This window comes from Rattus norvegicus, chromosome 12 (genome assembly GCF_036323735.1).
Source record: "Rattus norvegicus strain BN/NHsdMcwi chromosome 12, GRCr8, whole genome shotgun sequence".
In the NCBI taxonomy this organism is placed as follows: Eukaryota; Metazoa; Chordata; class Mammalia; order Rodentia; family Muridae; genus Rattus; species Rattus norvegicus.
Genome location: NC_086030.1, coordinates 21092806 through 21236984, shown reverse-complemented (window position 1 = coordinate 21236984; position 144179 = coordinate 21092806). Strand labels below are relative to the sequence as shown.

General features: G+C 42.0%; 2 protein-coding genes and 7 pseudogenes across 7 annotated transcripts; 7 read left to right on the top strand and 2 right to left on the bottom strand.

Moving 5' to 3' along the window:
* The first annotated feature begins 5856 nt into the window (after nt 1-5856).
* Spn-ps6 (sialophorin, pseudogene 6) lies at nt 5857-22856 on the top strand (annotated as a pseudogene). Its single transcript, XR_005491703.2, has 3 exons — nt 5857-7696; nt 11101-12776; nt 22125-22856. The product of XR_005491703.2 is annotated as a sialophorin, pseudogene 6 (transcript).
* Nucleotides 11215-22856, top strand: Spn-ps2 (sialophorin, pseudogene 2; annotated as a pseudogene).
* On the top strand, nt 16447-17591 carry Spn-ps7 (sialophorin, pseudogene 7; annotated as a pseudogene).
* Nucleotides 21712-22856, top strand: Spn-ps1 (sialophorin, pseudogene 1; annotated as a pseudogene).
* Nucleotides 22857-22933: 77 nt separating this feature from the next.
* On the top strand, nt 22934-28447 carry LOC134481270 (leukosialin-like; annotated as a pseudogene).
* On the bottom strand, nt 56630-58599 carry Vom2r-ps98 (vomeronasal 2 receptor, pseudogene 98; annotated as a pseudogene).
* On the top strand, nt 74693-75389 carry Rps8-ps9 (ribosomal protein S8, pseudogene 9; annotated as a pseudogene).
* A 6820-nt stretch (nt 75390-82209) lies between these two features.
* Zfp68 (zinc finger protein 68) lies at nt 82210-97147 on the bottom strand. 3 transcript variants are annotated; one of them, NM_001107128.2, is made up of 6 exons: nt 96990-97074; nt 94357-94469; nt 93772-93867; nt 88696-88822; nt 88486-88575; nt 82210-86352 (listed from the first exon to the last, which is right to left on the bottom strand). In NM_001107128.2, exons 3-6 carry the CDS (start codon nt 93790-93792, stop codon nt 84812-84814), a joined length of 1779 nt encoding a protein of 592 aa, NP_001100598.2. In that variant the 5' UTR covers nt 93793-93867; nt 94357-94469; nt 96990-97074; the 3' UTR covers nt 82210-84811. The 3 variants fall into 3 exon arrangements, with proteins under 3 accessions (NP_001100598.2, NP_001136417.1, XP_008767197.1); XM_008768975.4 differs by having other exon boundaries at nt 83189-86352; nt 93772-93861; nt 96990-97147; NM_001142945.1 differs by lacking the exon at nt 93772-93867.
* A 13132-nt stretch (nt 97148-110279) lies between these two features.
* Znf846 (zinc finger protein 846) lies at nt 110280-143889 on the top strand. Of its 3 annotated transcripts, XM_039089397.2 has the most exons (5): nt 110280-110411; nt 111331-111420; nt 129971-130097; nt 131689-131781; nt 141298-143889. In XM_039089397.2, exons 1-5 carry the CDS (start codon nt 110382-110384, stop codon nt 143079-143081), a joined length of 2124 nt encoding a protein of 707 aa, XP_038945325.1. In that variant the 5' UTR covers nt 110280-110381; the 3' UTR covers nt 143082-143889.
* The last annotated feature ends 290 nt before the right edge of the window (nt 143890-144179 follow it).

Sequence of the window (144179 nt, the reverse complement as noted above, 5' to 3'; positions counted from 1 at the left end):
CCACTGAGAAGACAATGAGCAAGACTACCACTTGTAGAATTATGACTTAAGGCCCCTAAGTTGATATTCCACCGATGCAGGGCTGTAAAATGGAGCCAAAGACCCTCAGTTAGCCCTGGATAGCCAGGTCTGGTCTATACCTGCTGGAGGTGCCATCGCATTCCCACAAGGTGGTGGGTCCCTGTTGTGTTGGGGCACAGGTGTCCAGTGTGGAAAGACACTCTTCCTCTGAAACATCGTGTTCTAAAATGAGAAAGACTTTTCATCCATCATGCTAATGCATGTTTGTGTAGAATCTGGAGCTAAACCATTCCAAGATGACCTGCTTCTGTGACGGGGATTCATATATAGCAGAACAGTTCACTTACTTTGTCTCTTGAAAGTCATCCCTCAACACAAGGTTTCTTTTCTTCAAACATCTCAATGCTCACAGTTGATAGGTGGCATTTGATGCTTTTCAAACCTGACCTGGGGGCACGCTGTCATTATCTTGCCTCACCAGGTATGACACTGGGGACAGAGTCTCTCTCTCTCTCTCTCTCTCTCTCTCTCTCTCTCTCTCTCTCTCTCTCCCTCCCTCCCTCCCTCCCTCCCTCCCTCCCTCCCTCTCTGTCTCTCTTTTGCCTCCTCCACATCTTAATGATGGCTTTTCCACCTCTTCCTCCTGGGGTTGATTGATGGCCCACTCTTTTCTGTCACTAGTCCCACCTCCTTCCCCTGTCATTCTTCTCCTAACTGAGGAAGTTGGAAGTGGCAGAGTCATTACATAATGTGGTCCTTGGTATATTTATCATGTGCATGAGTCTACCACATGACATTCCAATAAACCCATGCATGTACTCTCAGAGAGTGGTGGTGGAAGGACAGAGGGGGAGGGGATATAGGTTTCTTCTCCATGTCAGCACATGACCTGTGAACTGGGCTCACATTTTCTCTCCCTCCCAAACAGTAGAGTTTCTTATTCTGTCTGGCCTGGGAATAACTCAAGATATTGGGGACACAGGGCCATTCCAGTCCTGGAGGGCTTTGGTTCTCATGGTTCAGGTGTGCTCTATGACTGAATCATTCTTCAACCCCAGATAAACCATGTGTCTGATCTTGAGTTTATTTTTCTATTCAGTGAGATCATCTCATTGCCTGCTTTTTCTTTTCTTTCTTTTTTTTATCATTAGAATGCCAAATCTTTTGCTTTATTCACCAAATATATATCCCAAGTTCATTGGGTGGCAAACGCCAGGAAGCACAGTGAGAAAACTGATGTAAGCCCTCAGGAAAAAAGACCAAAGAACAGAAGACAGGAAGGGATTATCGCCCAGGTGTACCATCCAGGTGTGTTCATACAGGGTCAGGACATTACTTTGTTAGGAACAAAAGGCTTCAAAATGCAGTAGCAGGGCTTGAGCTGGGGTCAAACACTGCAGGGGATCCAAGAGGGTCCAACAGATAATAGCTACATTAAAGAAGTAAAAATTCACATTTGCCCTTGAATATATCATAATCTAGAAAAGGTATATGTTTTTAAAACCATGGGAAGAAAATGGTAACTTCTTAAAAGTCTATATAAATTCTCTTTATAAATATGGCAAACACTATTTCTTCTTCTTCTTTTTTTTTTATTAACTTGAGTATTTCTTATATACATTTCGAGTGTTATTCCCTTTCCCGGTTTCCGGGCAAACATCCCCCTCCCCCGTCCCCTTCTTTATGGGTGTTCCCCTCCCCATCCTCCCCCATTACCACCCTCCCCGAAACAATCTAGTCCACTGGGGGTTCAGTTAGCAGGACCCAGGGCTTCCCCTTCCACTGGTGCTCTTACTAGGATATTCATTGCCACCTATGAGGTCAGAGTCCAGGGTCAGTCCATGTATATATAGTCTTTAGGTAATGGCTTAGTCCCTGGAAGCTCTGGTTCCTTGGCATTGTTGTACATATGGGGTCTCCAGCCCCTTCAAGCTCTTCCAGTTCTTTCCATGATTCCTTCAAGGGGGTCCTATTCTCAATTCAGTGGTTTGCTGCTGGCATACGCCTCTGTGTTTGCTGTATTCTGGCTGTGTCTCTTGGGAGAGATCTACATCCGGCTCCTGTCAGCCTGCACTTCTTTGCTTCATCCATCTTGTCTAATTGGATGGCTGTATATGCATGGGCCACATGTGGGGCAGACTCTGAATGGGTGTTCCTTCAGTCTCTGTTTTAATCTTTGCCGCTCTATTCCCTGCCAAGGGTATTCTTGTTCCCCTTTAAAAGAAGGAGTAAAGCATTCACATTTTGATCATCCGTCTTGAGATTCATTTGTTCTAGGCATCTAGGGTAATTCAAGCATTTGGGCTAATAGCCACTTATTAATGAGTGCATACCATGTGTGTTTTTCTGTGATTGGGTTACCTCACTCAGGATGATATTTTCCAGTTCCGACCATTTGCCTACGAATTTCATAAAGTCGTTGTTTTTGATAGCTGAGTAATATTCCATTGTGTAGATGTACTACATTTTCTGTATCCATTCCTCTGTTGAAGGGCATCTGGGTTCTTTCAGGCTTTTGGCTATTATAAATAAGGCTGCTATGAACATAGTGGAGCACGTGTCTTTTTTATATGTTGGGGCATCTTTTGGGTATATGCCCAAGAGAGGTATAGCTGGATCCTCAGGCAGTTCAATGTCCACTTTTCTGAGGAACCTCCAGACTGATTTCCAGAATGGTTGTACCAGTTTGCAATCCCACCAACAATGGAGGAGTGTTCCTCTTTCTCCGCATCCTCGCCAGCATCTGCTGTCACCTGAGTTTTTGAACTTAGCCATTCTCACTGGTGTGAGGTGAAATCTCAGGGTTGTTTTGATTTGCATTTCCCTTATGACTGAAAATGTTGAACATTTCTTTAGGTGTTTTTCAGCCATTCGGCATTCCTCAGCTGTGAATTCTTTGTTTAGCTCTGAACCCCAATTTTTATAGGGTTATTTGTCTCCCTGCGGTCTAACTTCTTGAGTTCTTTGTATATTTTGGATATAAGGCCTCTATCTGTTGTAGGATTGGTAAAGATCTTTTCCCAATCTGTTGGTTGCCGTTTTGTCCTAACCACAGTGTCCTTTGCCTTACAGAAGCTTTGCAGTTTTATGAGATCCCATTTGTCTATTCTTGATCTTAGAGCATAAGCCATTGGTGTTTTGTTCAGGAAATTTTTTCCAGTGCCCATGTGTTCCAGATGCTTCCCTAGTTTTTCTTCTATTATTTTGAGTGTATCTGGTTTGATGTGGAGGTCCTTGATCCACTTGGACTTAAGCTTTGTACAGGGTGATAAGCATGGATCGAGCTGCATTCTTCTACATGTTGACCTCCAGTTGAACCAGCACCATTTGCTGAAAATGCTATCTTTTTTCCATTGGATGGTTTTGGCTCCTTTGTCAAAAATCAAGTGCCCATAGGTGTGTGGGTTCATTTCTGGGTCTTCAATTCTGTTCCATTGGTCTATCTGTCTGTCTCTGTACCAATACCATGCAGTTTTTATCACTATTGCTCTGTAATACTGCTTGAGTTCAGGGATAGTGATTCCCCCTGAAGTCCTTTTATTGTTGAGGATAGTTTTAGCTATCCTGGGTTTTTTGTTATTCCAGATGAATTTGCAAATTGTTCTGTCTAACTCTTTGAAGAATTGGATTGGTGTTTTGATGGGGATTGCATTGAATCTGTAGATCGCTTTTGGTAAAATGGCCATTTTTACTATATTAATCCTGCCAATCCATGAGCATGGGAGATCTTTCCATCTTCTGAGGACTTCTTCAATTTCTTTCTTCAGAGTCTTGAAGAAGTTGAAGTTCTTATTGTACAAATCTTTTACTTGCTTGGTTAAAGTCACACCGAGGTACTTTATATTATTTGGGTCTATTATGAAGGGTGTCGTTTCCCTAATTTCTTTCTCAGCTTGTTTCTCTTTTGTGTAGAGGAAGGCTACTGATTTATTTGAGTTAATTTTATACCCAGCCACTTTGCTGAAGTTGTCTATCAGCTTTAGTAGTTCTCTGGTGGAACTTTTGGGATCACTTAAATATACTATCATATCATCTGCAAATAGTGATATTTTGACTTCTTCTTTTCCGATCTGTATCCCCTTGACCTCCTCTTGTTGTCTGATTGCTCTGGCTAGAACTTCAAGAACTATATTGAATAAGTAGGGAGAGAGTGGGCAGCCTTGTCTAGTCCCTGATTTTAGTGGGATTGCTTCAAGTTTCTCTCCATTTAGTTTAATGTTAGCAACTGGTTTGCTGTATATGGCTTTCACTATGTTTAGGTATGGGCCTTGAATTCCTATTCTTTCCAGGACTTTTATCATGAAGGGGTGTTGAATTTTGTCAAATGCTTTCTCAGCATCTAATGAAATGATCATGTGGTTCTGTTCTTTCAGTTTGTTTATATAATGGATCACGTTGATGGTTTTCCATATATTAAACCATCCCTGCCTGCCTGGTATGAAGCCTACTTGATCATGGTGGATGATTGTTTTGATGTGCTCTTGGATTCGGTTTGCCAGAATTTTATTGAGTATTCTTGCATCGATATTCATAAGGGAAATTGGTCTGAAGTTCTCTTTCTTTGTTGGGTCTTTGTCTGGTTTAGGTATGAGTAATTGTGGCTTCATAGAAGGAATTCGGTAGTGATCCATCTGTTTCAATTTTGTGGAATAGTTTGGATAATATTGGTACGAGGTCTTCTATGAAGGTCTGATAGAATTCTGCAGTAAACCCGTCTGGACCTGGGCTCTTTTTGGTTGGGAGACGTTTAATGACTGCTTCTATTTCCTTAGGAGTTATGGGGTTGTTTAACTGGTTTATCTGTTCCTGATTTAACTTCGGTACCTGGTATCTGTCTAGGAAATTGTCCATTTCCTGAAGATTTTCAAGTTTTGTTGAATATAGGCTTTTATAGTAAGATCTGATGATTTTATGAATTTCCTCTGAATCTGTAGTTATGTCTCCCATTTCATTTCTGATATTGTTAATTTGGATACACTCTCTGTGTCCTCTCATTAGTCTGGCTAAGGGTTTATCTATCTTGTTGATTTTCTCAAAGAACCAACTTTTGGTTCCGTTGATTCTTTCTATGGTCCTTTTTGTTTCTACTTGGTTGATTTCAGCTCTGAGTTTGATTATTTCCTGCCTTCTACTCCTCCTGGGTGTATTTACTTCTTTTTGTTCTAGAGCTTTTAGGTGTGCTGTCAAGCTGGTGACATATGCTCTTTCCTGTTTCTTTTATTAGACACTCAGCGCTATGAGTTTTCCTCTTAGCACAGCTTTCATTGTGTCCCATAAGTTTGGGTATGTTGTACCTTCATTTTCATTAAATTCTAAGAAGTCTTTAATTTCTTTCTTTATTTCTTCCTTGACCAGGTTATCATTGAGTAGAGCATTGTTCAATTTCCACGTATATGTGGGCATTCTTCCCTTATTGTTATTGAAGACCAGTTATAGGCCGTGGTGGTCCGATAGCATGCATGGGATTATTTCTATCTTTCTGTACCTGTTGAGGCCCGTTTTTTGACCAATTATATGGTCAATTTTGGAGAAAGTACCATGAGGAGCTGAGAAGAAGGTATATCTTTTTGCTTTAGGGTAGAATGTTCTATAAATATCTGTTAAGTCCATTTGGTTCATGACTTCTCTTAGTCTGTCTATGTCTCTGTTTAATTTCTGTTTCCATGATCTGTCCATTGATGAGAGTGGGGTGTTGAAGTCTCCTACTATTATTGTGTGAGGTGCAATGTGTGTTTTGAGCTTTAGTAAGGTTTCTTTTACGTATGTAGGTGCCCTTGTATTTGGGGCATAGATATTTAGGATTGAGAGTTCATCTTGGTGGATTTTTTCCTTTGATGAGTATGAAGTGTCCTTCCTTATCTTTTTTGATGATTCTTTTCTTTTTCTAAGAGGGAGATCAACCACCCAAGTCCTGACAAAGCTTCAGGAAGAACTGGAGGTACTCGCCCTGGCCGTGTGCCTTAGCCATTAAGCTGTCCCAATTCCTGCTCCCAGCTGTCCCTATGGAGATGGCCGTGCTTCTCCTCCTCTTTGGGGGCTTCTGGGCCCAGGTGGTGAGCCAAGAAAATCTGCAGAATATGCGGATGTTGCCATTTACTCTGCATAGCAAGTCCCCAAGTACCACTGAAGCCTTGAGTACCAACTCATCAATCGCTATGTTGCCAGGGCAGTGGACCCAAAGGAGCGTTTCAGCCCCTGGAGGCAGACCCCAGTCCCAGCTTCCTCGACTCCCTTGGGAACTCCAGAATTGTTTTCTTTTGAGACACTAGCTGGTACCAGCAGGAGTACTCAGTACCTAAGCCTACAACCTCTCAGGACATTTATAACACGGAATTATCAATACTAGTTCAAAAATTATCAGATGTAGTTAGTAACTCTCCTCTCACCATAACTAATCCTGTGACAAACAGAACTGTGGCATCTACCTCTTTAGAAACCTTTAAAGGGACCAGTGCACCTCGGGTGACTGTGACAACGAGCTCTACCATGGCCAGTGGACCCTCTGTGGCTAGAACTGTAAGCTCCAAGACCAGTGGCCCTCCAGTCTCTATGGCTATTGGTGGCACCCAAGGCTCTGGTACAAAAATATCCAGGTCTACCCCAAATCCCATAACCACCATGTCACCACGCCAAGGAGTAAGTGGCATGTGGCTGCTCCCCATGCTCATTGCCTTGGTGGTGGTTGTGGCCCTCATGACGGTACTGTTGCTGTGGTACCAGAGGCAGAAGCGAAGGCTCCTGAGCAGAGGTGGAAAACGAAATTGGGTGATGGATGCCTGGGCTGGGCTAGCCCCGATTCCTGATAAAGAGGCCACAACCGGATCATGAACAGGGAGCAACAAGTGCTCTGGAGAACCGGAGACGGACAGCTGGGGCAGGGGCCCAACCTCTCCACTTTCTTCAGCAGATGGAAGTCTAGCCAGTGCTCCTTAGAAGAGCTGAAATCTGGGAAGGATCTAAACCTGAAGGGGGAGAAAGAGCCTCTGGTAGGCAGTGAGGACAAAGCTGTGGAAACCCCAACTTCTGACAAGCCACAAGACAAAGACGGGGCTGCACCTCAATCCCTATGAGTAGCTGTATTCACCTAGTGTGCTCCTTAACCTCAAATCTGTTGTCAGCTGCCTCACACTCTGCATTTGTGAATATTTGTGGACCAAATCTATTTGTTCATTCATTATTCAGCCATTCATTCCCCCCAACCCCCGCTGTTTTCCACCTCCCCTTCCTCCGTGCTCCCTTTGAATCTCCACAAGGATAAGCTTAGTTGACCCCCATTTTCCAAGGATCCCCCTTGGAATGCTGGGATCTGACCAGAAGAATGAAAACTCCAGAGGAGGGCATTATGACATATAAACACCCCCACCCCACCCTCAGCAGGGGCCCCCTGAGGACTGCTTCTCAACTATCATTTGCTTTGGGGAAAGCTTAGAGTCTGGATGTAGCCATCCAGTTTGCCCTTGGGTGAATTGTGACCTGTGACTTTTCCCAGAGCACTCTGATTTTGGGCTGGCTGGTAGCTGCTGGGGGGAGCCTGCCACAGATCAGTCACTTCTCCTGGAGGTAGGGATGAGGAGACTTCCTGGCTCCATGTGGTCCCTGCACCTGCTTTGTCCACTCGGAAGTATGGTTTATGTGCAAGACAGGACAATTTAGATGATGGCTGTGAACAGTAATGGTGAGTACAGACCATGGAGAGAGCAGGGGAGATTCTGGTGAGTTCAAAGGGAGGGGCACGGGAGCTGCTGTGCTCTCGGATCCCCTCATTGTGCTCAGACAGGGTACAGCTGAAAACCTAAGTTTGTCTGTAGTCCCCAAAAGAACGCAAATGTGATGGGGACTAGAGGTCTACATACTTGTGCCATCAAGAATGAGTTCTTCAGCTAAGCTACCACAGCCTTTCCTCAAAGGCTCCTTCAGACCAGCACTGGCCACACCCACACCTTGCATACACCAACAGGCACACATGCAAGAAGGTGGAGAAGAGTCAGCCCCATGCAGGGACTGGGTGGTGCAAAACCAGTGCTTTTGATTCCTTCCCTACAGGCTCAATTTGTCCAGTTCCTCTGAAGTCCTTTCCATCTCTGGACTAAGAGACGGAAAGACAGGCTCACGGGGTGGGACATGGATGCCCTAAGGGTCTCGAAAGGGGACAGACCACAATTTTCCTCTTTCTGACTCTGATACCAGCCTGGCTCGTAGTCCAAACGTGGTTACTGGAAGAGCTGTGTAAGGGGAGGTTGTTGAGTCAGAGGACACTGTCCTTGAGAACAGTCTGACCTACAAAAAGAGATGTGTGTGTGGGGCTCTGTGTGGCCTGGGTGGAAAAGGGGAAGGTGGGAGGGAGGGGAAAAGGAGTGGAAAGGGACGTGGATCCTCTGCCACCACATCATCATCTCCTTCCCAAGTCTGTGGGAAGGGGAAGGGCCAAGTTGAGCACACCTGCGCCACACCAAACCCATTTCTTACTGCTCAAGAGGCGCTAGATGCACACTGCAGCTGGACAGGGAGCCACTGCCTCTCCCATATACTGGGAGATCTCCCTTTCTGTCTGGGTCTACCCCTGCTCATCTACTTGGTTTCCCATCCTCTGGGTCACTGAGCACACTGGCAGTGGATCCACCCCTCATGGATCAGAGCCAGGGGAACAAATGGGAACTCCATGTGAGGGCCCCAGACATGGTGGGCAGGTGGTGCTGGATGCACTCTGGGCCCTTTCTATGGATTGGATCTCCCCAGCTACAGTGGACATCATGGACGCACTCAGGTAACCTGGTAGGCTCCAGTGTACTCTGAAGTAGCCATCAACCTGTATAGCTTGTTGGATCCAGGAGAACACAGGAAGGGGGTTCCCCCAACTCTCTCCCCTCCACAATCCTGCAGGCATACGATGTGTCAAGCTGCTTGTACTTGTTTTCCCTGGCTTAGTCCCTACTCTGGGCCTTGGTATTCTGTGCAGCCCCTCTCCTTGGCCAACAGCTAAGAGCAAACTTAGAACAGGAGCGAATCAGAGGAATCCAATGGTTTTATTAAAAGAGGACACAGTAAAGGCTCATGGTGAGTGTTGATGTGAAGTGATTTCTTCCCAGTGAGCAGAATGTCAAAGTGAAGAAATTCAATGAAGGACAGGAATATGGGAAGAACTATGACTCTCTTAAGATAGTCTCCTCATTTAATCTGTGACACACATGGTTGAATGAACAAGATTCCCACTGTCTCTACCTACTATCCCTCAAAACCCCATCCAAGGGAACAAGCTAGGCTGGATTAGCAGGGAATGAAGCCCCTGTTGAGCTTGACTCTAGTCTAGCATGGTGAAGAGACATGAGAACAGTGCAATAAGTAGAAGACCTCTGATGCTCTCTGGTTCCCTGGGAGGGGTCAGGGTGAGCTCCACCAGCCTCACAGACTACAGTGAAATGCTACTTCTCATCATTTTCCACTGACCCAGGGAGACAGGGGTGGCTTGAGCCATGAGTGGTTCTCACTTCTGGCACCAAGTGTCTGTCACACATATTGTATGCTATGGCCCATTCTGGGAACAGTGCCATGTTCATCGTTTGACTGGGGAGTTACACTTGTCAAACAGTAATGCAGGTGTCCTACAGCGAACTCACAGATGACGGAAACTATCCTTAAAGGTTGCTTTACCATGATTTTCATTACACATACAAACCATGAAAGCAGGGCATGAAGATCCTTCTGAATTTCTGGTTTTTAAGTAGGAATTGTCAGAAAAGTTACCACAGGAATAACTGCCTTCTGGAAGATAAGTGTTCATAGTAACAGTTTTATTGACCCTGCAATGTCTGCTGTCCTTGTGATTTTGAAGCAGAATTCACCTAGGGTTGGATTGTTGACCCAGTAATAGGGAATGTGAGCTGGATTAGAACATCATGAGACAGATTCGTTTTACCTACTGATTATGTGCTTTTTGCCTTTGAATCCTGCTCAGTATGAGAGGAACAATATGTTCAGACATTTGGAGTGTATACTCCACTGAGAAGACAATGAGCAAGACTACCACTCGTAGAATTATGACTTAAGGCCCCTAAGTTGAAATTCCACCGATGCAGGGCTGTAAAATGGAGCCAAAGACCCTCAGTTAGCCCTGGATAGCCAGGTCTGGTCTATACCTGCTGGAGGTGCCATCGCATTCCCACAAGGTGGTGGGTCCCTGTTGTGTTGGGGCACAGGTGTCCAGTGTGGAAAGACACTCATCCTCTGAAACATCGTGTGCTAATGCATGTGTGTGTAGAATCTGGAGCTAAATCATTCCAAGATGACCTGCTTCTGTGACAGGGATTCATATATAGCAGAACGGTTCACTTACTTTGTCTCTTGAAAGTCATCCCTCAACACAAGGTTTCTTTGCCTCCGACATCTCAATGTTCACAGTCGATCGGTGGCATTTGATGCTTTTCAAACCTGACCTGGGGGCACGCTGTCATTGACTTGCCTCTCCAGGTATGACACTGGGGACAGAGTCTCTCTCTCTCTCTCTCTCTCTCTCTCTCTCTCTCTCTCTCTCTCTCTTTCCTCCTCCATATCCTAATGATGGCTTCTCCAATTCTTCCTCATGGGGGTTGATTGATGGCCCACTCTTTTCTGTCACTAGTCCCACCTCCTTCCCCTGTCATTCTTCGCCTGAGGAAGGTGGGAAGTGGTAGGGGATTACATAATGTGGTCATTGGTACATTTATCATGTGCATGAGTCTACCACATGACATTCCTATGATACCCAGGCATGTCCTCTCAGAGAGTGGTGGTTGAAGGACAGAGGGGGAGGGGATCTAGGTCTCTCCTGCAATTCAGCACATGACCTGTGAACTGAGCTCACATTTTCTCTCTCTCCCAAACAGTAGAGTTTCTTATCCCTTCTGGCCTGGGAATAACTCAAGGTATTGGGGACACAGGGCCAATTCCCGGCCTGGAGGGCTTTGGTTCTCATGGTTGCGGTGTGCTCACATGACTGAATCATTCTTCCACCCCAAGATCAACCATATGTCTGACTTGACTTTATTTTTATATTCAGTGAGGTCATCTAATTGCCTGCTTTTTCTTTTCTTTTCTTTTTCTAAGAGGGAGATCAACTGCCCCAGTCCTGACAAAGCTTCAGGAAGAACTGGAGGTACTCGCCCTGGCCGTGTGCCTTAGCCATTAAGCTGGTCCCAACTCCTGCTCCCAGCTGTCGCTATGGAGATGGCCGTGCTTCTCCTCCTCTTTGGGGGCTTCTGTGCCCTGGTGGTGAGCCAAGAAAATCTGCAGAATATGCGGATGTTGCCATTTACTCTGCATAGCATGTCCTCAAGTACCTCTGAAGCCTTGAGTACCAACTCATCAATCGCTATGTTGCCAGGGAGAGTGGACCCAAAGGAGAGTATCAGCCCCTGGAAGCAGACCCCAGTCCCAGCTTCCTCGACCCCCTTGGGAGCTCCAGAATTGTTTTCTTTTGAGACACCAGCTGATACCAGCAGGAGCACCCCAGTAACTGAGCCTACAACCTCTCAAGACATTTACAACACGGAATTATCAATGCTGTTTAAAAAATTATCAGATGTACTTAATGACCCTCCTGTCACCATAACTAACCCTGTGACAAACAAAACTGCGGCATCTACCTCTTTAGAAACCTTTAAAGGGACTAGTGCACCTCCCGAGACTGAGACAAGAAGGTCTACCATACACATACGGTCCTCTGTGGCTATAACTGTAAGATCCAAGGCCAGTCATCCTCCAGTCACTATGGCTATTGGTGGCACCCCAGGCTCCAGTATAAAAAATTCCACAACTACCCCAAATGCCACAACTACCATGTCACCACGCCAAGGATTTAGTGGCATGTAGCTGCACCCCATGGTCATTTCCTTGGTGGTGGTTTTGGCCCTCATTATGGTACTGTGGCTGTGGCACCAGAGGCTGAAGCAAAGGACACTGAGCAGATTGGAATACTAAATAGGATGATGGATGCCTGGGCTGGGCCAGACCGGGTTCCTGATGAAGAGGCCACAACCGGATCATGAACAGGGAGCAACAAGTGCTCTGGAACACCGGAGTCAGACGGGTGTGGGTAGCGGCCCAACCTCTCCACTTTCTTCAGCAGATGGAAGTCTAGCCAGGGCTCCTTAGAAGAGCTGAAACCTGGGAAGGATCCAAACCTGAAGGAGGAGAAAGAGCCTCTGGTAGGCAGTGAGGACAAAGCTATGGAAACCCCAACTTCTGACAAGCCACAAGTAAAAGATGGGGCTGCACCTCAATCCCAATGAGTAGCTGTATTCACCTAGTCTGCTCCTTAACCCCAAATCTGTTGTCAGCTGCCTCACACTCTGCATTTGTGAATATTTGTGGACCAGATCCATTTGTTCATTCATTATTCAGCCGTTCATCCCCCCTCCAAACCCTGCTGTTTTCCACCTCCCCTTCCCCCGTGCTCCCTTTGAATCTTCACAAGGATAAGCTTAGTTGACCCCCATTTTCCCAGGATCCCCCTTGGAATGCTGGGATCTGACCAGAAGAATGAAAACTCCAGAGGACCACACTATCACATATACACACTCCCACCCCTACCCCCAGCAGGGGACCCTGAGGACTGCTTCTCAACTACCATTTGCTTTGGGGACAGCTTAGAGTCTGGATGTAGCCATCCAGGTTGCCCTTGGGTGAACTTTGACCTGTGACTTTTCCCAGAGCACTCTGATTTTGGGCTGGCTGGTAGCTGCTGCAGGGAGCCTGCTAGAGATCAGTCACTTCTCCTGGAGGTAGGGATGAGGAGACTTCCTGGCTCCATGTGGTCCCTGCACCTGCTTTGTCCACTCAGAAGTATGGCTTATGTGCAAGACAGGACAATTTAGATGATGGCTGTGAACAGTACTAGTGAGTATAGACCATGGGGAGAGCAGGGGAGATGCTGGTGAGTTCACAGGGAGGGGCACGGGAGCTGCTGTGCTCTCAGATCCCCTCATTGTGCTCACAAAGTGTACAGCTGAAAACCTAAGTTTGTCTGTAGTCCCCAAAAGAATGCAAACGTGACGGGGACTAGAGGTCTACATACTTGTGCCATCAAGAATGAGTTCTTCAGCTAAGCTACCATAGCCTTTCCTCAAAGGCTCCCTCAGACCAGCACATGCCACACCCACACCTTGCACACACCAACAGGCACACATGCAAGAATGTGGAGAAGAGTCAGCCCCATGCAGGGACTGGGTGGTGCAAAACCAGTGCTTTTGATGCGTTCCCCACAGGTTCACGTTGTCCAGTTTCTCTGAAGTCCTTCCCATCTCTGGACGAAGAGCCGAAAAGACAGGCTCAGGGGATGGGACATGGATGCCCTAAGGGTCTCGAGAGAGGACAGAGCACAATTGTGCTGTTTCTGACTCTGATTCTAGCCCAGCTCGTGGTCCAAACGTGGTTGCTGGAAGAGCTGTGTAAGAGGAAGTTGTTGAGTGAGAGGACACTGTCCTTGAGAACAGTCTGACCTACAAAAAGAGATGTGTGTGAGCGGCTGTGTGTGGCCTGAGTGGAAAAGGGAAAGGTGGGAGGTTGGGGACAAGGAGTGCAAAGGGCCATGGATCATCTGCCACCACATCATCGTCTCCTGCCCAAGTCTGTGGGAAGAGGAAGGGCCTAGTTTTGCACACCTGAGCCACACCGAACCCATTTCTTACTGCTCAAGAGGTGCTAGATGCACACTGCAGCTGGACTGGGAGCCACTGCCTCTCCCATATACTGGGAGATCTCCCCTTTCTGTCTGGGTCTACCCCCGCTCATCTACTTGGATTCCCATCCTCTGGGTCAGTGAGCACACTGGCAGTGGGTCCACCCCTCATGGATCAGAGCCAGGGGAACAAATGAGAACTCCATGTGAGGGCCCCAGACATGGTGGGCAGGTGGTGCTGGATGCACTCTGGGCCCTTTCTATGGACTGGAACTCCCCAGCTACAGTGGACATCATGGACACACTCAGGTAGCCTGGTAGGCTCCAGTGTACTCTGAAGTAGCCATCAACCTGTATAGCTTGTTGGGTTCCAGGAGAACACAGGAAGGGGCTTCCCCTAACTCTCTCCCCTCCACAATCCTGCAAGTGTACGATGTGTCAAGCCTCTTGCACTTGTTTTCCCTTGCTGGGTCCCTGCTCTGGGCCTTGGTATTCTGTGCAGCCCCTCTCCTTGGCCAACAGCTAAGAGCAAACTTACAACAGGAGCGAATCAGAGGAATCCAATGGTTTTATTAAAAGAGGACACAGTAAAGGCTCATGGTGAGTGTTGATGTGAAGTGATTTCTTCCCAGTGAGCAGAATGTCAAAGTGAAGAAATTCAATGAAGGACAGGAATATGGGAAGAACTATGACTCTCTTAAGATAGAATCCTCATTTAATCTGTACACACATGGATGGATGAACCAGATTCCCACTGTCTCTACCTACTATCCAAAAACCCCATCCAAGGGAACAAGCTAGGCTGGATTAGCAGGGAATGAAGCCCCTGTTGAGCTTGACTCTAGTCTAGCATGGTGAAGAGACATGAGAACAGTGCAATAAGTAGAAGACCTCTGATGCTCTCTGGTTCCCTGGGAGGGGTCAGGGTGAGGTCCACCAGCCTCACAGACTACAGTGAAATGCTACTTATCATCATTTTCCACTGACCCAGGGAGACAGGGGTGGCTTGAGCCATGAGTGGTTCTCACTTCTGGCACCAAGTGTCTGTCACACATATTGTATGCTATGGCCCATTCTGGGAACAGTGCCATGTTCATAGTTTGACTGGGGAGTTACACTTGTCAAACAGTAATGCAGATGTCCTACAGCGAACTCGCAGATGACAGAAACTATCCTTAAAGCTTGCTCTACCATGATTTTCATTACACATACAAACCATGAAAGCAGGGCATTAAAATCCTTCTGAATTTTTGGTTTTTAAGTAGGAATTTTCAGAAAAGTTACCACAGGAATAACTGCCTTCTGGAAGATAAGTGTTCATAGTAACAGTTTTATTGACCCTGCAATGTCTGCTGTCCTTGTGATTTTGAAGCAGGATTCACCTAGGGTTGGATTGTTGACCCAGTAATAGGGAATGTGAGCTGGATTAGAACATCATGAGACAGATTCGTTTTACCTACTGATTATGTGCTTTTTGCCTTTGAATTCTGCTCAGTATGAGAGGAAGAATATGTTCAGACATTTGGTGTGTATGCTCCACTGAGAAGACAATGAGCAAGACTACCACTTGTAGAATTATGACTTAAGGCCCCTTAGTTGAAATTCCACCGATGCAGGGCTGTAAAATGGAGCCAAAGACCCTCAGTTAGCCCTGGATAGCCAGGTCTGGTCTATACCTGCTGGAGGTGCCATCGCATTCCCACAAGGTGGTGGGTCCCTGTTGTGTTGGGGCACAGGTGTCCAGTGTGGAAAGACACTCATCCTCTGAAACATCATGTGCTAGAAACGAGAAAGACCTTTCATCCATCATGCTAATGCATGTTTGTGTAGAATCTGGAGCTAAACCATTCCAAGATGACCTGCTTCTGTGACAGGGATTCATATATAGCAGAACAGTTCACTTACATTGTCTCTTGAAAGTCATCTGTCAACACAAGGTTTCTTTTCTTCAGACATCTCAATGCTCACAGTTGATAGGTGGCATTTGATGCTTTTCAAACCTGTCCTGGGGGCCTGCTGTCATTGACTTGCCTCACCAGGTATGACACTGGGGACAGAGCCTCTCTCTCTCTCTCTCTCTCTCTCTCTCTCTCTCTCTCTCTCTCTCTCTCTCTCGCCTCCTCCATATCCTAATGATGGCTTCTCCACCTCATCCTCCTGGGGTTGATTGATGGCCCACTGTTTTCTGTCACTAGTCCCACCTCCTTCCTCTGTCATTCTTTGCCTGAGGAAGGTTGGAAATGGCAGGGGATTACATAATGTGGTCCTTGGTACATTTATCATGTGCATGAGTCTACCACATGACATTCCTAGGATACCCAGGCATGTCCTCTCAGAGAGTGGTGGTGGAAGGACAGAGGGGGAGGGGATCTAGGTCTCTCCTGCAATTCAGCACATGACTTGTGAACTGAGCTCACATTTTCTTTCTCTCCCAAACAGTAGAGTTTCTTATCCCTTCTGGCCTGGGAATAACTCAAGGTATTGGGGACACAGGGCCAATTCCAGGCCTGGAGGGCTTTGGTTCTCATGGTTGCAGTGTGCTCACATGACTGAATCATTCTTCCACCCCAAGATCAACCAGTCAGACGATCTTGACTTTATCTTTATATTCAGTGAGGTCATCTGATTGCCTGCTTTTTCTTTTCTTTTCTTTTTCTAAGAGGGAGATCAACCGCCCCAGTCCTGACAAAGCCTCAGGAAGAACTGGAGGTACTCGCCCTGGCTTTGTTCCTTAGCCATTAAGCTGGTCCCAACTCCTGCTCCCAGCTGTTGCTATGGAGATGGACTTGCTTGTCCTCCTCTTTGGGGGTTCTGGGCCCAGGTGGTGAGCCAAGAAAATCTGCACAATATGACAATGCTGCCATTTTCTCTGCATAGCAAGTCCCCAATCGCTATGCTGCCAGGGACAGTGGACCCAAAGGAGAGTATCAGCCCTTGGAGGCAGACCCCAGTCCCAGCTTCCTTGACCCCCTTGGGAACTGCAGAATTGTATTCTTTTGAGACACCAGCTGGTACCAGCAGGATGACCCCAGTACCTGAGCCTATAAACTCTCAGGACATTTCCACCAACGCATTTTCAATACTGCTTCAAAAATTATCAGATCTAGCGAGTGACCCTCCTGTCACCATAACTAATCCTTAATTTAACAGAACTGTGGCATCTACTTCTTTAGACACCTTTATAGGGACCAGTGCACATCCCGAGATTGTGACAACAAGCTCTACCATGGCCAGTGGACCCTCTGTGGCTATAACTATAAGCTCCAAGACCAGTGGCCCTCCAGTCACTATAGCTATTGGTGGCACCCCAGGCTCGGGTAAAAAACTATCCATGTCTACCCCAAATCCCATAACCACCTTGTCACCACAAGAAGGATTAATTGGCATGTGGCTGCTCTCCCTGTTCATTGCCCTGTGGTGGTTTTGGCGCTCATTATGGTACTTCGGCTATGGCACCGGAGGCAGAAGGGAAGGACCCTGAGCAGAGGTGGAAAACGAAATTGGGTGATGGATGCTTGGGCTGGGCCAGCTGGGTTCTTGATGAAGAGGACACAACTGAATCAGGAACAGGGCTCAACATGTGCTCTGGAACACCGGAGTCAGACGGTTGTGGGTAGCAGCCCAACCTCTCCACTTTCTTCAGCAGATGGAAGTCTAGCCAGTGCTCCTTAGAAGAGCTGAAACCTGGGAAGGATCCAAACCTGAAGGAGGAGAAAGAGCCTCTGGTAGGCAGTGAGGACAAAGCTGTGGAAACCCCAACTTCTGACAAGCCACAAGTCAAAGATGGGGCTGTACCTAAATCCCAATGAGTAGCTGTATTCAACTAGTCAGCTCCTTAACCCCAAATCCTGTTGTCAGCTACCTCACACTCTGCATTTGTGAATATTTGTGGACCAGATCCATTTGTTCATTCATTATTCAGCCATTCAACCCCCTCAAACCCCGCTGTTTTCCACCTCCCCTTCCTCTATGCTCCCTTTGAATCTCCACAAGGAAAAGCTTAGTTGACCCCCATTTTCCAAGGATCCCCCTTGGAATGCTGGGATCTGACCAGAAGAATGAAATCTCTGGAGGAGGGCATTATGACATATACAAACCCCCACCCACTCCCCCAGCAGGGGCCCCCTGAGGACCGCTTCTGAACTATCATTTGCTCTGGGGACAGCTTAGAGTCTGGATGTAGCCATCCAGTTTGCCCTTGGGTGAACTGTGACCTGTGACTTTTCCCAGAGCACTCTGATTTTGGGCTGGCTGGTAGCTGCTGCGGGGAGCCTGCTAGAGATCAGTCACTTCTCCTGGAGGTAGGGATGAGGAGACTTCCTGGCCCCATGTGGTCCCTGCACCTGCTTTGTCCACTCAGTAGTATGGTTTATGTGCAAGATAAGATAATTTAGATGTTGGCTGTGAACAGTACTGGTGAGTATAGACCATGGAGAGAGCAGGGGAGATGCTGGTGAGTTCACAGGGAGGGGCACGGGAGCTGCTGTGCTCTCGGATCCCCTCATTGTGCTCAGAAAGGGTACAGCTGAAAACCTAAGTTTGTCTGTAGTCCCCAAAAGAATGTAAACGTGATGGGGACTAGAAGTCTACATACTTGTGCCTTCAAGAATGAGTTCTTCAGCTAAGCTACCACAGCCTTTCCTCAAAGGCTCCCTCAGACCAGCACACACCACACCCATACCTTGCACACAGCAACAGGCACACATGCAAGAATGTGGAGAAGAGTCAGCCCCATGCAGGGACTGGGTGGTGCAAAACCAGTGCTTTTGATGCGTTCCCCAAAGGCTCACTTTGTCCAGTTCCTCTGAAGTCCTTCCCATCTCTGGACTAAGAGACAGAAAGACAGGCTCAGGGGGTGGGACATGGATGCCCTAAGGGTCTCGAGAGGGGACAGAGCACAATTGTGCTGTTTCTGACTCTGATGCCAGCCGGTCTCGTGGTCCAAACTTGGTTGCTGTAAGAGCTGTGTAAGGGGAGGTTGTTGAGTGAGAGGACACTGTCCTTGAGAAGAGTCTGACCTACAAAAAGAGATGTGTGTGTGGGGCTGTGTGTGGCTGGGTGGAAAAGGGGAACATGGGAGGGAGGGGACAAGGAGTGGAAAGGGACGTGGATCATCTGCCACCACATCATCGTCTCCTTCCCAAGTCTGTGGGAAGAGGAAGGGCCAATTTGAGCACACCTGCGCCACACCAAACCCATTTCTTACTGCTCACGAGGCACTAGATGCACACTGCAGCTGGACAGGGAGCCACTGCCTCTCCCATATACTGGGAGATCTCCCCTTTCTGTCTGGGTCTACCCCCGCTCATCTACTTGGATTCCCATCCTCTGGGTCAGTGAGCACACTGGCAGTGGGTCCACCCCTCATGGATCAGAGCCAGGGGAACAAATGAGAACTCCATGTGAGGGCCCCAGACATGATGGGCATGTGGTGCTGGATGCAATCTGGGCCCTTTCTATGGATTGGATCTCCCCAGCTACAGTGGACATCATGGACACACTCAGTTAGCCTGGTAGGGTCCAGTGTACTCTGAAGTAGCCATCAACCTGTATAGCTTGTTGGATCCAGGAGAACACAGGAAGGGGGTTCCCCCAACTCTCTCCCCTCTACAATCCTGCAAGCATACGATGTGTCAAGCTGCTTGCATTTCTTTTCCTTTGCTGGGTCCCTACTCTGGGCCTTGGTATTCTGTGTAGCCCCTCTCCTTGGCCAACAGCTAAGAGCAAACTTAGAACAGGAGCAAATCAGAGGAATCCAATGGTTTAATTAAAGAAGACCCAGTAAAGGCTCATGGTGAGTGTTGATGTGAAGTGATTTCTTCCCAGTGAGCAGAATGTCAAAGTGAAGAAATTCAATGAAGCAGAGAAATATGGGAATAACTATGACTCTCTTAAGATAGGATCCTCATTTAATCTGTACATACATGGATGGATGAACAAGATTCCCACTGTCTCTACCTACTATCCCTCAAAACCCCATCCACGGGTACAAGCTAGGCTGAATTAGCAGGGAATGAAGCCCCTGTTGAGCTTGACTCTAGTCTAGCATGGTGAAGAGACATGAGAACACTGCAATAAGTAGAAGACCTGTGATGCTCTCTGGTTCCCTGGGAGGGGTCAGGGTGAGGTCCACCAGCCTCACAGACTACAGTGAAATGCTACTTCTCATCATTTTCCACTGACCCAGGGAGATAGGGGTGGCTTGAGCCATGAGTGGTTCTCACTTCTGGCACCAAGTGTCTGTCACACATATTGTATGCTATGGCCCATTCTGGGAACAGTGCCATGTTCATAGTTTGACTAGGGAGTTACACTTGTCAAACAGTAATGCAGGTGTCCTACAGCGAACTCACAGATGACAGAAACTATCCTTAAAGGCTGCTCTACCATGATTTTCATTACACATACCAACCATGAATGCAGGGCATTAAAATCCTTCTGAATTTTTGGTTTTTAAGTAGGAATTGTCAGAAAAGTGACCACAGGAATAACTGCCTTCTGGAAGGAAAATGTTCAGGTGACATAGTTTTATTGACCCTGCAATGTCTGCTGTTCTTGTGATTTTGAAGCAGGATTCACCTAGGGTTGGATTGTTGACCCAGTAATAGGGAATGTGAGCTGGATTAGAACATCATGAGACAGATTCGTTTTACCTACTGATTATGTGCATTTTGCCTTTGAATTCTGCTCAGTATGAGAGGAACAATATGTTCAGACATTTGGAGTGTATGCTCCACTGAGAAGACAATGAGCAAGACTACCACTTGTAGAATTATGACTTAAGGCCCCTAAGTTGATATTCCACCGATGCAGGGCTGTAAAATGGAGCCAAAGACCCTCAGTTAGCCCTGGATAGCCAGGTCTGGTCTATACCTGCTGGAGGTGCCATCGCATTCCCACAAAGTGGTGGGTCCCTGTTGTGTTGGGGCACAGGTGTCCAGTGTGGAAAGACACTCATCCTCTGAAACATCGTGTGCTAGAAAGGAGACAGACCTTTCATCCATCATGCTAATGTGTGTGTAGAATCTGGAGCTAAATCATTCCAAGATGACCTGCTTCTGTGACGGGGATTCATATATAGCAGAACAGTTCGCTTACTTTGTCTCTTGAAAGTCAATCGTCAACACAAGGTTTCTTTTCTTCAGTCATCTCAATGTTCACAGTTGATAGGTGGCATTTGATGCTTTTCAAACCTAACCTGGGGGCACGCTGTTATTGTCTTACCTCACCAGGTATGAAAATGGGGACAAAGTCTCTCTCTCTCTCTCTCTCTTTCTTTCTCTGTCTCTGTCTCTCTCTCTGTCTCTCTCTGTCTCTCTCTGTCTCTCTGTCTCTCTGTCTCTGTCTCTCTCTCTCTCTCTCTCTCTCTCTCTCTCTCTCTCTCTCTCTCTCTCTCCCCCCTCCTCCATATCCTAATGATGGCTTCTCCACCTCATCCTCCTGGGGTTGATTGATGGCCCACTGTTTTCTGTCACTAGTCCCACCTCCTTCCCCTGTCATTCTTCTCCTAACTGAGGAAGGTTGGAAGTAGCAGGGGGATTACATAATGTGGTCCTTGGTATATTTATCATGTGCATGAGTCTACCACATGACATTCCTATAAACCCAGGCATGTCTTCTCAGAGAGTGGTGGTTGAAGGACAGAGGGGGAGGGGGTCCATTTCTCTCCTCTATGTCAGCACATGACCTGTGAACTGAGCTCACATTTTCTCTCTCTCCCAAACAGTAGTTTCTTATCCCTTCTGGCCTGGGAATAACTAAAGATATTGGGGACACAGGGCCAATTCCAGGCCTGGAGGGCTTTGGTTCTCATGGTTCAGGTATGCTCATATGACTGAATCATTCTTCCACCCCAAGATCAACCATATGTCTGATCTTGACTTTGTTTTTATATTCAGTGAGGTCATCTAATTGCCTCCTTTTTCTTTTCTTTTTCTAAGAGGGAGGTCAACCACCCCAGTCCTGACAAAGCCTCGGGAAGAACTGGAGGTACTTTCCCTGGCCTTGTGCCTTAGCCATTAAGCTGGTCCCAACTCCTGCTCCCAGCTGTTGCTATGGAGATGGACTTGCTTGTCCTCCTCTTTGGGGGTCTGGGCCCAGGTGGTGAGCCAAGAAAATCTGCAGAATATACCGATGTTGTCATTTTCTCTGCATAGCAAGTCCCCAATCACTATGCTGCCAGGGACAGTGGACCCAAAGGAGAGTATCAGCCCCTGGAGGCAGACCCCAGCCCCAGCTTCCTTGACCCCCTTGGGAACTGCAGAATTGTATTCTTTTGAGACACCAGCTGGTACCAGCAGGAGCACCCCAGTACATGAGCCTATAACCTCTCAGGAAATTTCCACCTACGCATTGTCAATGCTGGTTCAAAAATTATCAGATGTAGCGAGTGACCCTCCTGTCACCATAACTAATCCTGTGACTAACAGAATTGTGGCATCTACCTCTTTAGAAACCTTTAAAGGGACAAGTGTACCTCCCGAGACTGTGACAACAAGCTCTACCATGGCCAGTGGAACCGCTGTGGCTATAACTGTAACCTCCAAGACCAGTGGCCCTCCAGTCACTGTGGCTATTGGTGGCACCCCACGTTCCGGTGCGAAAACATCCACGTCTACCCCAAATGCCGCAGCCACCACGTCAGCAAGCCAAGGAGTAAGTGGCATGTGGCTGTTCTCTCTGCTCAGTGCCTTGGTGGTGGTTTTGGCCCTCATTATGGGACTGCTGCTGTGGCACCAGAGGCAGAAGCAAAAGACCCTGAGCAGAGGTGGAATACGAAATAGGATGGTGGATACCTGTGCTGAGCCAGCCCTGGTTCCTGACGAAGAGGCCACAAACACATCAGCATTAGGAGAGGACAGGTGCTCTGGAGCACTGGAGTCAGACAGCAGTGGGCAGCGGCCAAACCTCTCCACTTTCTTCAGCAAATGGAAGTCTAGCCAGGGTTCCTTAGTACAAGAAGAGCAGAAACCTGGGACGGACCCAAACCTGAAGGGGGAGAAAGAGCCTCTGGTATGCGGTGAGGACAAAGCTGGGAAAACCCCAACTTCTGACAAGCCACAAGACAAAGACGGGGCTGAACCTCAATCCCAATGAGTAGCTGTATTCACCTAGTCAGCTCCTTAACCCCAAATCTGTTGTCAGCTACCTCACACTCTGCATTTGTGAATATTTGTGGACCAGATCTATTTGCTCATTCATTATTCCGCCGTTCATCACCCCCCCAACCCCTGCTGTTTTCCACTTCCCCTTCCTCCCTGCTCCTTTGAATCACCTCAAGGATAAGGTTAGTTGACCCCCAATTTCCAAGGATCCCCCTTGGAATGCTGGGATCTGACCAGAAAAATGAAAATGATAAGCCAGAAAACTCCAGAGGAGGGAACTCTGACATATAAACACCGCCACACCCACACCCACCCCCAGCAGTGGCACCCTGAGGACTGCTTCTACAACTACCATTTGCTTTGGGGACAGCTTAGAGTCTGGATGTAGCCATCCAGGTTGCCCTTGGGTGAACTGTGACCTCTGACTTTTCCCAGAGCACTCTGATTTTGGGCTGGCTGGTAGCTGCTGGGGGGAGCCTGCCAGAGATTAGTCACTTCTCCTGGACGTAGGGATAAGGAGACTTCCTGGCTCCATGTGGTCCCTGCACCTGCTTTGTCCACTCTGAACTATGGTTTATGTGCAAGATAGGACAATTTAGATGATGGCTGTGAACAGTACTGGTGAGTACAGACCATGGAGAGAGCAGGGGAGATGCTGGTGAGTTCACAGGGAGGGGCACGGAAGCTGCTGTGCTCTCAGATCCCTTCATTGTGCTCAGAAAGGGTACAGCTGAAAACCTAAGTTTGTCTGTAGTCCCCAAAAGAATGCAAACGTGATGGGGACTAGAGGTCTACATACTTGTGCCATCAAGAATGAGTTCTTCAGCTAAGCTACCACAGCCTTTCCTCAAAGGCTCCCTCAGACCAGCACACGCCGCACCCACACCTTGCACACAGCAACAGGCCACATGCAAGAAGGTGGAGAAGAGTCAGCCCCATGCAGGGACTGGGTGGTGCAAAACCAGTGCTTTTGATGCGTTCCCTACAGGCTCACTTTGTCCAGTTCCTCAGAAGTCCTTCCCATCTGGGGACTAAGAGACAGGCTCAGGGGGTGGGGCATGGATGCCCTAAGGGTCTCAAGAGGGGACAGAGCAGAATTGTGCTGTTTCTGACTCTGATACCAGCCCGGCTCGTGGTCCAAACGTGGTTGCTGGAAGAGCTGTGTAAGGGGAAGTTGTTGAGTGAGAGGACACTGTCCTTGAGAAGAGTCTGATCTACAAAAAGAGATGTGTGTGTGGCTGTGTGTGGCCTGGGTGGAAAAGGGGAAGGTGGGAGGGAGGGGACAAGGAGTGGAAAGGGACATGGATCAGCTGCCACCACATCATTGTGTTGTCCCCAAGTCTGTGGGAAGAGGAAGGGCCAAAATGGGCACACCTGAGCCACACCGAACCCATTTCTTACTGTTCACGAGGGGCTAGTGCACACTGCAGCTGGACAGGGAGCCACTGCCTCTCCCATATACTGGGAGATCTCCCCTTTCTGTCTGGGTCTACCCCTGCTCATCTACTTGGATTCCCATCCTCTGGGTCAGTGAGCACACTGGCAGTGGGTCCACCCCTCATGGATCAGAGCCAGGAGAACAAATGGGAACTCCATGTGAGGGCCCCAGACATGGTGGGCAGGTGGTGCTGGATGCACTCTGGGCCCTTTCTATGGACCGGATCTCCCCAGCTACAGTGGACATCATGGACACACTCAGGTAGCCTGGTAGGCTCCAGTGTACTCTGAAGTAGCCATCAACCTGTATAGCTTGTTGGGTTCCAGGAGAACACAGGAAGGGGGTTCCCCCAACTCTCTCCCCTCCACAATCCTGCAGGCATACGATGTGTCAAGCTGCTTGTACTTCTTTTCCCTTGCTGGGTCCCTACTCTGAGCCTTGGTATTCTGTGCAGCCCCTCTCCTTGGCCAACAGCTAAGAGCAAACTTAGAACAGGAGCAAATCAGGGTAATCCAATGGTTTTATTTAAAGAGGACACAGTAAAGGCTCATGGTGAGTGTTGATGTGAAGTGATTTCTTCCCAGTGAGCAGAATGTCAAAGTGAAGAAATTCAATGAAGCAGAGAAATATGGGAAGAACTATGACTCTCTTAAGATAGAATCCTCATTTAATCTGTACACACATGGATGGATGAACAAGATTCCCACTGTCTCTCCCTACTATCCAAAAACCCCATCCAAGGGAACAAGCTAGGCTGAATTAGCAGGGAATGAAGCCCCTGTTGAGCTTGACTCTAGTCTAGCATGGTGAAGAGACATGAGAACAGTGCAATAAGTAGAAGACCTCTGATGCTCTCTGGTTCCCTGGGAGGGGTCAGGGTGAGCTCCACCAGCCTCACAGACTACAGTGAAATGCTACTTCTCATCATTTTCCACTGACCCAGGGAGACAGGGGTGGCTTGAGCCATGAGTGGTTCTCACTTCTGGCACCAAGTGTCTGTCACACATATTGTATGCTATGGCCCATTCTGGGAACAGTGCCATGTTCATCGTTTGACTGGGGAGTTACACTTGTCAAACAGTAATGCAGGTGTCCTACAGCGAACTCGCAGATGACGGAAACTATCCTTAAAACTTGCTGTACCATGATTTTCAGTACAAATACAAACCATGAAAGCAGGGCATGAAGATCCTTCTGAATTTTTGGTTTTTAAGTAGGAATTTTCAGAAAAGTTACCACAGGAATAACTGCCTTCTGGAAGAAAAGTGTTCATAGTGACATAGTTTTATTGACCGTGCAATGTCTGCTGTTCTTGTGATTTTGAAGCAGAACTCACCTAGCGTTGGATTGTTGACCCAGTAATAGGGAATGTGAGCTGGATTAGAACATCATGAGACAGATTCGTTTTACCTACTGATTATGTGCATTTTGCCTTTGAATCCTGCTCAGTATGAGAGGATTATCTCTCTCTCTCTCTCTCTCTCTCTCTCTCTCTCTCTCTCTCTCTCTCTCTCTCTCCCTCCCTCCCTCCTGCCTCCTCCATATCCTAATGATGGCTTCTCCAACTCTTCCTCCTGGGGGTTGATTGATGGCCCACTGTTTTCTGTCACTAGTCCCACCTCCTTCCCCTGTCATTCTTCGCCTGAGGAAGGTTGGAAGTAGCAGGGAGATTACATAATGTGGTCCGTGATATATTTATCATGTGCAGTATGAGAGGAACAATATGTTCAGACATTTGGAGTGTATGCTCCACTGAGAAGACAATGAGCAAGACTACCACTTGTAGAATTATGACTTAAGGCCCCTAAGTTGAAATTCCACTGATGCAGGGCTGTAAAATGGAGCCAAAGACCCTCAGTTAGCCCTGGATAGCCAGGTCTGGTCTATTCCTGCTGGAGGTGCCATCGCATTCCCACAAGGTGGTGGGTCCCTGTTGTGTTGGGGCACAGGTGTCCAGTGTGGAAAGACACTCATCCTCTGAAACATCGTGTGCTAGAAAGGAGACAGACCTTTCATCCATCATGCTAATGCATGTGTGTGTAGAATCTGGAGCTAAATCATTCCAAGATGACCTGCTTCTGTGACGGGGATTCATATATAGCAGAACAGTTCACTTACTTTGTCTCTTGAAAGTCAATCGTCAACACAAGGTTTCTTTTCTTCAGTCATCTCAATGTTCACAGTTGATAGGTGGCATTTGATACTTTTCACACCTGACCTGGGGGCACGCTGTTATTGTCTTGCCTCACCAGGTATGAAAATGGGGACAAAGTCTCTCTCTTTCTCTCACTGTCTCTCTCTCTCTGTCTCTCTCTGTTTCTCTCTCTCTCTCTCTCTCTCTCTCTCTCCCTCCTGCCTCCTCCATATCCTAATGATGGCTTCTCCAACTCTTCCTCCTGGGGGTTGATTGATGGCCCACTGTTTTCTGTCACTAGTCCCACCTCCTTCCCCTGTCATTCTTCGCCTGAGGAAGGTTGGAAGTAGCAGGGAGATTACATAATGTGGTCCTTGGTATATTTATCATGTGCATGAGTCTACCACATGACATTCCTATGAAACCCAGGCATGTCCTCTCAGAGAGTGGTGGTTGAAGGACAGAGGGGGAGGGGATCTAGGTCTCTCCTCCATGTCAGCACATGACCTGTGAACTGAGCTCACATTTTCTCTCTCTCCCAAACAGTAGAGTTTCTTATTCTGTCTGGCCTGGAAATAACTCAAGATAATGGGGACAGAGAGGCAATTCCAGTCCTGGAGGTCTTTGGTTCTCATGGTTCAGGTGTGCTCATATGACTGAATCATTCTTCCACCCCAGATCAACCATATGTCTGATCTTGACTTTATTTTTATATTCAGTGAGGTCATCTCATTGCCTGCTTTTTCTTTTCTTTTTCGAAGAGGGAGATCAACCGCCCCAGCCCTGACAAAACCTCAGGAAGAACTGGAGGTACTCGCCCTGGCCCTGTGCCTTAGCCATTAAGCTGGTCCCAACTCCTGCTCCCAGCTGTCGCTATGGAGATGGCCTTGCTTCTCCTCCTCTTTGGGGACCTCTGAGCCCAGGTGGTGAGCCAAGAAAATCTGCAGAATATGCCGATGTTGCCATTTACTCTGCATAGCATGTCCCCAAGTACCACTGAAGCCTTGAGTACCAACTCATCAATCGCTATGTTGCCAGGGCAGTGGATCCAAAGGAGCGTTTCAGCCCCTGGAGGCAGACCCCAGTCCCAGCTTCCTCGACCCCCTTGGGAACTCCAGAATTGTCTTCTTTGGAGACACCAGCTGGTACCAGCAGGAGCACCCCAGTACCTGAGCCTATAACCTCTCAGGACGTTTCCACCAAGGCATCATCAATACTGCTTCAAAAATTATCAGATGAAGCCATTGACCCTCCTGTCACCATATCTAATCCTGTGACAAACATAACTGTGGCATCTACCTCTTTAGAAACCTTTAAAGGGACCAGTGCACCTCCCGTGACTGTGACAACAAGCTCTACCAAGGCCAGTGGACCCTCTGTGGCTTTAACTGTAAGATCCAAGACCAGTGGTCCTCCAGTCACTATGGCTACTGGGTCTCTGGCGCCCTCCAATGAAAAGCATGGACTCTCTGTCACCGTAGCAACCAGCTCAGTGGAGAGTTCTAGTGCAGCTGGTAGCACCCCAGTCTCCGGTACAAAAATATCCACGTCTACCCCAAATCCCGCAACCACCATGTCACCACGCCAAGGATTAAGTGGCATGTGGCTGCTTCCCATGGTCATTGTCTTGGTGGTGTTTGTGGCCCTCATGGTGGTACTGCTGCTGTGTCACCAGAGGCTGAAGCGAAGGACCCTGTGCAGAGGTGGAAAACGAAATAGGGGGATGGATGCCTGTGCTGGGCTATCCCGGGTTCCTGATGAAGCGGCCGCAACCGGATCAGGATTAGGGGACAAGTGCTGTGGAGCAACGGAGACAGATGGCCGTGGGCAGCGGCCCAACCTCTCCACTTTCTTCAGTGGACGGAAGTCTAGCCAGGGCTGCTTAGTACTAGAAGGGCCGAAACCTGGGACGGATCCCAACCTGAAGGGGGAGAAAGAGCCTCTGGTATGCAGTGAGGACAAAGCTGACTAGCCACAAGTCAAAGATGGGGCTGCACCTCAATCCCTATGAGTAGCGGTATTCATCTAGTTTGCTCCTTAACCCCAAATCTGATGTCAACTGCCTCACACTCTGCATTTGTGAATATTTGTGGACCAGATCCATTTGTTCATTCATTATTCAGCCGTTCATCCCCCCCCACCCCTGCTGTTTTCCACCTCCCCTTCCTCCATGCTCCCTTTGCATCTCCACAAGGATAAGCTTAGTTGATCCCTGTTTTCCAAGGATCCCCCTTGGAATGCTGGGATCTGACCAGAAGAATGAAACCTTCAGAGGAGGGCACTATGACATATACACACCCCCATTCCTACCCCTACCCCCAGAAGGGGCCCCCTGAGGACTGCTTCTTAACTACCATTTGCTTTAGGGACAGCTTAGAGCCTGGATGTAGCCATCCAGTCTGCCCTTGGGTGAACTGTGACCTGTGACTTTTCCCAGAGCACTCTGATTTTGAGCTGGCTGGTCGCTGCTGGGGGGAGCGTGCCAGAGATCAGTCACTTCTCCTGGAGGTAGGGATGAGGAGACTTCCTGGCTCCATGTGGTCCCTGCACCTGCTTTGTCCACTCAGAAGTATGGTTTATGTGCAAGATAGGACAATTTAGATGATGGCTGTGAACAGTACTGGTGAATATAGACCATGGAGAGAGCAGGGGAGATGCTGGTGAGTTCACAGGGAGGGGCACGGGAGCTGCTGTGCTCTCAGATCCCTTCATTGTGCTCAGAAAGGGTACAGCTGAAAACCTAAGTTTGTCTGTAGTCCCCAAAAGAATGCCAACGTGATGGGGACTAGAAGTCTACATACTCGTGCCATCAAGAATGAGTTCTTCAGCTAAGCTACCACAGCCTTTCCTCAAAGGCTCCCTCAGACCAGCACATGCCACACCCACACCTTGCACACTCCAACAGGCACACATGCAAGAAGGTGGAGAAGAGTCAGCCACATGCAGGGACTGGGTGGTGCACAGGCTCAATTTGTCCAGTTCCTCTGAAGTCCTTCCCATCTCTGGACTAAGAGAAGGAAAGACAGGCTCGGGGTGGGACATGGATGCCCTAAGGGTCTCAAGAGGGGACAGACCACAATTGTGCTGTTTCTAACTCTGATAACAGCCCAGATCATGGTCCAAACGTGGTTGCTGTAAGAGCTGTGCAAGGGGAAGTTGTTAAGTGAGAGGACATTGTCCTTGAGAACAGTCTGACCTACAAAAAGAGATGTATGTGTGGCTGTGTGTGGCCTGGGTGGAAAAGGGGAAGGTGGGAGGGAGGGGACAAGGAGTGGAAAGGGACGTGGATCAGCTGCCACCACATCATTGTGTTGTCCCCAAGTCTGTGGGAAGAGGAAGGGCCAAGATGGGCACACCTGAGCCACACTGAACCCATTTCTTACTGCTCTTGAGGTGCTGAGTGGACCAGCTATAACAGAGATGGCTAAAGTGAGTTGCAAATGTTCCTTATAGGACACAACAACTGTTGTTGTTGATTTTTGCCAAACCAAATGTCCCTATTTAAGGCTTAGGGGAGAATGTCACCAAACCAAGAGGTAAATGGTTCTGCCCATCATGTTCCACTGACAGTTCTGAGTTGTTTCAGGTTTCCAGGTGCATGGAGGAAGATTAGGAAATGGGGTAGAGATGGTAGATGGCACCCAACAGGACCTCAGCCCAGACAGATTAAAGTGTCACAAGAAGATCAAAACTAGGAAATGATTGGTATTCTATCTCTGAAGGAAGACAAGCTTAACGTTTGTCCCAGGGCCTTGGCCATATCTCTCTTCCTAGTGGCTCCAGTACCTGGCAAGCAGCAAGGACTGAGTGCATGCTCCCATGGATGGATGGATGGATGGATGGATGGATGGATGGATGGATGGATAGATGGATGAGGTATTGGCAGCTAGCAAGAGACAAGGCATTGAACACAAAGACTAGTAATGCAAAAATATACAAGTGAGTGGAACATGGATCATGGTGGATACACACAGGTGTCCTTCAGCTCAGGAGAGAGAGAGAGCACCCAGTAAGCGATAGAAAAGCAAAAATAGAAGAAGAAAAAGAAGAAAAAAGCAGGCAAACAGAAACAGGGAAATGTAAAACATGGAGACAGTTTGAACTCCATCAGTTATGAAACCATAGTAAGTGACTTGTGTTTGTGACATCGTGGCCTTGTCTTCAGAAATGTATAATGACCTCAGAAATGTCTGAGGCTGACATGGGGTAGGGAAGTAAATGATCTGTAAATACATGTGTGTTATTGTATTTGTGTTAGAAGCTACATCCTGAATGTTTAGTGCGGTCCTTCTAAAGGGGAATTTAAGTGTGATTTTTCACCTAACTTGTCTGTGTTTTATACAATAAATGTCTTTACTTTAAAAGAAAAGAAAAGAGGGAGATCAACCAGTTGGCTAGTTGTCATCTCTATTCCTTTCCATCTCTACAATTGGTATTCCAGAATCACTTACAGCTTGATTCATGGTGGACCAGTTATCCTTTTTATTAAAATCAAAATTCATTTTGAGACAAGAGTATTCACTAATGTTAAATGAAGATTAAGTAGTAAAGTTTAACTGATTTTAATATTTAATGATTACTTATTAACAAATATAAAAGGAGATTGACAAGTAAACTTTCTTTTTTTCTTCTTTTTTTAATTATAAAAATATAATGATAATGACCAGTTGGCTGCCTTTATTTTCCTTTTTAACTAAGGAGAGAAGGTCAAAGATTTGACTGTTTTTTTGGTAACTCAGTAGGCAAAGCTCCTGACTCTTAAGGTCTAGGTAGAATATTAAGGCCTAGATGGGACATTAGGGCTTAAAGACAATATTTAAATCAAAATGGAATGTTAAGACCTAGGGCAAATGCTAAGGCCTAGGTAATATTTGTCAAGGCATACTTAACTTTTACCTAGCTAAGTGGTTATTTTGAGCTGTTACTAATATTATAAGGACATTTTCCCCCTACATTCTTTCTGCTGTTACTAGGAAACATTCTCATGCCCAAGTTGTTTTCATATTCTGTTAGGTTCTGGGCTCCTTTGAAACCAATCACTGTAGAAGTCATTCAAACTGACTTGTTTTATAGTTACCCACAATAAAGTTTGGCTCAGACTGATCACCTAGCAACGTTCCTTGTACCCTTGTATAAATTTTATACATTTATTTGCTTTTATAAGCTGCCATGGGATGAACCCCAACATAACAGAGATATCTGCACAGATATAAACAGCTATGTGGAATAAAATGTCCAGTTTTGAGTAGGGTTCATGTAGAGAGTAAGATCTCAATACCTCCCTGAGAATGGACACTGTACATAGCAAAAAGTGACCTGTATATTTCTAACTGACATCCTGGTGAGCAAGTTGAGACATGAATGTTAAACAAGGCAAGTTCCCTGCCACAACTGAATATCCCAACTGAAGGGATCAGGATAAGTGTATAACACAGACATGTTCTTAAGAAAATCCCCTATAGCTAAATCCAGATGGGTGGAATAACTTGGTACAGATGTTTGATGATTTCAGGCATAAAATCCCTGTAGGATCTTAACTTGGAGGCACAGTTCAGCTTTGGAACCTGATTTATGGACCTGATTGGTAAGTTCTGAGACATGTACATCCCTGGACTCCAACACTGGTCAGCATGCCTGACAACCTGATTATATTGTTTAGTGTGTATGCAGGGGGGATTACCTGCCTGCCTGCTGGCCTGCCTGACTAGTTTCCTACCTGTGTCTGTGCCTGTCTATGGGTCTCTCTTTCTGTCTGTGAACCCTGAGCATGTCTCATGCATTCAGAAGCAACCATGTTGCCTGACCTGTGGTTGGTGGGACTAGAACCCATGAAAGACAGAAACATAACAGAAGCAGAAACACATTGGTCATTAATCTTCTGTCATCCATTTTAGTGTTCCAGTTATGTCTGAGAAACCTCTTCGTCACATGAAACAAAACAACAATGGGGAAATCCATACATGTTGCTAATAGTTTTTCCATTTTACCTTATATACTTGATTATCTCAAAGGTATATAGATTAAAAATTTCTAAGAGATACTGAGAAATAAACAAGGAACTATCACATCCAACAATAGCTAAAGTTGTAACAAACAACATCGAAAAAGCAAATTGGAATTGTAAGTTTATAGAGTTCTTGATCCATGGCCACTTCCATTACTTTTAGAAGATAAGGTTAGAATCCCTAACATTTGTATCTCTATCTTCATTGAAATACTTGCTGGTGTAGTAAAGCATTCTGGTTCCCCACCCTCCAATCTTCTATAGAATCTACTGCTGCAGCTATCCTCGAGATATCCCTTATAGTCAAAGATGCATGGAAAAAGGAGAGAGGAGAAGAGATAACTTGAGAGAATCAGTGGCAGACTTGAAGGACCAGCATTGCCTCCTGATCTCTCTCATTAATGATACATCAGCAGGTTCACCTTCAGAACCCTTGTTATGATTTTTATTTCCTCTAAATAAACCCTCATCGCAGTTTTCCATAAGGGCTGTGAGCAGACATTGTGTGTGTGTGTGTGTGTGTGTGTGTGTGTGTGTGTGTGTGTGTGTGAGTGTTGGTTTATTCCAAGTTAGTTATATTTAAGTTTCTATTTACCTGTTCTCTTTCTTTTATCTTTCTTTAAAGATAGAATCGATGATCCAATCTGCCCTTGAGTTCTCTATGTAGAACAGGCAAGCTGTAATCTCTGAGCCTTGCTCCAGGACAACCAGAACTGCATCATTATCATTACCATCACCATCATCATTTTACATTTGTCTTTCCAAAAATAATATAGGAAAATGGAGGTAGTCTGACCATCAGATAAAATTAAATTATCAAAAATCAAAGTGTGGTGTTTTCTAATATAGATGAAAATTGCTAACTTTCAAAAAGCCCAACCAGACCCAACCAACATGCCACCTGCTTATTTCTAGGTGATAAGAACTGGAGCTACTGAGTTTTTGCTGTACAGAGTTCACCAAAGCAGGCAGGGACACACCTGAGCTCTGAGAACATGCTACATCAGGAAGATGGTAGCAGAAAAAAAGAGAGAGTGGCTAAATGAATCAATAATGTTGAAGATGGATGTGTGGATTATTATCAAGAAAGATAGGGGTTGGGGATTTAGCTCAGTGGTAGAGCGCTTGCCTAGCAAACGCAAGGCCCTGGGTTCGGTCCACAGCTCCAAAAAAAAGAAAAAAGAAAAAAAATGAAAACAAAAATTAAAAATTAGGTTTTTTTTTAAAGTGTAAAAGCCAAGGGCTGGAAAGATGGCTCAGCATTAAGAGCACTTGTTGGGGGGTTGGGGATTTAGCTCAGTGGTAGAGCACTTGCCTAGAAAACGCAAGGCCCTGGGTTCGGTCCCCAGCTCCGAAAAAAAGAAAAAAAAAGATATTTACTTTGGAGGTGGTTAAAAATAGAGGGTATACCTACATTGGAAGATCACAAAGTAAAACCAGTCAAGCCTCTCTCCCTCTCTTTTCTTTCCATCCTTATCCTACCTCACAATGAAGGATGAGGAGAATAACAATTATAATAATTTTAAAATAATTTTGATAGACTCACTCACAGCAGCACTCAGGAAGAATTACTGAGAGCAACTGTAACCATGTATCTGAATGGCTGAGAGAAAGGGAGGTAGAAAGATTCAGAGGCCTTGTTGGCTAACATATAAAATTAAATCAAATTAAAGAGAGAGCTAAAAGTCAAATAAAGTGAAAGACACATAAGCATAGAGTTTCCTCGAAATGATGAAAGGGCCAGCTTTGGAAATCAACATGGAAAGAGCTCTGCATCCATAACACTTTTCTGCATCCATAACAATTTTCTGCTTATTTTCAGCTCCAGAGTGCTTGGGTTACCAAGTATATGCAGTGCAGAGTATGGAGGCCAAAGCTTGGGACACTCTAGGACAGGACTCTCCCTTATCCACAAGCACCCAGCATTAGCTTCTCTTGTGTTTTTGTTTTATCCCAAGTTAATATTTATACTTATTTTTTCTAATCATTTATTTAGTTGGGACAGGAGTCTCTCTGCATATCCCTGGAAATCACATTCTACTCTTTTTTTTTCCTTTTTTTTTTCCGGAGCTGGGAACTGAACCCAGGGCCTTGCGCTTGCTAGGCAAGCGCTCTACCACTGAGCTAAATCCCCAACCCGGAAATCACATTCTAAATCAGACCTGCCTCTAATTCACAGCATTCCACTTGCCTCTGTATGCTTCTTGAGTAATGGGATTAAAGGCCTGTATGGCCACCCCTGTTTTCCTTATTTCTTTAACGAGTGGAATTTTTCCCTGTTTGTTTTTATTTTTCTCTTACATTATTTTGTGTTTAGTTCAAATTAAAATTGTGTGTATGTGTGTGAATTTGAGAGAGAGAGAGAGAGAGAGAGAGAGAGAGAGAGAGAGAGTAAGATTTTCATCTTCCTATCTCTGTCACCCTGGAATGTTCTGTGTTTGTATATTTGTTTCTAATGACTACTTCTGTCACTTGATTTTGCATCAACTTTCTCAAGATGAGAACAAGCATGTGGATAGCGGTCATCTTGGTAGCTGACCTCAACAAGTTGGAAGCAGCCATAAGGTCTACAATTCTAGGTCATTTTTGTTTCTCTATGTATTAGCCTATCCAGGACCACAACTTAATTAAACCGAATTTGTATATGCAGAATTGTGAGAAGGCATCAAAAACTAGCCAGAACCTTCATAATATCCTCAGCCATGCATGTTCTCCTTCGGGTTTGGCTTATTTCTTAATACCAGATGAATAGATCATTTTAACTTTTAATTGTTATTTATAATTCAAATACATAATAAAAGATAAATATAGTTAAACATCTTCTAACTGATTCTGAATGCTAAGCAGTCTTAGCAACTTTGTTAGAAAAATAGATAAAAATAAATATGACTGAAAATATAATTAATTGTCATGGAACTCCAAGAACTTTTGTAGGTAGTCCTAGTTTCAGATATCTGTTGCTCCAAACTAAGTCAGTCTAAACAGTAACCTTCAAGAGAGCCAGGAATGTATGGAGAGACTCTGTCTTGAAAACATTAAACAAGTAAATAAGTTAGCAGTTAGTTCAATCAATCAACAAATAAACAGAAGTCAATCAGCATGGTTCCCACATTTAGTTACATTAAATGCAGGTGGGTATCTGTGATTTAGAGGATAGCTTGTTATAGGTACTGGATCCCGGCACGATGTATAGTGATCCAAACTCAAAAAACCAAAAAAACCTAAATAGACGCATAAGTAAAAACAGTAAAATAAAGAACAATAAATGTGAATATACTTGATTTGGGATAAATCAAATAAATAAAGAACCAAGGGATGACAATGCTTGGGATCTGACTCATGGCCTAGAGTAAATGGATCTCTGCCTGGCCTCCATTCTTTCAGTATACCTAAACTAGGTGTACTGGCCCATGCCTGTAATCTCAGAACTCAGGGGCTGAAAAGAGAATGAATGAACACACACACACACACACACACACACACACACACACACACACACACACACACCACAGACATGTGCACTGGAGATTACAAACATACACTCAATGGATATGTGATCTACCATACAGATCCCAGTGTCTTTAATGCACTTTACCCTGACAAGTACACACCCACTTGTTTTGTATTGTTTTGAGAAAGGGTAGGGTGGCCCAGCGCTTCTACAACAACAGACATAAGAAAAAAATAAGTAATGATCCCATGGGCAATAGGTAGTACGTGGGAACACAGATACACACACACACACACACACACACACACACACACACACACACACACACAACATAGACATGTGATTTGAAAATTTTCCCTCACACAAATATAAGACATAAGCTGTACTGTAGATAATCCAGGGTTTCTTTTTTTCTTCCATTTTTATTAAATTGGGTATTTCCTGTTTACATTTCAAATGTTATTCCCTTTCCTGGTTTCCTGTCCAACAGCCCCCTAACCCTTCCGTCTCTCTTCTATATGGGTGTTCCCCTACCCATCCCCCCTCGTCCCCCCTGAACAATCCCTTACACTGGGGGGGTCCATCCTTGGCAGGACCAAGGGCTTCCCCTTCCACTGGTGCTCTTACTAGGATATTCATTGCTACCTATGAGGTCAGAGTCCAGGGTCAGTCCATGTATAGTCTTTGGGTAGTAGATTAGTTCCTGGAAGCTCTGGTTGGTTGGCATTGTTGTTCTTATAGGTCACAAGCCCCCTCACCTCCTTCAGACCTTTCTCTAATTCCTGCAGTGGAGGTCTCGTTCTCAGTTCAGTGTTTTGCTGCTGGCATTCACCTCTGTATTTGACATGCTCTGGCTGTGTCTCTCAGATCTATCTACAGTTCCTGTCAGCCTGCACTTCTTAGCTTCATCCATCTTATCTAGTTTTGGTCGCAGTATATATAAGGGCCACATGTGGGTCAGGCTCTGAATGGCTGTTCCTATAGTCTCTGCTCCAAACTTTGCCTCCCTCTCCCCTCCTATGGATATTTTTGTTCCCCTTTAAAAGAAGGAGTGAAGCATCTGCATTTTGGTCATTCTTGAGTTTCATGTGGTCTGTGCATCTTGGTTAATTCGAGCACCTGGGGTAATGTTTACTTACAATGAGTTTATATCATGTATGTTTTTCAGTGATTGGATTACCTCACTCAGGATGATATTTTCTAGTTCCAACCATTTGCCTATGAATTTCATAAAGTCGTTGTTTTTGATAGCTGAGTAGTACTCCATTGTGTAGATGTACCACATTTTCTGTATCCATTCCTCTGTTGAAGGGCATCTGGGTTCTTTCCTGCTTCTGGCTATTATAAATAAGGCTGCGATGAACATAGTGGAGCATGTGTCTTTTTTATATGTTGGGGCATCTTTTGGGTATATGCCGAGGAGAGGTATACCTGGGTCGTCAGGTAGTGCAATGTCCAGTTTTATGAGGAACCTTCAGACTAACTTCCAGAGAGGTTGTACCAGTTTGCAATCCCAACAATGGAGGAGTGTTCCTCTTTCTCCTCATCCTCGCCAGAATCTGCTGCCACCTGAGTTTTTGATCTTAGCCATTCTGACTGGTGTGAGGTTTCCAGGGTTGTTTTGATTTGCATTTCCCTGATGACTAAGGATGTTGAACATTTCTTTAGGTGTTTCTCAGCCATTTGATATTCCTCAGGTGTTAATACTTTGTTTAGCTCTGTACCCCATTTTTAATAGGGTTATTTGGCTCTCTGAGGTCTAACTTCTTGAGTTCTTTGTATATTTTGGATATAAGCTCTCTATCTGTTGTAGGATTGGTAAAGATCTTTTCCCAAACTGTTGGCTGCCGTTTTGTCCTAACAACAGTGTCCTTTGCCTTACAGAAACTTTGCAGTTTTATGAGATCCCATTTGTCGATTCTTTTTTTTTTTTTTTTTTGGTTCTTTTTTTTTTTCGGAGCTGGGGACCGAACCCAGGGCCTTGCACTTCCTAGGTAAGCGCTCTACCACTGAGCTAAATCCCCAGCCCCCCATTTGTCGATTCTTGATCTTAGAGCATAAGCCATTGGTGTTTTGTTCAGGAAATTTTCTCCAGTGCCCATGTATTTGAGACTCTTCTCCACTTTTTCTTCTATTAGTTTGAGTGTATCTGGTTTGATGTGTAGGTCCTTGATCCACTTGGACATAAGCATTGTACAGGGCAATAAGAATGGATCGATCTGTGTTGTTCTACACGATGACATCCAGTTGAACCAGTACCATTTGTTGAAAATGCTTTTTTCCATTGGATGGTTTTGGCTCTTTTGTCAAAAATCAAGTGACCATCTGTGTGTGGGTTCATTTCTGAATCTTCAATTCTATTTCACTTGTCTATCTGCCTGTCTCTGTACCAATACCATGCAGTTTTTGTCACTATTGCTCTGTAATACTGCTTGAGGTCAGGGATGGTGATTCCCCCACAAGTCCTTTTATCCTTGAGGATAGTTTTAGCTATCCTGGGTTTTTTTTTATTCTAAATGAATTTGCAAATTATTTTTTCTATCTCTATGAAGAATTGGGTTGAAATTTTCATGGGGATTGCATTGACTCTGTAGATTGCTTTTTGCAAAATGGCCATTTTTACTATATAATCCTGCCAATCCATGAGCATAGGAGACCTTTCCATCTTCTGAGGTCTTCAATTTCTTTCTTCAGAGACATGGAGTTCTTATCATACAGATCTTTCACTTGCTTGGTTAAAGTCATGCCGAGATATATTATATTATTTGGGACTATTATGAAAGGTGTCATTCCCCAATTTCTTTCTCGGCCTATTTATCTTTTGTGTAGAGGAAGGCTACTGATTTGTTTGAGTTAATTTTATACCCAGCCACTTTGCTGAAGGTGTTTATCAGGCTTAGTAGTTCTCTGGTGGAACTTTTGGGGACACTTAAATATACTATCATAATACCTGCAAATAGTGATATTTTGACTTCTTCCTTTACAATTTCTATCCCTTTGACATCCTTTCGTTGTCTGATTGCTCTGGCTAGGACTTTGAGAACTATATTGAATAGGTAGGGAGAGAGTGGGCAGCCTTGTCTAGTCCCTGATTTTAGTGGGATTGCTTCAAGTTTCTCTCCATTTAGTTTGATGTTAGCTACTGGTTTGCTGTATATGGTTTTTGCTATGTTTGGGTATGGGCCTTGAATTCCTGATCTTTCTAGGAATTTTATCATGAAGAGGTGTTGAATTTTGTCAAATGCTTTCTCAGCATCTAATGAAATGATCATGTGGTTTTTATCTTTGAGTTTGTTTATATAGTAGATTACGTTGATGGTTTTCCGTATATTGAACCATCCCTGCATGCCTGGGATGAAGCCTACTTGATCACAATGGATGATTGTTTTGATGTGCTCTTGGATTCGGTTTGCAAGAATTTTATTCAGTATTTTTGCCTCGATATTCATAAGGTAAATTGGTCTGAAGTTCTCTTTCTTTGTTTAGTCTTTGTGTCATTTAGGTGTAAGAGCTTCATAGGAGGAATTTGGTAGTGCTCTGTCTGTTTCAATTTTGTGGAATAGTTTGGACAATATTGGTATGAGGTCTTCTATGAAGGTCTGACAGAATTCTTCACTAAACCCATCTGGTCCTGGGCTTTTTTTGGTTGGGAAACTTTTAATGACTGCTTCTACTTCTTTAGGAGTTATGGGGTTGTGTAAATAGTTTATCTGTTCCTGATTTAACTTTTACACCTGGTATTTGTCTAGAAAAGTGTCCATTTCCTCCTAATTTTTGAGTTTTGTCGAATATATGATTTTGTAGTAGGATCTGATGATTTTTTTTAATTTCCTCTGATTCTGTAGTTATGTCTCCATTTCCATTTCTGATTTTGTTAATTTGGACTCTCTGGTTAGTCTGGCTAAGGGTTTACATATCTTGTTGATTTTGTCAAAGAACCAACTTTTGGTTCTGTTGATTCTTTGCATAGTCCATTCTGTTTCTACTTGGTTGATTTCAGCTCTGAGTTTGATTATTTCCTGCCTTCTACTCCTCTTTGGTGTATATGCTTCTTTTTGTTCTAGAGCTTTTAGGTGTGCTGCCAAGCTACAAGTGTATGCTCTCTTCTGTTTCTTTCTGCAGGCCCTCAGCGCTATGAGTTTTCCTCTTAGCACTGCTTTCATTGTGTCCCATAAGTTTGGGTATGCTGTACCTTCATTTTCATTAAATTCTAAGAAGTCTTTAATTTCTTTCTTTATTTCTTCCTTGATCAGGTTATCATTGAGCAGAGCGTTGTTCAACTTCCATGTATATGTGGACATTCTGTCATTATTGTTGTTACTGAAGACCAGCCTTAGCTCATGGTGATCTGATAGGATGCATGGGATTATTTCTATCTTCCTGTACCTGTTGAGGCCTGTTTTGTGACTGGTTATATGGTCAATTTTGGAGAAGGTACCAGGAGGTGGTGAGAAGAAGGCATATCCTTTTGTTTTAGGATAGAATGTTCTATAAATATCTGTTAAGTCCATTTGGTTCCTAACTTCTGATAGTTTCTCTATGTCTCTGTTTAATTTCTGTTTCCATGACCTGTCCATTGATGAGAGTGGGGTGTTGAAATCTCCTACTATTGTTTTGTGTTTGATGTTTTCTATGGTGTCTTCTGCTCCTGAGATTCTCTCTTCTATCTCTTGTATCCCATTGGTGATGCTCACATCTATGACTCCTGATCTCTTCCCTAGGTTTTCTCTCTCCAGGGTTGTCTCCCTTTGGGCTTTCTTTATTGTTTCTATTTCCATTTTAAACTTTTTGATTGTTTTGTTCATGTCCTTTTCCTGTTTGGTTGTGTTTTCCTGTAATTCTTTAAGGGATTTTTGTGTTTCCTCTTTAAGGGCTTCTACTTGTTTACTTGTGTTGTCTTGTATTTCCTTAAAGGAGTTATTTATGACCTTCTTAAAGTCCTCCATCATCATGATAAAATGTGATTTTAAATCTAGATCTTGCTTTTCCGGTATGTTTAGTTATCCAGTGTTTGCTTTGGTAGGAGAACTGGGCTCTGATGATGCCAGGTAGTCTTGGTTTCTGTTTCTTGGGTTCCTGTGCTTGCCTCTGGCCACCAGGTTGTCTCTGGTGTTAGCTTGTCTTGCTGTTTCTAATGGTGGCTTAACTTTCCATTGGTCCTGTGTGCCAGCACTTCTATAGACCTCTTTTCCTGTTTTCTTTCAGCCAGTTATGGGAACAGAGTGTTCTGCTCTCAGGTGTGTACTCGGTCCTGGTGGCTGGTTTTCAGTTCTCTGTGAGGGCAGGAACCAGAAGGTTCCTGCCCGCACTGTTCCTAGGTCCCTGTGCACAGGGGCCACAGATGGCACTAGGCATTTTCCTTTTGAGTTGGGAATGTGAGCAGAGAATATTCTCCTCTCGATTCTCAGGGGTGTCTGCACCTCTGAGGGTCTAGCTCTCCCCCCCCAACCACAGGATTTGGGTGCAGGGGAGTATTTGACCAGTTCTGTTCAGATCTGGGCACAGATCTGGACCATGGGGCTCCTGCAGCTGACAGCTCCCTATATTCCTGTGTCCAGAGGCACAATGCAGTTTCCTCTTGGGCCACTGACCTGGGCAAAGGTGGGCAAAGTGGCAGTCTGTCCTGCCCTGCCATCTCAGGATTGTTCACACTTCTGGGTGATCAGTTCTCTCTCCCACAGGATTTGGGAGCAGGGAGCTGTGGGCTAGGATCAGTGAGGTTCAGGCCACAGCCAGAAACCAGAAGTGCCCCAATCCAGTGTTTCTAATGCTCCTTTCTCTAACACATACACAATCACTTGATTTCTGTGGTTTAAGAAAAGAGGTGTGGCCCAGTGCCCACAGAACCCCAGATGCAAGAAATAAGTAAATAAGAATCTTGAGGGCGTTAGTTAAGCTATGGGGACACACACACACACACACACACACACACACACACACACACACACGTGTGTGTGCAAAGCAGTGGGCATGATGAACAGGAAAAAGAAAAACAGAAACAGAACAGAAGAAGAAATAAAGAAAAAGAGAAAGAACCAGAGGGAGAGGGGGAGGGGGAGGGGGAGAGGGGGGAAAGAAAGACACAAATAATTGTCTGCATTTTACAGGTCAAGAATTAGAAAAAAATTAAACAAACCAAACACAGACCAACTAAACAGCAAATAACAGAACTCACAGCTTCTCATACCAATTCTTTAGGGTTCAGTCTCCCTCTTAGGAAACCTGACCTAAGGTTCAACTTGAGTTAACTAACAGACCTTGACCTAGCATCAATTCCCAGATTACTTCCATGCAGAAGGCAAGCCAGAGTTTGACCCCAGTTTTCAAGTTACTGTCCAGCCAACCTACACCCCCAGATTATAAATCTTCCACGTTATTTTACTTTGTAACAACCTCCAATCAGGAGGAAAACTTAATTTAACTTTATCAGTTAGTTCCCAGCACCCGTCAATTATGTTAAAGGCCATATGGACACACAATCAAATATGTGCCAGGCCAGCATATCCCTTCCCTCTATAAATACTTTCCTGCAACTGTGTTCGGGGTTCCACCTTCTTATTCAGCTGTGTCAGGGCTGGCAGGGAGCCCAAGCTTGATTTATAATAAGCAGACCCTAATACAATTGCATTTGAATAGGCTCCTTGGTGGTCTTTTGGGGTTCAACGATGCTTCCTGGCACAATATAATTTTTTGAGTTGGCTGAGAACACCAAGACATCCAGGACTCTAGACCCAGTGATTCTGGTCAGTAAGGAATTCTGGTCTGTGTCTGTCTACGTGCCTGTGGAGTGCTACAAAAATTCTATTTTTATAATTCTGTAATTCTGTTCTGAAAAGAGACCTAAAAATACTTTATGTTCATATGCAGGTTAAGGTGAGTGCACTTTGGGTTCATGACCACTCAGAGGCCAGAAGACATTCCAGGCCCTGGTCTATGTCTCAGTTGGGATGGGTGTGGGAATAGAGAACCACAGGAACTAATTGTTCTGGTTATGTTTCTTTCTCCCTTGATAAAAAGGGAGAGGATAGATATTTTTTTCTTATGTGTGAGCACCATCTTTTGGTTGCTTCTCATACGTGATATAGATGTTTGTTGGGATTAATTATTTGTGCTTGTGCTTCATGTTATAGTTTGAAATTGACTTTGAGGGACATGGGACATGCACCTTCAACCACATTAGAATTGGTTCTCAGTCATTTTAAGAATGTTAAATCTAGGGTACAGAATTGCTCAGTCTTTATGAGGAAAGTTAAACTAGCCACATTTTTGCAGGTCAGAATCACCCACTTTAAACCCTCTTCTCAGTGCTCCAATGGGGCTATGAGCCAACAACAGAGGGGCAATCAAAAGTGCCTCACAAAGCCTTACAATAAGTGGTAGCAAGAGGCAGTGTGTACAAAGGGCAGGGACATAATGAACATAAGCATATGACCTGCACTTATTGGGAATTCCTCCTTCCTGGGTAATAATTGCAGTCCATGAGGCCTGTCATAAGTGGGGTTCAAAGGTTATGGGTGGCACATGCTGAGCCATTAGTGTAGCCCTAATTATCTAAAGCCACCAAAGGCTTGTTTTTGCTCAATCTTGGGTGAACTTCTTGTTCCCCTAAGAAGTTGGGTATAGCATACCACTTTTATGTTTATTTAGCTGCAAGATTTTCCTTCATTATGAGAATTAAACAGATAAATCCCTCCGCCAACTTAGAGTGGCCCTACATGACCACCAGAATCACGAAAGACCTATCAATCTGTCAATCCTATCCATGTCCAGACCAGATGTGTTGAGTCAAATTAAACCACAGGATCCATTCCTAGTGGTGCCTGTACTGACTGAGTTGCATATCAACTTGACACAAGCTGGAGGCATTACAGAGAAAGGAGCCTCCCTTGAGGAAATGCCTCCGTGAGATCCAGCTGTAAGGCGTTTTCTCTATTAGTGATCGAGTGTTGGAGGGCCCATTGTGGGTGGTGTCATCCCTGGGCTGGTATTCTTGGGTTCTCTAAGAAAGCAAGCTGAGCAAGCCAGAGGAAGTAAGCCAGTAAGCAGCATTCCCCCATGATTTATGCATCCATTCCTGCCTCCAAGTTCCTACCCTGTGTGAATCCCTGTCCTGCTTCCTTTGGTGATGAACAGCAATGTAGAAGTGTAAGCTGAATAAACCATTTTCTCCCCCAACTTGCTTCTTGGTCATGATGTTTTGTGCAGGAATAGAAACCCTGACTAAGATGATGCCCTTCCATCAATTCACTTAAGTTTCAGCCTTGCTTCTATACTTCCCTTGGATTCCAAAGATTGATTTCCAGGAAGTTACCTGACAGGTCATGGCGATAATGCTGCTGCCACATTGCCACTCAGCATCCTTTATGGTGGGAACTGTGAAGGAGTCTGATCAACTTTGAACCTCCAACTTTTCATTCTTAATGAAATCATTCATGGAAAATTGCTTTCAGTCTGTTCAGTCATGTGCTGGTCCAAAAATTTCCTCTAGCCATGCAGTGCAAATGCCCCAGCTATTCCCCTTAATCATGGCCTCAGTTCCTAAGGTCAACAGATTAGAGCTACATCCCTATTGCATTATTCCTAGCTGTGGTATCCTAGCAACTGGAGCCTGCTTCGAACACTCTAATTTTTTAAAGTAAACATTTCATGGCCCCTGTGACACAGGTAATAGCATTGAGGGAACACTGAGAGGAAAGAGGCTGGGATGGGGGTGGGGAGACTTGCTGGTGGCAGACCGCCTGCCCACTCCCAATATCAAAATATGACCTTTTTCTACTGAAGCAACTTTAATATATGGTATTGGGGCTGGAATTACTGCAGCTGCTGGCATCAGACTTGCACTCCAGTGGATCTTCATTAAAGGATTTCAAGTGGATTCATTCCAATTAGAGTCTTAAAAGTATTCTGTATTGCTATTATTGGTCACTACCTCTCCGGGTCAGGAGTGAGCAATTCTTGTGCCTGCTGCCTTCCTTGAATATGGTAGCAGTTTCTCAGAATCCTTGTCTGTAAACTAACCCTGATTTCCTGTCACTTGTGGTCACCATGGCAAGGCATCTACCATTGAAAGTTCATAGGGCAGACATTTGAATGGGTCATTGCCGACACTGGCGGGAAAGGAGCAGGGCATATGATAGGGAAATAGGGCCAAGGTTATCTAGAGTCACAAAAGCTACTGGCACCTACCCCCTGAACGGGGAAGGGAAGGAGCTGACCAGGTTTGTTTTAATCTGATAAATGCATGCATCCCCTCCTCCTGAGGAGGTGGATCAGCACCAGTAGGCATGTATTAGTTCTATAATCACCACAGTTATCCAAGTAGAAGAGAAGCCATTGGCCAAGACCAAAGGAACCATAATGGATTTAATGAGCCACTCACTGTTTCACTGTACCAGTCATACTTAGACATTCATGACTTAATCTTTGGGACAAACACATGCTACTGACAGAATCAAACAGGCAGGTACATGAATGAATCTAGGACAGCAAAAGAGAGGAGCCTGGGGGCAGACAGACAAAAGGACAAAAAGAAAGCTTGTGACCAAACCTAAAGAGATGGCACCCTTCAGCGCATGCGTACAAGCCTGTGAGTGTTCATCTGCCTCCAACATGGCCACCTCTTTTCTGTGGCATCAGGAGATCCAGAACATTATCACACCTGGTGTGCAAGGAGTGATTGAGCAGGTGAAGAGAAGCTAGTGCTGCTGGTCAAATCCTGTGAACAATAATTTCCCACCACCACCTCTGGTGTGGTATTTGTGGAAGACGTTGGGGGTTTGGGGGTGTGGAACCAAGCAAGCCACAACTCAGAACCAGATAAAAACTGTCTCACCCTTGTGAGATCGACACACTCCCAATGCCCAACACACCGGTGAGTGCAGTACGGCTCTTTGGTTGATGCGTCCATAATAGGCCTCTAAGACGAGGCAGACACTGACAACTCCAGCTGTGTCAGAAGAGTAGGAACAGGTGGGAGAGACTACAACAATGGGGACCAGCGGGAGACAGGACGGTGGCCAGAGAAGCAGAGGAAGGCGGCCCTATGAACTCAGCCAGCTCTGCATGAGTAATGGAGGAGGAGAAAGGGAGGTAGATGAGTGAGGAGGATAAAGGGGGGGTGTCAGCAGAGCAAGGCCAAACCTCTGTGAGAGGGGAAGACAGCAACCAGAGTCCCCACAGCCGCACCCAGGCGACCACCTCAGCTCTGGGACAGTCTCTGTGAATATCTTCCAATAGGACAACAGGGCTTGATAAGCCCCCAAACCCACCTTGTCAGACAGACCCACCACTGGCAGAGGACAATAGCTAGCCTCCTATTTCCCTTGCTGGACACTTCCTCTGCTCTTACCCACCAAGGCCATGTACCACCCAAGACCATGCAAACCCTGTTGTAGCTTAAGAGTCAGAAAGTCCTCCAAACTGCTCTCCTTTCAGCAGTCTCCCAGACTACAGTAACCACCCAAGCCAGTACTTGCCTGGTGTCCCCCCTAAAGACTGGTCCAACAGTATTGCTGTTGGCTGGGCAGATGGCGAGATCCAACAGAAGGTAGGGAGGGGGAACAACAAAGTAGAAAGAGAATTAATGACAAGGCAGAGACAAAGGGACCAGCCTGATATAAACTAGCAGGAATCACCTTGCCCACGGTCCCCAAGACAACTTGCTATACTTGCATTTCCATGCTAGACACAAAGTGATGGCCACCAAGGAGACAGAGAACACTCAACACCACTCAGAACCAGATAAAAAAAACTGTCTCACCCTTTTGAGATGGACACACTTCCAATGCCCGACACACTGTGAGTGCAGCATGGCTTGTACATGAACCACCACAACTGATGAAGATCCTAGTGTGGTAATCGGCCCCAGATACCTGATAACCCACCAGATGTAGTCAACCATTGTTTCCAAAATGGCCATACCCTAGAGAGAGATCAATCTTGAGACAATGACACTCCCAGTCCCAAGAAGGGGAACACACATGCATTGGGCCAGCTGTGGGAATACTGCCAATCAGGGCATTCTGAGCAGGGAACATGTACTGCATGGGATACATCCGGGTAGTGATTAGGGCAAATCTGACACACAAGCGAGAGGGGTGTACATGGTGGCAGGCATGGGGGATGGAAGACAGGTGAGGACAGGAGCTCACTTAGGTCCTTCCGTTCACCATTTCAGGGGACTATAGTGTGCTTGGCCCTTCCCCAACCTCACGAGAACACACACTACACACACCTGCAGGATGACAGCTCTGCATTGCATGATTCCTATTCGAACTCCAAGTAGGGAAGCATGGGCTACAATAGATAAAAGACCAAAGCCTTTTCTCCACTAAAGATAGGGCCGAAGGGGAAAACACTCAGCAGAAGCTATGTACAGATAGCAGTTTTGACAGATACTCATGGGAACCATCCAAGAGAAACGCCTGAAAGTCTGCCCTCCTCAGATGGCTAGAGAAGGCAACTTCTTCTCATTGAGGGCAGGACAGACCCAAACCAATGAGACCTGGGTCACAGTAACCCAAAACTAGTGGTATGAGTGGCCATCAAGGGGTCTCTGTTACTGGTGAGGACACTCATCTCAGCATCTGTAGACAGAGAGGACCTGATGCAGCCTCATCCCCACCCCAAGCCAGGCTTCTCAAAGCCCCCTGCCAGGTGGCAGAACAGTAAACATTGTAAGAAAATGTCTTTAAAGACAAAGACCAGGCACAAACTCTTGGCACCTATGGCCTATGGGCAAAGGCAACAGCCTGGAGTTAGAGATAGACAGGATGTGGACAGGAGTTAGACCAGAATTATAAAGGAAGGGGGCAGGGAATGGCAGGAAATGGACTGAAGTTGGGCAGGAGGCAGACGTGACTGTACAGGAGGTAGACAGGAGGTTGGTATGAGGCACACAAGAAATAGACAGGGGGTATAGAGAAGATGGAGAGAAGGTGGACATGAGGTAGAAAGGAGCTGAAGAGGAGGTGGACTGGAGGTGGACTGGAGATAGACAGGAGTTGAAATGGAGGTAGAAAGGAAGTGGAGAGAAGGCAGAAAGAAGATGGACATAAGGAGGGCTGGAGGGAAATAGAAGGTGGACAGATTGTGGAAGGAGGTAGATAAGAGTTGGAAAAGATGTGGACAGAAGACATATATGAGGTGGTCAGCAGGTGGAGAGGTGGTAGACCTGAAGTGAATAGAAGATGGACAGCAAGTGGACAGGAGGTGGCCCAGAGGTAGACGTGAAATTCTCCAGAGATAGATAGAAGGTGGACAGGAGGTGGAGAGGAGATAAGCAAGAGAGAGACAGTGGGTAGACAGGACATTGAAAGGAAGTGGACAGAATTTGGCTCAGAAAGTGAATAGGAGATGGATAAGTGATGGACAGATGGTAGAAGGAGATGGAGAGGAGGTGGACAGGAGGCAGGCAGGAGGTGGACAGGAGATGGACAAAAATGAACAGGAGTTGGAGAGTATGTGGAATGGAGGAAAAAACAGGAGATGGACAGCAGGTCTACAGGAGATGGACAGGTTGTGGACAGAATATGGATATGAGGTTAATAGAAGGTATGTGTGTGTGCATGTGTGTGTATGTATGTATGTATGTATGTATGTATGTATGTATGTATAACGTATATATATGTGTGTGTGTATGTGTATGTGTACGGGGTAGACAGGAGATTGACATGAAGTGAACAGAAGGTGGATTGGAGCTGGAAAGGAGACAGAAGGTAGACAGAATATTGGCATGAAGTGGGCAGGAGATAGAAAGGAGGACAGGAGCCAGATAGGATCTGGACACAAGGCAAATAGGAGGTAGACAAAACATAGACAGTAGGTAGTCAGGACACTGACAGAAGATGGACTGGATATTGACAGGAAGTGGACAGGGTTTGGACAGGAGGTGGGCAGGAGGCAGGCAGAAGACAGACAGGAGGTGAATAGTAAGTGGAGAGTGGGTGGACAGGAGTTGGACAGGTGTTAAACAAGAAGTGGAAAAGAGGCATTCAGGTGGCAGGCAGGAGGTTGACAGGAGGCAGACAGAGTATGGACAGGAGGTAAACAGGATATGGACAGGATATGGACATGAGGTTGACAGGAGGTAGATAGGTGCACAGTAGAAGAAAAAAGGTGGACATGAGTTGGCAGGAGTCAGACAGGAGGTTGAAAGAAGGTAGACAGGAAGGGAAAACTTGATGACCAGGAGGTGGACTGGAAGCAGTCATGAGGTGGACAGGAGGTCTATAGGAGAGAGACATGAGGAAAACAGGAGATGTAAGGGAGGTGGACAGGATTCAGACAGGAGGTGGACCAGAAGTGGACAGGAGGTGGACCAAAAGTGATAAGGAGGCTGATAGAAGGTGAACAGGATGTAGAAATTTTCCCCAGTGCCCATGTGTTCAAGAATCTTCCCTACTTTTTCTTCTGTTAGTTTGAGTGTATCTGGTTTGATGTGGGGTTCTTGATCCACTTGGACTTATGCATCATACAGGGCAATAAGAATGGATCGATCTGCATTCTTCTACATGCTGACCTCCAGTTGAACCAGCACCATTTGTTGAAAATACTATCTTTTTTCCACTGTATGGCTTTAGCTCCTTTGTCAAAGATCAAGTGACCATAGGTGTGTGGGTTCATTTATGGGTCTTCAATTCTGTTCTACAGATCTATCTGCGTGTCTCTGTACCAATACCATACAGTTTTTATGACTACTGCTCTGTAATACTGCTTGAGGTCAGGGTTGGTGATTCCCCCAGAAGTTCTTTTATTGTTGAGTATAGTTTTTGCTATCTCAGATTTTTTGTTATTTCAAATGAATTTGCAGATTGCTCTTTCTATCTCTATAAAGAATTGAATAGAAATTTATTGGGGATTGCATTGAATCTGCAGATTGCTTTTGGCAAAATGGCCATTTTTATTATATTAATTAATATAATGCTTAATATAATAATTAATTAATGCCAATCCCTGAGCATGGGAAATCTTTCCATCTTCTGAGATCTTCAATTTCTTTTTTCAGAGACTTGAAGTTCTTGTCATAAAGATCTTTCCCTTGCTTGGTTAAAGTCACACAAAGATTTTATATTATTTGGGGCTATTATGAAGGGTGTCATTTCCCTAATTTCTTTCTCTATCTGTTTATCCTTTGAGTAGAGGAAGGCTACTGATTTGTTTGAATTAATTTTATACCCAGACACTTTGTTGAAGTGTTTGTCAGGTTTAGTAGTTATCTGGTGGAACTTTTGGGATCACTCAAATATACTATCATATCATCTGCAAATAGTGATATTTTGATTTCTTCCCTTCCAATTTGTATCCCTTTGACCTCCTTTCACTGTCTGATTGCTCTGGCTAGGACGTCGAGAACTGTATTGAATAAGTAGGGAGAGAGTGGGCAGCCTTGTCTAGTCCCTGATTTTAGTGGGATTGCTTCAAGTTTCTCTCCATTTAGTTTGATGTTAGCTATTGGTTTGCCGTATATTGCTTTTATTATGTTTAGATATGGGCCTTGAATTCCTGATCTTTCCCGAAATTTTATCATGAAGGGGTGTTGAATTTTGTCAAATGTTTTCTCAGCATCTAATGAAATGATCATGTGGTTTTTATCATTGAGTTTGTTTATATAGGGAATTATGTTGATGGATTTCCATATATTAAACCATCCCTGCATACCTGGGATGCAGCCTACTTGATCATTATGGATAATCGTTTTGATGTGTTCCTGGATTCGGTTTGCCAGAATTTTATTGAGTATTTTTGTGTCGATATTCATAAGGGAAATTGGTCTGAAGTTCTCTTTCTTTGTTGGGTCTTTGTGTGGTTTAAGTATAAGAGTAATAGTGGCTTCATAGGAGGAATTCGGTAGTGCTCCTTCTGTTTCAATTTTGTGGAATAGTTTGGACAGTATTGGTATGAGGTCTTCTATGAAGGTCTGATAGAATTCTGCACGAAACCCATCTGGTCCTGGGCTCTTTTTGGTTGGGAGACTTTTAATGACTGCTTCTATTTCTTTAGGAGTTATAGGGTTGCTTAAATGGTTTATCTGTTCCTGATTTAACTTTGATACCTGGTGTTTGTGTAGAAAATTGTCCATTTCCTCCAGATTTTCGAGTTTTGTTGAAAATAGGCTTTTGTAGTAGGATCTGATGATTTTTTGAATTTCCTCAGATTCTGTTCTTATGCCTCCCCTTTCATTTCTGATTTTGTTAATTTGGATACATTCTCTGTGACCTCTGGTTAGTCTGGCTAAGAGTTTATTTATCTTGTTTGATTTTCTCAAAGAACCAGCTCTTGGTTTTGTTGATTCTTTGTATGGTCCTTTTTGTTTCTACCTGGTTGATTTCTACCCTGAGTTTGATTATTTCCTGCCTTCTACTCCTCTTGGGTGTATTTGTTTCTTTTTGTTCTAGAGCTTTCTAGTGCTATCAAGCTGCTGATGTATGCTCTCTCCTATTTCTTTCTGCAGACACTCAGATCTATGAGTTTTCCTCTTAGCACTGCTTTCATTGTGTCCCATAAGTTTCGGTATGTTGTACATTCATTTTCATTAAATTCTAGGAAGTCTTTAATTTCTTTCTTTATTTCTTCCTTGACCAAGTTGTCATTGAGTAGAGCATTGTTCAACTTCCATGTATATGTGGACATTCTGTCATTATTGTTGTTATTAAAGACCAGCCTTAGTCCGTGGTGATCTGATAGGATGCATGGGATTATTTCTATCTTCCTGTATCTGTTGAGGCCTGTTTTGTGACTGATTATGCTGTCAATTTTGGAGACAGTACCATGAGGTGCTGAGAAGAAGGTATATCCTTTTGTTTTAGGATGAAATGTTCTACAGATATCTGTTAAATCCATTTAATTCATATCTTCTCTTAGTTTCTCTATGTCTCTGTTTAATTTCTGTTTCCATGATCTGTCCATTGATGAGAGTGGGGTGTTGAAATCTCCTACTATTATCATGTGAGGTGCAATGTGTGCTTTGAGCTTTAGTTAGTTTTCTTTTATGAGTGTAGGTGCCCTTGCATTTGGAGCATAGATATTTAGGATTGAGAGTTCATCTTGGTGGATTTTTCCTTTGATGAATATGAAGTGTCCTTCCTTATAGTGTTGATGACTTTTGGTTGAAAGTCGATTTTATTCGATATTAGAATGGCTACTCCAGCTTGTTTCTTCAGACCATTTGCTTGGAAAGTTGTTTTCCAGCCTTTTACTCTATCTTTGTCTCTGAGGTGTGTTTCCTGTATGCAGCAAAATGCTGTGTTCTCTTTACATATCCAGTCTGTTAGTCTATGGCTTTTTATTGGGGAATTGAGTCTGTTGATGTTGAGAGAGATTAAGGAATAGTGATTGTTGCTTCCTGTTATTTTTGTTGTTAGAGGTGGAATTATGTTTGTCTCTCATCTTTTGGTTTCATTGCAAGGAGATTACATTCTTGCTTTTTGTACAACATAGTTTCTTTCCTTGTGTTGGAGTTTTCCATCTATTATCCTTTGTAGGAATGGATTTGTAGAAAGATATTGTGTAAATTTGGTTTTGTAAGGAGATCATCTTTGTCTTCAAAGTCAGTCTGACTTACCGAAGAAGTTCTAGGATAATAAATCATATTTTGTTTACATTCATTTTTATCTATTTTTAATCTCTGTTTTATTGTCTGTTTGTATGCTGGTTTGTGAGTCTATTTGTCTGTCAGACAGTGATGTTGTTTCAGGTTAGAACATAGACCACAGGCATTTTCATGGATGTCAGTGGTAAAAGAGGAAATGGGCATCAACACAGACTCCATTTGATATAGCAGCATTAACCCAGACAGGGCCGTCAGTGGCAGCACAAGTATGGACATCACCATGGCCTCAGGTGTCATGGCAGACTATTCAGATCAGTATGGTCCCTGGGTAGCATCAAGGCCCATGGTCATCAACATGGATTCAGGCAATAGCACAAACCACAGACGTCCACATGGCCTTTGGTGGCAACTCAGACCACAGACACCAACACAGACCCTGGCTGATGTAGGGTTTTGTTCTCATACATGATACTTGGAAGCAATAAGGACACGGATATAACTATGGTCTCCAGTGACAGAACACACCATTCAGATCAATATAGCCCCCAGGAACATCATGGCCCACATACATTAACATGACTTTAGGTGGCAACAAGGACATGGCACAAGAATTAACTTTAACATTTCTTTGTTTTATACCTTTTATGCAGAATCATGATTTCCATCAAGAGAGATTTGTATCCAGACATGTTTTCCATGAAGATTTTCCATGAAATGTATAGCAGTAATTGGGGAACATTTGGTAGGATCGGTGGAAACCTAGTGCAATGGAAATTTCCTGGAATCTCTGAGGGTGACTGCAATCAGGAAAACTAAAAATGGAGGATGTGGCATCAGCACTGGCCATTTGTAGACAAGACAGTCTTTTAGTGGAGGAAATGGGTTGCATTCAGTTGAATTGTGAGCAAAACAAGTTCAGGGAAGATCCCTAAACAACCCAGGCTGAGGCTAGGACAGAATCAATCTCTTTCTCTCTCTCTCTCTCTCTCTCTCTCTCTCTCTCTCGCTCTCGCTCTCGCTCTCGCTCTCTCTCTCGCTCGCTCTCTCTCTCTCGCTCTCTCTCTCTCACTCTCTCGCTCTCTGTCTCACTCTCTCTATCTCTCTCTCTCTATCTCTCCCCCCCCCCTCTCTCTCTCCCTCTGTCTCACTCTCTGTGTAAAATAGCAGTGGGCCCCATGGTGGAGAACAACTTACTTCCATACAGCACATTGAACATAGAAAGGCTAAACTGGTACAGACTTGGAGCCTTCATGCCTATATTCTAGTCTCTTCAGTGGAAGAAAGTACACTGCAGGCTATGAAAAGAAAATCTGGACACCAACTAGCCATAAAACCCTCCGTTTGCAATTTGTCCTACCAGCAAGAGGGGATAGAGCAATGATGACTCAGAACTTGTAAGAGTGACCAAACAATGTTTGGTATAACTTGAGGCCCATGCCAAGAGAGAAATCCCATGCCCTACATTGATGGTATGGACAGAGCACTTCATAGTGCAGAGACCTGGAGTAGACCCAAACGAGACTGAAATATATCCAATAAAATTATTCCTAATGGTATCCTACTGCACTCATAGACTGGTGCTCTAGCCTGCCATCCTCAGAAAGGCTGTCTTTCGAAGATGGTGGGAGTGAAGGCAGAGACCCACAGCCAGACATGCAGAATAGAGTGTCTAAATTGGAGGGCTCCATTTAATTGGTAACCCTCCCCTCGAGAATAGGGAACCCACTAAAGAGGAGAAAAAAACTGTATGAGCCAATGGAAAACACTGGGAGAACCTGGCCCACTGAATCTACAAAGCATGGCTCACATGGGCTCAAAGAGACTGAAATTGCACGCACAATTCCTGTGTGTCTCTGAACCGCATCCTCCGAATATATGCGATAGCTGTTAGCTTGCTGTTCTGTGGGACTCCTAGCAGAGTGGGCAGGCACATCTCTGACTTGTTTGCCTGATCTTCAGACTCTTTTCCTCTTCTTGGGTTCCCATGTCCAGCCTCTGTATGAGGGCTTTCACCTTGTCTTTTTTTTTTTTTTATTAACTTGAGTATTTCTTATTTACATTTCGAGTGTTATTCCCTTTCCCGGTTTCCGGGCAAACATCCCCCTAATCCCTCCCCCTCCCCGTCTTTATGGGTCACCTTGTCTTATAGTATCTTGTTTTGTCCTGTTGAACTGTCTTCTCTTGAAGGCCTGCTTGTTTCTGAAGAGAAAATAGAGGAGTGGATCTGGAGGAGAAGGGAGGTGTCAGGGGATCTTGGAGAAGTAGAGGGAAGGAAAATTGTCCGGGATGTATTTTCTATAAGTATAAAAGAATATAAGTTTATTTTCAAAGCAATTTCCAACTCTTTCATTTTCATTTGTGAGTGATATTGATAACTGTATAATCAATAACCAAACTTCTCCACCGAATCACTGCAGAAACTCACCCCTTTTAAGATTTTTCTATACCCTGCATCTCTATAGGTTTTAGAAGCCCTCTTTTGTAATGCGTTTTGCACAGCCCACCTCAGCCTCTGTACCTCTGCTTCAAATGTAGCATCACTGTAACATTATCTTTTCTGCCATTCCACCAGGCACTCAGGTTCACTTCTAGGCCTCAGTTGTCTAACAAGATAGTTCACATTTTAGGCTGTAAAACTATTACTAAAGGCCATAAAAGGAAACGAACTATTTATTGTAAGTGCAGAGACAGAAGATGAAATATTTACTGGATTTATCAATACAAACTATAATAACAATTTGCCTCTTGACATACCACCTTGATATACATATAAAAGTTATAGCTTTTAACTTTAAATGAACCTATGCAGTTAGTGGCAGATAATGAATGTTTAGATAGCTAGTCTCACACGTAAATATCTCTGTCGCAACCTCTTGTTCAGTTTATGGTTTGAATTTATGTTTTAACTTGCTGTGTGCTTTTGAGGGGAGATGCTTTGAATTCCATGTAATCTATCCTTCTGAAAAAAATTTCAAAAAAAAACTAGAAACAATGGCATTAAGAAGCAAGAAGGAGAATAGAAGAGAAGCAGAGTAGAAGTAGAAGAAACCACAGAACATTGCAGAATATAACAGGACTGAAGACAGAAGAGAAGAGACTAAGAAGAATAGGAACTATACAGAGAAAGCAGACAACACCAGGCAGGCCTATGATGAAACAGGTTTTTTAAATCCATTTATTAATAAAAGGGTAAAATCTGTTTTTCTCTCTAAGCAATAAAGGTTGAAGCTTATTTTTCATCCAGAATGAATGAGCTCTTTCTTCACTGACCTTTGCTCTCTGGAGCTTGTTCGTGTGGGCATTTGTTCCATCTAAAAATATAGATGCAGGTGTGTGTGTGTGTGTGTGTGTGTGTGTGTGTGTGTGTGTGTGTGTGTAAGTTGATGACATAATAAATGGTCGAGCCCAACAAGAGTGTATTGTGTATAAATGTTTGTATGAATGGATGAGTAATGTGCTTCATTCTGTGGGAGTAACTCTCTTCTCCTAGTTCCATAAAAGTTAATTGCCCCAAGCCCCCCTTCTCATCAAGCCAGTGAGAGGCAATGCTCCTAGACAATGGAGAAGGGAGCCTTAACAACTAATCCTTTATTTAACCCCAGCTGTCTAACAATAGGATGTTAATCACCTGAGGACTGCTGCTTCTGACAGATTAACCTCGAGACAAGAGAGATAAACACTATGTTATAGTAAGCATTTCGCAAGATCAAATCTTCCCCTACCAATGTCCACCCAGACCCCAGAGTGCATTCCTGAGAGGACTCAGAGCCCAGGGTATAATTCCCAGCAAGTAATGAAACCTCACTTCAGATGTGTGTGTGTGTGTGTGTGTGTGTGTGTGTGTGTGTTTGCATATATGTGTGTTGCATATGTATGTATATATTGCATATTAAGACAGTTATAAAAACAGAGTATGGTTTTTGAAACTGACACTATTAAAAACCAATTGATGTAAACAATTAACCCATTGAAATCCACTTTCCAAATTAGAAAAAAAATATGTGAATAATCTAAGAATATGTTAAAATGGATTACATTAAGCTACTATATCAATAAGACTAGTAAAAACACAATCGAGAGATTATATAAATACAAAAGGAATTCAAAGCATTTTTAAATTATGCATGTAAAACAGGGAGACTCTAGTAAAATTAGATCATAAAATATTAGCATGTGGAATCAAATCACAAATTATGACCTTTTATCTGACTCTTGAAATGCTGCTGAACTGGCTTCAAGACTTCTATTAAGGAAGAAATTACCTAAGCTTTAAGAACAGTTCTGGAATGTGCTTTGTCCCTGTTGCATTGAAGTGAGCTCCTATCTGGTCTTAACAAAATAACGTAGCACTTGGGGATAAAAATGCAGCCAAGAAGCCCTGCACTGGAAGCCAAGATAGAGAAGGTTTCCACAGCCATCATGAATTTCCCCTTGGTGCCGTGGTAGACAGGGAGAAAAGTAACCCACACACTGAAGAATATTACCATGCTGAATATCAGAAACTTGGTTTTGTTAAATGTATCAGGTAGGTTCCAAGAAAGAAAGCCCACAGTGTAACTCCCAAATGCCAAGGAACGCAGGAATCCCAGGACACAGTGGAAAGCAAAAATGGAGCCCTCGTTGCACACAATGATGATGTCAAAAAGGGAGGAGAGATGCTCATCTAAATTTCACAGAGCCCAAGTTGGATGAAGGTACAGATGGGGATGATGAAGTAAGGGCCCTTGATAACATTAGCCACCTCATAATTCTCTGAGGAACAATGGCCTTGAAGGCAGGAACTACAGTAAGAGTTTTGGCTGAGACAGTGGAGAGAACCACAGTGAACAGAGTCATAAACACGTTCTGCTGTAGGATACAGGTGACTGTGTTCGGTTGGCCAATGAAGAGCAAGGAACAGAGGAAACAAAAGGTCAGAGTGAGAAGCAGGATATAAGCGAGAGCCCAATTATTAGCCTTGACAATGGGAGTGCTGTGGTACTTCACAAAGACACCAAGAACAGCAAGAGTGAATTCAGAGAAGCCCAGGGTCATGCGGGAGAGTGCCATTCTCAAGTCACAGCTTTCTGGGAACAGTGGTTCTGCTCTGTATCTGCATACTGACTTTCCAAACATCTCACACATTGTTCCATATCTAGACAGAAGTGAAAATTTTCATGAATCAGTGCTCAAGTTTCCTTATTATACTAAACCAACTCCCAGCAATTTAGAAATTTACCTAATGCACCTTCCTTATGAACTAACTATTAGTTCATAAACAGTTTATAATTAGTTATAAATCAGCCCTCCATGGCTCATAATTTCTAATGCTCTATCACCTATTAATGCAGGAGGATATAATCCATCCTCTTTGTTGGGATATAAACTGAGCAACTCTGTTTTCCTGCCATGAGTCACACATAACCTTGGACTGGTTGGTGGTCAGTAATATGTGGATCTACTTTTGTGGCTGTGAACTACTCTCAGTGTTATTTTTCCCTTTCAGGGCCTTCACTTTGGCTTCAACTTTTGCAATGACAGGACATTTTTCATTTGATTCATTTGCTGTAATAGCAGAAAAGCAAAATTAAATGTCTAAGTGAAGGCAGGAAAGGATTGTGTCGGCTGCTCTGTGATAGAACTTGTCTATTTGCTTACTTACTGCAGAACACTTATAAAAATTTTAGACAGTTCTCAAGAGCCGTTTACCTGTCACATTGGATATTTCATTAAATGGACAAGGAATGTAGTCAAAGCAGCAGGCAGGTTTCCCTTCCTGGAAGGATTTTCTGAATCCAAGACCACAACCCTCACTGCACACAGAATGAGGAATCTGAGAATTAAATATATGTTAACAAATGCTCAGAACTTAAAGGATTAATTTATGCAGTAAAATTACTTAACAATAGAACTATTCTTTTTTTTCTTTTTCCGGAGCTGGGGACTGAACCCAGGGCCTTGCGCTTGCTAGGCAAGCTCTCTACCACTGAGCTAAATCCCCAACCCCAACAATAGACCTATTAACTGACAAATGTTTTATGCACCTCTGTAAGTCCTGTGAGCCATTTTACCACATGCTCAAAGTCAATTGTTGACCCTGTGAAAGATTTGAATAAAATATTCCAACTTTCACCATTAGTCCTAAACCACCAGAAAAATTCCAGAAGTTGAGAATATCATACTCTGCATCTGCTTTACTTTTCCAATCCAAAACCACAAGGTCTCCAGCATGGTTTTTGACTTGAGTATTCTTTAGAAAAGGATGAAGCTAAAAAAAGATGCAGGATCCCATGAAGAACCAGATCCCAAAAACATCTAATAAAAGCATAATATTAAAAGCCACACATTATCTTAAAACTAACTTAAACCCACCTAATCATTTTAAATCAATGAAAGTTTGGGAGAACAGAACTATCATTATGTTTGCAGAATGTCAATGTGAACAACAAGCATTAAAAACATGAAAAATGACGCAACAGATGTTGCCTCAGACAATTTCAATTTCTGTAAAATGTTAGTTATCTACGCACATTTATTTGAGGACCATGGTCAGAGTTTCTGTGTGGAAAACTTGAGTGTTGTGGTCCAGAAGATGACCGAAATAATCATCTCAGTAGCAATCACTTTGGTCACATACATCATTATTTTGGCATATTAGGATTCTTCTCCATCTTCTGTGAGAAATATTTGGAGATTCTTAGATTTACATGCCATGAGAATATTTTGAAATTATTTGTAAAACAAACTACACATTTGCTTTAACACATTTCCCTCATGTTGATGCACTCCATTCAACAGAAACGCAGACACGTGGGTCTGTATTGATTTCTAAGCATCTTTTTTTGTAGTTCTTAGTAAAAGATGCTAAACTCTACAACAGGGTTGTAGGCCTTTTATAATGCACCAGATTTTCATGCTACTATAGTTAAAATGCACAGCAAAGCCTACCTGCCAGGGCTAGACATTCCCTTCCACATTCCTAGAAAGTTGAATTTGTACTTGACTAAAAGTCACCTCATGGAGCCACAGCATACACAGAATTATATATATTGTAACTCTCTCCAGTCATGCCCACTTCCCAGTATTTCACAGACAGTTACCAAAAATTTTACAATCATTCACAAAAAGAAAAAATAGATTTGTCTGTGCCACAAAATAACACGGAAATTTTCTTCTGGATATCTGAAATGGTTAACTGTCAGCATAAAATTTTTAAAATCAGAATTATTCTCAAGGTGGTGTGAAAAAAATGAGACCCCCCATGGAATGCATCAACAAGAACTCATGGGTATGAAGGAGTATGCAATTTTGAATTAAAGACCCAGACTTTCCAAGTCAATAAAGGATGTTAATAAACCTTTGAGAGAATCAGAGTTACCATAAACAACAATTACATTTGTCAATGATTTCAGGATGTGTACAGGCATTTTCATGATAGTATGGAGAATGGGAAAACCAGTGTCCTGAATCACTTTTTTTTTTTTTTTGCAAAAGCTATACACACTTTATTTCTCTCCACTTCTCTTCTAAAATCAGGTAGAATCTGATACCCCTTGTGGTCATCTGAAATGAAGCAACATCAAAACAATGCAATATGGAAGAAATGTGTCCCTGGGGGCTATTTCATAAAGAGAAGAAAACTGGCTTTTGTCAATCAGGAAAGTGCCAAATGATCCAACTGTAAGCTAAAGGGAAAATCAAATTGTAAACAGGAGAAGAACATGAGCATAAAAACAATCTTATTCCTGTACAAACAGCTGTAAATGATAGGGACAAAGATATGCTCACTTATTTCAAAGTCCTCTGTCATTTCCTGAGAGTTTTGCAAGTAACTGCTGGCAATGCTCAGAGTTTCAAATTCTCCCACATCAATTCCAGGATCTTCCTCTTTATCTTATGCCAAGTATTTGAGGTTGTACCAGCAAATGCTTGACTTCTTCCATTTGTTTGTTTGGTTTTTTTTTCTTTTTTCTTTTTTCGGAGCTGGGGACCGAACCCAGGGCCTTGAGCTTGCTAGGCAAGCGCTCTACCACTGAGCTAAATCCCCAACCAACTTCTTCCATTTGTAAGTTGAGTGATTCAAGCCTCTTTCCTTTACATCTGTAGACACTTGATTTCTTATTCCCAAACTGACCTATGGGAATTTACAGAGCTCCAGCAGTCATCCAATATGTGCAGAAGTTGCAGATGCTGTTCCTGTCAGCCCAGCAGCCACCTTGCTCTCCCTCCTACAGGTATAGTTCGGAATGATTCTTTCCAGTCCTGTGAGCCAAATAAAAGCATCCTGCAGAATATATTATTGATTGTTTAGAGCATTATAGAGATCAAATCCTATTGATGTGCTGGGTAAAATGTATGGGTTCCTGTTGATCTCCTCAGTGGCAAATATCAGGTCAAAACAGAAATCTGTATAAATGAAGACCAATATTTTATAGAAGAGTCAGACCAAAAATACCTGTAATTTTCATGCAATTGCTTTATATTTGGAGCATGAGTTTCCACAAACCAATATTTTAACTACTTTGTATAAATATTTGGAATTACAATGGGTATAGTTTCTAGATAGTCTAAGGAAAATATCCTTAATTGAGGTGAGTCATTAGTTTGAGCCAAATGGTGATTGGTTTATTTGTTTTCCATGTGTGGGTCAGCACAAAATGCTTTCTAAGTTAGTACATAGACCCTGAAATGTACAACAAATCTTCAGCTGCCTTGGTCATTTTGTCTCTATAGGTATGAAAAATTAAGTGGTTCTTTTTCAGGTATTTGTTTGTTTGTTTGTTTGTTTGTTGAATGGTTTTTTTTTGAGGCAAGGTCTTTCTACAGAGTCCTGGTTCTTTTGAATCTTATTATGTAGACCAGGCTGGCTTTGAACTCGCAGAGATCTACCTGCCTGTGCCTCACCAGTGCTGAGACTAAAGGCATGCTGCAGCAGCATAGCCTGCGGAAAGCAAATGTCTATTGATTGACACAACAATCTTACTAATACAAAGTATTTTTGTTTGTTTAACCGATCCTCAGGCATGGTCTCTGTATGTAGCCATGGCTTTCTTAGAACTTACCAACTAAACCAGATTTGCCTGAAAGCCACAACCTCCAGACTGCTGGGGTTAAATGGTGTGGCCATTTGCCCAGCCCAACACAAAGTCTTCTAGAACACCCAGTTAAATTGAAATTTGTGTGATATCAGCAAAACGTCTATTTTAAATTAATTTCATTTAAAACATAAAATCACTTTCCCTCTCTCTTTAATTCCTCTAAACTATCCTGAGTCCCCTCTCTCTAACTCCTTCCATGTTCACTGTCAATCAGTTTGATGGTTTCTTCAATTATTACATTACATAGTACATATCTATGTGTGTATGCATGTGTATATGTACATGTTACTTGTATGTGTATGGATATGTATGCAAAAATATATAAATCGACAAACTGCAACCTGTAGGCAGGATTCAAACCAGAAACACTGAAGCGGCACTGCACATAGTCAGGCTCCTTATTGCTTGCTCACTCTATTGCTTATATAGCCCGGGACTACCTGAACAGGTATGGCAACATACATAATGGGTAGGAACCTATGGAGACATTTTATTAATTAAGACTTCCTCTACTCAGATGTACGTGTTTGTATAACGCTGTCAAAAGCATAACTAGCAAATACCACAGTCTTGCCGGAAATTGTTCCAAGTTGTTTTTGGGTTTTGTTGTTTGTTTTTTATCTTAGCCATTCTGGTCCAGATAACATGAAAGCTCAGAGTTCTTATAATTCACATTTCTAAAAAGGCCTGTTCTAACCTTTCCAAAAAGGCACAGCTCCACCTGCCTTCCTGAAGGCTCTAACCTGGAATTGCTTCCACCCCCCACCTCCTAGGACCCCACCATCCCAGCAGCCTGGGTTGTGCCCTGCCTTGTTGGATCTTCATCTTCCTTCTGATCTGAACTCCTACCTTTGGCCCAGGATCAGCTCTTTACCCCATGACCAACAGCCACACCTACCTCCAATGAGGCCTGCTCCATACCAGGACACCTGGGCCAGCCAACACCAGAGACAAAGAGATGGCGAAAGGCAAGTGCAAGAACATAATCAGTAGGACACCATCAGAACTGAGCTCTCCTACTATAGCAATCCCTGACTCTCCTTACACACCTGAAGAGTAATACTGTGACCTTCATTCCCATCTCATGAAGATGATAGAGGGATTTAAAGAGGATATAAATAATTTCCTTAAAGAAATATAGGAAATACAATCAAAAGGTAGAAGCTCTTAAAAAGGAAATAAATAAATCCCTTAAGCAACACAGGAAAACACAATCAAACAGGTGAAGGAAATGAATAAAACAGACCAAGACCTAAAAATGGAATAGAAGCAATTAAAAAAAAAAAACACAAGGGCAGGGGGGTGGGCAACCCTGGGGTTGGAAAGCCTAGGAAAGAGAACAGAAACTGCAGACAAAGGTATCACCAACAGAATAAGAGATAGAAGAGAGAATCTTGGTCATAAAAGATAGTATTAAAAAATTGATACATCAGTTAAAGAAAAGGCCAAATGTAAAACATTCCTAACTCAAAAGAACCAGAAAAAATGAGAAGACCAAACCTAAGAATAATAGGAAGAGTCCCAATTCAAAGGACCAGAAAACAGCTTCAGCAAAATCATAGAAGAAAACTTTTCTAACCAAAAAATAAGGGATGATTACAAATGTTCAGGAAGCTTGCAGAACACTAAATAGATTGGACCAGGAAAGAAAATCCTTATACCACATAATAATTAAAACACTAAGTGTACAGAACAAAGAAAGAATATTATAGGGAAAGAAAGCTACAAGGGAAAAGGCTGAGTAACATATAAAGGCTGAGTAAAAGAATTACACCTGACTTCTCAACAGAGACTCTAAAAGCCAGAAGATCTTGAATAGATGCCTTGCAGACCCTAAGAGACCATAGATGTCATCCCCACCTACTATATCCAGAAAAACTCTCAAGCATAATAGATGTAGAAACCAACATATTTCAATACAAAATCAAATTTAAACACTATCTACTAATCTAGCCCTACAGAGAATAGTAGAAGAAAAAATTAAACACAATGAGGATATCTACAACCCCCCAAAATAAGAAACTAATCATTTTGCAGAAATCCCAAAAGAAGAAATACACAAATACACACGGGGGGGTGGAGAGAACCACCACCTCCAACATAAAAATAACAGAGTTAACAATCATTGGTTACTAATATCTCATAACATCAATGGGCTCAGTTCCTCAATAAACAGACACATGCTAACAGACTGGATACATAAGCAGGATCCAGCATTTTGTTGCATACAAGAAACAGACCTTGACAACAAAAATAGACACTACCTCAGATTAAGAGTTTGGAAAAAAGGTTTTTCAAGCAAACAGACCAAAGAAACAAGCTATAGTAACTATTCTGCTATCTAATAAAACAGACTTTCATTCAAAAGTTATCAAAAGAGATGGAGAAGAGCAAACCATACTCATCAATGGAAAAATCCATCAGGATTTTTTTTCTATGCCCCAAATGTTAGGACACGCTCATTCATAAAAGAAACTATACCGAAGCTTGAATGACACATTGAACCACATACAATAATAGTCGGGGACTTGAATACCTAGACCAATGGACAGGGCATAGAAATAGAAACTAAACAGAGACACTGTGGAGCTAACAGAGGTTATGAACCAAATGAGTTAACAGCTATCTACAGAACCTTTTTACCTCAAAACAAAAGAATATATACCTTCTCAGCATGTCACAGAACCTTCTCCAAAATGGACCATATAATCAGGTACAAAGCTAGCCTCAATAGATACAAGAAGATTTAAATACCTCTTACATTCTATCAGATCACCACAGATTAAGGCTGGACTTCAACAGCAACAGAAACAACATACAACAATCCCACATACTAAGGGAAACTGAACAACTTTCTACCCAATGATCAATTGGTCAGGGAATAAATTAAGAAGTAAATGGTTGGAACTGGAAAATATCATCCTGAGTGAGCTAACCCAATCACAGAAAGACATACATGGTATGCACTCATTGATAAGTGGCTATTAGCCCAAATGCTTGAATTACCCTAGATCCCTAGAACAAACGAAACTCAAGACGGATGATCAAAATGTGAATGCTTCACTCCTTCTTTAAATGAGGAAAAAGAATACCCTTGGCAGGGAAGGGAGAGGCAAAGATTAAAACAGAGACTGAAGGAACACCCATTCAGAGCCTGCCCCACAGGTGCCCCATACATATACAGCCACCCAATTAGACAAGATGGATGAAGCAAAGAAGTGCAGACCGACAGGAGCCGGATGTAGATCGCTCCTGAGAGACACAGCCAGAATACAGCAAATACAGAGGCGAATGCCAGCAGCAAACCACTGAACTGAGAATAGGTCCCCTGTTGAAGGAATCAGAGAAAGAACTGGAAGAGCTTGAAGGGGCTCGAGACCCCAAAAGTACAACAATGCCAAGCAACCAGAGCTTCCAGGGACTAAGCCACTACTTAAAGACTATACATGGACTGACCCTGGACTCTGACCCCATAGGTAGCAATGAATATCCTAGTAAGAGCACCAGTGGAAGGGGAAGCCCTGGGTCCTGCTAAGACTGAACCCCCAGTGAACTAGTCTATGGGGGGAGGGCGGCAATGGGGGGAGGGTTGGGAGGGGAACACCTATAAGGAAGGGGAGGGGGGAGGGGGATGTTTGCCCGGAAACCGGGAAAGGGAATAACACTCGAAATGTATATAAGAAATACTCAAGTTAATAAAAAAATAAAATAAAATAAAATAAAAAACAAACAAACAAAAAAAAAGAAGTAAATTAAGCCCTGTTTGCTGAGTTCTCTGGAGCAAGCCATGCTTCCCTGAGCAAGCTGCTATGCTAGGGGGACCTCCTTTCTCTTTTCCCAACCTCTCTTCCCACCTTTATCAGAACTCCTGAACATGAACCATACAGGTTGCTTCCCTTACCCCATCCGTCTTTCCTGCTCCATGAGTTCTGTGAAGCAAGTCAAGCTGTCCTTAGCAGCCTGCTGTCCCAGATAGATCTCCATTTTCCTGCCACCTGTCTGCCCATGTTCACCAGACCTGTGGCTCCTGAACCATACAAACCTGCCAATTCAAAACCATACAGCCAAAAGATACCCAACGGAGGCCTGCCACACCAGGACCATTGAGGTTAACTCCCTCCTAACATTTTCTACAACAGAAACATCTAGATTCCAGATGGCTAATGGCCCTTGAAAGAACACAACCAACAAAAGCCAAGGCAATATGACACCTTCAGAGCACAGCTACCCTACTATAGCAAGCCCTGGATATTCTAACACAATAGAAGCACAAGAAAATGACCTTAAGTCCAATTTTATTAAGATGATAGAACCTTTAAAAATGAAAATACAATCAAACAGAAATATTTAAATAGAAAATAAATGAATCCCTTAAAGAAAATACAATCAAACAGAAATATTTAAATAGAAAATAAATGAATCCCTTAAAGATATACAGGAAACTACAGTTAAGCAGGTGAAGCAAATAAATAAAACTGTGCAAGACTTGAAAGTGCAAATAAAAGCAATAAAGAAAACATAAACTGAGGTAATCCTGGAGTTGTAAAATCAAGAGAACTGTGTTAAGAGCCATTAAAGAAAAGTTTAAAACTGGCAGATGATCTTCTTGAAATAGTTCTGCCATTGACTGTCAAAGTTAATGATATATTTGCTTCACTAGGCAAGGCCAATAAGATTTCTTTTAGAAAAAAATCCTGCCATTAATATGTGTTCCTGTTATTATTAAATATGTATAACAATCACTAGGTATTGACTCACCCTTCTGAGCAGATCTCTGCAGAACAACAAAGATGTATTGTCTTATGGTGATGCTAGAGACAAATAGGTGATTTCTTAATTTTTAAGGATGATCCTATAAGAATTGCTAAAATTATATTAGTAATTATTAAACTATTTTATAATAGGACTACTATTAAATCCTTTCTGATATCAAAACTGCATTGAGAATTCTGTCAGCCTTCAAGTGTCAGGAGTTAATTGCTTCTGAGATAGCAAATAGGCATCTACAACTTAGAGTCTATTCCAAGAGGTTGTAAAACAATTAACTGAAGATCATAAAAAGGGAACCAATGATTTATTATAGGTGCAAAGACAGAAGTAAAAATATTGACTGGATTTATCTACGCAAAACTTCAATGATAACTTGGTTATGGTCTATAACACTCCATAAACTTGTAGAGCTACAACAAGTGGTAAGTGTTTAGCCAGATAATTACTCTTAATGGATATGCATGTAAAAAAATTTTTGTTGTAAACTTCATGTTCAAATTATAATTTAAATTTCAGTTTTAGCTTCAAAAACTTTTTTTAAGAAAAGGAGGATGCATGGGAAAACCATGTGATATCTTCTCCTAGAAAAGGTACAAAAGACTAAGAAAAATAGCATTGGAGGGCATAGCATTAGGAATAAAGCCTTGGGAGCAAGAGCATTGTTACTTCAAAGCAGGAGGAGAGAGCAAGATTAGAAGGAGAATGCAGAGTGGAATAACTTAGAAATTATAAGGTAGCATTAAAAAGTTGAGAGAATAATCTTCAGAATGCAGGGGGGAAGAGGAAAAAAGAAGCTTCAGAGGGGCAGAAGGACCAGGCAGCCTTCCCTTACCCTGGGTTGGAACAGATCTTTTCTTAATAGCAAGGCAGGCTTAGTCTCACTAAGAGAACAAAACTTTCTTCTTGCAGATTTGGGTTTAATTCATTTAGCAATAAAAGAGTAGAAGCTTTTCCTTTCTATATACAATAAAGATTGGAGCTTATTTTTCATCCAGAATAAAAAAGTTCTTTCTGCACTAGCACTTGGTCTTTTGCTCCATATGCATATGCAAGTATCGATGTGTGTGTGTGTGTGTGTGTGTGTGTGTGTGTGTGTGTGTGTGTGTGTAATTAGGAGAGAAGTGTATAGCTGAGCCCAATTGATTTGAATGGAGATGCAAGAATATGTAATCATGAATCTGTATATGAATTTATGTGAGTTTATCCATATTTGCTTATGTTAAAGTTTTTTTCTTTTGCAAGCATGACTCTATACTCCTAGTTTGACAAAAGCTTACTGCTCCAAAACTCCCCCTAGCCTGACAAGCAAGAGTCATCTGGACAAGAGGGAAAATTCTCTAGCTATTAATTACATACTCAGTCCCTTGCTGTTTTAAGATAAGGTGCTAAATCCCAGAGGCCGCAGTTTCTGGCTTCAGAGGAGCTCACGCAGGTCAGCTACAATAGCAAGACAACTTGAACTTAAGATGGGTAAATGTTGGGAGGAAGTGGGTGTGTAGGTGGAAGAAGCAGGAGGAGGGGAATGGGATAGGAAGTCTCTGGAGGGGAAACTGAGAAAGGGGATAACATTTGAAATATAAATAAAAATATCTAAGAAAAGAAAAGAAAAAAATAGGTAAATGTTATATTATTAAACAACAACCCTAAATATCTTTATTTATACCAAGTCTTGGCCCAGCTGACACGCCTCCACCTCAATAAATAAAATAACCCTATCAGATAGCCTTGGCAGCAAAATGGATCATGTAGAAATTAGAGAATAGGAGAGAAGCCAAGGTAAGGAACTGGATTACTAGTTAAGGACAATTATAAAAATTAGTCAGAATAACTAAGGGAGTTCATATTAATTAAACACTCTACCAAGAGTATATTGCAATTCTAAGCATATGTGCAAGAAGCATATGTTGCCTCCAAAATATCAGAATAACTCCACCCATTGAGAATACCTAACCAACACACAAAAGGGGTAGACAGGAAGAAAGCATCAAAATTGGAGCTAAATGATTGAAATGAAAATGAATCAACACAAAGAATAAATTCTCTGGTTCTCTGAAAAGAGTAAAAGGATTCACAATTGTTTAGGCAAATTAACTAATGGAAAGCCAGAAGAGGCCCAGATTAATAAAAATTAAGAGGAAAAGGAAGAGTTTGCAATAGGTGATACTAATTTATATATAGGCATACACTATAAGCTTGAACGCCATACATGTGCAGAAGATGCCTTCCTTCATTCCTGTCACATGAAAAATTAGTGGAGAAAACTTTCTGTTCTGCACAAAACAAAATCAAACTCATAAATTAAAATAATTTTGTCTTCAAATTATGAAGCAAGAAATTACTCAAATAAATTCAACAATGCTTTTCCATAATTAAACAGCATAATCAATTATGATTAATTTCAGTAAGGAAAGGAGAAACAGTCACACAACCCTTAAATATATAGAAGTAATCATTAAAAGTCTCTCAGCTAACAAAAGTCCCAAACTAGATGGATTTAGTGAAGAATTCTATCAGACATTTAAAGAAGACCTAATACCAATTTTCCTCAAATTATTCCACAAAATAGAAACAAAAGGAACACTAACCAATTTATTCTACGAAGCCACAATTATGCTTATACGTAGACCACACAAAGACCCAACAAAGAAAGAGAATTTCAGACCTATTTTTCTTACAAATATTGATCCAAAAATACTCAATAAAATTCTCACAAGCTGAATCCAAGAACACATCAAAAGGCTTCAACCCATGGGTGCAGAGAAGGTTAATATATGGAAATCCATCAAAATAATCCACTATATAAACAAACTCAAGGAAAAAACCCAGAAGATCATTTAATAGATGCTGAGAGAGCATTTGAAAAAAATCACTACCACTTCATGATAAAAGTCTTGGAAAGCATTCAAGGCCCATACATAAACAAAGTAAAAACAATATATGGTAAACCAGTGGCAACATGCCAACATCAAACTAAATGGTGAGAATCTTGAAATAATCATACTAAAACCAGGGACTAGAAAAGGCTGTCCACTCTTTTCCTACCTATTCAATGTAGTACTTGAAGCCCTAGCCAGAGCAATTCAAAAACACAAAGAGGTCAAAGGGATTCAAATTGGAAACCAAGAAATCAAAATATCACTGTATGAAGATGAAATGATAGTATACTTAAGTGACCCCCGAAAATTTACCGGAGAACTCCTACAGCCTATAAACAACTTCAGCAAAGTGGCTGGATATAAAATTAACTCAAACAAATCAGTAGACTTCCTCTACTCAAAGGATAAACAGGTTGAGAAAGAAATGAGGGAAATGACACCCTTCACAATAGCTACAAATAGTATAATATACCTTGGTGTGACTCTAACCAAGTATGTGAAAGATCTGTATGGCAAGACCTTCAAGTCTCTAAAGAAAGAAATTGAAGAAGATCTCAGAAGATGGGAAAATGCTCATGAGTTGGCAGGATTACTATAGTAAAAATGGCCATCTTGCTGAAAGCAATCTACAGATTCATGCAATCCCCATCAAGACTGCAACTCAATTCTTCATAGAATTAGAGCAATTTGCAAATTCACTTGGAAAAGCAAAAATCCCAGGATATTGAAAACTATTCTCAACAATAATAGACCTTTTGTGGGAATCACCATCCCTGATGTTTAGCTGTATTACAGAGCAATGGTGATTAAAAAAAAAACAAAAAACAAAACTTCATGGTATTGGTCTGGAGACAGACTGGTATGTTATTGGATCAGAATTGAAGACCCATAAGTGAACCCATATACCTATGTTCACTTTATCTTTGCAAAGGAGCTAAAAGTATCCAATGGAAAAAGACAGCATCTTCAACAAATGGTGCTGGTTCAACTGGAGGTCAGCATGTAGAAGAATGCAAATTGACCCATTCTCATTTCCTTGTCCAAATCTCAAGTCCAAGTGGTTCAAAGACCTCCACATAAAACCAGATACACTGAAACTAATAGAAGAGAAAGTAAGGAAGAGCATCAAACATATTGGATCAGAAGCACATTTCCTTAACAGAACACCAATGGCTTATACTCTATGATCATGAATTGACAAATGGGGTCTCATAAATTTGCAAAGCTCTGTACACAAAGGACACTGTTAATAGGACCAAATGGCATCCAATAGATTGGGACAAGGTCTTTACCAACCCCACATCTGATAGAGGGCTAATATCGAATATATACAAAGAACTCAAGTAATCAACTCCAGAGAATCAAATAATCCTATTAAAAATGGGGTACAGAAATAAGCAAAGAATTCTCAACTGAGGAATACCAAATGTCTGAGAAGCACCTAAAGAAATGTTCAACAGCCTTAGTTATCGTCAGGCAAAAGCAAATCAAAACAACCTTGAGATAGCAAGCACCTCACAGCAGTCAGAATGGTTAATATCAAAACTCTGGGGATAGTTGATACTGCTGAGGATGGGGAGAAAAAGAACATTCCTCCATTGTTAGTGGGATTGCAAGCTAGAACAACCAGTCAGGTAATCAGTCTTGTTGTTCCTCAGAAAATTGTACCTAGTACTACCTGAGGACCCAGCCATACTACTACTGGGCATACACCCAAAAGATGATCCAATATATAACAAGGACGTATGTCCCACTATGTTCATAGTGGCCTTATTTATAATAACCAGAAGCTGGAATGAACCCAAATGCCCTTCAATAGTGGAATTGATACAGAAATTGTGGTACATTTATAAACTGGAGTACTACTCAACTTTTAAAAACAATGATGATATGAAATTCTCAGGCAAAAGGATGCAACTAGAAATTATCACATTGAGATAACCCAGTCACAAAAGAACACACATGGTATGCACTCACTGATAAGTGGATATTAGCCCAAAAGCTTAGAATACCTAAGAAAAAATTCACAGATCTTATAAAGTCATGGAGAAGGAAGACCAAAATGTGGATGCTTCAGTCTTTGAGAGGCTCTTTCAGAGTCTGACCAATACAGAGATGGATGCTGCAGTCAACACTGGACTCAAAATGGGGTCCCCAGTTGAAAAGTTAAAGAAAGGACTGATGAGCTGACAGTGTTTGAAACCCCATAGGAAGGAAGAACAAGATTATCAACTTTTAGTGACTGATGACTTCAGCTGCTTACGTAGCAGAGGATGTACTTCTAGGGCATCAGTGGGAGGAGAGGCCCTTGATCCTATGAAAGATCCCCAATGTAGGGAAATGCCAGGTCGTGGAGGAAGCATTGGTGTGTGTGTTGTGGTTCACCATCATAGAAGCAAGGGGAGGCAGAAAGGGATAGCAGGTTGCAGGAGGGGAAACTGGGAAAGGGGATAACATTTGAAATGTAAATATAGAAAATATCCAATAAAAGGAAAAAAAGCATGCAAGGTGTTATATCAGGTTTTTTTTTTTTTTTTGTATGTGTTGAGGCTTGCTTTGTGATGGATTATATGGTCAATTTTCCAGAAGGATCTATGAGGTGCTGAGAAGAAGATATATTCTTTTGTGTTTGTGAAATATTGCATAGATGTTTGCTAGGTCCACTTCATTTATAATATATGTTAGGTTTTTGACTGTTACTTTTTGACTGGATGACCTGTCAATTTATAAGAGTGGGAATGCTGAAGTCTCCCCCCTATTAATGTGTGTGGTTTAATGTGTGATTTAAGCCTTAGCAATGTTTCTTTTACAAATGTGGGTGCCCTTAGGTTTGGTGCTTAGATGTTCAGAATTGCAATGCCATCTTGGTAGACTTTTTCCTTTGATTATGTGAAGTGTCCTTTCCTGTCTCTTTTGATGGATTTTGTTTGATTAGATATTAGAGTAAGTACTTTTGCTTGCTTCTTGCATTTGTTTGCTTGGAAAACCCTTTACTCTGAGATAGTGTCTTTATTGCTAAGATGTGTGTTTTTATACATCAGAATGATGGATTGGGCTTTTTAATTCATTTGGTTAAACTGTGTCTTTTTTATTGGGATTCGAATCCACTGATTTTGAGAGATATCAATGACAAGTGATTGTTATTTTCTATTATATTCATGTTTGTGGTGTGTGTGTGCACTTCCCTTCCTTTTGCTTATTTCCTGTGTTGTCTTTGATGTAGTTATCCTACTTGGGGTCGAATTTTCCTTTTAGTATTTTCTATAGGGCTGGATTTCTAGATAACTACTCTTTGAATTCAGATTTATCTTGGAATATCTTATTTTCTTTATGTATGTTGTTTGAGCATTTTGCTGAATCTAATAGTCTAGGTTGGCTTTTGCTGTTCTTTAGAAGTTGCAAGATATCTGTCTAGGTCCTTCTAGCTTTTAGAGTCTCTGTTGAGAAGTTGGGCGTAATTCCCATAGGTCTGTCTTGTATATTACATGCCTTTTTCCTCTTGCCACTTCTTAAATTCTTTGTTTTGTAGATTTAATGTTTTGATTATTGTGTGGTGGGAGGATTTTCTTTTGTAGTCCAGTCTAATTTGTGTTCTATAAGCTTCTTACATGTTTATAAGCATCTTTTTTTTTTTTTAGGTTGAGAAAGTTCTCTTCTATTTTTTGAAAATATTTTTTGGGCCTTGGTGCTGGGACTCTTCAGCTTCTTTTATTCCTATTATTCTTATGTTAGGTCTTTTTCATAGTATCCAGTTTCCTGGATGTTTTGACTGGGACTCTTTTAGATTTAACATTTTTTGACCGATGCATCAATTTCTTCTATTGTTTTTCATCATTTTGTCTATGCCTAAGATTCTCTCTTCTCTCTTCTGTATTCTGCAGGTAATACTGCATTTGCTGCTCCTGTTCTCTCTCCTAGGTTTTACATCTCCAGGATTTCTGCACTTTGTGTTTTCTTTATTGCTTCTATTTCTGCTTTCAGGTCTTGCACAAGTTTTATTTATTTCCTTTACCTGCTTAATTATATTTTCCTGTATATCTTTAGGCGGTTTATTTGTTTCCTCTTTAAAGACATCTAACTGATTGTATTTTCCTATATTTCTTTAAGACATTTATTCATTTTTTCTTAAGGCCTCTATAATCTTTATAAGATTTAAGGTCATTTTCTTGCATTTCAGTTGTGTTAGTATATTCAGATCATGCTGTAGTGGGGGTAGCTACACTTTGGCGATGTCATATTGCCCTAGCTCTTGTTGATTGTGTTCTTTTTAGGGCCTTTAACCACTTGTATGATTTTGATCCCTAGTTGATCTTGTTGTAGTGGGTATTGAGAGAGTGGTGAACCTTGATGGTCCTGGTGTGACACGTCTCTGATGGGTATCCTTGGGCTGTGTGATTCCTGACCTGTAGTTCTGTATGGTTCAGTTGCCTCAGGTCTGATGAAGGTGGGCAAAGAGAGGGCAGAGGAATGGAAGTCCCTCTGGGATGGCAGGCTGCTTAGGGGAGCTTGGTATGTTCCAGAGGGCTCAGAGAGCATGGTGATGCTTTTTTCTAAGTTGTATGCTATTACTTCTCTTTCCTACTTGCTCTGTATACATTTATACACTGGAATACTACTCAGCTTTTAAAAACAATGACTTCATGAAATTCTTAGGCATATAGATGGAATTAGAAAATACCATCCTGAGTGAGGTAACCCAATTACAAAAGAACACACTGATAGATAAGTGGATGCTAGCCCAAAAGCTCAGAATACTCTAGATACAATTCAGAGACCACATGAATCTCAAGAAGAAGGAAGACCAAAGTGTGAATGCTTCTTAGATTTCTGGACGGGTAACTAGGAAAGGGGATAACATTTGAAATGTAAATAAAAATATCCAATAAAAGAAAAAAAGAAATGGGGAAGGACACTTCATGCACATGAAAGGAAAAAATTAACAAGGTGAAGTCTCAATTCTGAACATCTATACCTCAAATGAAAGGGCACCCACATTCATAAAAGAAACTACTAAAGCTCAAAACACACATACTCACAGGAGGAAATATGGAGACAAAGTGTGGAGCAAACTGAAGGAAAGGCCATCCAGAGACTGTCCTGCCTAGGGATGCATCCCACATGCAGCCACCAAACCCAGACAGTATTGCAGATGCCAAGATGTGCATGCTGAGAGGAGCCTGATATAGCTGTCTCCTGAGAGGTTCTGCCAGAGCCTGACAAATACAGGGGTGGATGTTTGCAGCCAACCATTGAACTGAGAATGGAGGAGTTAAAGAAAGGACTGAAGGAGCTGAAGGGGTTTGCAACCCCATAAGAACAACAATATCAACCAAACAGACCCCCCCCACCGCTCCTAGAGTCTAAACCACCATCAGAAGAGTACCCAGGGATGGACCTATGACTCCAGCCACATATTTAGCAGAGGATGGCCTTGTTGGGCATCAATGGGAGGAGAGGTCCTTGGTTCTTTCAAGGCTGGATGACCCAGTGTAGGGGAATGTCAGGACAGGGAGGTGAGAGGAAGTGGTTGGGTGGGGGAGGAGATAGTGGATTTCTGGACAGGTAACCAGGAAAAGGGATAACATTTGAAATGTAAATAAAAAATATCCAGACCGGACCGTGAAGCTTTGGGCTTCCTCTTTCCAGCCAGCGCCGAGCGATGGGCGTCTCTCGGGACAACTGGCACAAGCGCCGCAAGACTGGGGGTAAGAGGAAACCCTACCACAAGAAGCGGAAGTATGAGCTGGGACTGCCGGCCGCCAACACTAAGATTGGCCCTCGCCACATACACACAGTCCGAGTTCGAGGAGGCAATAAGAAGTATCGTGCTCTGAGACTGGATGTGGGGAACTTTTCCTGGGGCTCTGAGTGTTGTACTCGAAAAACAAGGATCATTGATGTTGTCTACAGTGCACCCAATAACGAGCTCGTCCGCACCAAGACCCTGGTGAAGAATTGCATTGTGCTTATTGACAGCACACCGTTCCGACAGCGGTGAAAGTTCCTCTATGCATTGCCCCTGGGCCGCAAGAAGGGGGCCAAGCTGACTCCTGAGAAGGAAGAGATTTTAAACAAAAAACGATCAAAGAAAATTCAAAAGAAATATGATGAAAGGAAAAAGAATGCCAAAATCAGCAGTCTTCTGGAGGAGCAGTTCCAGCAGGGCAAGCTTCTCGCCTGTATTGCCTGTATTGCCTCAAGACCAGGCCAGTGTGGCAGAGCAGATGGCTATGTGCTCGAAGGCAAGGAGCTGGAGTTCTTTCTATCTGCAGAAGATCAAAGCCCGGAAAGGCAAATAAACTGTCATAGCTCATGTAATAAAGGTGTTTGCTGTTCTGTAAAAAAAAAAAAAAAGGATATGGGGAAGGACACTTCATACGCATCAAAGGAAAAATTTAACAAGATGAAGTCTCAATTCTGAACATCTATACCCCAAATGAAAGGGCACCCACGTTCATAAAAGGAACGTTACTAAAATTTAAAACACACATTGAACCTAACACAATAATAGTGGGAGATTTGAGCACCTCATTCTCACCAATAGACAGGTCATTGTAACAGAAACTAAACAGAATAAAACTAACAGAATCTATCAAATGGATTTAATAGATATCTACAGAATATCTTACCCTGAAACAAAACTATATACCTTCTTCTCAGCACCTCATAGTACCTTCTCCAAGACTGACCATATACTCATACATAAAACAAGCCTCAATAGATACAAGAAGATTGAAATAAGCCCACACATTTTGTCAGATCACCACAGGCTAAGGCTGGTCTTCAATAACAACAAAAACAACAAAAGACCCACATACTCATGGAAACTGAAAAACTCTCTACTCAATGATAATTTGGTTAAGGAAGAAATTGAAGAAATTAAAGAATTTCTAAAATTCAATGAAACTAAAGGCACAGCATACCCAAACTTATGGAACACCATGAAAGCAGTGCTAAAAGGAAAATTCATAGCACTAAGTGCCTTCATAAAGAAATTAAAGAGATCCTACACTAGCAACTTAACACCACACCTGAAAGCTCTAGAACAAAAAGAAGCAAACACACCCAAGAGTAGTAGACAGCTGGAAATAATAAAACTCAGAGCTAAAAGCAACCAAGTAGAAACAAAGACAACAATGCAAAGAATCAACAAAACCAGACTCTGGTTCTTTGAGAAAATCAACAAGATAAATAAATACTTAGCCAAACTAACTAAAGGCCCCAGAGACCGTATATAAATTAACAAAATCAAAAGTGAAAAAGGAGACACAACAACAGAAACTGAGGAAATTAAAAAAAATCATCAGATCCTACTACAAAAGCCTATACTCAACAAAACCATAAAATCTGGCAGAAATGGATGATTTTCTAGACAGATAACACATGCAAAAGTTAAATTAAGATCAGGTAAATAATCTAAATGGTCCTATAACCCCTAAGGAAGTAGAAACAGTCATTAAATTCTTCAAACCAAAAACAGCCCAAGACCAGATGATTTTAGACCTTCAAAGAAGAGCGAATACCAATACTCCTCAAACTCTGACCCAAAATAGAAACAGAAGGAGCAGGACCTAATTCATCCTATGAAGCCACAGTTACTCTGACATCTAAACCACACAAAATCCAACAAAGAAAGAGAACTTCAGGCCAATTTTGCTTATGAATATTGATGCAAAAAATTACGCAATAAAATTCTCACAAACTGGATCCAAGAACACATCAAAAACATCATTCCCCACAATCAAGGAAGCTTCATTCCAGAGATGGAGTGATGGATCGATATATGAAAATCTATCAACATAATCTAGTATATAAACAAGTTCAAAGAAAAAATCACATGATCATGTCATTAGATGCTGAAAAGGTCTTTGACAAAATCCAAACCCCTTCATGTTAAAAGCCTTGGAAAGAGCAGGAATTCATAGCACACACCTAAGCATAAGAAAAGCCATACACAACAAACCAACAGCCAACATCAAATTAAACAGAGAGAGACTTGAAGCAATCCCACTAAAGTCAGGGACTAGACAAGGCTACCCACTCTCTCCCTACCTATTCAATATAGTACTTGAAGTTCTATCTAGAACAATTAGACAACTAAAGGAGATCAGAGGGATACAAATTGTAAAGGAAAAAGTCAATGTATCACTATTTGCAGATGATATGTTAGTATACTATGTCACCCTCAAAATTCTTCCAGAGAACACCTACAGCTGATAAATAACTTCAGCAAAGTGGCTAGATATAAAATTAACTCAAACAAGTGAGTAGCCTTTCTTTATACAAATGATAAACGAGCTGAGAAAGAAATTAGGGAAACAACACCTGTCACAATAGCCACAAATAGTATAAAATATCTTGGTAGAACTCTAACCAAGCAAGTGAAAGATCTGAAAGATCTGTATGACAAGAACTTCAAGTCCCTGAAGAAAGAACTGGAAGAAGCGCTCAGAAAATGGAGAAATCTTCCATGCTCGTGGACTGGTAGAATTAACATAGTAAAAATGGCCATAAGCAATCTACAGAGGAAATGACATTTAAATAAAAATTCCAACTCAATTCTCCACAGATATGGAAAGAGCAATTCTCAACTTCATATGAAAAGAAACAAAAAAACCCAGGACAACAAAAATAGTTCTGAACAATAAAAGAACTTCTGAGGGAACCAATATACCTGACCTCATGCTGTACTACAGAGCAATAGTGATAAAAAAAAAACTGCATGGAATTGGTACACAGACAGATAGGTCAATCAATGGAATAGAATCGAAAACTCAGTAATAAATCCATACACTTGTGGGCAATTGATCTTTGACAAAGAAGCCAAAATCAGGCAGTGGAAAAAAGAAAGCATTTTCAACAAATGGTGCTGATCTAACTGGTGGTCTGCATTTAGCATAATGCAAATTAATCCATGTTTAGCACCATATACAAAGGTACAAATACAAAAACCAATATCCAAATGGTAAATGAGACCTCATGCAACTGAAAGCTTCTCTAAGACAAAGGGTACAGTCAATAGGACAATACAATACAGCAACCTACAGATTAGGAAAAGATCTTCACTGACCCTCCATCCAGTAGAGGGCCAATATCCAAAATATATAAAGAACTCAAGAAGTTAGCCACCAAAACACCAAGCAATCTAATTAAAAATGGGGCACAGACCTAAACAGAATTTTCAACAGAGGAATCTCAAATGGCCGAGAAGCACTTTAGGAAATGTTCAAAATCTTTAATCATCCGGGAAATGACAATCAAAATGACTCTAAGATTCCACATTATACCATTCAGAATGGCTAAGATCGAAAACTCATGCAACAGCACATGATGGCGAGGATGTGGAGAATAAGGAACACTCCTCCACTGCCAATGGCATTGCAAACTGGTACAACCACTCTGGAAACCAATCTGGAGGTTTCTCAGAAAGTTGGAAATAGTTCTATGTGAAGAACCATCTATACCACTCCTGGGCCTATACCCAAAAGATGTTCCACCATGCCACAAGGACACATGCTCCAGCATGTTCATTAGCAGTCTTATTTGTAATGGCCAGAAACTTAAAGCAACCCAGATGTCCCTCAACCAAAAAATGGATATAGAAAATGTTGCTCATTCAAATAATGGAATACTATTCAGCTATTTAAAATGAGACATCATGAGTTTTGCTGGCAAATGGACGGAACTAAAAAATATCATCCTGAGTGAGGTGACCTAAACCCAAAAGGACATGCATGGTATGTACTCATTGATTGTTGGGAGCGATGCCCTTGAAACCCTCCATTATTGATGTTATTATGATGGTTAGTGTTAAGTATGACTGGGTTCATGAAAAATCCCCAGCCAGCTACAGAAGACTAATACAAATCTGGTGGTCAGGATGAATAAAGATATGATAAAGCTCTGACCTTGCTGAGAAATACATCTGACATCAAGATGCCCAATGTGATGACCTGTAACCTTTCTGAGAAACCAATGTCCTGCTGACCAATAGATATGACAAACCTGTGACCTTTCTGACATCTTGTCAACATCAGCTGACTCCCTGACCACACAAATACTGTGTCCTTGGCCTGCGTAAATGTTTCTTACTTCCCCCCTCCCTCTGTTACCCCTGTTATGGTATAAATACCCCTGTTATGGTATAAAAATAAAACTGTCGCCTTGATCAGACTCTTGTCTTGGCGTCCTTCTTCGCGTATCTTGTCCCCCATTCTCTTCCAGGTACCCTCAGTCCCGTCGTTGACAACTGATAAATGAATATTAGCCAAAAGGTACAGAATAGCCATTAAACAACCCACAGATAATAAGAATTTTAACAATAAGGAAAGCCCAAGTGAGGATACTTCAATCCCACTTAGAAGGATGAACAAAATAATCACAGATGGCAGAGGGAAGGAGGAACCTATGTGGCAAAAGAAAGGGGGAAGGGAAGGAGGGCAGGATGAAGTATGGGGGAGACAAGAAAAAATCCCAGAGGGTCAGGAGAATAGACATATGCCTGGGCTGAGAGGTGAGGGGACCTCTAGAAAATCCCAGAGACCTGGGATGTGAGAGGCTTCCAAGACTCAATGTGGATGACCTTAGGTGAAATGCCCAACAGTGGAAGATTGAAGCTGAAGAGACCACCTCCAGTACACAGACAGGCCCTCCAGTGAAGGGGTGGTGTCACCAATCCACCCTCAAAATTTTTGACCCAGAATTGTTCCTCTCTAAAAGAAATGCAGAGACCAAAATCGGGTAGAGACCGAGGAAAATGCCATCCAGTGACCAGCCCAGCTCAGGATCCATCCCACGGGCTGCACCAAACCTGACACTATTCCTGATGCTATGTTGTGCTTGCAGACAGCAGCTCAGCATGGCTGTCCTCTGAGGCTCCACCAGCAGCTGACTGAGACAGATGCTGATACTTACAGCCAGACATTGAACTGAGGTCAGGGACCCCTATGGAAGGGTTAGGGCAAGTGTCGAAGGAGCTGAAGAGAATGGCAATCCCATAGGGAGACCAACAGTGTTGACTAATCTGGACCTCTGGAAGCTTTCAAAGAGTAAGCTCTTTGTGCACCAAAGCGCACACACATGCTGGTTCAAGGCCCTCAGCACATATGGAGCAGAGGACTACTTTCTCTGGCCTCAGTGGAAGAGATCATGCCCAATCCTGTAGAATCCAGGAAAAGGGGGATGCCAGGAATGGGGAGCAAGGCGAATGGGGCAGAGTGAAGAACTCTGAAGTGGGGACCAGAATGAGGGACATTCAGGACCTAAATAAAATAATTTTGGGGAAGGAAGGAAGGAAGGAAGGAAGGAAGGAAGGAAGGGAGGGAGGGAGGGAGGGAGGGAGGGAGGGAGGGAGGGAGGGAGGGAGGGAGGAAGGGGAAGGGGAAGGGGAAGGGGAGGGAAGGGAAGGAAAAGAAAAGCTCTGCATAAATGTGGTAGTTTGGAAGAGAATGCCCACCCCACCCCCATAGACTCATATGTTTGAATTCTTGGTCCCCAGTTGGTCGAACTGTTTGAAATGGACTAGTTGGAATTTATTGGAAGAAGTGAGTCACTGGAGGGTACTTTGACATTTCAAAAGCCCATGCCAGGACCACTCTTTCTCTGTCTCTGCCTCCAACTTGAAGACAGGTTGTAAACTCTCAGCTACTGCTCCAGCACCACGCCTACCTGCCTACCTGCCTACCTGCCTACCTGCCTACCTGCCTACCTGCCTACCTGCCTACCTGCCTACCTGCCTACCTGCCTACCTACTGCTATGCTCTCTGCCATGATTGTCATGGACTCACCCTCTGGAACTGTAAGCAAGTCCCAATCAAATGCTATGATAGCTATTCTCTGTCTTCACTTTAACTACATCTAGAATAAACTAAAATCCAAATATTATATGCACACCTAGGAGGAATACTTTTTCTTAAATTGAAATAGGAAGATCTATTTCTAATTCTGAATCCAGAAGACAAACTTTTAATTCAAAGTTTGAAACAGGAAGACACACCTTCTGCTAGACACCTATATAAAGACACGAAAGAGGAACTTAGTCTTTGCTTACCCTCATCTTGCTAACAAGCCCATTCCTTCACAGGCACTAGAACCTACTTCTTAGGGATTCCAGTATATACTGAAGACCAGAGAAGACACCCAGCCTCCTGGACTGAGGAACTACTGGATTCTTGGACTTTCTAGTCACAGCCAGAAATTGTTGGATTAGCTGGACTGCATATAGACTAAGTCATTCTAATAAATCCCCTTTATACAGAGAAATTCTTTCTGTAAGTTGTTATGCTAAAGAACCCTAATACAAATGTTCTCTTTTATAAATTGCCTTGTTCATTGCATCTCTTCACAATAGAAAAATAAGACAATAAGACCTGAACAATGAACATATAAAAAACATGCTAATGTGAAAAGGGGGAGGGGAATCTCAGAGTCCCGAAATAAAGAACTGAAGAAAAACTATTTGATAAACCAGCCTGGTTTCATCTTTAGAAGCCATCCTGTTACAAGTTCTAGGTAAGTTCATTCCTGTTTTCTGCAAAACTTGGGCTGGACAGTATCTTGACACATTTTCTCTAATTTTATATATTCCACACTCTATACCCTTGCCTCCACCCTGTAAGATGCTCTACCAAATAATTGAGATGTTCTGCCAAGTTCCTACATAACTAAAAACCCTTGCAAATACCCTGGCCTTACAATTTGGTGGCTATATATTTTAAGAAATTTTTCTGTTTAGGGCTATGCTAAGTTATGAAGATAGCCCTGACAGAAAATAAAGCTTGATGAGTTCTCATAAAAAAAAAAAAAGTCAATAGTCTTTACTCTCATTTAGTAGGACTAACAGGACTACTGAGAAACAGAATTATTCTCTCCCAGAAATGAACCCCAATAAGATTGATTATCCACTACAAAGTGGTCAACCCTGAATCTACATACACACCAACAAAAATGAACTCAGTGGGTTGTTTTTATATATTTGTAGGTATATGTGTAACTATAATAAAGAAGCTAACAATTTGAGTGAGAAGGGGAGCATTGAATTGGAGGGAGAACCCACAGAGGGAAAGGATAAGGGATGCAAGTGGTATTTTTATAAAATAATTTAACTAAAAGGGTAAAAAAAAATTAAAATGAGAATTGTTTACCAAAAATGCTTTAATTCAGATGTCAACTATGAATAACTGTATACCAGGATCTGCATTTCAACATGAATTTATATTAGAATTACAAGTTCTATGTTGATTAAACTTTGAAAATACATTATCAATCACCCACTTTGGGGCAGGGGATAGCTTGTCAGTTTTAGTCTGAATAGTTTTATAAAAATACCCATACAACTCTATATGAACATGATATATTTAACAGAATATTAAAAGGTTAGTTGTTTCATGTGAAACTGTATATATTGATTTGAATCTGAAATGTTCCCAAAGGCTTGTGTATTGGATGCTTGATTCTTGGATAGTGGCAATACTTTAGGAGGTGAAATAAAATTCAGGAAGACCTTTTGTCTGTTTTTTGGGAGGAAGGGGTATATATTTGTTTTTAATATACATTGCTGTTGTATATCATTACAGAGTAAACCTAGTATTCACCCACTCCTTTGCTGTTTCCTATTTGTTTTAATGTTAAAAAGTGCTTGCTAACCCTTTTGCAAACCATGAACTACCCATGGTAAGGGGGTCAAGTAACTACTATTTGAAATTATGGCCTAAAATAAATATTTACACCCTTAAATTGGATCTGTCAGATAGTTGGCCACAGCAATACCAAGTTAAATAATATAACCACAGTAATTTAGTAAATCTGAAATTGCAGTGAGAACTACATACATAAAAGGCCATGTACCCTACCTCGAGTCTCTCAATGTATTTGTTACATTACATATTTAACAAATTTTCTGTACTTAAGCTGAGTGCCTTCATTCAGATTTCTAAAACTATATAATACAGAATGTACTTATATTATGAAATCGGTTCAACCTTGTCCACTAGATTTCAGTATAACTACCAACTTTCATTCACGTCAACCACAAATGCCCCAGATTGGAGGTCAATTTATGCTGACTGGGAATGACCATCCTGCTTGTTTGTACACAACTGAATACAACCTGAAATAGTATTTTTAAATCATTTATTATTTCCAATTAACACCCAAATAACATGATCAGAATGTCTTTACATTTTAGGATTTTAATACAACCCAAATGAGAGTATGTTTTATTTCACCTCTTCCATTATCTTCTTCAGCTTCCCTGCCTTCTGCTTGTCTGTGATGACCAAGATGTGGGTATCTGATATGGCAAACTGAATTCCACATTACAATCATTTCTCTTGATGTCGACAGATCTGCCATCCTTTCACTGTGCTGTCAAGTCAAATCTTTCATTCGCTTGATTTTTTAAACACAGTGATGGGTATTTAGAACATGAACACAGCACCTAATAACTCAAGAAATTTTCATTAATTTTTTTATGCCTCAAAATTTTATGGCTGGGCACAGTGGCACATAACATTTAATCTAAGCACTCACAAGACTAAGGCAAGATAAGCAGGACTTTGCTATCAGTCAGGGTATTTGTACCAAGACCTTATCTCCAAACTGAAGTTAGGGAGACTATACTAAAAGTGATTTTAAAAAATGTCCTTCCCAGTAAAGCATTCTGGACTAGCTGAAGTTAACTCCAGAATTGCTTTTAATTCATACTATAGTTGAGTATAAATACAGGAGCAGGAGACATGGCTCAAAGAGTAAAGATGTTTTCTACAAAGCCTGATAACCTGAGTTTGATACTAAGAATCCACCAGGTAGAAGGGAAATGACTTTGGGGTTTGTCCCGACTTTGATATGCTATGGAGTGCATGCCCAGATAAATAAATATAATAAAGCCTGTAAGGTGATAACAGATGTAATTTAAAGACAGATTACACCAATAGCAGCCAAACACTGTCACTGCCCTAAGTGCCGAAATTCAAGTGCGCTCGCTTTTATAAGTGATGCTCAGTGTCATGTAATTTCCACAAAGTTCCACAAGTTTCTACAGAACTAACGCAGACAGGACTCCTATAGCATCTCTGGTTCAAATGGAAGTATGGTATAGCAACAATTACCCCGAGCTGTATTGTCCTTTATCCCCTTTATATGGTTTGCGAAGTTTAGAGGCTCATTCTTGTATTGTAATTGTCATTTTTTTTTAAAGTTCTCATGTAACCCAGGCTGGATTTGAAACTGCTTTGTAGCAAAGGTTAGACTACAATTCCTAAACTCCTTTCTTCAACCTGCCAAATATTGAGATTACAGGAACGTCTCAAAACACCCAGCAATGAGTTCCAAATTCTATTCAGAGTTTGGGGCATTCCTCCCTTTCATTTTCACACCACTGGGGTGTGGTAGTATGTCAGAATGTCAAGTGGAAAACTTTGCCCTATTTTCTTTTAAGTCATGGTGTCTTCCTCTATTGCCTGAGTGCAAGTGATCCTCCACCATAAATATCTGTCTTATGTTGGGTTAATGTACTGGCTAAATTATTTGCCACAGTCAAAGTTCTTTAATAAACAAGAGTCAAAGGTTTCCTTCACTGTTTATTCATTTGATTTAATCCCTTGTATAAGTGGTCCAATGTACAGTAAGAGCTGACTTTTGGATAAGTACTTTCCAATCACAGGGTTTCCTTACCTGTAAGAAGAGTGTTGAATGTTTAAATAAAGTTTGGTTTTTGGTGAAAAGCTTTCTTGCCTTCTCAATATTCATAATACATTGTCTGATGTTGAGAAGTATTACTCAGAAAAAATTTGTTAGATTGTTTGCATTCAGAGGCCTTCTTCGCAGTATGAATCTTCTGATGCCGTTTAAGATTTGACTTATCGTAGAAAGCTTTCCTACACTCCTTACATTCATAAGGTTTCTCACCTGTATGAGTTCGCTGATGTACAATGAGGTGTGAAGTGCAGTAAAAAGCTTTCTGACATAATTGACATTCATAGCGTTTGTCACCTGTGTGAGTTCTCTGGTGTCGAGTCAGGCCTGACTTACGGTAGAAGGTCTTCATACACTGCTTACATTCATAAGGTTTTTCACCTGTATGAGTTCTCCAATGATGGCTGAAACTTGACTTACAGATAAATGACTTCCTACATACTGTACATTCGTAAGGTTTCTCACCTGTGTGAGTTCTCTGATGTACAGTTAAGTAGGACTTGGTGGAGAAGGCTTTCCCACATTCTGCACACTCATAGGGCTTCTCACCTGTATGAATTCTCTGATGTAGAGTAAGTTGGGGCTTTTGGCAAAAAGCTTTCCCACATTCCTTACATTCATATGGCTTCTCACCTGTATGAATTCTCTGATGGTCAGTAAGCTCTGATTTACGATAGAAAGCTTTCCTGCATTCAAAACATATATATGGTCTCTCACCTGTATGCACTCTCTGATGCTGAGTGAGATGTGACTTTTGGCAGAAAGCTTTACTGCATTCTGTACATTCATAGGGCTTCTCACCAGTGTGAGTGCTCTGATGTCTATTGAAGCTCGTTTTCCAATAAAAGCACTTGCCACATATTTTACATTCATAGGTCTTTTTCCCTCTGCGGATTTTCTGATGAAGACTCACTTCTGACTGCTGAGAAAACTCATATCCCTTCTGGACAAAGAGCTTTTCATGCTGTCCCTTATGTTTTGGGAGGTATGATTCAATAATAAAAGGATTCTCAAAGTCACTACATTTGTAATGTTTCTCTCCCTCGTGCACTGGGTCATTTTCATTAAGGTCAGACTTGTTACACTTTATCTCGGATACATTACATTCAAATGATTTCACCCTTATCTGAGCCATCTCTTTGCCAATAAATGCTGTGTCAACTAAGGATTTTGCATATTCATTGAACTTATGGGTAAGTAATACTGCTTTTGTGTTGAAGGATTTCCCTGGTATAAGACTCTGAAAGTAACCTTGTGAACTTTGAAACCTGTATAGACTAACACGCTCTGGATGTCTGACAGATTTTACAGTTCCATTAAGATCATCGGGTTCTTCTCCAACTTCTACCTCATCAACATCGTTATGAAGATACACATCCTTCCACAGAGTAAACTTTCTAGGACTCATTCCTAGTGAGTCCTCACTCTTTACAGTCTGATTTGAAAAGCAGTTTGTGCTCACAGTGCAAGTATTCCCTATTCCAGCCAACTCCTCTGACGTATCACTGTTGAGAGGAACTTGACACACATGTCGCGCTTTGGTTTCTGGACTGGTCTCGTTTAGGGTATTCACTTTTTGGAAATCTAAAATGACAGTAAGACATATTAATATGCACAAATTGGACTATCTTAACACACACACACACACACGATAACACACACACGCACAACACAAATTCTTAATTTAATCTTTATGCTTTACCCATCTATTTGCTTTTAAATCATTTTACCAAAAATGCAAAAACTAGAAGTCATTAGATTGCTTACCAAATGTTGTAAATTTTCTTTTACCTAACCCAATGTCACATGTGACTTCTAAGTTTAGCATATATTAATGTTACAAACAAAATGTGTATTATGTTTACACACACAGACACACACACTCAAATTAAATACTGTCTTATTTTTATACGTGTACATGACGTACACTGAATATACTCATATCTACCTTTCTCAGCCCATACCTGTAGCTTCTCTTCCTCCTTGCACACACTCCCCGTTCTACTTTTCTGAGTTTAATTCACTCTAGGAAATATAACTCCTATACTTTCACAAGCCACTGATCACTCAAAACTGTTCAAACATACATTTGTTTCTTTAATTTCTCTGACAACTGGGTTTTAGCATTTTTGGTTTTGATTTTAAACGATTAAAGACATTATTTTCAATGTGTTTTTTTGTTTATTAGAGCCAGCTTCACAACCTCAAATTTGATTTTAGAGAAAGCTTAGATGTGTATTTCACAGCCACTGGGATGGTATATACTATAAATGTCTCTTCAGTCTCATTGATGCACATTGTTTAGCTGTAAAGTTTTCCTCCTGAGTTAGCTGTTGACCATAATAGACTTTTTAGCTACTAGATCCCAATATTTCACTCATGAAAGTCAATGTCACTTAGGTCAGATTTCTTTGTTATATTTTTTCTGATATATATTATTTTCACTTCAAGAACACTACTTTTTTCTTTTTAATGGAACTCAGAACACCAATATTCAGTGCACAAGCATTTGAAATGAATATATTTTAATGGATTGGTTCCTTTATGAATGTTCAGTAAATTTCTTTATCCTGTCTAAATTAATTTGGTATGAAGTTGGCTTACTGATGAGTGCCTTTACAATGTTTGTTTCAAAAAACATTATTCATATTTTAAATTCCTATGTACTTTGGCCAGTGAGAAGAGATGGTACATACAGCAAACAACCATCTTCCTTTTTATCTGGCCATCTGCTTTAAATTTAGGAACAATTCAATTTGGAATTCTTTTTGGAAGAATCACATTAAAACTTTATCTTAAAAGGTCTTCTAGTTTGTTACATAATGGTGACAGCATGTCTAGACCCTCTGTGATTTGTGATTATTTCTTGATTTCATGTCCACAGTATCTCTTAGTCTCAAAAACTGAATGAGTACCACATCAAGTACCTCTCTCAAGTTGGATTCTGGTACAGCACTTCAGAGTACGGAGCAATCTAACTGGTTTCTCCTCCAGTGCTTGGCAGTTATAAAGTCACTCTCAGTCAAGAAACACTCAACTAAATTTATCCTTTCTGACAACTACGGGTTTCCAGTTATCCTTAGGACTGCCTACATTCTCCAGACTTAGCCTTGTGCTTATGGCTTTGGGTTTTCTCCGCACAAGGAGATAATTACAGGCTACCTAGTGTGTGCGTACAAACATGTGTGGGCATTATAGTTCTGTGTGTGCACACACATGTATGTGCACGTGTGCACATGTTATAGTTTTATTTTTTTCTTTTTAGTTGCCCTAAAGACTTGGAATAGTTTGTCCTTTGTTACCTCTCTCTTTTTACTCAGACTCATAAAGCACTCTTAATCTACTGCTTTACTCTAACACTCTTCTCTCAAATTTCACCTGTAACTGCAACAATACATATAATTTAATATGAGCCTTAAGCTACTCATTCATAAATTCGTATCTCTGTTTTTAATACCCATAACTAAGACTTTGGTAAATAGCCACCTGCACATTATGTAGCAAACTTGGAAAATACTCATCTCATAGTTTAATTACATACAACTTAGTTTATTAGACTTTTCCTAAAATAAAACAATATATGTTCCTTCTCTAAGATCCCTATAGGGAATGGATTTAGCCATCTGAAGGATTGGGACATGGAGGTAAATTTTGTTATTGTATCTGATTAGTTCTCATCCTCTTAATCCCTAAGCTTAATCCTATGCTCTGATGTACCTGGGATGCTCTGGTGTGAGGCTTCTACAATCCATGACCCAAGTCTTTGCTCCAAATTGAAGATCAGCTCAGGTTTGGTCTTACAGTGCCCTGTAAATGGAAAATATTAGACTTCTAAGCCAGGCAGAGAGAAGAAAGAATCTTTATTGAGGAGACAGCCCATGATGAGATTAGTTTTGAAAGATAGTTTAGATTCCATTTTTCACTCACCCAAGAACAGCAAGTTGCTATAGTTCTCCAGCATCACATCCCTGTAGAGAGTTCTCTGACCTTCATTCAGGTCCTGCCATTCCTGCCAGGTGAATTCCACAGCTATATCCTCAAATGACACCAACCCCTGTAATGACACATTTCTCCTCAGCTGAGAGCTCATCGTTCTATGTGGATACCTGTCTTACATAACACAAAACTTGATTTATATTCTGTATCATGGGAGAAAGTATTATGTTACCTACACATGAATTTAATAATTAAAGAACAGGTAGTTATCCAGTTTTCCTTAAAGGTGCTGAACGATCCTTATTACTAGGAATAAATGGATTAATAAATTCTCCTCAGGGAAGCACCTGATATAGTCCAAAGACACAAGTACAAACATATTGTTGATGTGTAAAAAAAAAAAAAAAAAAATGGGCAGTGTTCTATGTATAACAGGAGAACGATGTAGAAAATACAAAGCATCTATTACTTACACAAGATAGAAATCAAATGTTTTCAGGGATGTGTTCTTATGAAAATGAAGCAACAGAAATCCAATTATAACAACACAAAGGACATAAGATAGGCCAACAGAACTACACAGAATACTGTATCTGAGTATGCTCATATAATGCTCATATATGCTCATACCAGTAAATGTTGAAGCCATTTATTATCCAGTGATTTTGTAGTTAAGTAATTATAAGTTTAATTTCAAGGCTTGTTAATAATCGATTATATATAAGTAATTGCCCAAGGCTGGAGAGATGGCTCATCAGTTAAGAACTGACTGTTCTTCCAAGGAAACCAAATTTTTTTTTTTTTTTTTTTGGTTCTTTTTTTCGGAGCTGGGGACCGAACCCAGGGCCTTGCGCTTCCTAGGTAAGCGCTCTACCACTGAGCTAAATCCCCAGCCGGAAACCAAATTTGATTTCCTGATCCCACAAGGTAGGTCCCACCCATCTAGAACTCTGATTCATAGGATCTGATAGTGTTCAAGGGCACTAGGCACAGTAATGTTAAAAAGATATGTGAGCAAAACACTCATACACCCATATACATAAAGTTTTTAAAAATTAAACCTGCTTTAAAGATAATTGCAGTAATAGCCAATCCTGTATTTTCTTACTAAACAAAAATAACTGCTACTGTTAGGGACCACATAAAATAACTATTATCTATTTCCTAAATCAAAGAGTCTAAAAGGAGGCATGGGGTGCTATGCAATATGTAAATTAACATGAATACTTGACCATCTACATCATTGACTTTGACCTCTGATTTATAGACAGTTGATAGTTACAAGAAGAGGGGTTCCAATCCTTCTCAAAGATATATAGACAATTAGAGAGATATTCCCTTCAGTGATATAACTGCTTATGAGTTATCAATGCTCCTAGTAAGTAACCCTAACTACAGCTCACTGACCAGGACTTAAGTAGAATAGTTTCTTTCACCTATTCACTGGTGTTATCTGGGTGAATAGAATTTGATGCCTTCCTAAGAAATATTCACAAAAATTCAGAGTTACCATGCTCAATCGCAGAAGTATTTGGCACTCTATAATGGGAACTTGCAAGTCCAATGAAACAGAAGCAAGAAAGACTATCATCTTCATAACATATACCTAAAACCCAAAGAGAATTCCCTGGACATTATTCCAAATAGGAGGACTGAATAAACACACCAGACAGGCGACAAAAAGGCTGGGGCTGTAGCTCAGTGATACAGGGCTTCCCTAGCACATGAAGCCCTGGTTTCAATACCCAGTAATGCAAATAAATAATAACCCAGCAAACTGGTTTAATCTGCTTCTGATCAAAACCAACTTTAAGAGAAAAAAATCATTACGCCATTAAGGTTAGATACTGTTCATCATTAAAGGGTACTAAGTCAAGAACTCAAATAGGAACCAGTAGGCAGGAACTGAAGCAGAAACAACAGGGAAATGCTACTTACTGGCTCTCTCCCTCTAGCTTAGTCAGTTGCCTTTCTTATACAGCCCGGGCCTACTTGCCCACAATAGCACCACCCACAGTAAGCTGGGACTCCTACATCAATCAGCAACCAAGAAAATTCTTAACAGACATGACCACAGGTCAAGCTAACAGAGGCAACTGCTCAATTGGGAAGTTTCTTCTCCCCAATTATGTCAAGTTGATAAGCAAGATTAGCCAACACAGAAAATGTTCACACATGAGAATATGTCCAGACAATAACAAAATACCAAATTAAAGGTATCTACTGTAGCATCAAAAATATACTAACCTATCAGAGAATAAAACAAAGTAAAGTTATCAAAAAATTAACAATTACATTAATGAACATAAAATTATATATTACAAATATACAGCAAATAAATGGATAAATTCTACAACAGTATCAATAATTTTTCTTAAGTCAGTAAATTTTCTTCTTAGATGTTAAACAGTTGATTTCAATGTTGTTATAAAAAAAACCTTACACAGTGGCAAGACAGATCAGAGGATAAAGATGACTATCAGGAAGTCTGATGATCTGAGTTCAATCCCTAGGTCCCATATGGCGGAAGGAGAACCAACTCTCAAAAGTGGTCCTCTGATATCCACATACATGCCACAAAAAAAATAAATTCTTAAAAAATGAACACACAAATAATGACAGTAGTATAGGCTTTATTCCTACTCTTCCAAACCCAATGCTTCCCCCTGTATTAGTTACCATGGGTTGCAATAAAAACATATACAGAATGGGTGAGAGTGAGATTTTTGTCACAGGTGTGTAAGTTAATAAATAGTCAAGGTTGCAGGTGGTTCAGCTGCTGATAAAGTCATCTTTATCATCTTGACATCCAGGTGACAGCCTAATCAGAGTGTCTTTCCATGGAAGAACAAGTTAATTCTCCCTTCCTCTTGTTTTCATGTCTTCAATTTTAAGGCTTAAACTGTGGCTTTGGGCATGGTAGATAAATGCTCTTACACTGTGTTAGCACCCAGCTTTTCATCCTCTTTTAGATGAGGAAGTTCAACTGTAGAGTATTAGCACCCCACACATATTTTCTCATTTAATGCACATTACTTGCTATAAGCCCTATCTGCACATACAGTTAGCATGTGGATTTGAATACAGACTTCAATAGAGAAGTTCTGGGGAAAAGTTCAACACTTCAACTATAATAGCTCTGATCTGCCATGGTTTTATCAAAGTAAAATACTGAAGAATCACAACATTCCCATGAGCCAACCTGGAGCCTCCCTTTGCTATCTGGGCTCCCTCTGCACTGCGAATGCACAATGATGTAGTCTTCTAAGCAGAAGTCAGAGGTGTCATCCACACACTCGCATTTTCCCTTTGTCATGAGCTTTGAGAATGTGCTACACACAAAAAAATGTTTTCCCTCTGGTACTCTGAGTCAGAGAAGTAAATGTTCTATGCTCTTGGTAACAGATTAGTATGAGCAAAAAAAAAAAAAAATTGCTTCTGATCCTATTGGAAAATTAATCATCATAACAAAATCATTGGAAATAATAAGCAGTGTAAGGATGCTGTTACAAACTGTCTTAAATGCTAATTAAAACTCAACAAAGATTACAAATAAGAATGGCACTTAAGCCCTACTAAGTGGTATAACTTAGTATTATTTATTACTTAAGCCCTACTAAGTGGTATAACTTAGTATTATTTATTGTAACTTACGGTGTGATTATTTTTTATTATAACTTATTTATGCTATTTAGGATAACATAAGTGTCACATAACATGCCCTGTGCTTACCAGAGGGACTTAAAACACAAATGACAACAACATATCTCGGGTACTGGCCACTGCACTGCAAAAGTATACAGAGTCATGAACAGACAGCATAAGCCAGTTTACGGTGAGTGAAAACGAACAAGAAACCAGTAGACACTTGAGGACACGTAGTGCTAAGATCCAGGTATGTTTCCATCTTTTATGTCTTAAAATAAATTAAAAGTTGCCACCTCTAGTTCAGGCAGAAAAAAAAAAAAGTTCTGTGGACTAGAAACGTAGCTCATTTCCATCGCACTGAGCTATGACGTTCCAGGTTTGACACATTTTTTTTTTTTAAATCCTACAATGAAAAAGATAGCAAGTAAGAAAGGAGGTTAAAACTGATTGAAAATGGGAACTTCTGGGTCAGACAGAGGTGACTGCAGGTGACAGCAAGAGTGAGAAGGTCAGGGTAACAAAGACAGACTTTATTCTGAACAGAGGGGGATCCTGAGAAAAGAGGAGACTAAGTTGAAAATGCAGTAAGACAGACAAGGCAGTGAGACGCAGAAGAGGGCCATTGGCCTAAGCTCAAGCAGCAGAGTGGAAAGAGGCCAAAGACCAAGGTGTGCCTAGAGGCAGGCCAGTGGCCTTGTGGAGAACAGACTGACAGACACAGGAAGGGCCAATGCAATCCATCACGGATAGGGGAGCAGCTCATAAGGCCCCACCATTCCTTAAGAAGGATGGACAGTATGTAAATGCTGAATATTCCTTAGTGGTATTTGCCACTGGTTAACCTATCCTTGCAGTCAATAATCCCCTAGCTACACTCATGCTAGCAACCCTACTTAAATGCAGTGGGCCATTAATATAATTTAAAAATAAACAATAAACAAATGAACAAACAAGAAAGAGAGGGGCTTCTTGGGAAGGAACATTCAATGGGAAGGGAAGACGATAAAAGGACAATAGGGCATTAATCAAAGTACACTATGCATATGTATGAAATCATGAGATAGTTTTTTAAAGTTGTATCATTTGTGGTAAATGTTAAACTCATGATACCGTAAAAACATTTTTTTAATCATTTGGGAACAGAACACAATGTACTCTGTGCCCACTGATGGCCCAGCCTGCTGCCCTATAGTCAGTAGGAAACTAAAGGCAAAAAAAGCTCCCACAGGAGCTGAAGTCACTTTGCAGGAATGAGACAGGCCACCTGGGTCCCAATTACCAGCCCATCACCCACCCCACAGAGAGAAGAGATCTGAGACCCAGTGACCCAGTACAGAGTTCTGGCCTGTTGACTCCAGAACCACAAATGATTCCCACCAATTATAGTCCTTGGTTCAAAACACTGACCCACACACTCACCATTTCTGGCTTCCAGGACATCGAGCGTCCTCCCTATGGAACTCCCCGCACCAGCACGTCACAGGGCAACAGAGTCTACAGCACAGCCACCTAGACCTCCAGAGTAGAGGAGACTGAGCCTAGGGACGCATCCCAAGATGGCGAGCTTCAGAGTAAAAGGCTCTATCAAGACTGGGAAAACCTGCCCCCTATTGTTCATCTGCCTGATTCCTCAACCCAGTGCCTTCAATTATACAGGAGGGGCTGCCTTTGGGGCCCTAAGTTAACAGCAGAGTCACCAACCCATGAATGAATGAAGCCAGCCTAACCAGTACTGTGAGTTGAACACCAATCCTATGTATACATGTCTACATTTTTTCTATCCGACTCATCTTTTAGTTAGAGGAACTCACTACGTATAAAGTACCTACTGTTTTGCCAATATTAGCAAAGTGTCATTAAATTTTAGAATCCTATCTATCATAGGGGTAATAATAATCTACACTAGATAACAAGCCCCTTCAAAATTTTTTAAATACAATATTATTGGGCTGGTCAGTAATTTAGGCTAGCATCAGATGGGTTCTTTTTGGTAGGTGCACCTACCTGATGGTTTAAGAGGCAGATGAGCTTCAGAGCGTCACCTAACTGTCAACTGGGGCATCTTGATTCTCCTCCTCTAGTGGCCTACTGTGGTCCTCCACTCAGATAGCAGGGATCTGAAAGAAAGGTGAATGCACTCAAGAACCTTTACAGTGCAGGCACCAGACCAATACACTTTCCACATTCACAGCCTCACAGGCGATGTGTCAAATATTCCAGATCCAAGGTTCAGGAACCAGAGCTTCCTTTCAATTGGACTGTCCTGGATATGGACAGAGAAACCAAGTTGCAAGTTGCTGACATTTCAAAGTTCACTGTCATTCAGCCATTGCTTGTAGACAAAGTTGCTGCGCCTGTTCCAAGTCAAGGAACTTCTCCCAACAAGTATTAAGAAACTGGCCTAACTAATTAGACTCTGGGATATATATATACATACATACATACATACATACATATATAAAAGGGGTGGGGGACAAAAAAGTAGTAGGAGGGCTTATTGGGGTGCCTAAGAAGAGCAGAGGTAGAGGTAACTTGATTAAAACACATGTGTCCATGTATGAAAAAAACTGTTAGAGAATCAATAAAAAAAAAATACTGCTGTTTGTGTTGCAGTAAAGGTGTGTAACCTTTAATGGCTGAGCCATTTCTCCAGTCCTTAAAAAAAAATTTTAAAACCACAGATCAAATCAATGCAGGCTGACAACAAAGACTAAGAGTCACCGCTAAGGGTCACCACTAAGGGTCACCGCTAAGTAACATGACTCATGACACTGATCTTGTCCTTCTCAGTCTTAGATAAAGAACACTTATTCTAATAGCAGAACCCAAGGAATAACAGTCTATTTCTGATTTCTCATCTCAGGAGAAAGCTGAAAACACGTATAGTGCTTAGTGCATAGGCACACCAATTACCATTTTCTTCATTTTTAGTACGTACAGATCACTTATGATTTCTTGCAGGTAACTACAAATCACTGTGCCTGGAACATCTTACTGTGAAAGTAACCTGAAGACATGATCCTAGAAAGCATTTCCCTTTGTTGGAATCTGGAGAAAAGATATAGCTAAATATCCTGAATTTGTTCTTTCCTGTTCTCTAAGCAAAACTATTTTCAAACAATTGATATTGATCCTGCAATGGAGTAAATACATGTAGCACACTGAAAATGTTTCTAGAACCCAGAACTCCCATTCCTAACTCCCAGAAAGACAAAATCTCCAAAATTCAAGTTGCAATGAGCCAATGAAATCTGAATTGCTATACTAGCCCACTTAGAAATTAATATTCTTCAATGTTCTTCATGTGTATGCAATGTGAGGGCAGGGCCAAACCCATGGCCTTTTAAACCACCATCTTTGGTCGACTTATTTGTAAGTCAGTCTTAGGTAATATAACTGAAGAATTGGCTCAGTATTTAAGAATGCCTGATGGTCTCCCAAAGGACCCAAGTTCAGTTCCCAGATGGCTCACAGCAACTTGTAAACTGCAGCTGCAGGATATCCAATGCCTTCTTCTGGCCTCCAAGGCACTGCATGCTAACGGCAAACAATCAATCATACAAACACACATGTTTACATATAAATAAAATAAATAATTTACTGCTAAGTTGTGGTGTTTTGGTCTTAATCTACGTTTTCTAAATAATATCATTTGCTCAACTTGGCAATTAGTTTGTTCTTGATTGAACTGAATTCCAGGTGTGTCCTACTGTGTGTCGTAAGGTACTGAACACTTTAGTTTTCTCCTACGTTCTGTCCGCATTACTATAAGGTGAACACCGTGTGAGGGAAAAGTGTCGTCCGAACACTAAAGCCACACTACTTACTAAATTCAAACAAAAACTGAGTTATTAAGGATGCTCCAAGGGTGAGCACATAAATACCTTAAAATACAACTGAACTTATGAGGTCACGTGCAAAGGTATGCAAATAGTTACTTTAACAAGTATTACATGTTGTTCGTGTATGGTAATACGCATGCTGAAATGCATTCACAGAGCATTCATGTAAAACTCAATGGCACAATGTTCAGTAGTCAAATGACCTCTGTTTCCTTCCTTTCTGTTTTTGTGATGTTTGCGTTGAGTACCTTTCTTTAGCACTCTTAAAAAAATTTTTTTAAGCTACATTATACAATACTGCATATTTGAAATGTACAATGAGGAACAGTTAACATAATGGAAACTGGACGCTGTGTTTGAGAAAATGGTCAGAGAGATAAATTTGAGGGGAGGGGCACTTACAAAGGACGAGGAGGGGCGGGGATGGCATTCGGGATTCTGGATTTGAGACCGAATGCCCCAACATTTATAAGAATCTGAAGACACCAGCAGGCTCACAGGAAGGGAGGAGGAACTAAGCATCCGGAGGGCCACAGATCAGACTCATGGAAAAGCCTCACAGACGGGAATAGAAATAACTCAACCTAACACAAACTGCAGGAATCAAACAACCTTTCCATAGCAGCGCAGAGCCCGCTGAAGTCCGCATCGGGAGCGTCAGGAAGCCCGAGCTCGAGGAGTCTCAGAGCCCTGGGTATCCAGTGCGAACGCCCGCGAGGCCTACTGCACACCCCGCTCCACAACAGCGCTTCTCGCTCGCGCGCCATCACCTCCAGACGCCACACGCACACTCACCAAGTCCACTGCTGGGGGACGCTGGTGTCCTCCCACCATCGTTCAGCACCCACAGCGTCACCACGCCACCAGAGCTGCGCGGAGCCTCCTGGGCAGGAACACCGAGCCCAAGATGGCGGCTCCCAGACAAAAGACGGGTGACAGCCAAAGCCCGCCCCTCGCCCTCCCTCTGTGTGTCCGATTGGACTCGACTCAAGTCAGGATCTCCGATTGGATAGAGTTTCGGGTCGTTCCCGGAGTGACAGTAGATGGCGACAACGCACAGCGGAAGGAGCCCAGAATGACCGGTTCTTGACTGCTGCTAATTTTAAGACAGGGAGGGTTTCCTATGAAACTCAATATATTCCTTATATTCTTATACCTAAAATCACTTAAGCTTGTGTGTGTGTATACTCTGTATAGAAACAGATTTTACACACACACACACACACACACACACACACACACACACACACACACACAAAGCTTGCTGTGTACAATGCCTGCCTCCATGACTTATAGCAAGTAGGCTAGGTCACAAGAATGTTCAAAAGAATGGGGTCTGGGATCTATTTCAGGCTCAACTAAGAGCTTTTTTTCTGGTACACCTATGACAGTCTGAACTTTCCAAAATATACTAGAAAAAAAAAAATCATGGTAAAGGTATTGCCCAGGGCAGAAATTATATACCGTCTTAAATGTGTGGGTTTTTTGGGGGTTTTTGGTTTGTTTGTTTGTTTGTTTGTTTGTTTGTTTGTTTTGTGATGAAAATAAGACTTTTTTTTCCTTTGAGTGATACACATGTATGGTTTTTTTCTTTAACTTTTTCAAAAATTCTTTTAAATCTATTTATATCATTTCTTCCTTTCCTCTCTCGGACTCTTACCATGTCTTCCTTCTCCAAATCCTTTCATATCCCCTCCCCCTCTCCATCTCAAATTAACGGTCTCGTCTATGTATGTTAAACCTGATGAGTTCTTTTACCGTTTCTTGTATGTTTATTTTTTTTTATTTTTTTTATTTTTCTTCTTTTTCTTCTTCTTTTTTTTCTTTCTTTTTCTTTTTTCTTTTTTTCAGAGCTGGGTACCGAACCCAGGGCCTTGCGCTTGCTAGGCAAGCGCCCTACCACTGAGCTAAATCCCCAACCCCTTCTTGTATGTTTATAATTTCAGGGCTGATCACTTGGTTTTGGACAATCAATAAAGGGGCACACCATGACCTGCTGAGGGGCGGGGGGGATGCTTACAATTTCAGAAGTTATTTCTTTATCATTATTGTGCAGAGCATGGTAAAATACATGGTGCTGGAGTGGTAGCTGAGAGCTACATCCTGATCCACAGGTAGAGAGGAAGAGAAAGAACCTGGGCCTGGTATCTCTTCACAGAAATAGAACAGTGACTAAGTGTTGCTACCAAGAAGCAGGGTATTGTGACAGGCCTGGCCTTGTTGCTTGTTGGACTTTGCTGTTTATTATGGGCTTTGCTCACTATGGACTTTGGACTAAAATGCAAAGTGGCTGAATGCTTTAAGTGCAGCTTAATGGGCTAGCCTAATCTGAGCAAGGATGATAGTGCTGAGATCTACTGGGAACCAGCTTAAATTTCAGAGGGGAAAAAAGTTACTAAGTGGCCTATATACCATCCTTGTAATGTTTCAGCAAAAAAGTATGGTTGCTTTTTGCCAGGACCCAAATGGTAGGAAGAGAGAATCAACACCCACAAGTTCTCTGACCTCTATATATACACACTGAGACACATGGATCAAGTATACATATGCAATCAGCCCCAAATTAAACATAAGGTGGTTTCTGAGGGACGCTCAAAAGGTTTACCATAAATTAAAACTCTAGCACACAAGGATACAAGAAGGCATGGCATCTTTACCCTAAACAAATTTAAATCTTGCTTGGTAGACCTTGGCCGTGTCTGGGAAAAGTAATAAAGCCCTGCCTAAGGTCATTTGGGTCCTGGGTAATGGATTCAGGTTGTTAGACATAGAGGCATGCACCAGAATGGCTTAGAGCCTGTAGTCCAACTAACCCCACAATGGGCAGCTGTGAATGGAAAAGCCCAAGAATCTATTAGTTTCTCAGTGCCATGAAGCTAGGTGTTTCAACTGGTCTGTATAAGCTGGAATCCTGAAGAAGTAGGTTCCAACAGACTGCTAGCAAGTAAGTGCAAGCAGTGAAGAAGAGTGAATCTTCTTTCTTCCAGTGTCATCATGTAGGCCTCCAGCAGAAAGTATGGGCTCAGATTGAAGGTGTGTACCACCATGCCTAGACATAAGTGCTTCTTTAAAATTTGCTCTGTCCCAGACTGGCCTTAACCATAGAGATCTGCCTGCTTCTGTCTCATGGGATTAAAGGCATGTACCATGTTACCTGGGCCTAAGCTTTTCATGGCCACTATGCCTCAAGATCAGACTCAAAAGCCTGTGCCATGCCAAGATCCAAATCAAAAGCCTGTGTCTTGGAGCCTCAAGATCTGGATCACAGATGTGCCCTCCATTTCTGGATTGTAGTTCACTCCAGAAATAGTCAAGGTGAGAATGGGGAATAGCTATCACAATCCACCCCTTGTCAACTTGACACAAATCATATCTCAGGCCCAAATGAAAACAATAATCAGACTTTAAATACACCTAACTTGATATAACTATACCTTGTACAACCACAAACACATTTTAAATTTAGAATAGGTCAGTGTCCCTTGGGAAACATCCTTTTAGTATCTCAACTTAAATACAATAACCACTAATATTCTCTAAATTAAAGAGCTGAAAGAAAGCATAAATATCTATACAAATTCATTCTTAACAAAATAAAGCAGAAGCATTCATGTCACTTATTATCCTCATTTCTGCAACTGGTCACATGGCCTAAGATGGTTTTTTTTGTTTTTGGTTTGTTTTTTGTTTTTTGTTTTTTTTTTGTTTTTTTTTTGTTTTTGTTTTTGTTTTTGGAAACTGGGGACTGAACCCAGGGCCTTGCGCTTGCTAGGCAAGCGCTCTACCACTGAGCTAAATCCCCAACCCCCTAAGATGGTATTTATAACTACCTTCCTCTGCTACCTATTCCATATTTCCTCTGCCCTCTGAAAGCACCTTAGGTGGTCTTGGCTCTTTTCCTGGAGGAGTGACCCCATACCTTCATTCCTGATGAGTCCAAATTAGGTTGTTGTAGTTTCCCATTGACTTAAATCACAGGACATGGTAATGCTAAGATATTCCCTAAAGGACCTCCTGCACTCCAGATATAATCCTTCTTACCTTCATTGTGGAGAGGCAATCCAATTTCCCCATGGTAATCTGGATAGATCACCCCTAACACTGTTAATTCCTTTGATTGTTGGTTTAAGGTCATTAGAGAACCAAAATGACCAGGAGAAGTCCAAGGGGCAGGACATCTGGACCTGTTGAAGAGCCTTAGCTTGTTCCAGACCCCACACAAAGCTAGCAGCTTTCCTAGTCACTTGGTATATGTGCCTGAGTAATACCCAGAATCCAAATAGACATACTGAACATTGTGCTTCTTTCTTGGTGATGGGAGAGGCCAGGTGAAATAACTTATCCTTCACCTTAGAAGAAATATGCCTGCATGCCCCACACCACTGGATTCCTAAGAGAAAGTTGGTCTTTGGATTTTGGTGGGTTGATTTCCCATGCTCTGATAAGCATGTGTTACCAATGAGTCCAAAGTGGTTGCTAATTACTGTCATTTGGTCCAATCAGCATACTGTCATTAATATAGTACATCAATGTGATATTCTATGGAACAGACAGATGATGAAGATCTCTTCTAAGATATGACAAAGGGGGCTGGAGAGATGGCTCAGTGGTTAAGAACACCCGACTGTTCTTCCAGAGGTCATGAGTTCAATTCCCAGCAACCACATGGTGGCTCACAACCATCTGTAAAGAGATCCGATGCCCTCTTCTGGTGTATCTGAAGACAGCTACAGTGTACTTATATATAATAAATAAAATAAAATAAATCTTTAAAAGAAAAAAAAAAGATATGACAAAGGGCAGGAGAGTTAATTTATGGTTGAGGCTAAACTGTAAAGGTATATCTGTGGCCTTGCCAACTGGAAGCAAATTGCTTCTGGTGGTCCTTATGGACAGGTATTGAGGAAATGACATTTACTAGATCAACAGCTATATACCATGTACTAGCAGATGTGTTAAATTCCTCGAGTAAGGATACTACATCTGGTACAGCAGTTGCAATCGGAATTACTATCTGATTTTGTTTTCAATAGTCAACTGTTGTTCTCCATGATCCATCTGTCCAGCTAGGAGAGTTAAAGGGAGATGTGGGAACTACCATCCCTGCGTCTGTCAAGTCCTTGATGGTGGCACTAATTTCTGCAGTTCCTCCAGGGATACGGTGCTGGTTTTGATTCACTATTTTCTTTGGCAGACGCAACACTAAAGGCTTCCATTTGTGAGGTCCGAATCAGACCTCCACCATGACCCCTTGAATGAGACTCACAGAGGCAGTGATCGATGCAAAAGCAAGAGGAGGTTTATTATTCCAACATTTTGGGGCCACACCATTTCAAGAGGGAGACGACCCTGAGCAGACTCTAACAGAGAGTTATATACCTTCAAACAATTGGGGCAGAATTTGAACGGTAAATAGGCAGGATACTATGTACTACTGGTGGAGTGACCTTCAAGCCAATTCGGTGTACCATTCAGGACCTTCCAAGAGGGGTGGGTTGGGAGTCACAGGTGGCTTTGTTTGACAGTTTGACTTGTAGCTGTTCCAGGAACTAAACTAGCTTTTTTTCTTCTTGGAAGGGAGGGGTCCTTGTGCTTGTAGGTTTGTGGTGGAATTTTCCCACTGGCCTTAGATCGATCCCAACTCTGGTTCTTTCACATTTAGTCTTTCCAACCATAGTAGCCTTTACTCCACAGGTCAGGGAACCAATGTGAGAATTCTTCCAACTTCTAAGTATATCTTTCCCAATTATTCATTCTGAAACTGGGAAAATAATCACAGAATAAGTTTAGGGACATACTAGACCTACTGTGAGTCAGACAGCCAAAACTCCATTAATTACCTGGCTTTCATAACCCCCTTACATTAGTCAGTGTTCTCTAGAGTCACAGAACATATAGAATGTCTTTCTACAGTAAGAGAATTTATTATACTGACTTTCAGTCTCTAGTCCAATTCCCCAACAATGGTTGGCTATGAATTGGAAGTCTGGAAATCTAGTAGTTTTTCAGTCCCAGAAGGGTAGTTGTTTCAGCTGGTCTTCTGTAAAAGTAGATTCCAATAGATGTGTTAGCAAGAGAAGAAGAATGAATCTTCCTTCTTCCAATGTCCTTATGTAAGTCTCCAGCAGAAGGTGTGGGCCAGATTAAAGGTTTGTACCACCATGCCTGGATCTGGGGCTTGTTTTGTCCCAGACTGACCTTGAATTTAGAGATTTCCTTGCCTCAGTCTCCTGGGATTAAAGGCATGTACTACTTTGCCTGGGCCTAAGCTTTTCATAGCCACTACACCTCAAGATCCAGGTCAAAAACTTGTTTTTCTAGGCTCAAGATATGGATCACAGGTGAGCCCTCCAATTCTGGATTGTAGTTCATTCCAGATATAGTCAAGTTGACAACCAGGAATAGCCATTACACCCTACCTCAAGTGGCAGACCAAAATGTTTCTTGGGATCTCCCAGAATCATTGTCAATTCAGAACCAGTATCTGATTATTTCCTTTAGCCCAGTGTACAGTTACCTTTGGAAAAGGCCATTGGTCCCTCTGAGAAAGAACTGGAGAAAGGATAACAACAAAAATTTTAGGTGTCTTATATCAAGGTCCTTCCTCAGAGAAACCTTGCCACTCTTTCATTCAAGGGGTTCTTGATCTGAAAACTGACTCAAATTTGTAAATTGATTCACTGGCTGAGATTGTCTTCTGCCATAATCCAATGTGGACTTTCTTTCATTTGTTTGAGAATTTTTCTGCTTATACAGATCAAACAGAAATGCAATAGGCTTCTTATCTATTCCATGCCTAGAAACATCATGAGTAATTAGCTAGTACCAAAGGTCCCTACAAGTTATGCCATTATAAAATGCACCTCATCTGTGTTGACCATTACAGGCTAGGTCATTATAAACATTTTTTTGTCTACTCTGCCCATTATAATAACCACAATAACTTTGCATCTGTCAAGTCAGTGCCACCACCTGGCTCTGTTACTTCAGGGCACAATTAAACAAATTGCACTTAATTCCATTGAGCAAGAGCATTGCCAACTCTAAGGCCTAGTACAAGGAAAGGGCAACAACAGAACTTCAAATGTGCTGGTGCCCCTCTCACCAGTTTGTGTCTTAATAGGATTCATGAAGGGCATGTCTTTTGGGCCTTCCATTGTGGAGGATTGAGTTTTACACAATGTATCCACTCTAGCATTGCAATTTCCCTTAGCCTTAAAACCCTTTATCAACTCTCTAAGCCAAGGAATATCAGATTTCTCCAACTCCTTTTCTGTAGGCCATCTTTCGATAAATGCTTTAGCCAACTATTCACACTTCTGACATGTGTATTAATTGTGCAAGCTTTCACTTTAAACCTAGAATCTCCACTTAATGGGCCATATCAATAAAATCAGCCTGATCTTCTTTTATGTTCCCTCCACCATTATCCCACACCCTTAAAATCCATTCCCACACATATTCCCCAGAATTCTGCTTGAATGACTTAGCAAATTCATTAAGCTCCTTTGTAGCATATTTCTTCAAGGGCTACACTTTCTAGAGTCTTTGCCTTGAGTCAACTGGCTTAGAGGCAACTATTGGTGGGCCCTGAAGAACATCGGTATTGTCTTGCCTGGCATTTTCTTCAGAGAAATCATTGCTGGTTTATCAGACAATGAAGAATTAATTTCTTCAGGTGAAAAGGGCAATATTTCAAGGGGTAGGACTGAGGATAACCCTTGAGAATTTGAGGATTCATAAGTTCTCAGCTTCAGTAGGGTCCTCCCTCTCATCCCATCCCAAATAATAGGATCCCATTCTTAGACGATTAATGCCCTTACTTTAATTGCTGGCACCTTCTGAGGCTGAGGTTTGAGTTTTCACTGTAATTCAGCCAATCTTATAATGGGGACTTCAGTTTGATTTTCTGCAACTTGATCTCTATGCCTGCTGGAGGGAAGATTCTCTTCAAGGGCATACTTAGAAACCTTTAGATTCTTTACTAGAATCTAAAGCCAATCAATTTAATCATGCAGTCCATTCCTTTCCTTTATCAATTGATCCGGAGATGCTAAGAGGAGCCAACCAGCAAAATCATTTTCTTAGTTTCCCACCAAACCGTAAAAAGTTTCTTATACCAGGTCACCTAATCCATTGCCATTCATAATTAGTGGATCAAGATAACCAAAAGCATTTACTTCTTTTAAGTTTAAAATTTAGTTTCTACCATGGGCCCCCAATAGTCTCTAAGCTCCCAGGAGAGGGAGTGGGAGAGTTTTCAGTAGCTGGTAAATTAGAAGGGGCTGGCAAGTTATAAAGCCTAATCCAAATACTTAAAAGATTCATCATTATACTTCTGTTCCTTTAGAACAAAATCAGCACCAACTCCTGTATTAGTCACAGAACTTATGGAATGTCCCTATATATTAAGGAAATTTATTGGAATGACCTACAGTGTGTAGTTCATCTAACCCAACAATGGGCATCTGTGAAGGGGAAGTCCAAGAGTCCAGTAGTTGTTCAGTCCCATGAGGTTAGTTGTTGCAGCTGGTCTTCCATATAACTGGAATCCTAAAGAATTAGGTTCCCACAGATGTGCTGGCAAGTAAGTGCAGGCAGGCAAAGGATAAAATGTCTTCCTTTTTCTGGTGTCCTTATGTAGACTCCAGCAGAAGGTATGGACCAGATTAAAGGTGTGTGCCTCCGTGCCTGGATTTGGAACTTGCTCTGTCCCAGGCTGTCCTTGAACTCAGAGATCTGCTTCCATCAGTCTCCTTGCTTAAGCCTAAGATTGTAATGGCCATTATGACTCACGATCTGGCATGTGTCATCCCCTGTCAAGAACCAGGTCAGAGGTGGGGATTTAGCTCAGAGGTAGAGTGCTTGCCTAGCAAGCGCAAGTCCCTGGGTTCAGTCCTCAGCTCTGGAAAAAAGAAAAAACAAAAACAAAAACAAAAACAAAAACCAGGTCAGAAACCTGTGTCTTCCAACCTCAAGATGTGAATCACAGGTGTGCCCTCCATTTCTAGATTGCAGTTCCTTCCAAATATAGTGAAATTGACAAGCAGGAATAGCCACCATATGCCCTTATTTTTACATGCACACAATGAATTTTCAGCATATTTACGTAGCACTCTTTCCCTTTCGAGACCTAACTGTCATCACTCCATTCCAACAAGGGTGCTAGTTGCTGCCTGGAGATTTTCTGAGCTTGCTTCCTTAAACAATGGATTGACTATATGGAGAGCTAGAAAAGCAAGCCACAGGAAAGTAAAAATAATTGCTTTATTCTTAAAGAATGGGAAGAGCCCTGAGCCTGAGAATTCAATGCTCAATGGAAACTGGCTGGTGTATTTTATAGAGACCTCCCCTTCCCCTAGTTGGCCCTATTTAGATACCTACCCTTGCTTCCATTTTCCCTCATGGTGTCTTTTGTGATTAAGAAATGACCATCTCAAGGAGCCTGGCTTCAATTTCTGTGCCTGCCTATGTTTCTCTAACCCCACTTCCCCAAACCCTTTCAATTTCAAGCCACTCCTCCCCTTCTGGGTCCAATTGTGCTGCCTTATATATGTAAGAATATATGCCTCATGGATGTAAGAATTCTGTCTCTCCAGAAGCCCTCGACTGTCAATAACTCCTCCTCTGAGGGGGGGCCTCTGGAGAGGTAGGCCCCTGAGCCTTTCCCCCTCCATTCTGAGAGGTTGGCAGGCTTTCTCTTACGCACATTCACAACTGCTGTGAGTGCATGCGTATATCTATCCTGTCATGTCAAGAGTACAATACTCATGTTTTTTGTGAGAGAGAGTTTCACCATATAGCTCTGACTGGAATTCACCATGTAGAGCCTGCTGGCCTCAGAATCAGAGAGATCAGCCTGCCCCTGCCTTCTGAGGGCTAAAATTAAAGCCATGTGCCACTGCACCAGGCAGTTTCAATGTTTTTATGACTCTGCTTTTATTTTTCAGGAAAGTTCACACTCCAAAATGACCAGTTAATTAAAACAAGTCTATGTATGTATGGGATGCCAGGCCAATGGTACACACCTTTAATTCCAGCACTCAGGAAACAGAGGCAAGCCAATCTTTGTGCATTAGAGGACAGCCTGATCTATGTGGAAAGTTCCAGGACAAGTAAGACTAATAGAAAGACCCTGTCTCAATAATAATAATAATAATAATAATAATAATAATAATAATATTAATAATAACAACAACAACAAAAACAATATCCTTCATCTGACCTCCAGAAGTACAAATACAGATACAGACACATACATATAAATTAAAACAAATAAGTGTTTTAAAAGTAAACATATGGAAATTTGAAATATCAACTAAGGAAGCATATCAAAGATCTAAAACAATAAAAGGAAGTACATGAGCCAAATGTTTGAATGAAAGTGAAGTGTAAGGCAGGGTTCATTGTTCAACAGTTGTGGCTTCAAATACTTAGGGAGTGTGTGTGTGTGTGTGTGTGTGTGTGTGTGTGTGTGTGTGTGTGTGTAGATACTATACTTTTGTCTGTGAGTACATAGGAAAGCTTGAGGCTGATTTCAAATGTATTCCTCTATCTTTCTCCACCTTTTCTTTTCCATTTTTTCTCTTTCTTCCTTTCTTTGTGTGTATGTGGGTGGGAGTGGTGGAGGTGATGGTGGTGATGGTGGTTTGAATAGGAATGACCCCATTGCCTCATATATTTGAATCCTCAGTTATTAGGGAGTGGAGCTACTTGTATGGCCTTGTTGCAGTGGTCTTGTTGGAGGAAGTATGTCGCTGTGGGTGGTGTTTCAAAAACTCAAGCCAGGCCCGGTGACTCCCCCTGCTGTGATCCAGAAGTAGAACTCTTGGCGGGGTTTCTCTAGCACCATTTCTGTCTGCATGCTGCCACACTTCCCACCATCAAAAACGGACTAATAACAGACTGACCCTCTGAAACTGTAAGCAAGTCCCAATTAAATGCTTTCCTTTGTAAGAGTGTCCACAGTCATGCTGTCTTCTCACAGTAATAGGACACTGACCAAGACAGCCGAGGTCTCTCATTGAGCGTTCTCCAGTCTCCACCTCCACAGCACTAGGATGACATACGGCTCTCTACATGGGTGCTGTCAATCAAAATGCCGGCGTTAATGCACAAGCGGCTAACACTTTACCCCCTGAGCCAACTCATCAGCTGACCTACTAACAATGTTCTTTACCAGATGCTTCCAGTTAAGAAGAAGACCCGATCCCCGAACTTTGAATCTGGACTGGCCTTGTCTCCCGTGGCTCGTACAAAGTTGTAGTATGAAAGTGTATTAGTCTGATATATAGTCAGGAAATGTTTTGAGGAATCATTTTCCTTTTTTCTTCCAGAATCCTGCCATCTCCATGAGAACACAGGGCCTACTAGAAAATAAAATATTCTTTGGAGGAAAATCCGCTGCTCTCCCCAATGGCGACCAGCTCATCTTCTGCAGCAGAGCCATTCTGTCATAGATACCTGCGCGCAGCAGAAGGAGCCCAGCTGGTTCCAGCGTAGCTTGTTAACCAGCTCGAATTGGAACTAACCTTTTGGAGGGGTGTGTATCTAGCCCTGTGTAAATGTAACCAAAATTACATCAGCAAACTGTCATGTGTTATTTCAAGTGTTTTGAAAGCTGAGTCGGGGAATGAGAAGACCCTCCCTTTTCTCCTCCCAAACTTCCATGTCCTGAGTCAGACCGACTGGCTAGCTCTGTAACAAGGAGAGCAAAAAACAAAATAAAGGGCTGGAGAGATGGCTCAGCGGTTAAGAGCACTGACTGCTCTTCCAGAGGTCCTGAGTTCAAATCCCAGCAACCACATGGTGGCTCACAACCTTATCTGTAAAGAGATCTGACGCCCTCTTCTGGTGTGTCTGAAGACAGCTACAGTGTGATTATATATAATAAATAAATAAATCTTTAAAAAAAATAAAGCAAAACAAAGTAAGTATGCTAGATTATTGAGCACAGTGCATCAATAGCAACAGCTAACAGATAAACTACTTCTGTCAGACATCACTATTGTTCGTAGCATGGTAAAGATCAGACATCACTATTGTTCGTAGCATGGTAAAGATCCCTGCAGTAGAAAGGAGAAGCCAGAGCTCATTCATGGAGGAAAAGATTATAATCAGGAACCCCAGCTGACTACCTTGATGCCCCCAATCAATTTCTGCTACACTACCAACTTTTCTGTTTTGTTACTTTGGTACCCCACCCACCCACACACAGTGTGTGTGTGTGTGTGTGTGTGTGTGTGTGTGTGTGTGTGTGTGTGTGGTATGTAAGTACATATATGTGTTTGTGTGAGTGTATGCACACATGTACATGAAGGTGCCCTGGAGGCCAGAAGATCGCAAAGAATCCCTTGGAACTGAAGTTACAGATGCTTTTGAGTCACCTGATGTGAGTGCGGCATCCTAACTCTGATCCTCACGACTGAACTTTAAAGGCTCCTAAGCCATTTCTTCAGCCTGTTTGCTCTCCTAGTCAGGTTCCTCCAGTCATTCCTGCTGGTTATTGTAAGCTCTGGTTTTATTTTTATTTTATTATTTTTTTTTTTGCTATCTATCTGCTGCTTCTGTCTATTAACTACACGCAATGTATCCTTTTACCTTTTTTGCTTGCTACATACTCAGTAAATACACTTACTCAAAACCACGGATCATTCTCTGGACCACAGAGAAAACCAGGCTACAGGACTTAACGATCTACTGCTTACAAATTACCTGACTAACAACAGGTGCGCCTTGTAGATATTCCATTTCCTTTTATTAGATGTTTCTGAGTTTACAAAAATATGTATAGAAATATATTGTGCTAAAGGTCACATTACAGGAAGAAGTGACAGTCAGCCTAACCATTAGGGGCCAAGGCTAAATAGCAAACTAAAATGATCTTTGGTTAAACTCTGCAGACTAGGGCTGTAGATTAATGGAAAGTCATAGCATTCCCTTCTCCTATGGCCCTACAGTTCCTGCCCACCTCTGACTAATCTCTGGAAAAATAGTCTTGTTCCCAACAGCTGCTGGTAAGCACTTCTGGTTGAAGTTCTCTGTTCTCTTCTAGGCCACTAAGGTTCCTTGGGCTTTAGGAGAAACACCTGTAGGGATTTCTGTGCCCTCCCATCTGGTATAACAGGGTGTCACAGTCCCTTCTACTTCCAGAGATCAGGAAAGGCATAGCTCACAAAAGGACTTTGTAGCTGTTCTGAACTGTGACAAGCTAGAATCTAAATATGTTTGAAGATCTTGTACCAATAGTACATAAAAATCATCAAGTTTTCACTGGTCAGATTATAAAGATATTTTAGGTGCAATGGGTCATTATAATCAATTTCACATTATAATCAATTTCACATTATAATCAATTTCACATTATAATCAATTTCACACATATTCATTTATTTTGAGACAAGGTTTAGATGTGCATTCCAAGACACCATAAGACTCATAGCCAAGCTGAACCTGAGATTGCTATTTCTCTGATTCTGCCTTGCAAGGGCTAAGGTTGACTTGGCCTGAAATTTTTAATCTGAATACAAGAAAACTTTACAAGTCTCTTCCCGTTTTGAAGGCAAAGCTAATAATGAAAGCAGATTTCAGAAAATTTAGAATGATTTCGAAAACTGACATCTTCCCATTTGACTAATATACATATATACAATTTAACTCATAACCATATAGGGCTTATGCATAGAATTAAATACAATTGTGAGCTGTGGTCCAGAGAGGATTTTAGCAGGCTAAAGGAACGTGTGAGGACCTGAAGGCATATGGTTTTAACAGAGGCTGAAATCTTTGTGCATATATGCTACAGGACTCATGGCAGACGGCCGAGCCCCTATCCCATAGCTGGAGGAGACTGGAGGTCAGGCCTACAGAAGTGACTAAAGTCTAAACACCAAGACTTGACAGGAGCCAGAGCTCCCAAGAGCTGAAGCTAAGAACCTGTCATCCTGGGCTCCTTCAGCTGTGTGCAGGCGCCATCTACTGTCACTCAGGGGACAGAACCTGAAGCTCTGTCCAATCGGAGGCCCTGGCCTCTAGGCGCGTCCAATCAGACGTACAAATGGAAGGTGGGGGTGGGCTTTGACTGTGGCCGGGCCTTTGTCTGGGACCCTCCATATTGGAATCCAAGTCCGGTGCTAGGGAAGCTGTTGCGTAGCTTCGGTGGCGCAGTAACGCTGTGGGTGCTGGGCGATGGTAAGAAGTCCCCGAGAAGTGGACATGGTGAGTGTGCGTGTGGCGCCCGGAGGTAACGATGCGCGAGCGGGAAGCGCTGTGACAGAGCGGGGTCTGCGGTGAGGCCTCGTGGGCGGCTGCTCTGGATCCCCTGGGCTGTGGGGTTGCTCGAGCCCGGGCGCCCTGTCCTTCCAGATGAGGCGACTGCAGCGGGTTCTGGAGCCTTCTCTGAGCAGCTCTGCTCTGGCTGCCTGTTTGCTCCGGATAATGCGTGACAAGGACTTGGTGGATCATTAGGGGAAAGTATCTGAATGAGACGGTCATTCACGAAAGGAACTGTGTTCTCTAGAATCCCCAGCCCCTTCGTTCTCTCCGAGGCCCACCTAGTCCGAACTTCACAAATGTACAGAAAGCAGGATCGCAAATCCAGAACCTAGGCCAGCTCCACTGGAGTCTGACTACTTGTTCTTCCACATCCCCGCCCACACTCCCCAACAGGACAGTTTCCCCTTTCACCCTTTTTGCATGGTCCTGGACTTTCTACTGGTGCTCCGCGGAGCGGCTGCTCTGAAAGCCTCCCATTTGTTCCTCATGATATATTTTCCTTATGGTATATCTCAAACACAATATATATACATACTTACACACACACAATATATATATATACATACTTACACACACACACACACACACACACATATATATTCACCAAATGAGGACAGTGCCAGAAGAGGGCATGTGATTCCCCGAAGTGAAGCTACAGCAGGCTGTGAGTTGCCTAATGCCGATGCTGGGAACCAAGCCCCAGGTCCTCTGGAAGAGCAGCAACTGCTCTTAACGGCTGAGCTGTCTCTGTAGTCCCAAAGATGTTTGTGTGTGAATATTTCAGGAGAGTAAAGCAGAAAAGAAACACTTGAGTCCTTGTTTTTAAAAGACTATCTTTATCCTTTTTTTTCCCCCACTCTAGGCCAGGACAGCTTATGAGAATACCTTTGTCTACTTTCCCCATGGGAACTGTGAGATGTCCTCATCCCGACCCCCATGTCTTTACCAGGTGGTAGGTTTCTGAACTGCCTGACTCAGATGTGTACAATCGTCCAGTCTCTGGTCTCTGGTCTCCTCTGGTCTCTTGGAATATTTAGTAACACTGAGTAGACCTGAAATGTGGGGTGGGCTGCGGGAGAGCGTGAATGAAATGCCAAGGTCCCATAAGGCTGCCAAGAGGTCCACTGTCTGATTTACTGCTGGTTGTGTGTTTTCTATTACCTAGTAATTAATTTCTAATTAATTAGTAATTCTATTTTTATGTGTTATACTGATATGTCTTTGTTTTTCTTGATGATAAAATGCTTTGATCCATGTACATCCACCAATAGATGATATTTATAGTGTTGGGACCCTTGCACTATTTTATGATAGTATTTGAATTACACACTGCGTGTTAGTGTCGTGTAGTGATAGCCAGTCTTACTGCTCTTATTCTAGGGTGCTGGGTCCTCTCCTCCTCCTCTAGGAGGATTGTTAAGGTGTGTGGGGTGCAGCCTCTCATGGGAGCACCCAGATGCCCTGCTGCTGGAAGAAAGGAAGGACCTGGTACACTATCACCTAAAAGGAACTCCAGTTGTTTCCCTGGCTGGCACTGTTTCGGTAATATTTATTCTGTGCTGAAGCTCCAGGAGGTCTGTTGTTTGGAATAGCTAATCCCTGGTGGGATTCAAGTAGCCACTGGAGAGCGTTTAAAGCCTCTTTTGGGGTCACAAGGGTCTGTGACTTTTAACTCTTTTTTTTTCATTAATGCTGGGAGTTGAGGGCCAAGGGCTTGTGTGCCCGCCTTAGGGTTAAAATCCTATTGCTCGGAAGGCAATGCTGATAAAGGCAGACATTTAGTTAGAACTGGTTTAGTTTCACAGGTCCATTGTCATCACGGTGGAATGCATTACAGCATGCAGGCGGACTTGGTGCTAGCTGAGCCGAGAGTACTACATCTTAATCCATCGGCAGCAGAAAGGGACTACTTGCAACTGGGCAGAGCTTAAGCATAGGAGACCTCAAGGCCCACCCCACCCCATAAAGCCTTACCTCCTCCAATAAGGCCACACTTCCTAATAGTGCCATTCCTATGGCTAAGCATTCACACCCCTGCATCTAAGTGGGCTAAACCTAAGACGGTCTCACTATTTGCTGTTTGTACAGGCCCAGTCTTCTCAGCTTCCAGCATTCAGAGGATTGGGATTAATTAATTAAAATGGAATACACTAAACTGAGACACTAGTGCTCATTACAACTCATTCCAGGAGAGACTCTTGGACCTTGTTGATGGGGTGAGCTGGGGTAGAGGTAGGGAGCTTAGGAAGTGCTAAGCATCCATTTTGGATGCCAAAGCTTTACTTTTTTTTTTTTTTAAAGGCAGAAAGATTTATTTATCTTTATATGAGAACACTGTATCTGTCTTCAGACACACCAGAAGAGTGCATCAGATCTCATTACAGATGGCTGTGAGCCACCATGTGGTTGCTGGGAATTGAACTCAGGACCTCTGGAAGAGCAGTCAGTGCTCTTAACCGCTGAGCCATCTCTTCAGCCCCAAGCTTTACTCTTTTATTATTTTTTCCTACTAGTAATGGTTTTATAAGGTTGGATTGATATATGCCTTTTTGTTGCTCTTAATACAACCCCCACATCCATATAAATCCATCAGCATATCTTATTTATATTGGGATAACTTAGCCTGTGCTATTAAGTATTAGAGTTACACAGTATGTTACCATCATATACTAATAGCCATTCTTATTGCTCTTATTCTAGGTTAATTTCATATATACTGTGAATACACACATGCACACGCATATATTATGCATTTATGCATGCATATATTGAATCTTCCAGAAATTTTCCAGGGTTTCTGTGCTTTTTTTTCCCTTCTATTAAGAATTAAGCATGTTGAAATTTTTGCTGCAATAAAATTAATTAACTTAGGAGAAAATGGTAAAGCTTGGTCTTTATATGTGCCTCGGTGAACTTTTCTTTTCCCCTAAGTTCTGCCTATTTCCGTTACCAATTTTGTGTCTACATGAAATAGCACATGCATATAATAAGCTATGCAAAACGTAGCCCGGCTTCATCATTAACCCACACATGAAAGATCTTGAGTATGATTGGCACCTAGGACACATCGTTATTTGTCACTTCCTGATATCTTCTCTTGTCTCCACTCCCAGGATTTCAGCTCTTTGAATGGTTATTTCTGTGTCCCCTATGTTATCATGACATACATTAATACCTGTGACAGAGGATATTTTGTCTCTGTCAAAGCCACTTTCTCCAAAGGATGAACAACTTACACTCCGTCTCAAATTTATGTTCAGTTAGTCCATGTATTCATCAACACATTTGTCTATCTTGTTATTTTGTTTTATGGCTCTTTTTTTCTCATTTCTAAATGTGTCCCACGTTTTTTATAGTTACTGAGCGTGCACATGCTTACCGGATAAAACAGCTTTTCAAATCTCTTGCTTATTTTGCTTCCTAGGTTTCTTTTTCTTCCTTATTAAAAGTGATTGGGTATATGTAAGAGAATTGATTTCTCCCACTGGGTTACTTCATCTTCTTATCCTTCGTTTTATCTGATGAATACAATTATTTCAGTGTAGGTTAAATGATGAATATGTTTTTCTTCTTGAAATACAGCTTTGTATGCAATTAGAGAAACCATTCAATGCACCTTTTGAATGTCTTAGATTTTGAATGCTTTTAGATTTATATACTTAGTATCTTTGGAAATGACTTCTTACATGGTATGAGGAAAGGGTGTGCAGATATTTTCGGCCATACTGTTCCTCTGCTGTTCCTGTCGGTTTCATAGGAAAAGGAGTAGTTCTCCATTGCTGTGGAGGCCAATTTCTGTCATCTATGTCATCTAAAAGACATGAATGTATTGAAGGGCTCTGTCTTCATATCCACAGTTCTGTCCATCTTATTGCAATTTTATCGGCTATAGCTTTATAAGATGTAGAGGCATGTGATGACCAAGATCATAATGACCAAGATGTGCTGGTCACAGGAGATTCATACATGACAATGACTCTAACATGTAACTGAGGTTGTAGAAGTTTACTCGGTAATGTTTACAGAAAGTCAGAATCATTTCTCATAGGGTGTCTCCGCTGTGGTGTGAGAAATGAATTCAAATATATAATACAAATTAACATCAAACTCTTCCGTATTGAAGTTACCTAGAATTTCTGACATTCTCTGAAATGTGTTCCTTTTTGATAACTCTTAACTTTCTTTTTTATTTTTGGATATTTTTTTTTAGTTCTCTCTCCAGCCTTTTTTTTTTTTTGAAAATTGTATTTATTTATTTACTTTAAAGTGTGTGAGTGAGTGAATCAATGAGACGGACTGTATGGATTTCAGAAGAAAATATTCAAGAGTCACGTTCTCCTTCCATTATGTGAGCCTTGGAGATAAAACTGAGGTCATCAGCCTTGGTGTCAAGCCCTTTATCTCTACCAAAGAAGCCACCTTGTCAGCCTCATGTTTAAAAAAAAATGTTTTTCTCAATTATTGAGATCAGAGATTAGGCAATGAATTCTTGGTCTCTTTGATGTTTTACCTAAGACTGGTTATCTCTAAAGAAGATCGTGTGCTTCATTTTTAAGGTCTTTATTTCTTTTTCTTTTTCTTTTTTTCAGAGCTAGGGACTGAACCCAGGGCCTTGCACTTGCTAGGCAAGCGCTCTACCACTGAGCTAAATCCCCAACCCTGTGTGCTTCGTTTTTAACACTAGAATTGGATGTATCCTCTCTCTTTTTAAGTTTATTGGCTTATAATTGACGTGATTTACGCATATTTTTGTTTACTGGAATGCTTACATTCATAACACCAGCACCGTAGCCAGCAGAATTAGCATACCCATGACCCCATTGTGGGTTTTTTTTTTTTTAAGATTTATTTATTTAATGAATTTGAGTATACTGTAGCTGTCTTCAGATACACCAGAAGAGGGCATCGAATCCCATTACAGATGGTTGTGAACCACTATGTGGTTGCTGGAGTGAACTTAGGACCTCTGGAAGAGCAGTCAGCACTCTTAACCATTGAGCCATCTCTCTACCCCCCACCCCCACCCCCATTGTATTTTACAGTGTCCTTATCAAACCTTCCTTTTTATGTTTCTACCCATCATATTTTATGTAATAAACATTTTTTTGAACAAAAGAAAAAATACAACAAACAGAAAAATTATATAGCTTTGTGAAATATCACAAGGAACATGTAATTACTACCACCTGTGTTAAAAATAATGCCTTTCGTAACAGGGAAAGTGTTTCGAATGGGTTAATTGAGCAGACCACCAGCTCCCACCACTTGAAAGCTAACTACAGATAGCATCTGTGGCTTATGCTACAAGGCCGCCCACTTTGCTTTAACCCATTGTGCTGATTTACACAAGAAATGTCCCCCACAGGCTCATGTATTTGTACATTTGGTCCCCAGTTGGTCGTGCAATTTTGAACTTCTACGAGGTACAGTCTTGACGGAGGAAGTACATCACTGGCCAGGCTTTGAGGATTTACAGCTTCGCCCCACTTCCTAGTCTCCCTCTATTTCCTGTGCGTAGATAAAAATGTGATCAGCTGGTTTCTTGCTTCTACCACAGTACCATGCTTTCCCTGTTGTGATGAACTCTCATTCCTCTTAAACCGTAAGCCAAAATAAACCCTTCCTTTAGTTGCTTTTGGCCATGATATTTTATCGGAGCAGCAGAGAAGTAACTGATACAGCTATTACCTGATAGCTACACCACGTGTTTAGCAATGCCTTCATTTATGACTTTGTTTTGTGATCTTCAAAGTTCATGTAACCACTTCTACCTAAATGCCTATCGCCAAGCCACAGCCACTAAATTTTGACTCCGAATCAAGTACTTTTTTTTTAAACAACTTCTTTTTTTTTAAGATTTATTTATTCATTTATTATATATAAGTACACTGTAGCTGTCTTCAGATACACCAGAGGAGGGCATCAGACCCCATTACAGATGGTTGTGAGCCACCATGTGGTTGCTGGGAATTGAACTCAGGAACTCTGGAAGAGCAGTCAGGTGCTCTTAACCTCTGAGCCATCTCTCCAGCCCCAATCAAGTACTTTTTATTCTCTCTACAGTGTAGACAGTCCTATGCACTAAGCCCACACATTACCTGATTGCCCCTGCTCCTTTGGTCACTCCAGAGTTTGGGGAGTTGTGGGCCTATGGACACGGACATGTCTGAAGAGGGCCCAAGTCCCAAGCCACCACTCAGACAAGAGCCTTGGTCCTAGAACCACACCACAAAGGGGCAGAAGCCAGGGGATTAATAGACAGCTGTGAAACTGGGCTTCAGACAAGTAGAGGCCCAGGTGATAATGCTAGTTATGCAGGTTTCAGTGGCTTATACATCTGCACTTCTGGACTTCCTGGCCCGAATTCACTATGTCCTGCTTTCAGGTTTCTTGTTATCCTCCCTATGACTGCCATATAGGTTACAGTAGGTTACATGATATTGGTTACATGATATTGCACAGCCAATGAACTTTACAAGACCATAGCTTGTATTTGTCACAACTATAACACAGTCACACATATTCATGTACTTTATCCCAGTAGCTCCTCTTACCCCCACCCCTTTTCCTGTGGCAAAGCACCTGATTGGGCAGTTCAAATATCCCCATTTCTGTAGCATAAATGGAGGAAAGAAAGTCAGTCTACAGGCAGATCCATCTTCCTTTTGTGGACAAGTATCTCCTGCCAGCCACATTTCCATTTATGCAGAACCTGATCCTTGTAACAAAGTTGAGCATAGCCAGTATCTTCCCACAGCTCCTTCTGAACAGGATTTGAATGTGTGCAGAGAATTTCATACTTGGTACTGTCGCATAATTGTTATAATGTGTATTAGCCAGGGTTCTCTAGAGTCACAGAAGTTATAGAATGCCTCTATATATTAAGGGAAGTTATTGGAATGACCTACAGTGTGCAGTCCAACTAACCCAACAATGGGCAGTTGTAGATGGGAAGTCCAAGAACCTAGTAGTTTCTTGGTCCCACGAGGCTAGGTGTTTCAGCTGAGCTTCTGCATAAGCTGGAATCCTGAAAAAGTAGGTTCCAACAGATGTGCTGGCAAGTAAGTGCAAGCAGGTGGAGAAGAAGGAACCTTCCTTCTTCCATTGTTCTTATGTAGGCCTCCAGCAGAAGGAAAGGTGTACACCACCATGCCTGGACCTAAGCTATTCTTTACTTGGAACTTGCTCTGTCCCAGGATGGCCTTGAACTCAGAGATCTGCTTGCCTCTGTCTCCTGATATTAAAGGTGTGTGTCACCTTACCTGGACATAAGCTTTTCATGGCCACTAGGTTTCAAGATCCAGATCAAAATCCTGTGTCTTCTAGCTTTAAGATCTGGGTCACAGATGTGCCCTCTATTTCTGAATTGTAGTTCATTCCAGATGTGGTCGCGTTGACAATTGGGAATAGCCATCACATAACATTGGTTTGAGAGTTTTGTGTTAATATTATCTTATAGAGTTACCATAATATTGTATGTGTGTGTTATTGACTAAAATGCAATGTAGCACACAACAATACCTTTGATTAGCAGAGGAAAGTATTAAAATATGCTACAAGCATGTCTTTGTAGCCTTTACTGCAGCCATCACTCAACACACAATAACTGTGAAACCCAGCATCTTTCTTCGCTTCTTCTAATTTATCTCATGCAAGCCTGATTACTGGTGAGTTTTAACAAGGAGTCAAAATGAATGGATTATGCAAAAACAAATGTCACAACCTTATCCACACTAATTCAATCCAAGCTAAAAGCTATTTCCAACCAGAGGTGCTATTAGGCTATTGCAGATCTGTTTGTGATTATAATGGTTATTCTTGATCGCTTGCTTACTTGATGGGATGTAGAAGACAAACCTCTGGGTATGTCTGTGAGGGCCTTTATCTGAGAGAGAGGTTTAAACTGAGATCAGAAGATACACCCTGGAGGTGAGTGTCACTATGTTATAGGCTGAGGTCCTGTACTGAATCGAAAAGGAGAAAGTGAGTACAAACATCTATTTTTCCTGGGCTTCCTGGCTGTGGATGTGGTATGACTATCTCGCACTGTGAAATAAACTTGTGTTCTTAAGCTGATTTGTCAGATATCTTATTGTAGTAATGAAACAATAGCCATGACAAAATGCATAACAGCAGTGGGACCACCATTTCCAGAAATACACATGTTCAGGTATGCGGCTATTGCATGCTCCAAACAGGTTGTGATAGAAATGTTGAAGAAGAATTGTAGACTTGGAAAGTCCTAGACTCCTATAAGCAGAGCTCAGTGCGCCATCTGGGTGCTAAGAGAAATGTGGACTATGGAGATGTAGCTCATTGGGGTTTCGGAGGGGAACAAGGATTCTGTCCAGAATTGGGTTGGAGGTCATTCATGTTACATCCTCACCAAAGAATTTAGCTTTAGTCCATGTAGTGAGAACTTGCATGAATCCTGCTTCAAGAGTAATGGACCACATTAGTAAGATGGCTCAGTAGGTAAAGACACTTGCTGAAAAGTCTGATGGCCTAAATATGATCCCTGGGGCCCACATGATAGAAGAAGGGACCAACTTCCCCTGCTTGTCTTCTGACATCCACATGTATACAAGGCCCATGCACACCCTTTCTTCTTGCAGATAACTGCATAAAATAAATGTAATAAAAAAATTAAATGATGGATTAATTTGTTTTGTGAGGTAATTTTCAACACTTGAAAATAGCATTCAGACTATCTCACTAGATAACTAGTGATCTAGGAGAAAGGTTAGCAAGTCAAACAAGAGAGATGTGAAAAAATGTGCCCCAAGGTGCTAACTTAAAACCCTCATGTAGATCCCTGGAATAGAATAGAGGACCTAGAAGTAAACGCACATGGCCTCGGGCACCTAATCTTTGATAATGATTACAAAAATAAAATCAATGTTTAAGAAAACTTTAACAAAAAAAGGGGAGGGGATTGGGGATTTAGCTCAGTGGTAGAATGCTTGCCTAGCAAGCGCAAGGCCCTGGGTTCAGTCCCCAGCTCCGGAAAAAAAAAAAAAAAAAAGAAAGAAAGAAAACTTTAACAAATGGTGCTGGGAAAACTCTCCACACATATGTAGAAAAATAAAACTATATCTATAACCTCATCCTGTGTCAGCCCCCGCAAAATTAATTATGAACGAAATGAGAAACACTTGAAGATATAGGCATAGAGACAGACACTGTGAAAATGACTGATTGCTCAGAAAATAAAAGCCAAGAATTTGCAAGAAGGCTTCAAAAAAATTCTTAACTCTACAACAAAAGAAACAATTGTGGAAGTAAGACACAGCCTACAAATAAAATAAGCCCCTGTTTAACTATACAGCTGACAAGTTTAATGTCTAGACCATATAAAGGACACAGAACCAGTGAGATGGTCCAGGAGATTAAGGTGCTCACCCAAAAGCCCGATGACCCAAGTTTAAACCTACATAAAAATGAAAGGAAGGAGTCAAGTCCGCAAAACTGTTCTCTGATCTCCACACATGGACCATGGTGCCCACATGTGCATTCCTGTCCTAAGTACCCACAAAGAAAAAAAGATGTAATTTAAGGCTGTCCTCTACTAAATAGCCAATACAAAGTCAACAGATCTGCATGAGACTCAGAAAAACAGCAACTACAACAAAAATAAGAGACAGATAGAAAATGCTAAACAATAACTGGGCAAATGAAGTGGACAGTTCTCGGTGGCATAGCTAAGTAGGCTTCTTCTCTCCCTTGTTGATGCAGATATAGAACGAATTAAAGGTAGATAAAGGCGGGTTTATTAGGAAGAAACTCTCCGGTGAATTCACTGATCTCACAGGTGAAGGTGAGTGAAGTCAGAAGTCAGGGATAAAGCAAGAGGCTTTTGTAGAGTTTACGTGAGGAGTGATGACGTTTATGCCAGCTAGGATCTGGGATTGTGTCCATACATGGACAAAAGGGCACTCTTAGCCAGAAATAAACAGATGTGGAGTGATGACATGTTAGCCCAGAGCTTTTTCAAGTGGGTCAGGGGTTAGAGGAACGAGGGTAAATGGGATTTCCTAGCTTGTGTGAAGGATGACCAGGGGTTCTAGCCTAATGGTCTTTCATCCCAGAACTTGGGATGCAGAAGAAGATAGATCAAGTGAGTTCAAGGCCAACCTGGCCTACATAGTGAGTTTCAGGACAGCCATAGAAAATCTCTATCTCAGAAAAAAAATGTTCTTGAAAGAAGAAATACAGGTCAGTAAATATATAAAGACTATTAAACATCCTTAAGCCACTAGGAAAGTGTGGTGAGATTCTATCTCACACAAGTTAGACTACCATTAAGAGAACAAATAAATGCTGGGGAAGATGAGAGTGCAAGGTACAATAGTGATGGGAATGCAAATTACCCCAGCCAGTCTCCCAAAGTCAATGTTCTTTGACCCAGATATATCACTACTGGATATATATCCAAAAATACTAGTGTGTCTGCTTATTGAAGTGTTATTTAAACTAGACAACTTACAGGATTAGCCTAGATTTCAAACAGATGATTGGAAAAAATGTTTTTTTATTCAAACACAACAAAATTAAGATTTTTTTTTAGGAAAATGGGTATAACTGGAGATCATCATATGAAATAAGTTAGACTCAGACAAATACCATATTTTCTCACTATATAGCCTAAACTCTATGGAGATACAGAATCATGTATGCACTTAATAACATGAAATTAAGCAAGACTGTAGAAATAGATTAGTGGAGGAGGGAGAAAACGGATGGCAGGGTGCATGTGATCAAATTATGTATATCACATTAAGATGTCTTTGTGAAACCTATTACCATGCATAATGAATATACATCAACATTTCTAATTAAAGTAATTTAAATATTTGCATTTATTTACATAATGGTTGTCTTAGTCACTGTTTTATTGTTGTGAAGAGACACCATGACCAAGGTAATTCTTATAAAAGAAAGCATTTAATTGGAGCTTGCTTACAGTTTCAGAGAGTAAATCTGTTATCATCATGGAAAAAATGGTGACATGAAGTCAGGCATGGGGATGGAGAACAACTGAGAGTTCTACATGAGGTTTGGAAGCAGCAAGAAGAGCAAGCCTAACTTGGGCTTTTGAAGCATCAAAGCCTATCCCCAGTAACACACTTCCTACAACAAGGTCACACCTACTCCTTCTCAAGAAGTGGCACTCCCCGATGACTCTGTATTCAAATATAAGCCTGTGGGGCCATTCTTATTCAAAACAACACAGTAGTTGTGCCCAAGGACACAAAAACATCCAACAGTACATATGTGGAGGTCATACAACTTACAAGAGTCAATTCTCATCTTTCAGCTTGTGAGTTCTGGGCATTGAACTAAAAGAGCCAGACTTGGGATCAATCTAAGGCCAGTGGGAATATTTCATCACAAACCTCCAAGCACAAAGATCCCTCCCATCCAGGAAGGGTAGAGCTAGTTTAGTTCTTGGAACAACTACAAGCCAAACTGTCAAACAAAGTCACCTGTGACTCCCAACCAACCCCTTCAGAAAGTCCCGGATGGTTCACTGATCACTAGTCAGTTTGAAGATCACTTTGCTTCATCTCTAGTACCCTGCCTAGTTACTATTGTTTGAATTCTGCCCTTCTTGTTTGCAATCTGCCCTTATCAAAGGTAAATAACTCCCTGTTAGAATCTGTTGAGGGTCATCTCCCTCTCAAAGTGGGGCAACCCCAGTGTGCTGGAACAATAAACTGTATGCTTTTACATCGATCACCACCTCGGTGAGTCTCATCCAAGGGGTCCAACTTGAACCTCACATTTGGTGCATTAGCCAGGAAGTTTGCCTCTTGTGGGAGACCCACAGGAGGTTGGTGAATCAGAGGAAATGACTTGAGCAGGTACTGCAGTTGTCTGTGTCTCTGTATTTTTTGTGTGTGTGTTTGTGTGTCTGCTATGCTTTCAGTTTGTGCTTGCAAGCAACAGGAAGGCTTGGAGAGCCACAGTAACTGGGGTGGGGAAAAATTCCGCTTTTGATTGGTCTTATAGACTCCGAATCCAGTGTGAACTGGCCAAGTCACTAGGTAATCTGTCTGTTCCACTCGTAGAAGGGGCAAGTGGTCTGACTATGTGTTAATTGTTCTTCTTTGTGTTCTTGGACTTGGACTGAAGAAATATTTGGACATGGGACAGAAACTTTCTACCACCCCTCTGGGTCTGGTCCTGGAGCATTGGGATGAGGTCCAGAGATGCGCACACAATTTGTCAGTAGACATAAAGAAAGAGAAACTCCAGACCCTGTGAATGTCTGAATGGCCAGTTTTTGGGGTCAGTTGACCCCAGGGAGGGACATTCGATCTCCCCATAACCATAGCAGCCAAACATAAGATCCTGGAACTTGGATCCAGATCTGCCAGTCACGAGGATCAGGTCCCCTATATAATTGTCTGGAAAGAGCTTATAACTGGTCCCCCAGCTTGGGTCTGCCCTTTTCTTCCTAGCAGAGCTCTGACTTTCAAGACTCAGTCTGAGCTGCTAGCTGGCTCGGGGAAGAAGACAAAAGTTCTTCAGGAATCGGGAACTGCAGATCTCCTCCATGTCCACCCACTCTTGCCCCTAGTGCACCGTGGGAGCCCCAAGCAGAGGCTGAGTCTCTACTGGCCCCGGCCCCAGAGTCCCTTTACCTGTGCCCCCCAGAAGAGGACACAGGCCCTGCCATGGGGACACAAAGCTGTAGACCTGTGTCACGAGCCTGACACCACCATGGCCCTCCCCCTGCAAGCCTTTGGGCCTACAGATGTAACAGGGAATCAGGCTGTGCAGTACTGGCCCTTTTCTTCCTCTGATCTCTATAACTGGAAAACTCAGCACCCACCCTTTTCAGATAACCTCAAGGGCCTCATTAATCTAATAGAGGTGTGTAGGGATGTGGGGGTTCGAGAAAAGAAGAGTGCAAGAGAATACATAAAATTGTATACTAGTAAAACTAAGCCAAAATATTGGAATTCTTAAGAGAATCATTGTGTGCAGTGAAAAGGAACAGAAAGCTAGCAGAACTACTGAGTTAAGGGTTAACTTGATTCTTTCTGGACACTGCCTGGCAGCTTCACCCATGTCATTTATCATTAGAGCTTCACAGAAAAATGCAAGTAGCTGACCTCGGAGCTCTGAGCTCTGAAGTATAAGTCAAAACTTAGAGTTTAAATAATGATGAGTTTGCAGTTATTATTATTTTGGCTATAGGCCTGGGAATAGAGGAAGCTTGAAACTTTGGGGAACAATGTCTTTTTGTCTATCTGCTTTTGGATGTACTTTTGCCTGTCTATGTTAATGGGACATGGTTTTCTAATCCTGGCATAGAGGCCATTCATCATGCCTCCTCTATACTTTGTAGAGGTAGGTGTTTCGTGACTGCCTTAATTCTAGGTATCACTGCTCTGATTGGTATAATTTCTTCTTTTGCCACCATTTCTTTGGTTAAGGAAGTCCACACTGCTCATCAGGTGCACCAGCTGTCTAAGAATGTTAGTATTGTTCTCTTGATTCAAGAAAAGAAAGATGGAGGGTTTGAGAACAGGTTGAATGCCCTAGAAGAGGCAATTCTTTATATGAGACAGGAAATTCAAAATATTAAGGTCAGATTATCAGTACAGTATCATTTTTTGTTTAGATGTATTTGTGTTACTCCCCTGCCTTATAATGAGTCCACTCATGAATGGGGAAGTATTCAAAAGCATATTAGAGGCTTGTGGGTTCATTCATCCACAGCTATGAATATTGATGCTTTGCCCCATGAAATTTCAGATATTAGTAATTCCCACCTTGGTTCTGCTTCTTTGGAGGAAGTAGCTATTGCCTTTGCACCCTCTGTGGATTCCTTTGTGCAACATGTGAATTGGAGATCATTTTTACAGAATGCTGCCCTTGCTGTTGGACTTTTCTTGCTTTCTTTATTATTTTTCCAGTTGCCATCTCCTTAATTCGACGCTCACTTAACTGTGCATGTCCGCACCATACAACTTCTTAAACAAAAGGGGGAGATACTGGGGACAGCATACCATGACAGGGACTGGCAGCAGTAGGCTGGGATGGAGACATCTCAGAAGCCTTGTAATGTAGGGTGGCATCTGGGACCCTGCAAAGCAGGAGACACATTCCTCCAGGGGACCCAGCATATGAAATAAGAGGCGGCCTGCAGTAGGCCGGGATGGAGACATCTCAGTAGCCCACAGCAGCTCTTTGTAAAAACTGGTTGTTCCCATCTCTCCTAACCTTAGCCCTGGACAACGGCTGTATAGATTTCATTTCTGTGTGGCTGCTTTTCAATTGGCCTTGGTGTACATAAATTATCCCACTGACTTTCCTACTGCTTTATCTGACTTTCCTACTCCTTTCTCCTTCTGCTCTGGTGAATTCTGTGAAACTAGATATGCCCTGATGTAATGATTCTTAAACAACTGGAAATTGTGGCATAGGGGCACAGCATAGCACAGTCCTAATGGCCCAGTTGCATGCTCTGTGTTCTCATCTTGGAAACAATGTAATGATTGCATGATGGTCGTCCCAGATTAATGTTTGACTTTCAAAGAAAGTTTGAAGAAATTATTAGAAAATGAATTAGAGTCATCAGTGGGACCCAAAGAAATGGCCATCGTCACCAAAACCGCTGGAACCACCTCTTCTGATGATTCAGTCAGCGCATACAATACCCCCCCCCCATACTTTAGGGAATCTGTGTATTGTTAGTCCCCAGGCTAACATACCACCCTTTTGAGGAAATGCTAGATAGATGGGAGACCACCGAGTCAAAAGAGAGCCTGTAGCTATGACTGTGTCTTTACTACTAGGGCTGGGTCTGGGTGCAGTAGGTGTGATCACTGGGACCACCTCCTTAGTACTCCAGGGACAGAGATATCAAGAACTTAGGATAGCTATAGATGCAGATATTGAAAGAATTGAGACTTCCATCTCGCATTTACAAGAGTCATTGACCTCTCTCTCTCCCTCTTTCTGAGGTGGTCTTGCAGTGTCGATGCAGTCTAGTCCTCTTGTTCCTCCAGCAAGGAGGTCTCAGTGCAGTCCTCTAGAAAGAATGCTGTTTTTACATAGACTACTCAGGAGTAGTTAAAGATTTCATGGCCAAAATCAGAGAAGGACTTGCTAAGAGAAAAAGGGAAAGATAACAGGTCCAAGGATGATTCGAGTCTTTGTTTAATAGCTCCTCCTGGTTTCCCACCTTTATTTCCACCTTGCTAGGACCCTTTTACTTCTGACTTTTGGCCTCTGCATTTTAAACCACTTAGTAGCTTTTGTAAGAGAACAAATAAATACAGTCCAATTAATGACCTTAAGGCAACAATATACACAGCTGGAAGCAGGGCATCAAGAGTATGAGCTAGAGGACTCTAAGCCTCAAGACTGAAGCTATGCTCAAAGAAAAGAGTGCAATGAAAGAGCCAGACTTGGGGTCAACCCAAGGCCAGTGGGAAAATGTCATCACAAACCTCCAAGCACAAAGACCCTCCCTTCCAGGAAGGGTAGAGCTAGTTTAGTTCCTGTAACGAGTACAAGCCAAACTGTCAAACAAAGCCACCTGTGACTCCCAACCAACCCCTTCAGAAAGTCCTGGATGGTCCACTGACCACTGGTCAGTTTGAAGGTCACTTTGTTCCATCAATAGTACCCTGCCTAGTTACTACTGTTTGAATTCCGCCCTTATCAAAGGTATAAAACTCCCTGTTAGAGTCTACTGAAGGTCATCTCCCTCTCGAAGTGGTGCGACCCCAGCCTGCTGGAACAATAAACCTCCTCTTGGTTTTGTATCAATCACCACCTCCATGAGCCTCATTCAAAGTGTCCTGGTAGAGGTCCAACTCGAACCTCACAGAACTACAATAGTGACATGGAGGCAGGTGCCTTTATTCACTAAACCATCTCCACAGCCAACTGTCATTGCTCCAGAGGTGGTGGAACCTGAAAGAATGGAGCCAAAGAATAAGGCAGACAAAAGTCTCATTCAATCTCTACCTTTATTTAGAGCATCAGAAAATTTATACTCTGAGGGTTAAGAAAGGTCCTATGAGTAAAGCTCATATGAGTTCAGGCCATAAACATTCTGAATAATAATAGCAAGTGCAGTGGGTAATTTGAAGCAAGTCCACGCCTATATTCTACAGCTTGGGCTCCATGTTTAGGTACCAAAACACTGTTGCAAAGACAGATCTCTGACATCAAGGAGAAGATGAGATGATTTGTTTTAGAGCAAGATATGAGTGACCATGTCCTGTGAACACATAAATGTCCCCATGTAGTAACAGTTCTTTGTAGCTTTTCCTACATGAACACTTTAAAACACATGGTAGAAACGTCCTGTAGGCAGGTTTTCACAAAGCAGATAAATCTCCATTGTGACCCTCGGGTGTTTGTCTGATGACATTCTAAGCCTTTGTTTTGGTACAGCATAAGAAGGAAGAGGGTTAAGGGAGGTTGTCATTCTCCGTGACACTCATGGACTCCTCAGGAGTAGACATTCACAATGTCAGGGTCCATATTTGAGTCCCTTCTTTCTGACTCCTTTGACTCCTTTGTAAGCCAAGAGTTCTTGGTAAGAGACCATGAAGGCTTGTGTGCATGGCATCTCTGACCATTTTTTCTCTCATAAAGTTAAGTCTAATTTTACTACAAAGTAAGTAAGGCTGCCACTAAACAGCCATTGCTCTAGTTAATCTGATTTATATTGTATCCAGGCTATTTTGTAGAAAAATAAATAAAGATGCTTTTTCTCTTCAGCTTATCTTGGTTTTGGTAGTTAAATATAACAAAATGGAGGCATAGAAGGAGTGTTTTAATAGAGATCTAAGAACAAGGAGAATAGAAGTCATTGAATTTTTTTAACTATATATACTTTTAGAGACTCAGCCTTAGTGTGTCAGACCTCTCTGGATCTTGGAGGACACATGAACCTTTTCCTGTTATGTCCCATCTCCAAACATGACAGACTGTCCTTAGAAGTGCCAGATGTGATTGTGAGCTGTCATACAAGTGCTGGGAACCAAACCCAAGTCCTCTGGAAGAGCTGCCAGTACTCTTATCTGCTGAACAATCTCTCTAGCTCAATGCATTAATTTTAAATGCCATAAGGTTTCCTTCTTGCCACATAAGTGTCCTCTCAAAGGCATTTATGTCTGTTACTGTTATAATCATAGCACTGACCACTGAGCTCAGCCCACAGGGGTTCTCCAATGTGTTCTGGAATGTATGCATTCCACAATGGAAATGTATAAGAGCCCAGGCTGCTAAGTAGGCACTGGAAAAGCATACTTAAATGTTCTGGGAATACCTGAGGATCTATGGCTTCCCACCCCTCACTGTATTCATGTCAGAGGTTTGAGACCATGCTTCCACTTAGGACATTTGTATTTCTGGGATCCAATGTAATTCGAACATGTCCAGATGCCTTTGCTCCCAGAGCTTGGAGATTTGGCATACATCCCCTGAAATAAAATGTGTTAAAGTTGAGTTGCTCAGTGCATGGCAAAGTCCATCTTGGAGGAACTGGAGGGTCTGAGAGATGTCAATGTGATAGGCAGTGGGGAGGACTCAGGATATGCAGTATTCCCAGGCAAGCTGTCAGAGGCCTACTGACCCTCACTGCATTAACCCTCTGGGGAAGGCTATATCAAAGCTTAATTATAAGCTCAGCAATTAGTAGACTGTGCTAATGTATCTCTTTCAGATATAAACTGAGTCTTCTCTGCCCTGATTCCAGAGGTTGAAGCCAAACAGAGTACTTGTAAGCCCATACAAACCCATGAGTTTATTCTGTGGTCTAGGAAGACTCATGCTTACCTAGACTAGAATGCCTCCCCCACCAGTATGAGATGAGTTAAAATCCACTCATTGGAGATTACAGAGAGAAGGTGTCATATGCATTTTCCAAATCTTCTTCTGGTGTTATTTATTAGAGTCATTTCTCAATGATATGGCACATTGCCCAAGCCAGAATTTATGCCCAGATGCGTCTGCCTCTGCTTTCCCCTCACATTTTATGGGGGGAGTCTTCACAGGTTCTGATTATACAAAAGTCTGTCAACTCATTCATGTCTTGGAGAAAGACTTGAAACACATGCGGGTGTTCATTCAGACTCCATGAATGGAGTAAAGATATATGGCATACAGTGTATTCATTGGGTTGTTTCCTCTCTTCATGTTTGATTTTATTTTTATGGTTACATTTAAATAGACTGTTATGTGGGAGTGGGGTGTGTGGTATATGCACATAAATGTCCAAGCATGCACATACATATATCGAGTCATAGGTAGACATTAGGTACCTTTCTCTATCATTTCTCATTTTGTTTTCCTGAGAGATGGTCTTCCATTGAACTAAATGCTCACTATTTCACCTGGGCTGGCTGGATAGCAAGTTCTCAGGATACACCAGTGTCCACTCCCCAGGACTGGGATTGCAGATATACAAAACCATGCCAGCTTTTTCAAGCTCAGATCCTCATGGTTGCATAGAAAATGCTTTTGACCCACTGAGCCCTCTTTGTGATCTCTGTCACTCTTTTTAAAGAGACTTTATTTTGTGTATAAGAGTATCTTAGATGGGGTTTTACTGCTGCAACAAAACACCATGACCAAAGCAACTTGAGGAGGAAAGGGTTTATTTATCTTTCGTGTTGTAGTCCATCATTGAAGGAAATCAGGACAGGAACTCAAGCTGGGCTGGAACCTGGAGGCAAGAGCTGATGCAAAGGGGATGAAAAGGTGCTGTTTACTGGCTTCATCAGCCTGCTTTCTTACACTCTTCATGACCACTAGCCCAAGGATGGCACTACCCACAGTGGGCTGGGCCCTTCCCCAACAATCACTAATTAAGAGGATGCCTTACAGGCCTGCCTACAACTGGATCTTACCAAGCTCTTTTCTTAATTGGGGATCCCTCCTCGTAGATAACTTTAGTTTGCGTGAAGTTGTCATAAAAGTATCCAGCACAATGCTTTGCCTGCATTGATTTATGTACACCGTGTGCGTGCCTGGTGCCCACAGAGATCAAAAGGTGTCAGCTCTCCCAGAACTGGAGTTGTCGATGGTTGTGAGCAGCCATGTAGGCACTGTGAGTTGAACCTGGGACTTCTGAAGGAGCAGCTGGTGTTCTTAAATGGCTAAAAGCCATCCCTCCAGTATATCCATTACTTTAATTCTATTTTTCAAAGGAATTTTAAAAAAAAAAAGCTTTTCATGTTTATTCATCTATGGACTTTATATTGTGATTCCTTGGGAAATTGTAACATTTTTTTGAATCCATGAATTAGTCAGGGGTGGGATATTTACAGTCAGTTTTCTTTGTCACGTAATACCGAATATAAATTAAGCTGCATCTTCTATTAAACACTAGAAAGACAGTAGTGAGAAGGGGTGGGGTGTGTGTGTGTGTGTGTGTGTGTGTGTGTGTGTGCGCCAAATACATGATCTTTCTGATTTTGTGTTCTCAAGGCTGAGGCCTGGGGTTGACGAGCAGTGTGTCGTTGCAGGGATTGGTGTCATTTGAGGACGTAGCCGTAGACTTCACTTGGCAGGAATGGCAGGAGCTGGATGCTGTTCAGAGGACCCTCTACAGGGACGTGATGCTGGAGAACTACAGGAGCCTGGTGTGGTTGGGTGAGTCTAAGCCCTCTGCAACCCTCATTAGCAATTACTTTCTTCTTTGTTGATAAGGACAGTAATCAGTGCTACCTTTTCACACTAGTAGATATTATACATTTTTAACTGACATGTAGTACGAGGGACTATACAACATTATAATTTACTCCTCCCTTTCACTGTACCCAGGATGTACTAACCACTCTACTTCCCCTACTCGTTTTCCATATGCTGTAGCCACTGTTCTGTCTTTTACTTCTTTGATTCAATTTAAGTTTTCGAGTGTAATGAGAGCATACGGCATTGTCCTTTTGTTTCTCTCTTTTTTTCCTTCTTAATTTTTTTAAACCTGATATATTTCACTTATGTATTGTGGCTTTCCTGGAGAGACATAGAAGAAACTCTGACCACCCCAAATAAGTGGGAATTGTTGGAAGAAATATCTGTCTGTTCTACCTTGCTTGAGTGCCAAAGTTAGTTTATTAAGAGCACATACAGGTGAGTGGGAGAGAGCCATCATTGGATTTTCATGTCCTGCACTAATGACTGCCTTAAGAGGGAATATTAGCGGGGTTGGGGATTTAGCTCAGTGGTAGAGTGCTTACCTAGGAAGCGCAAGGCCCTGGGTTTGGTCCCCAGCTCCGAAAAAAAGAACCAAAAAAAAAAAAAAAAGAGGGAATATTCGCATCCATGACTATTATCGTAGACCTGTATGTCTGCTGTTGTATGGTTTGCTCCACTCTATTGCCATAACTGGAGTGGTGTCTCCTGTAGGCCACAGCTGTCTTGCTTAAAGATGGTGACAACTGTTCACAGAGGAACTAGCTGTGCTGTGCTATACCTATAATACTCTCCCTCTGTCATGTGACAAAATTGTCACTTAATAAAAGAAAACATGGGCTGATGAACATTGATCACATATTTTTGTTTTGTGAACAATACCATAATGAACACAAGACTGAAAGTTTTAAAGCAGGAATAAATGGTGGCATGTGCCTGTAATCCTAACACTTGGGTTAGTGAAAGCAGATCCAAAGTGTGACACTGTATAGCTGTGGAGCTTTATCTGGGTTCTTGACTTTGTTCTGCTGGTGTATGTCTCTTTTTATGCTGAGCACAGACTGTTTGAGTTATTGTATCTTTGAAGTATGTTTTGAAGACATGTATTAAAATAACTGTTTTTTTTTTCTTTTTTGTACTGAAATGGAAATTTCATTAAATGTGTTAATCACCTTGGTTAGTTGGAAATGTTCACAATTTCTTTTAATCCATGAATGTGGTCAATTCTCAGCACCCAGATCCGATGGTTCCCAACTGCCTGTAAACTCCCCCTGAAGGCAAGGACCCAACTCCCTCCTCTAGCCTCTACCATCATCTCCACACAGAACACACACAAACATAAATAATCAAATAACCATAAATATTAAAATACTTGTAGCTATTACAGATTGAATTCTGAATTTATTTCTCAGCAATTTTACTAGTAGTAACCATATAGTTTCAGACTTTGGTGTTTTTACGAAGACCCTAAAAATAGTACTGCTGTCTCTTGTCCATAAACCTGACTTAGCACTTTGGTACAAATATTTTTTTTATTTCCCATTTACAGGGTACTGTTTAGTCAAACCTGAGTTGATCTCCAAGTTGGAAAAAGGATTTGAACCATGGGACGTTGCAGAAGCCATAGAGCAGTGCCTGCCAGGTTAGTCAATGCTACTGGGCAAGAGTCAGCAAGACATGAGCTCGGCAGTCAGTCGCATCTCAGCGCTTTCTCCAGCTTTTAGCAAAGCCAGCTCTTGAGTGGGCTTGTGAATCAGACACTCGTTTTATAAACTCTCCAAATTGGGATCTCTGTGTCTAACCATTTCCCTGTTTTGGTTCGGTTTGATGGTGATTGTTGAAGAATCGTATTTGCTCAAACTCTCTACTACTATGTGGGAATTCTCATGCTTTCCCTGTTTTTCTATTTTATTTTCTTTTCTTTTTTTTTTTTTTTTTGAAGTGCTGAGGATCAAACCCAGGGCTTTAGACATTCTAGAAAAACACTCTAGTAACTGAGTTACATCCCCACCTCCACCCCTCACTTGTCTTTTCCTCCTTCTCATAGGCTAATTTCTAATTAGTAATTAATTTTCTTAATTAGTAATTAATTAGGCATTCATTGACTTTTTCTTTTATTTATTTATTTATTTATCTATTTATTTATTTATTTATTTGGTTCTTCCTCTTTGATTGCCAGGTTGTTGTCTTTGTAATTGTTCGGGTAGCAATAGTGATCACACAAATGTTTCATCTTTTGGAATTTATATTCAGTGAGAAGAAAAAAATGAAACAAAGAGAGAAGAGTCACAAAGGTTTTTTAGCAAGAGGAGAGGAAAAACGGGGGTTATGTTTGAAGAAGAGCGTCAAGCGAGCCAGCGTCCAGTGAGTTACTTCCTTACCAGCTAAGCCCTGCCTCAGCATTGTAGGAGCTACTGCTTCATCAGTAGCATAGGCCAGGGTCACCTAGGAAGAGACAAGCTTCAAATGAGAAAATGTTTCTATCAGATTCACCATAGGCAAGCCTGTGGGTGATTTTCTTAATCAGTGATTGATCTGGGGAGGGCTCAGCCTACTCTGTGGGGTACTGCCCCTGAGCAGGTAGCTGTGGGTGCTCTAACAGAGCAGGTTGAGCAAGCCATTGGGAGCAAGTCAGTGACCAGTGTTCCCCCACGGTCTATGCTTCCGATCCTGCCTTCAGGTTCCTGATTTGATTTCCTGCTCTGACTTCCATCAGTGACGAAATATAAGCAAGATGTATAAGGCAAATAAACGCTTTCCTCCCTGGGTTGCTTTTCTTTATGGCGTTTTATCACAGCAACAAAAACCAGTTGTCTTGGTTAACTTAGATATACAAATGGGGAAAACAGTGGCCTTCTGTTTTAAAGTTACAGTTATCACTGCAGTTACCTGTGAAATTTTAAGAAAACAAGAAAAGAATAACTCACAGGTTCAGGAGAAAAGTGGCAGCTAGAAGGTTTTACTGATTTGGGAATGGGAAGACCAGTGTGTAACTAAGGAGAGAGTATATTCTGAGGACAGAGAGAGAACAAACCCATATGATGTGGGGATAGCTGAAAGACAGAAAAACACAAAGGCAAAGTAGACAAAAATGGGGGCTACTCGGGGTTGGGGATTTAGCTCAGTGGCAGAGCACTTGCCTAGCAAGCACAAGGTCCTGGGTTCAGTCCCCAGCTCCGAAAAAAAAAAAAAAAGAAAAAAAGAAAAAAGAAAAAAGATGGGGGCTACTCAAGTCCAACCTCATCCCCTGAGAGCAAGAGCACCCTAAAGCCACACCAACAATCTAGCCTGGAGATTACAGAGAAGCCCGGTGCTGGTGGATCCACATTCCTCCACTAGTGACTTCTATGACCATTCCATTCATTGAGGTGGTTTTACCTGACTTTCTTTTTTTTTTTTTTTTTTTTTTTTTTTTACTGTGGACTATCATGGAGAAGTCATTTTTTCATTTCTCCACATTTCTTGGGATGCTAGAAACACCCGCCACCTTGAGAGTGGTCCTGTTATTTAAGACTGAGCTGCTCTTGGAGCCTGAAAGTTGGAAATAATCACAAACCAAGAAGGCGCTGAACCCACTTGCAGGGTTTCTGTACAGGAAATGGCCACAAGACACAGTTGTGTTGGTTAGCAGGGTCTGGTGCAGAAGCACTGAGAAGCTTGAGCCGGAGTAAATTGAGAGGGTAGAGAGTGTCTGCGGATCTTTCCCCCTATGCTGAGCTGGGAGCCCCAATCACGTCTGGGTTTCCTCAGAGAATAATAGCAAGACTCAGCCTGCAGTCAGCAGGCTTTCGACTTCCACGGTCTGAAAGCTCAGTCAGACTCAAGTAGACATCACCTTCCCTCCATGCACAAAATTGTGTCTGGAGCAACTGAAATTCTGACACACACACCATGAAGTTTGCTGATGTTAGCAGTGACTCTTTTTATGAAAACAGGAAACGTTCAAAATAAAATGCAGCCCTGTCACTTATAACATAGCCTTGATCGGCCCAGCCCTCTGTCAGCACCCAGAACCTAGCACCCAGCACCCAGCATGCAGCACCCAGTACCACCTGATAAGGCAATAAAGACCCCAGGTAATATTAAACTCCAGGCAGAACTTCAGTTTCCACCCCTCGATACTGGAGGGATGTTAGATTTAAACCATACCAGTTCTTTCTGTGACCTATTTTATTTTTGCTGGGTAATTAGTATTACTGTTTACTTTCATTTTTTAAGTCTTCTGTTTTATTTTTAGTCTCCTTATACCTCTATCTTTATGTGTTTTGTCCTTCCAAGTTCTTTTTAACTTATATTTTATATTATACTATAATATAATGTTATACATGTTATATATAATTGATATAATATCATAAATATATATACACTTACAAATATTAAATTATATTAAGTTCTAAAATAGGTTCTTTTACCTTATATGCTTTCTTTCACGTATGCTTTTTTTTTTTTTTTTTGGCCTGCATTTTGTTTTACTTTATTTTATTTTTGAGGCACGTGTCTCTCTATTGTGGCATGTGGCTTCCCTGTCTCGCTATGCAGATCAGGCTGCTCTCAGACTCAGAGTTCTGCCTGCCTCTGCCTCCTGGGTGCTGGGATTAAAGGCATACGCCACCATGCCTGCCCCCCCTCTTTTTTTTTTTTTTTTGGTATATAACTTCCATTCTCTCATGTATCCCTTTCTCTGCCTCCTTCCTTTAGCTTATTCTTTCATTATTCATGTAAGTTGTGGTTTTGGTTTTTTGTTTTTTTTTTTTTTTTTGCTTTTTTTTTTTTTTTTTTTTTTTTACTTTTTTTCGAAGCTGGGGACCGAACCCAGGGCCTTGCGCTTGCTAGGCAAGCGCTCTACCACTGAGCCAAATCCCCAACCCCATAAGTTGTGTTTTTAACCTCACAGTTCACTCACCACTTTTTACTGCCTGTTCTTCCCATGGGCATCGGAGGGGCCGGCAATTGTCTTTATGTTTTATGTGTGTATCTGGTTTGTTTCAGTGGTGGCGTTCAATTTGTGTGTGATCTCCTTGATGTGCCCTCGAATTGGGTTTTCAAGAATTGTTGTGGATTTTTGCATCTGCCACCATAAGGAAAGCTGTCTTACCATTTTCTTATATCTTTACCAGGTTTGGGTATTAAGGCAGGGTCTGGGTCTCAGGATGTGTGCAGTGTGTTGCTGTAAAACTCCAACCCCAATAAGCCCATGCAAAGAACACACAGCTCAGCTACAATAGTTATAAGCCGCACACCTAGATTGAGCAGGTTCACCCCTGCACTGCTCTCTTCTCCAGCTGTGAGATCTCTTGCTTCTTTTGGCTTCTCTGGGCCATGTGGTTCTGCTCCATCTTCCTTCCACCTCCTCTTCCTCCTTCTTCCTCTGTCTCCCCTCACTCTCCTTGTCTCCTCTCCTCCTTGCTCTCTTCCCCCTCTCTAAGACCTCCAGCCCCATCTTCCCCTTCCACTGCCCAACCACAGGCTCTAGCATTTATTTATTTATTGATTTGGCCAGTTAAAATGGGAAGGAGGTTCACATGAAGTCATCTGAGTATGTGATCCACTCCTGTTGAGGAAACAGAATTAGCATCAAAACACAGAGCACCAGGGCAATTCCTCTTCCTTTACAGAAAAGTGTGAGGAAAGCACAGTTGTCAGACCTTCTTTAAAGAGACGGGAGGACTCCACAATGAATCCATCTGATTTTGAACTTCCCTTGATTGGATTTCTCACTACCGTTTCAATCTTTTTAAAAAAAATGTATTATACATACAGTTATGAGCTTTTGACCAGGTTTATAGTAGTGGGCATAAAATACTCCCTGTGAAGCAAGCCTCAGATCCAGGCAAAAAAGTGGTTGATTAACCTTAACCCATCACTATCGCTGTCGTACCTGCGGGCACAGCTCATCAGGAAGGTCGGTATTGTAACGTGCAGGGTCTAGCACTGAATGAGACCTCTAATGCCTTTCCTCTCCGGGCAACCTGAATGGCATTTTCTGGCACTGTGTAAGCTCCCCAATAAAGACAGAGCTTCCTACTCAGCTAAGGTTGGTTTCTGTAGGTCTGCATCTACAGTGAATGGTATCTTCAGTAGCAGGGTCCTGCCAGCTAGTCATCATGGGCAAACAAGAGTCAAGTCAACAGGTTGTGTTGTTTGAGGTACCTCTGGGGACTCAGTAACCAGTAGCTAATAGGGAGATATTTCATGCCTTGTACTGAGGTTTTCATTTGATAAATCATGATTTCTGCATTATTCACACAGAGAGGGTACTTCTGATCAAACTCCTCTGTGTGTGTCTCTCTGTCTATGTCTGTCTGTCTGTGCGTGTGTGTGTGTGTGTGTGTGTGTGTGTGTGTGTGTGTGTGTGAGAGAGAGAGAGAGAGAGAGAGAGAGACTCTGTGTGTGTGTATTAAACTATACAAACTTTAATGGATTTTCATAAGCTTTATCTGTGTTCTTAGTTTTGGCTAATCCATTCCCTTCCTTCTCTTCTCCCTAATCCATCTATCTTCTTAATATTTTACAGACAGACAGACAAACAGGCAGACAGGCAGGCAGACACACACACACACACACATACACACACACACACACACACACACACACACACACACACACACAGCCTATGTTCTGCTATCTCCCCTTTTCCTTCCCAGTATCCTCTGTAGAGCTAGCTTACTGCTCATAAGTTCCTTTAATATCCTTCTCTGGGTTGGCAGTTGATCTTTCAGAGCTTGAAATACATCCTTCCAGGCACTTCTGACATTTAAAGTTTCTATGGCATAATCTACACTATTCCATTGGCCTGCATTTATCCGTGATTTGACATTTCTCTCTTGTAGCTCCCACACTCTTTCTCTACTTTGTAGTGCTTTAACTATGATATGTTGTGGGGAATTGAGTTTCTTTTCTGGTCTAGTTTATTTGGTATTCCGTAGGCCTCTTGTGCCCGGATAGGGTATCCTTTTCTAGATTTTGGGACATTTCTTTTATGGTTTTATATGTATGTCTTTGTTGTGATATTCTTCTTTTTCTATGGCCATAATTCAAAGGTTAGGTATTTTGATGGTGTCCCAAAACACTCCCATAGTCTGCTCATAGTTTTACTGTATCATTGACTTCTATTAGGTAATACAATTCCCCTCTCTTGTCTTCTAGCCTGGACACTGTTTTCCACATGATCCATTTTATTGAGAAAGCTTTTCACTGAAGTTTTTATTTGGCTTTTGGGGTTTTTAATTTCTAGTAATTGATGCAGTTTGGATTTTCTTCAGAAGTTCTGCCTCTGTTGAATTCTATTTTCAAGTCTTAGATTGACTTCCTCATTTCATTCAGCTTTGTTTTTGCTCTCTTGGAAAATATCCATACTGCCTTTGAGTTGTTTGAACATAGTTAAGATCATTCCTTTGAATTTGTTGCCTGGGAATTTTTCCAGGTCATTCCATAGGGGTCATAATTGTGGGGGAGAGCAAGTTGTCATGATTTTCATGTTACATTTGTTTCTGTGCAAGCCTGGCATGAAGTAATTTGCTTTTTGAGTTTCTTTCTTTTTTGTTCAAATCCCTTTCCTTTTCAGTGGAGGTATGAGCACTGTTCTGGAAAGGATTAATATGTAAGAGGGTTGGCACTTTACTTCCTCTGTAGGGTTAGTATTAAGGCCTACAGGTTCTGTCTTTAGTAGTCTCTTTAGAGTACTTTACTGTCTGTGCTAACAGTAATCCAGTGATCAACACAGCCCTTGCTGGCCCTCTCTTTCATAGCTTCCTGGTGTCTCTCAATGCTTGAATGCCCTACTTTGAGTAAACTGTGATCAACTGGTGGATTGGAGGCACATGATTCTAGGTAATCTAGATGTGGAGTTAGAAGGCCTATAGGATGAAGAGAATGGCTCTACTTAGCTGCATTAGGAAGTGAGATCCTAGAGGATCCTGAAAGACTGTAGAAACAGAGGGCTGACTGCATTGGGATGCAGTATCCCATAGAAGAAGGATAGTCTGGCAGCCATCATAGAGGGGTGAGAGTCTGAAATAACCAAATATAAAGTCTGTTGCCTGGAAGCCCACAGAGGTATGATCTTGGAAGAGGCAGGTATCTTATAAGGTGAAGAAGAGTGGAGCTTACCTGGAGGAACAAAGAAGCAATATTTCAAAGGAGTTTAATGGCCTATGATGTGTGAATGTGTGGATCCTACCTCTCAATATTTTTATTGGATATTTTTATTTATATTTCAAGTGTTATCCCCTTTTCTGGTTTCCTGTCTATAAACTCCAGATCCCATCTTCCCTCGCCCTTCTTCTATGAGGGTGTTCCCCCACCCAACCACCCACCCCTTCCTGCATCCCCACTCTGACATTCCCCTACACTGGGGGTTCCAGCCTTGGCAGGACCAAGGGCTTCTCCTCCCATTGGTGCCCAGCAAGGCCATCCTCTGCTACATATGCAACTGGAGCCATGGTCTGTCTATGTGTGCTCTTTGGATGGTGGTTTAGTCCCTGGGACCTCCAGTTTGTTGGTATTGTTGTTCTTATGGGGTTGCAAACCTCTTCAGCTTCTTCTGTCCTTTCTCTAACTCCTCCAATGGGCACCTCATACTCAGTTGAATGGTTGGCTGCAAGCATTCACCTCTGTATTATTCATACTCTGGCTGAGCCTCTTAGGAGACAGCTATATCAGGCTCCTGTCAGCATGTACTTCTTGGCATCAGCAATGTTGTCTGGATTTGGTGGCTGTATATATATGGGCTGGATCCCCAGGTGGGTCAGGCTCTGAATGGCCATTCCTTCAGTCTCTGCTCCAAACTTTGTTTCCTTATTTCCTCCTATTAATATTTTTGTTCCACCTTCTAAGAAGGACTGAAGCATCTGCACTTTGGTCATCCTTCTTCTTGAGCTTCATGTGGTCTGTTGACTGTATCTTGGGTATTCTGAGCTTTTGTGTTAATATCCACTTATCAATGAGTGCATACCATGTGTGTTTTTCTGTGATTGGGTTACCTCACTCAGGATGATATTTTCCAGTTCCAACCATTTGCCTACGAATTTCATAAACTCGTTGTTTTTGATAGCTGAGTAATATTCCATTGTGTAGATGTACCACATTTTCTGTATCCATTCCTCTGTGAAGGGCATCTGGGTTCTTTCCAGCTTCTGGCTATTATAAATAAGGCTGCGATGAACATAGTGGAGCACGTGTCTTTTTTATATGTTGGAGCATCTTTTGGGTATATGCCCAAGAGAGGTATAGCTGGATCCCCAGGCAGTTCAATGTCCAATTTTCTGAGGAACCTCCAGACTGATTTCCAGAATGGTTGTACCAGTCTGCAATCCCACCAACAATGGAGGACTGTTCCTCTTTCTCCACATCCTCGCCAGCATCTGCTGTCGCCAGAGTTTTTAATCTTAACCATTCTCACTGCTATGAGGTGGAATCTCAGGGTTGTTTTGATTTGCATTTCCCTGATAACTAAGAATGTTGAGCATTTCTTTAGGTTCTTCTCGGCCATTCGATATTCCTCATCTAAGAATTCTTTGTTAGCTCGTACCCCAGTTTTAATAGGGTTATTTGATTCTCTGGAGTCTAACTTTTTGAGTTTTTTGTAGATATTGGATATTAGCCTCTATCAGATGTAGGATTGGTAAAGACATTTTCCCAATCTGTTGGTTGCTGTTTTGTCCTAATGACAGTGTCCTTTACCTTACAGAAGCTTTGAAATTTTATGAGGTCCCATTTGTCGATTCTTGATCTTGAGCATAAGCCATTGTTGTTTTGTTTAGGAAATTTTCTCCAGTGCCCATGTGTTCAAGGCTCTTCTCCACTTTTTCTTCTATTAGTTTGAGTGTATTTGGTTTTATGTGAAGGTCCTTGATCCACTTGGACTTGAGTTTTGTACACGGAGATAAGAATGGATCAATTTGCATTCAGTTACATGCTGACCTCCAGTTGAACCAGCACCATTTGCTGAAAATGCTTTCTTTTTTCCACTGGATGATTTTAGCTCCTTTGTCAAAGATCAAGTGACCATAGGTATGTGGGTTCATTTCTGGGTCTTCAATTCTATTCCACTGGTCTGTCTGTCTGTCTCTGTACCAATACCATGCAGTTTTTATCACTATTTCTCTGTAATACTGCTTGCATTCAGGGATAGTGATTCCCCCAGAAGTCCTTTTATTGTTGAGGATAGTTTTACGCTATCCTGGGTTTTTTTTATTCCAGATGAATTTGCAAATTGTTCTGTCTAACTCTCTGAAGAATTGGATTGGTATTTTGATGGGGATTGCATTGAATCTGTAGATCGTTTTTGGTAAAATGGCCATTTTTAATATATTAATCCTGCCAATCTATGAGCATGGGAGATCTTTCCATCTTCTGAGATCTTCTTCAATTTCTTTCTTCAGGGGCTTGAAGTTCTTGTCATACAGATCTTTCACTTGCTTGGTTAGAGTCACACCAAGGTATTTTATATTATTTTTTACTATTGTGAAGGGTATTGTTCCCTAATTTCTTTCTCACCCTGTTTATCCTTTGAGTAGAGGAAGGCTACTGATTTGTTTGAGTTAATTTTATACCCAGCCACTTTGCTGAAGTTGGTTATGAGGCTTAGTGGTTCTCTGGTGAAACTTTTGGGATCACTTAAGTACACTATCACATCATCTGCAAATAGTGATATTTTGACTTCTTCCTTTCCAATTTGTATCCCTTTGACCTCCTTTTGTTGTCTGATTGCTCTGGCTAGGACTTTGAATACTGTATTGAATAGGTAGGGAGAGAGTGGGCAGCCTTGTCGAGTCTTTGATTTTCGTGGGATTGCTTCAAGTTTCTCTCCATTTAGTTTGACGTTGGCTACTGGTGTGCTGTACATTGCTTTTACTATGCTTAGGTATGGGCCTTGAATTCCTGATCTTTCCAGGATTCAATTCTTTATTTTAACACAGAACAAAATTTACTCTTCTACTTACTGTATAGCCAAATAACTGTCATAACCATCACTGTCCCAGTCAGGACACCGAAAAGAGTTCATGCACTCCGAGATACATTTTTATCAAAAATGACACAATTTCTCAGACTAATAGTCAAATTCTATAAATAGTTGTGAATGTCAAATATAAATTTTTAATGTTGATTCTTAAGAGCACCTATCTCTTATTAAACAACCATTTTAATATCATCTTAGATGTCCATAAATGGAGTGCTCCAGTTGAAAAAATCCAGCAAAGTCAAGAGAAGTATTTGAGGCAAGTCAAAATCACCAGGAGAAATACATCAAATGAAGATAAGGTTGAAGTAGAAAACACATACAAAGTGGACTCAAACTGCATTTCAAATATGACTATGAAGAATGAAGTCTGTTCTAGAATGTGCTTTCAGGAGCTTGTTAATCCACCGCAAGATGTACCTTTGCCTACAGAGGCTGGTGAGAGGCAGAGTACAGAAGAACCTCATGATCTGAGCGGAACTCAGGAAGCCCTCTCATATCCTGAGCATTTTACTCACCATAGCAAGGATCAGTGTCAATTTCAGTATTTTGAATCAGATGAAGCCTTCCACACGAAAGCAATATTAACACCTCAGATATTTTGTGTTCAGGAAACCCCTAGGAAGTGCAATGACTGTGATAAATCCTTTGATGAGGTAGAACTTCCTGCCCAATATATGACTCAGTTAAGAAAGGAAACTTTGGGATGGAATATATGTCATAAAACATTCTCTAACAAGACTGAATTCAGCAACCATGACAACATGCACATGGGAGGAAATGATAACAAATGTGATTACGAGAAACCCATCCTTAACAAATCATTATATCTTATACACCAGGAAGCACATGCAGGGAAAAAGCCCCAAGCACACAAGGAAAACATCAAATTCTTCTGCCTGGATGCCGAGCTGCAAACAGTTGATCAAAAGCTTCACAGAGAGAAACAAATTTATGAATGTAAAGTATCTGGGAAAACCTTTTGCCATGAGTCAGAGAACATCAGCCAGCAGAAACCACATGCCTGGGAGAAAGCCTGTGGGGGTAAGGAAAGCAGAGAAACTCGCTGTGATGAGTCAGCCCTCACCCAACATCAGAGACTTTATACAGAGGAGAAAGCCTGTGAGGGTAGAAAATGTAGTAAGGCTTTCTACCATAATTCACTACTGTCTCAATATCAGACAGCTCATACAACTGAACAGCAAAGTGACTGCAAAGAATTAATGAAAATTTACTTCTACATATCAAGCCTCACTCAGCATCACAGACCTCATACTCTTGAGAAACCTTACGGATGTAATGATTGCATGAAAACTTTCTCCCACAAGTCACAGCTCGCTCGACATCAGAGGACTCATACAGGGGAGAAGCCCCATGAATGTAAAGAATGCAGGAAAGCTTTTTGTCATAAGTCACACCTCACCCGGCATCAGGGAATCCATGCACCCGAAAAGCCCTACGAATGTAAAGAATGTAAGAAGTCTTTCTACCTGAGGTCACAACTCACTCAGCATCAGAGAACACACACAGGGGAGAAGCCCTTTGAGTGCAAAGAATGTCAGAAAGCTTTCTTCCGAAATTCACACCTCACCCAACATCAGAAAATCCATACAGGCGAGAAGCCACATAAGTGTAAAGAATGTGGGAATGCATTTGCCCGGAAGTCGCACCTCACGCAACATCAGAAAACCCACACAGGTGAGAGGCCGTACGAATGTAAAGAGTGCAGGAAAGCCTTCTCTCGTAAGTCGCAACTGATGCAGCACGAGACGACTCACACTGGGGAGAGAGCCTATGAATGCAAGGAATGCAGGAAAACTTTCTATCTCAAGGCATACCTCACTCGACACCAGGTAATCCACAAATCCGAAAAGCCATTTGAGTGTAAGAAATGTGGGAAAGCTTTCTCCCGGAAGTCATACCTCACGAGACATCAGAAGACACACAAAGGTGAAAAGCCCTATCTGGGTGAGAAACTGTAGGGATGTAAATTATGAAGGAGGTTCTTAATCTAGTTGGACTTAACAGAGAGCTTACACAGGTGAGACGTCCCATGCATGTGGGAAAATGTGCTACGGTTACATCTCAGCCTACATCAGAAAACCCATGCCAGGAATAAACCTTACAAATGGAAAAGTATGAAAGTTAGTTTTGTGCAGGAGTTATGCCTCACTATCGGTCAGAGACTTTATACCGGTGAGAAGCCATAGGAAATGTAAGAATGCCGTGTTGAAGTTACATCATCAAACATTAGTGAGTTCGTACAAGTGACAAAGCCAATGACTATGAAGGGTGCAGTAGAGCTGTAACACAACAAGGGGTGATGTAACCAGGCAAAAATCCCATCAACATAAACAATGCAGGAAAATTTTCTATCATCAAGCAACTCACCAACTGCCTGAAAACTTACAACTGCCATTTAAGTTTCAACAACAAGGGAAATGTTTCAACAAGGGAGACCCCATTGACAGGAAACTCACACACATGATAAACCATGCTAATCTGGGGGAGCTTAGGGAGCCCAGGAAAGTAAGGCATCCCATGAGTATAAATAATCTAGAGGTGTTTCAAGGAGCATTTGCTTTTGATCTCTGCATTCTTGGTACTGCAGCTTACATTTCATTTGTAGTGAGACAAGGCTAGCCTGGACAATGGAGTAATACACCTATCTGTTTTTTTTCTTGAGACTACATTTCCCTATGTAGACCAGGCTGGCTTCAGACTCATGGAAATCCACCTGCTTCTGCCTCTGCCCCCCAAGCATTTGGATTAAAGGCATATGCTACCACACCTGGCTTGTAGTATGTTCTTTTTAATAAAGAAGGTCCAGTCAAACTGTACTGGACATTCTCCTTACAGGATATGGAAAACACACCAGTTTGGAATAATCTGTGAGTATTCTACAAAACACTTATACAGTTCAGCTGGAATCAGAACACCATGAAGACAGAAGCAGAGAAAGAGGATAGGGACCGAGCTGCTGTACCATATCTACCTCTGCATCAGAGGTCCATGCTAAAAGCCTCCCACATGTCAGGGTCGTGACGTTCCTAAAGTCACACATCTACAGCCATTGCTAT

Coding starts and splice junctions, on each gene's coding strand:
- Znf846 (XM_039089397.2), top strand. CDS start 110,382: ATGGTAAGAAGTCCCCGAGAAGTGGACATG. Junction 110,412..111,330: donor GTCCCCGAGAAGTGGACATG/GTGAGTGTGCGT, acceptor CCCCCACTCTAG/GCCAGGACAGCTTATGAGAA. Junction 130,098..131,688: donor CAGGAGCCTGGTGTGGTTGG/GTGAGTCTAAGC, acceptor TCCCATTTACAG/GGTACTGTTTAGTCAAACCT.
- Zfp68 (XM_008768975.4), bottom strand. CDS start 93,792: ATGTCCTGGAAGCCAGAAATG. Junction 88,576..88,695: donor TAGCAACTTGCTGTTCTTGG/GTGAGTGAAAAA, acceptor TTCCATTTACAG/GGCACTGTAAGACCAAACCT. Junction 86,353..88,485: donor CTCACACCAGAGCATCCCAG/GTACATCAGAGC, acceptor CTGTCATTTTAG/ATTTCCAAAAAGTGAATACC.